The sequence below is a fragment of the Neoarius graeffei genome, chromosome 4 (genome assembly GCF_027579695.1).
Source record: "Neoarius graeffei isolate fNeoGra1 chromosome 4, fNeoGra1.pri, whole genome shotgun sequence".
In the NCBI taxonomy this organism is placed as follows: domain Eukaryota; kingdom Metazoa; phylum Chordata; class Actinopteri; order Siluriformes; family Ariidae; genus Neoarius; species Neoarius graeffei.
The window spans coordinates 36,590,050-36,734,228 of NC_083572.1; the positions used below are offsets into that span (position 1 = coordinate 36,590,050).

The 144,179-nt window shown below is 41.3% G+C and overlaps 5 protein-coding genes, 1 non-coding gene and 1 pseudogene across 8 annotated transcripts; 1 reads left to right on the plus strand and 6 right to left on the minus strand.

Moving 5' to 3' along the window:
• Nucleotides 1-17,697: 17,697 nt before the first annotated feature.
• LOC132885565 (U2 spliceosomal RNA) lies at nt 17,698-17,857 on the minus strand (annotated as a pseudogene).
• Nucleotides 17,858-20,818: 2,961 nt separating this feature from the next.
• On the minus strand, nt 20,819-22,978 carry LOC132884999 (uncharacterized). Its single transcript, XM_060919201.1, has 4 exons — nt 22,942-22,978; nt 22,455-22,819; nt 21,854-22,359; nt 20,819-21,746 (listed from the first exon to the last, which is right to left on the minus strand). Exons 2-4 carry the CDS (start codon nt 22,803-22,805, stop codon nt 21,596-21,598), a joined length of 1,008 nt encoding a protein of 335 aa, XP_060775184.1. The 5' UTR covers nt 22,806-22,819; nt 22,942-22,978; the 3' UTR covers nt 20,819-21,595.
• A 168-nt stretch (nt 22,979-23,146) lies between these two features.
• LOC132884998 (uncharacterized) lies at nt 23,147-24,730 on the minus strand. The gene is made up of 3 exons (XM_060919200.1): nt 24,262-24,730; nt 23,361-24,147; nt 23,147-23,230 (listed from the first exon to the last, which is right to left on the minus strand). Exons 1-3 carry the CDS (start codon nt 24,676-24,678, stop codon nt 23,208-23,210), a joined length of 1,227 nt encoding a protein of 408 aa, XP_060775183.1. The 5' UTR covers nt 24,679-24,730; the 3' UTR covers nt 23,147-23,207.
• Nucleotides 24,731-26,074: 1,344 nt separating this feature from the next.
• On the minus strand, nt 26,075-43,713 carry LOC132885002 (WAS/WASL-interacting protein family member 2-like). Of its 2 annotated transcripts, XM_060919204.1 has the most exons (5): nt 43,477-43,713; nt 33,464-33,568; nt 27,510-28,312; nt 27,333-27,413; nt 26,075-27,224 (listed from the first exon to the last, which is right to left on the minus strand). In XM_060919204.1, the coding sequence occupies exons 3-5, from the start codon at nt 28,012-28,014 to the stop codon at nt 26,590-26,592; spliced, it is 1,221 nt and encodes a 406-aa protein (XP_060775187.1). In that variant the 5' UTR covers nt 28,015-28,312; nt 33,464-33,568; nt 43,477-43,713; the 3' UTR covers nt 26,075-26,589. The 2 variants fall into 2 exon arrangements, with proteins under 2 accessions (XP_060775187.1, XP_060775188.1); XM_060919205.1 differs by lacking the exons at nt 33,464-33,568; nt 43,477-43,713 and having other exon boundaries at nt 27,510-28,345.
• On the minus strand, nt 30,515-30,587 carry trnaa-ugc (transfer RNA alanine (anticodon UGC)). The gene has a single exon. It is a non-coding gene; the product is annotated as a tRNA-Ala (tRNA).
• osgn1 (oxidative stress induced growth inhibitor 1) lies at nt 36,225-118,152 on the plus strand. Of its 2 annotated transcripts, none has more exons than XM_060919202.1 (6): nt 36,225-36,395; nt 83,767-83,833; nt 84,084-84,220; nt 103,239-103,430; nt 108,087-108,178; nt 112,234-118,152. In XM_060919202.1, the coding sequence occupies exons 2-6, from the start codon at nt 83,782-83,784 to the stop codon at nt 113,231-113,233; spliced, it is 1,473 nt and encodes a 490-aa protein (XP_060775185.1). In that variant the 5' UTR covers nt 36,225-36,395; nt 83,767-83,781; the 3' UTR covers nt 113,234-118,152. The 2 variants fall into 2 exon arrangements, with proteins under 2 accessions (XP_060775185.1, XP_060775186.1); XM_060919203.1 differs by lacking the exon at nt 36,225-36,395 and adding an exon at nt 83,543-83,606.
• LOC132884202 (uncharacterized) lies at nt 90,433-91,853 on the minus strand. Its single transcript, XM_060918026.1, has 2 exons — nt 91,038-91,853; nt 90,433-90,824 (listed from the first exon to the last, which is right to left on the minus strand). Exons 1-2 carry the CDS (start codon nt 91,408-91,410, stop codon nt 90,433-90,435), a joined length of 765 nt encoding a protein of 254 aa, XP_060774009.1. The 5' UTR covers nt 91,411-91,853.
• Nucleotides 118,153-144,179: the final 26,027 nt, after the last annotated feature.

A 144,179-nucleotide genomic window follows, 5' to 3' on the forward strand; every position in this document is an offset into this window, starting at 1 on the left:
AAGCGAAGCACCTTTAATAAAATAACCGTAATTAACTGCAGTGAAGCGAAAACGCACATAAAACCACAAACGAACACCAACTTGGATGTGAAGGTGAGAGCCGCATGACACCAGGCAAAGAGCCGCATGCGGCTCGCGAGCCGCGGGTTGGCCACCTATGGTTTAGAATATAGCACGAGACAAGCATTGTAGTTCAGAGGTTGCACAGAAAACAGAAAACGTAACGTAACTTTTATTGTCTGTCGAAAAACACTTTGTTGGTGTGAAGGGTTGTCATAAAAAAGTTAATAATCATCATGTATTAAATCCAATGCATAAGGGAATCTGAACTATAAAATAAGTTATCTCTCCGTTGACTTCCATACATTATTTTTTTTTCTTTGTTCCCATGGAGTCTACAGAAAGAAACGAGACCTAGCCACTGTAAGTTGTTGATTGGTCAGGTTGCCTGACGCAACGGCATGTGATGCAAAACGAATGCTCCTCATTGGCTGGACAGATGGATAAGAGGACGTAGGTGCGTGTAGTAAAGTCACTACCCGGAACTTGGATTGTTGAAGTTGGATTTGGAAGCAAACGTCTATGTTGGAAGTACTGAAGCCTATGTTCTGTTCAAGTACTCTACTTTCGAAAAGGTAATTTGTGATTTCATTCTGGTTGTGGTTATACCTTTAAGGAGAATTCTGTCTGTTTTGCAAATATGTCTCAAATGTTTGTGGTCAAGCAAAGTTGGCAGTAGCACAAACCGTGAGAAAAATCCATCCCGTCTTTAAAAAAAAAAAAGTTATGCATATGGCTGCTACGCGGATTTCAATAGAGATCTTGCAGTCATGTGACCGGAAAGTACACAACCGCCATCTTGTCGGTCAAAAACACCGCTGAATACTGCTGCACTCGTGTACAGAATGGATCAATTTCAACCAACGGACTACACGGCTCATTTTTCTAATGAACAGATAACTAGATACATGTCTAAAATAAACAATCTACAGATTTGTGACCCTTATGGCTTACCGGATGGAGTTTTCATGACCGGATTTTGAACTGCCAGCGGAATACCCGGACGTGTATAATTACCTCATTAACTTTCCCTCGCTGTTCAGTGGTGAAGCACTGCATGCTTATAAATCTCTGGACAGTTATCTTTACAGAAATTCAGGATTTGTCAGCGACTCAGATGTGGCATCTTGTAAACAAGAATCCTCATTGGACGGGTAAGTCACTTAAGTATTGAGTATAGCACTGACCAGCCGATTATAGAATAGAATAAGGTAATTCCAGCTCGTCCGTCTTGTTTACATGGATCTGGCGTTGGAGAGGTAGAGGCTTGGCAGTGGAGATTTGAGTGGCTGTTTTCTGAGCTTAGTCAACAGGCCGGCTCTGCAGCCTCGCTTTTGCTTCCGCTCCCGGCACCGCCTCCTTCGCTTTGCTTCCGATAACAATCCACGGAGACCCCGTTGGTCTCGCTATCTCGTCCAGAATGTTTTTTTTTTTTTTCGTCCGGAATGTTGTGCATGCGATGGAAATCGCTACAAACCGTCATTTTCTGCTGGAAACCAATGTCCAGTAAGTCCATACGGTTGTAGTGGATATTGAAGTCCGGTACAGACGAACAACACGCAAAAATACACACAAAAAACATAAACGTGCACAGGTAGGGAGAGCTTGTAGCCGCAGCCGTTGGAGTAGAATTGTATATAGTAGGGTTTTCCAGAAGAAAAGGTAGAAGTAAAAGCAGAAGTAGAACCAGAAGTAGAAGTAGAAGGCGGAATATGGCGTTTGACCGACAAGATGGCGTCTGTCACAATCTGGATCGGCTCTGAGGTCACATGCAAGTGCTCTATTGAAACGGTGGCTACGGGGCAGCCTTTCAACGTTCGTATATTCACATAACTTGTTTCAAAATGGTTTTCATGGGATTGCCCGTGGTGTGTGGACCCTGATGTTTGAAAACATTGCACATTTACTGCATTAGCTAGCACATAGGTGTATAAATTTTGAACTTTTCGAGCCAGCACATACCTTTGTTGCCTTCTGGATTCCCCAGAAGTCAGCGCTGAGCGCATCAAATGCTTCACCGGTGCTCAGCGCTGACTTCAGGGGAATCAAAAGTTCAAAATTTTATTTGCAAAACAGCCAGAATTCTCCTTTAAAGGATATGTGCAGTATTTTGAACATGAAGCTCCTTTCTGAGTTCTTTGCAATGTAATAGAGTGGTCCTCACCGATTTTGTTATGTTTGCTGCTGTCTCAGTTATTTGGCAAATTTGGGGTATGTCTCAGCCTGCTTCAGAATGGCAAGATATGGGCTTATGCACATATCTTTTAATGTAATTTTGAGTTCCATGTTGCAATGTCCATGGAAAGCGTTGTAACAGTTGTATCTTTTTTTTTAGCAACGCTTCACTCTGCAATGTTTTTGGATTTTGATAAAGTTAAGTCATTCATTGAATGATGAACGTGTTTTTAGTATCATCAATTGACTTGTGGCATTACTGTGTACTGTGCCAATGTGCTGTTAATGTGTTAGTCATTTAGTTTTGTCATTGCAGTCACATTGTATTTCCCCACAATGAGTGAAAAGCGATTGGCCAGACAAGCCTACACAAAGAGATGGAAGAGGGTGCGGCGAGAGGTGGAAGCGGTGCGAAAGGCTTTGAGAGGAGAAATGCAAGAGGAGAAGGACGCACTAGACGCTGCACGGGCAGAGCAGGCTATGCAAGAAGCGGCCAGGCTTCGTCAACATCAGCAGCAACTGCAAGAACAATCTGTACTACTGGCAGAGGAGAATGAAGAAGAGCCAGAGTGCATGGCAGTACCAACAAGCAGTAGTGTTGGTACTGAGTTTGCATCAGATGCGCTGTGGAGCACACCCATGAATGTGGAGGATAGCAGTGACACCAGTGACTCTTACATTGAGGAAAACGACCCACAAAGCTCACTAAAGGACTTTTTACAACACTGGGCCTTAAAACACCAGATTACACACTCTGTACTTGATGACCTTCTTGTAGGATTAAAAGCCAATGGACACACAGAGTTGCCTTCAACAGCAAGAACCCTTCTCTCAACTCCAAGAGACATCAGGTCAACTCCGGTATCAGGAATGGAGTATGTTCACTTTGGTTTAAGGAGAGCTATTGAAGCACAACTAAACCACTACCCACAAGAGGTTCTGAAAAAAATAACCACCCTGGAGTTGTCTCTGAACATTGATGGTGTTCCACTGTTCAAAAACAGCAAGACCACTCTGTGGCCTGTCTTGCGTGCCATCCATCTGAGTCCAACTCATGTTTTTCCTGTCACCTTAACATCTGGTCCTGCTAAACCTAATGATTTGGAGTTTCTCAACGATGTGGTTGCAGAAATGAAGGATCTGCTTGAAAACGGAATTCAAGGGAAAATGGTTGTCATGCGCTGTGTTGTATGTGATGCGCCTGCCAAGGCAATGGTCAAAGCAACAAAACTGTGCACAGGATACTATGGATGTGACAAATGTGCACAGAAAGGGACATGGGAAGACGGCCGTGTAACATACCCTGATGTCCAAAGCACCCTGCGAACCAATGACCTGTTCAGAAGAGAGATGGCTGCCAAGGAAACTGAGGGCTATACAGTGTCCCCATTCCTGCAACTTCCCATTGATATGATCAAAATGTTTCCCATTGATTACATGCACCAAGCTTGTTTAGGTATCATAAGGAAACTGTTAGTGGAATGGGCGAGGGGAAGCAGGAAGGTGAGACTGTCGACTACACAGCTCCAAGAGGTCAGCAGAAGACTGTGTGGTTTGAGAGAATATACAGTGGTGCTTGAAAGTTTGTGAACCCTTTAGGATTTTCTATATTTCTGCATAAATAGGACCTAAAACATCATCAGATTTTCACACAAGTCCTAAAAGTAGATAGAGAACCCAGTTAAACAAATGAGACAAAAAAATATTATACTTGGTCATTTATTTATTGAGGAAAATGATCCAATATTACATATCTGTGAGTGGCAAAAGTATGTGAACCTTTGCTTTCAGTATCTGGTGTGACCCCCTTGTGCAGCAATAACTGTAACTAAACGTTTCAGGTAACTGTTGATCAGTCCTGCACACCGGCTTGGAGGAATTTTAGCCCATTCCTCTGTACAGAATAGCTGTACAGAAAATTCTAAAGGGTTCACAAACTTTCAAGCACCACTGTACATTATAAATTACAACTTCCATCACATTTGTCCCCATAGTCACAGAGGCCGACATGAGTCGCTTGATGCGGAGGATCGAGGCTAGGTTTGACAAGATCGAGTCATTGGTGGAGACCAACACCCCGACACACACGCCTCAACTCCAGCAAGAAGATGTGGTGTTGGCTAAACCATGCAGCATGGTGATGGAGCTGCTGGAGTTGGATAGGAGTCTGGAACAACCAGACAAGAGGAACAAGATGGTAATTTGCCCTATCTATCTATCTATCTATCTATCTATCTGTGTGTGTGTGCATATATATGTGTGTGTGTGTGTGTGTGTGTGTGTGTGTATTGTATAAGCTCGCTACAGTAATTTTCATTGTATAATTATTTTTATTTTTTTACAGCAACATTTTCTTGAAACTGTCGGAGGGGCAGGTTTAGGGGCAGCCATTCACCGTATGCTACGCCGAGTGGCAAACAATGAGGTACTCGCCCAGTACAGCTTGCGGGGCAGACGGGCCAAAATGTCCTTTGATGACCTCATTCTGTGCAAGATTATAAAGGGTAAGTGTTTATATATTGATCACATCACTTTTATACCATGCTTGACTGACTAGGTTTTGATGTGTAACTTTCCTTTATTTTGCCTTCTAGCTGCATGTGTCAAAAAATTTCCCGGCCATACAGAAGCTGAAGTGGAGGAATGCCTTGGGCAGACTCTAAAATTTGCACCACACAGACGGTATACTTCTGCTCTCTAATTTGGTGCAATCACAGAAATTTTGTGGTTGGTAGTCGGGTAGTTTATCATGCTTTTGTGGACATGTGCTCATTGTTCTTGTTTTTAAACATTTGTTCCTTTTTCTTTTCAGATCAGCTGGTCAGCAGCAACGGATGGACAATTGAATTGTGAACAGTGAATTTTTATTCTTTTTTTTGTGAACAGTGATTTTTATTCTATTTTTTTGTGAAGTGATTTTTTTATTCTAGTTTATGTTTTTGTTATTGAATGCACAGTTACACTTTAAAAAACTGTTATTTCTATTTTATTCTGTTTTGAATGTGTTTTATTGAATGCACCGTTTCAGAAACTTTTCTATTTTATTCTGTTTTGTATATATATATATATATATATATATATATATATATATATATATATGAATGAATGATTGTTTTATTGAATGCACCGTTACACTTTCAGAAACTTTTCTATTTGATTTTCAAACATTGATATTTTATCTCATTAAACTTTCAAGACCTGCCAAATTTGCCTGTTTATTCATCACTGACAGTTTTTTCATGTAGATGTGCTAGCAGTTATGTGTTGATGTTGCTAATTAGTTGCAAGTAAAATCTAACTAAAACATAACATTCTACAATGTCAGGGGGACGTTAGGCTAACATTCAGGGAACCAAACATGCAACCAGCAAGGTTAGGGGAAGGGCAGGGGAAGGTTGTTGTTGTAACCAACAGGAAACGTTTAGGCAACGTCAGAAAAACTTTCCGTGGCAACCAAACCTAACGTATATGCACCGTATAGGCAACCAAAGGCGTATGTGCCCAGAACGTTCTGGGAACATAAAATTGTTACTAGGACTTGGGTCACTGTTCAAATACCAATGTGCAGTGACCAAAAGAAGACCGCCACCCTGCTTATCCTCGCCAAGAGCGACAGGCTAAACGCAAGCTTGACACTTACTGCGCGGTGAGCTCTTAGAGATGGCACGTCTGACCTTTGTTTCCAGATCGTAGGAACTGCTCTGCGTACCAGACGTTGCTCAAATCCTTCGATGTGAATCTGCCTCACAAATGTATCTTTTTCAAAATGTATGGAGCAGACACCAAACCATCCTGTCAGCTTGAAGTTACCTCTCTTTGTTGGTACAAATCAAACCCGTTCATTCCGCAAGTGTCCTGCCGACTTTGGGCTACAATGGATCAAAATTTGGATTTTTTTTTTTTTTTAACGGCTACACTTGAACAGCCTTGCAGGACACACCCCTGTAATGATATCATATGACCACTGGGTGGCAGTGTGGGGTTGCTGCATTGGAGGGATCTAGGCTCAAGACACCAGAACAAGTGTAACGGGAAAAAGATGTAGCCAAGTAAATAGAGACTCCGACTGAGAAAAAAATTCTGAATATGTTTCATGTATTGCTGTTTAACTTACAGGTCCAGTCCGGATGTGGCCAATGGGCTCACTTCTATTTTACTGTTGATTAACCTCTGAGAGAGGAGGATGTAATGATATGTTTAATGGATGTGTGTTCAGTGTCCATTTTTCATGATATGTGGAATGGATTTATGTTAAGCATCCATGTCTAGTTTTGATATGGCCGTTGGCCCATTTTATTAACCTGTTGAATAACCTCAGAGAAAGGAGGATGTAATTATATCATATGACCACTGGGTGGCAGTGTGGGGTTGCTGCATTGGAGGGAGCTAGGCTCAAGACACCAGAACAAGTGTAACGGGAAAAAGATCTCATCTCATTATCTCTAGCCGCTTTATCCTGTTCTACAGGGTCGCAGGCAAGCTGGAGCCTATCCCAGCTGACTACGGGCGAAAGGCGGGGTACACCCTGGACAAGTCGCCAGGTCATCACAGGGCTGACACAGACACAGACAACCATTCACACCTACGGTCAATTTAGAGTCACCAGTTAACCTAACCTGCATGTCTTTGGACTGTGGGGGAAACTGGAGCACCCAGAGGAAACCCACGCGGGCACAGGGAGAACATGCAAACTCTACACAGAAAGGCCCTCACCAGCCACGGGGCTCGAACCCGGACCTTCTTGCTGTGAGGCGACAGCGCTAACCACTATACCACCGTGCCACCTACGGGGAAAAAAAAAAAAGATGTAGCCAAGTAAATAAAGACTCCGACTGAGAACCCAGTTTACCTCTTTATTAAGGAACACCTAACATTACAACCCCTTAGGAGGCATGCTTTGGTTTTAGTTTTGTTGCGGAATAAAAAAAATAGTTGAAAACATGCTACAGTTTGCAAAACAGATGAAGCCAGAAATGCCAACGAACTTTAAAGCATTTTGCATATGATGTCAATTCTTTGAACAAACAGTAACTTACCAGGAACGCGTTCCTGTAATGGTGGACTCAAAGAGACAAACTTTACCAAATAAACAGAACATGTTCCTGGTCTCGTATTAAAATACAATTTAGACAGTAAACTATTAAACATGTCTAGTTTTATCAGGTATAATTCCCAGGGGGCGGCATGGTGGTGTGGTGGTTAGCACTGTCGCCTCACAGTAAGAAGGTCCTGGGTTCAAGCCCCGGGGCTGGCGAGGGCCTCTCTGTGTGGAGTTTGCATGTTCTCCCCGTGTCCACGTGGGTTTCCTCCGGGTGCTCTGGTTTCCCCCACAGTCCAAAGACATGCAGGTTAGGTTAACTGGTGACTCTAAATTGACCGTGAGTGTGAATGGTTGTCTGTGTCTATGTGTCAGCCCTGTGATGACCTGGCGACTTGTCCAGGGTGTACCCCGCCTTTCGCCCGTAGTCAGCTGGGATAGGTTCCAGCTTGCCTGCGGCCCTGTAGAAGGATAAAGCGGCTAGAGATAATGAGATGAGATAATTCCCAGGGGTAATGTAATTTTCAGAAGACTGGCACTTTAACGGAAACAAAGGGTTTGGGATGTGACAGCTTGCTTGACCAAAAGGAGCATGTAGTTGAGATAGTCTGTCCATGTGAGTTCAGAAACCACAAACAAAGGCTTCAGAAGCCCCACTGAGATTTGAACTCAGATCACTGGACTCAAAGTCCAGGGTGCTAACCAGTGGCAGCTCCTGAATTTTTTTTCAGGGGGGGCAATTTTCCCCCATTATGTCTACACGGACCGTAAATGTCCACAGGACTGAAGTAAATTGACCTAGGTAGCAAATCAATTGGCCGAACTTGTTTTTGCCTGGTAAATTCAGATATCAATATAGACAATATCTCTTCTCTCCACTAGGTGGCAACACTAAACAAGTTAAAGGTGGCAAACTAAGGTAGCCTAGTAAACTAGACCCACCCGCCTAGCGGCCAAAAATATTTTTGCCTACGAGTGGCAAATATTCACATTTATGGCCCTTTTCCACTACCCTTTTTCAGCTCGCTTCAGCTCACTTCAGCCCGACACGGCTCGCGTTTCGACTACCTCAGAGCAGCACGACTCAGCTCGCTTCAGCCCTGCTTAGCACCCAAAACTCGCACGGTTTTGGAGTGGGGCTGAAGCGAGCCAAACCGAGCTGAGTGAGGCTGGGGGTGTGAGCAGACACTCCCCTGTGCACTGATTGGTGAGGAGGAGTGTCCTCATATGCCCACACACGCCCCGCAAGCACGCTGGGATCTGTAAACACCGTAAACCCGGAAGAAGAATTACGAATTACGAGAATTTCTGAAGCCTTATGCGCCTCGTCTCATCTATATGCTCTTGCCAGTATCTGTTGGCGTTGTCGGTGACAACAAGCCACAGAACCAAGACTAGCAACACTAACGACTCCATGTCCTCCATGTTTATTGTTTACTATCCGGGTCGTGAGACAACCGCTTAAAAGGCAAGGCAAGGCAAGTTTATTTATATAGCACATTTCATACACAATGGCAGTTCAATGTGCTTTACAGAAGTAAAAACAAAAACAGTAAACAATAGAGAAATAAAATTACATAAAATAATTTTATCTTTATTCTAAAATAATTAATTAAAAGAATTAAAAGAAAATAATAAGAATTAAACAATAGTAGAAATAAAATATTAAAATGCCAAAAAGAAAAAGGAGAAAGAGAAAAAAAAACTAGCAGAATAAAATAGAATAAAGTTAAAATAAATTTAAAACATGCAGAGAAAAAGATTATAAAAAATGTAAAATATTAATTATTTAACAGAAAGCATCTGAAAACAGCTTGGTCTTTAACCTAGATTTGAAGCTGCCAACAGCAGGAGCATTTTTAATGTCCTCTGGCAGTTGGTTCCATAGCTGTACTGCATAGTAGCTAAAAGCTGCTTCACCACACTTTGTTTTAACAACTGGTTTTAATAGTAAATTTTTCTGTTGCGATCTGGTAGATCTGATTGGGTTAGGCCGCTGCAACATATCAGAGAGGTAATTGGGCCCTGTACCATTTAGAGATTTGTACACCAGCAGCAATGCTTTAAAGTCAATTCTGTAGCTTACTGGAAGCCAGTGAAGGGACCTTAGAATTGGAGTAATGTGCTCTGTTCTTTTTGTTCGTGTGAGAACCCTCGCCGCTGCATTTTGAACCAGCTGAAGTCGTTTAATGGTCTTTTTTGGCAGGCCTGTGAAAAGGCCATTGCAGTAATCAACCCTACTAGAGATGAAGGCATGTATTAGTTTTTCCAGATCATGTTTTGACATAAGTCCTCTTAGTTTGGAAATGTTTTTTAGGTGATAAAATGCCGTTTTAGTGATTGCTTTCATGTGACTGTCAAAGTTTAGCTCGCTGTCAATGAAAACACCAAGATTTTTAACCATTTCTTTAGTTTTAATCCCTTTTGTGTCAAGAATAGTGGTAATCCTGAGTCTTTCATCTTTTTTTCCAAATAGAATTATTTCTGTTTTATCTGTGTTCAGCTGAAGAAAATTTTGTGACATCCAGCTATTGATTTGATCGATACACTGGTAGAGACATTCAAGGGGGGCATAATCATTTGGTGATAGAGCAAAATAAATTTGGGTATCATCTGCATATCAGTGATACAAAATTGAATTTTTATTGATAATTTGCCCAAGTGGGAGCATATAAAGGTTGAAAAGTAATGGTCCAAGAATCGACCCCTGGGGGACACCACAGGTCAAGGGCATTGACGTTGAGGAACAATTTCCCAGGGTAACAAAGAAGCTTCTATCTTTTAAGTATGATTTTAACCAATTGATAACTTTACCAGTCAATCCAACCCAGTGTTCAAGTCGATATAGCAGTATGTTGTGATCAACAGTATCAAAAGCTGCACTGAGGTCCAGTAATACCAGGACCGATGTTTTGCCTGCATCAGTATTAAGACGTATGTCATTTATAACTTTAATCAGCGCTGTTTCAGTGCTATGATTGGCACGAAATCCTGACTGAAAATTATCAAAACGGCTGTTTGATATCAAGAAGGCAGTTAATTGATTGAAGACAATTTTTTCCAGGATTTTCCCGATAAATGGTAGATTTGATATTGGCCTGTAATTATTTAACACTGAAGGATCCAGATTATTTTTTTTTAAGAAGGGGCTTTACAACAGCTTTTTTTAGGGACACAGGAACAACACCAGTCTCCAAGGATGTATTTATAATTTGAAGCACATCTGTAATTATAAGATGAAGAACAGACTTAAAAAAGTTGGTGGGCAGAATGTCCAGTTCAGATGTTGAGGAACTGAGATTTTGTACAGTTTTTTCAAGAGTCTCATAATCAATTAAACAAAATTCTGACATTGTGTTAAAGTTATCTATCTGTGTCATTGGTGATTGCAGTTTTTCAATTTTTTGCAACTGAGATATATTATGAGAAATATTCTGCCGTATTTTATCAATTTTACCTTTGAAGAAGGATGCAAACTCATTGCATTTATTAACTGAGAGAAGTTCAGGTGCTAATTGTGGTGGGGGATTAGTTAGCTTCTCTACTGTTGAAAATAGCACACGGGCATTGTTCATATTCCTGCTGATGATATTGGAGAAGAAAGACTGTCTTGCTTTACGAATTTCATAATTATAATTACAAAGCATCTCTTTATGGATTTGATAATGGATGTGAAGTTTAGATTTGCGCCATTTTCTTTCAGTCTTTCTACATTCTCTCTTTAGCAGTTTAACAGCCGGGTACTGCTTCCATGGTGCTTTCTGCTTATCATTGATTCTTTTGATTTTGAATGGAGCAATATCATCCATAATTTGGGTCATATTTAAATTAAAAAATTCCAGTAAATCATCTACAGAGTCTGACATTTTGGTTGAGTTCTGAGAGAGAGCTTGCTTAAAAAGAGCACGTGTTGTCGTTTATGACTCTCCTGCCTATAGTCGTTGAGCTATTCTGAATGTGAGGAGACATAGAAACTTCAAAGAAAACACAGAAATGGTCAGATAAGGCCAGGTCAACAACAGTATAAGAAACAGTAAGACCCTTTGTGATGACGAGGTCAAGAGTATGACCACGAGAGTGGGTCGGTCCCTGTACATGTTGTACTAGGTTAAAGTTATCAATAATTGCAAATAGTTCTTTGGCATAAATGTTATCAGTATTATCTACATGTAAGTTAAAATCCCCAGATATAATAAGACAATCAAACTCTAAGCAAATGACTGATAACAATTCACCAAACTCTTCAAGAAAGACTTTGGCTGAATGTCTCGGAGGCCTGTAAATAGTTAATAATAATATGTTAGGATAGCATGTAACAAGTGCACATAAGTGTTCAAAGGACATAAAATCACCAAGTGAGGATTGTTTACATTGAAAAGAGACTTTGAAAATATTTGCGATCCCTCCACCTTTCCCTTGTCGGGTAACATTCAAAAAATTAAAAATTGGGGGAGCTGCTTCGATAAGGGTGGTAGCACTATTTGCTTGATCCAGCCAGGTTTCAGTTAGAAGCAAAAAATCAAGATTGTGTTTACAAATAAGATCATTAATTAAAAATGACTTGTTTAAAAGTGATCTAATATTCAGAAGGGCTAGTTTTACAGTAATATTTGATTGTGCACTCTGATGCTGTTTTAAAACAGGAAGGAGATTAGATTGGTTCACCCCCAGGGTTAAATGTGCTCTATGTTTTCTGTTTCTTATCAACACAGGAATAGTGTCAACATCGGATCCCTGCTTTTTTCTACATCCATTTGCAGGGACCCAGAGTACATCAAACAAGACTTTCTAAATGTTCCATTTGGTTTGAGGGTGAAAGGACTGGAGATGACATGTATCTTTTGGATGGTGAAAAAGATTTGTAGCCAGCTGAAAGTCCTGGACGAACACAATTTTGATGAACTGGGTACACTGCTTGTCGCGACAAATTTGGACTAGAAAAAGAGAGCGTAGCCATAGGAAACAGTTTTTTCATGCTATTTGGGAAATCCATCCGAGGAGAAGTGGAATCGTCTGTCCTTGAATGTTGGGAGGCCTGCAAGTCAGATGTTTGTGTGTCCTTGATGACGACTTGCAAAGATGATTGTTTAGGCTTTGTAACTATGTCAGTCTGCGACATCTTATCAACTGTTTTCCTCGGTGCTGGCTGAGAAAAGATTGCAAGTTTGTAGTGGTCTGCTAAGACTTTGGCTCCAATCCAGCTGAGTTCAGTGCTATTTGGCTTGTAGAATTCTTTGCGATTCCAAAAAAGATTAAAATTGTCTATGAAATTCATACCAAATGAAGAACAAGTTTTTCCAAGCCAGGTGTTAAGACTGAAGAGTCGAGAAAAAGCAAAACTTCCTCTCGCTGGGAGTGGGCCACTGATAAAAGATTGAATTCCAGTCTTGTAGAGCTCAGAAAAAAGTTTTCTGAAATCATCTTGGACAAACAGCTGTTCTCTGAAAACATCGTTTGCTCCCACATGTACAACGATACGCTTAATCGTTTTATGCTCGGACATGAGTTTCAAAATGCTGTCTTTGGTGTCAGAGATGGATGCATTTGGAAGACAACAAATAATCATCTCATAACCTTTTAATTGTCTTACAGTGGAATCACCAAGAACAAGGGTTGTGGGATCAGGTGGTGTTACGAGCTGCTTTTTGCCTCTTCTCACAGCTCTTCGATCTTGGTGCGATCTCTTTTTACTATGTGTTTGTCCACTTGACAAATCCTCTTCCACATCCCTGAGGCATTCAAATTTGTTCTGAAGCTTTATGGGCTGTGGATTTTCCATAGGATTGTAGATCCTATTGTAATTTGTAGAACGAGCTGGTGTTGAAGTAATTACTCTTCTGTTTTTGTTTTTAGGCTTAGCACCCATCATTTGCCAGTTTTCAGTACTCACATTTTGTACAGCTTGAGTTATGAATTCTTCCACTTGGTCTGCAATGTCCTCAGTCTGTCGGAGCGCAATCTCTGCATTCTCAGCCACTGTTTCTGTACTCCTTTCCTGAGATATCGCTTTTAATTCGTCCGTTTTTGGCAGAGCATTAATCTTTGATTCCAGAATAGAAATCCTCTGTTCTAATTCCATGCATTTTCTGCAGGATTTTTTTGCTTCCTGGCATTTAAAAAAAAAAAAAAAGTGGAAATTAAAATTAAATTTAAAAACTTATAAAGATGAAGAAAAGAGAAGAGAGAAAAAAAAGTGGAAATTCAATGAGAAAGTAAGGTATAGAAATAAAGATTAAGAAAACAGGAGCAAAGCAAAGAAGCGTCCTACTCGCTTGAGTAGGAGGAGCAAAAAAAAGATCACTGATGTCACTGTTTGCGCCGCTTAACGACATCACGTGACGTACACCCACTTTCGCTAACTCCACCCAATGTGTCCACCCACTTCCAGCCAGCACGGTTCAGCGCGGTTGTAGTCGAAATGCAACTCCAATAGCCCCACTCAGCTCGACTCAGCACGGCACGGCTCAGCCTGACTCAGCCGCGTTTGTAGTGGAAAAGCGGCATTAGTCTGGCTTGCCAGGCTAAAACTAAGGAAGATTCATTGTGAAGCCTTCAAAGCAAAACATTTGGCATCACAATCAATTAATATTACATTACTCATTTATTTTCTCATATTATTCCAGTATTCTATAATAAGTAGACACAAATTCTTTTTTTTTTTTTTTTTTTTTTTGGGGCTTTTTTCACCTTTATCGGATAGGACAGGAAATAGGGATCAGGAAATGACCTCGGGTCGGAATTGAACCCCCAGACACAAATTCTTAATTATAAACATATTCTAATTTCTTCATTCTAAAGAATGCAATTAAAGTGGCAGGATATAAATCCAAAACAAGTGTTCAAGTTTTGAAAAAGATGAAGAAAAGCATGACCATCAAACAAACGTGCAGCTTAATTATGTGGGTTTTTTTTATATGGAATTGCACCATTTTAACAACAAATAATAATTCTAAATAAATTCTGCAGTTTTTTCCCCAAGAATTCCTCCAGAAAGCCATGCCTTAAAAGGAAATTTAAAGTATTACAAGCATGTCAATGAACACAAAAGGCTTTAGTTATTTAGCTATATACACACACAAGGTTACACAAGGTTTTGTAGTCAGTGCAACTTGGCTTAAGTTGGAAAAAAGGTAAGGTGCTGCTGGCTCCAATAAACACATATACTGTACAATATATAAAAACTGAAAATATGCTTAATTTACACCAAGTCAGAGAGAACTTGAGGCTACTGAAATATTCCAAGCATGGCAATGTTAAACTGCCATTGGTAACACACACACAAAAACAACTTTTGCCTAGTAAATTCAAATATCAGATATCACTGTACCGTCTGCTGTGCTACTTCCAGGGTGGAAGAGAACGCAAGGGTAGCAAAAAAGAGCATTGACTACATCACAGCCAGCTAGCCAAGTTTTCCGGTGGTACCAGTTCTTGTTAAAACCTCTTGAGTAGGTCTTCTCCCCCTTCGTAGACACTTGCTTGATATTTAAATTCGGTCTAGGAGGTCCTAGCTGTTTGATTGCCGTTTTCTTCTCATTGGTACGACGACTAAAGGGAACTTCTTTCAGAGACGCCATAGTATTGTTGCACTCAACACTCACCGCCATCTTCTTCATAGAATGTTCACACATTTCCCGCGCAAGTTGCGTTTTCCAGCCCAAAATTATGTTCAAAACCCGTCAAAATGCACTTAAAACCGCCCAATCTGGCAACACTTGCGTGGCGCAACAGGCGTATGACGTAAGCACGCTGCTTGTGCGAGCACATAAAACCTAATAGAAAACGCATTGGGAGCATGATTTTCGAAAAAAACGTACGTACCATTAGTGTCAATGGGAGATTTTGGGGCAAATCTGAACCTGACAGAAATTGCACCAAAAGGGCGTGGCTACACCAGGCGCGACCTTAGCCTGATTGGACAATGACATTACTGTTGCCGTGGTAGTAGGAGTAGATAAAAAAAAAAATCTCCCTCCCTGTTTGGGAGTGCGTCGCCCAAATCGCCCCTATTAACGAGCCGCCAGTGGTGCTAACCATTACACCATGGAACCAAGACAAAGCTAAAGGATTGTTTTCACTATCAAACCTTTGAATGATCTAATGAAAGTCCAGCTGCACATGAACACATGATTTAAGGTTTTACCTTAAAATCGTCAGCCTGTTGGAAAAAAAAAAAAAGTAAAGGAACCTTGGACTGCTGGCTACATGGTTAACCATTCGTTGTTTGTATTAATTTCTACTTTTTAGTTTATCAATCAATGTCAACAGGCAATTGACATTGTAACCGCATGATAATCCAGGTCAAAGGTCACATGTCATTCCACGAAATAAAACTTTATATTTTTACATCTAAAAATATAAAATACCTACTGATATTGTAATATGTGGCAGATATTCACAACAAACTGAAAAAAATAAAAATAAAAATGTATCTGAAAAGAATTTAAAAATCTGAATATTCCAAGCATGCAATTTTTTACAGGCTAAGAAATTAATTCTGATCTAATTTTATTTATTGCAGTAGAACTCCAAATACTCTCTAAGCATTCTATTCCAAAAGTTTTTCAAGCTTATTTTTGCAAAGGCATGCTCGCTGAAGCTTCTATTTTCACTCACGTGCTGGCAAAACTCCCGACAAGCATTCACTGAACATAAACCATGAGCATGAAACCCATGGCCCATTAATAACCCGCAATAGCAAATATCAGAAGTGGGATTCAAACCCACGCTTACAGAAAAGACTGCAATCTAAACACAGCACCTCACACCACTCAAAACCTGACTTACACGTAACACTGGATCAGGTGAGTGAAACGGTATTGGAGGTGCAGAAAGCTGGTATTGAGGTTTTTCACCCACATGACCAAGTCATGTGAGGCTGCCATTTTGGACGTCATGGCTCGAATCAGTTTGAATGCGAGGAAGGCGACAAACAAAAAACATAAAAGAAAAAGGAGCGAGATGCAGAAAACACCTTCACTATCCAGTGACGTAGGGCATTTACAGGGCGAGCAGAGGGAGAGGTATTTGCAAAAATTGAGGTTAGCAGGCTTAGAGAACGACGTTTACCTGCTTCCACCAGGATTGTTCACTGACAGCTAAGGTTTGTTCATATTTTCATTTTCTTTCGGTCCTCAGGATAAACAAAATGTTATTAAATGTCATTGAAATAACTTCTTAGTCTGTTGAGACATGGCCCGTTATAAGTTTTTCCTTTACTGTATTTACTAGTTTACTGAGCTAGCGCGCTCCGGGGCAGGCTGGCGCTAGCTAGCGCGCTCCGGGGCAGGCTGGCGCTAGCTAGCCTGCCCCGGAGCGCGCTAGCTAGCTGCCCCGGAGCGCGCTAGCTAGCGCCAGCCTGCCCCAGAGCGCGCTAGCTCAGTAAACTAGTAAATACAGTAAAGGAAAAACTTGAGACTGAAAGGTTTTAACAGTCATCCAAATGACTGAACGTAAACGTTGCTACAGTAACATACTAGGTACTATGTTGACATTAGCTAGCTTGATGTTCAAAATGGTGGACACCGGGGCATCACATGACCCTGTGACATCAGGTGAAAAACCTCAATAGGGTAAGGTGGCCTGGGCCAATCTCTTCCACCTTTACAGCTTTATTAGCCATTGCACACAGGCAGAGAAATGTCTGACCAACGAGCGTTTTTGATAGAAAGAAAGAAAGAAAGAAAGAAAGAAAGAAAGAAAGAAAGAAAGAAAGAAAGAAAGAAAGAAGGGGGTGGTGTGTTGTGTGATCTGTCTAAGGAGAAAGTAGGGGAAAGAATTATTGCAAACTAACGGTCCAGTAGCTTGTTGAACATGGAGAAAACCAGGAAATGGGGTCGACCCAGCAATGAAAGAGAGAACTTTTTTCTTTACTTATTTTTTTAACAAGACAATTCCTAGATCTACTAATGCCATGTGAACAGATAGAATAGAAAAAGCTCTATTCCCACTCATTACTTTAGAAATCTCATTTATCTTCTTTATTTAAAGAATACATCAAATAAGAAAGCTGTTTCTTTGTATTTAGAACAAGGCACTATTCCTGGAGATACTATAATACCAGGTTGATGGGTGGATCATAAGGAGCAAACCCCAACTCCAGCTCCCTGGTCTAAAAATCCCATCTCATCTCATTATCTCTAGCCACTTTATCCTTCTACAGGGTCACAGGCAAGCTGGAGCCTATCCCAGCTGACTACGGGCAAAAGGCGGGGTACACCCTGGACAAGTCACCAGGTCATCACAGGGCTGACACAGACACCCATTCACACCAACGGTCAATTTAGAGTCACCAGTTAACCTAACCTGCAGGTCTTTGGACTGTGGGGGAAACCAGAGCACCCAGAGGAAACCCACATGGACACGGGGAGAACATGCAAACTCCACACAGAAAGGCCCTCGCCAGCCACGGGGCTCGAACCCAGACCTTCTTGCTGTGAGGCGACAGCGCTAACCACTACACCACCGTGCCACCCGGTCTAAAAATCTATTGAATATAATATTTTCAGTTAAAGAACATATCAGATATTAAAGTGATAAAAACAAACACTACACTTGATCTTAAACAAAAGGCCGAGAAACAACAATTTACTGCTGTCAATGGCTTTAAATATACCACTTCCAAATATTAAAATCCAGAAAGGTAAACACTCCACCCCCAACAGCTGGATCCTTTTGAAGAGAGAAATCGCTTTGGGTGTGTGTGTGTGTGGTTTCCATGCAAAAAGTTCCATATTTCTAACATTTGACCACCAAAAATGTGCAGCTCTACCAGAGCAAAGCCTGCAAAAATAAGCTGAACTCATTAACATTCCTCTCCCCGGAAATCTGTAATATATAGATTGACACTGCCTAAAAGCGGAGCTCCATCTGTTTCTGGGTTGTAGAATTTTCTTACATCATAGCCAAACTCTTGTTTTATTTCTTTACCGTTATAGTTATTGTTTCCTTATGTTGTACAAAACAGAAGGAGAATAGCTCTGGCCTGATGAGTAGAGTCAGGGCAGTGATTTTATTTACAAATTCGATTTCACCATTGCTGAGACAAGAATACAAAAAAAATAAATAACACATTGGAAAAATAATATCATTTTGAAAACTAAATATAATACAATGAATCCGCTGCCTGGTACAAAACCCCAGGATAAACCCCCGTGGGATTAGAACCATCGGCGTCGCCAGGGGTATTTTACTGGGGCACGTGCCCCAGTATAGATCTGTAGTGCCCCAGTAAAAAAAATCCAGTGACGAAACGCTCTGAATTTTAAACTTGGGAATAGCTGCAATTTAATTAATTCATAACGTGGGGTAGGCTAACCGATGCGCGAAGAAGACCATCTACAATGCTTTTACATTGGTAGTTTTGGCTGGCCTCGCGCACACTAAGCAATGTGAAAAAAGTGTGCGCGTGACATGAGTAACATCTTGGTTGCTATGGGGACCGCAGACTCCAGCAGCCCTCAGATGCAATGAAATTCAGAGCAGGGGAAACCATCTCTCCGTGTTTTTCAACTGTTTACAGGTTAGTAGACAGTAATTCCACTGTCATTTTTGTAACACACACACACACACACACACACACAGTGGTGCTTTTAGAGGCTTTTGGATTGTGTTTAGAGATGTTCAATGCTGAAAATGCGTGTGCTTACAAAGATATGTTTGGTGATTTAAAAGGTATCACGTGTGAATACTGTTGGCCATTAAGTACTCTTGGTTGAGTTTAAAAACTCGGCGGTGTTGTATTGTATGTTAATATGTTCTTTTACAATATTACCAACAGTATAAGTATTACATTGCTATTATCACAAATGTTGCAAATATTCATACTGTTATTATTAAATGATTGACCTGGATTCAGTGTCCTCGTAATCATTTTGAGTTTTACAGCTCTAGTGACTAGTTTTAAGCAGGCCGTTTCTAAATATAAATATCAATATATAAATATATATTACATAAAATATAATATATATTACATAAAATGTAATATATATTATATAAAAAATATAAATATAAATATAGTGCAAAATTTTTTGCTCGCGCGCTTCGCGCGCTCGCATACATTTCCTGTGCCCCTTTTGTGCCCCAGTATGGTCTTGGGTCTAGTGACGCCCCTGATTAGAACCTCACCAGAACAGACTCCTCGTCCAAATGCAGCGCATGGAGCTCCGGGGACTCGAGTTTTAACTTTGAAAAGATGATAGAGGTTTTGTTAAAAAAAAAAAAGTGCAATTGAGGAAATATTTAAGACACTCCGCATCGGCATTATCAGCATACTAATATTAAGAAATTGTGTTATGAAACTAGAAAGACCATTAAAGAGTATTCTAGAGTTATAGTTTGTTTGTAAAAGATGAAAATATTGTTTTAAAAGTGTACACATTTTGCACGAACCAATGGAAACTCAGGCATGGTTCCAGAGAGCAACGAGCAGGCCAGGAAGGGCAGTTTGGGGGGGGCTTGCCGTAGTTAGTTGGACAATCGCAGAACTACAGCAGGGGAATTAGCTCAAGTGGTAGAGTGCTTGCTAGCTAAAGGCAGGGGCCCAATCTTTGAGCTCTCGGCGCATGCAGGAAACATCGCGAAAATAAACGCCAACGGAGTGAAGGGGATTTGGTGAAATTCTACCGTGGGCTTTTTGTGTGGAAGTGTATTAATGTTGTATTTGAGTTGACAGTTTGCAGGTTGTCGCGCCGGACGGGATTCGATACCGCGACACTTCTACATGGGGGCCTGGTGATCTTCTCTGTCGTTCTGAAAAAAATAAAAAAACAGCGCATCGCGTCATTTGTCGACTCCTCCTCCACGAAGAACAGCGCAGCACATCTCATCTCCCGACAGACTCCTGCATGGGGAGGGATTGTCGATCTTCTCCGTCTCAATTTTCGGCGTGGAAAAAAGAAAAAGAAAAAAGAAAACCGCGCAGCGCGCCATTCATCGATGCCTCCACCATAAAAAGAGCAGCGCGGGATTCTTCGATGCCTCCTCCACCGATGCATTCATTCGTTTATTTGAAATGTTTATCTATGGCTAACTGTACTCTAACTTATGGCAATGCAATGCTATGACAAATGGTGGTAATAAAAGAAAATGTCTTTACCTTATATTAGCAGTGACAAGAACTGTGTATATTAATAGTAATGCTTTCCCATGTTCATGTTAATTGTTTGATGGTAATAATAAAGTGGCACAGACACAATATGCTGTTTTTTTTAGCTGCTACAACTGTTGACTTAGGATGATACACAGGATACAGTAACTTTATAGTAGACCTAATAGGGAGAGGTGTTTCTCCTTATATTAGTAGAATTACTACTAAAAGTTTGCCAATAATAATTATCTTCATATAGTCAGTCCATTTAATGTTCAGGTTGTTTGATGGTGAAGTTAAGTGCACAAAGACAGTAACACAATATGTGGTGTATTTTGTATGATAAAGTTTTTTTTTTTATGATGATACACAGGCCGAGACAAATACATCTGAGTGCAATCAATCACTTTTAATGTATCTGAAATTGGACAGTAAAAAACAAGAGATGAAACATCAAGTTTAAAAACCAAGCATGTATTTAATCACTCACACAAACCAATGTACAATTTACAGGGAGAAATGTGCATGAGTAAAGGGGGAAGGTTGTCAGGAAAACTATGTACATGTAAAAACTACATAATATATGTGGTATATACACACACACAAACACACTATATACAAGCAATAGCAGCAGAACTTATACACACACTATATACATATTGTACAATAGAAGAACTACTTTTGAGCTCTCTGTTCTTCCAACCACTCTTCAACAGACTTGCCACCTGAGGCCTGGGAACAGAAAGTCGCGCTCCCAAAGCGACTATGAGCCCATACTCTTTAGTCTTGGGTTTGCCACATTGGCTACACATGTTATATGTCGCACCCCTTACATATTTTCTTTTCTCCGCACTACCACTGGCCTCTTCAGCGGCTCGCCGACGCCTGTTCCTCTCTGTGTACCGTGAAACAGGAGGTGGTGGGCCAGCGGGAGGAGGCGGCGGGCCAGCGGGCGGAGGTGGCGCAGGTACAGATGGGGCTGCACCAGGTGTTGAGGCAGCCAAAGTCGTGGCTGGGAGCTGGAGAAAGGGAACAGGTGGTGCAGGAACAGTCATTGCTGGGAGCTGTACCAATGTGAAGGGAGTTGGCACTGGCAGTGCACTGGTGCCTAATGTTGCAGGGAGAGGAAAAACGGGTGGTGGGGTGGGGGCAATTGGACGGTCTTGGCGGTCTTTGGGGCGACGGCCTGGGCGTAGCAGAGGAGCCCGGCCCTCCAGATTCGGGGGGAACACAAATTATTCATGTCGTTGCCCAGATGATGCAGGAGGGACGATCAGTTTTTCCTGCGGCTGCGGAAGCTGGGCAGGGGCGACGGGAATTTGGGGTGCTGGAGTCAGTCCCTGAGTGAGTGTACTCATCTCCTGACCTTTCAGCCGCTGTTGAAACCTGAAATGAGAGAGTTTGTGGGAGGGTCATTTGTGTGTTCATGGGACAATTATGAGACCATTATTGTGTAAATTTGAGGGAAATCAATAAAAAAGGGGGAGACCTACCACTGAATAAGTGTCCGCTGGTTGATTTGAAACAACTGAATTGTTGTATCTGCCATCAACCGTGGGCTGGCGATGATTAAGTCACGGATGTGGTGGTAATCATCCAGAATTCTGGTCCACATGGGAGTGGAAACACCGGCCTTCCTGGTAGTGCACTTGTGCAAAGTGCACAAGCGTGTGCACATGGCGTCTACCAAGCGGCTGGTACCAGGCCACTGAGCCGGCCCCCCAGGGTGACCTATCGAGCTGCGCTTGACGCTCTCCACACCCGGTGTGACTCCAGACCGCTTCGGTGCCTTGAATCGACCAGACGACAGCCGCTCCTGGTGACGTGGCTGGTAGTCGATCCTCTCCTTGTCGCTGTCTGGGAGTGCCGCCCACAGCTGGATGACCTCGGTCACCTGTGGCTCAGTGAGGTAGGCGGCATCTCGCAGGTCCACCAGGTAAGCAGCCAGCTCTTGCACTTTGTCCCACCCAGGAATGCCATCCGGTCCAACGACGACGCCCTAAATAAAAAAAAATTAAAAAGTATTCATTAGTAGTGGTAAATGTAAAATGTAGTAACATTAACTTGGAATTGAAATATCTGTTAGTGTCTTACCTGAGCCCCTGAAGTGGTGGCAGCAGCAGTAGCAGCAGGGTGCAGTCCTTGACCCGACGTGGACGGAACGGTGGCAGCAGCAAGTGGACGCTGACCTCCACCCGTGGACGTGGACGGCAGTTCTGGTAGAGGTGGTGGTGAAGGTGCCCAACGCCTTGTGGTTGAGGGCCTCCTTTCAATGTCATGGTCATCGTCAGTCAGCACAGGAACTGTGATGTCCTCTGTCTCCTCCTCAAAGCCTTCGTCCTCAATGTCCTCGTCATCAATGTCCTCCACCAGCTGGTCCTCCTCCTCTTGGTTGTGGAGCGTTGGAGTAAGTGATACGCCAGTCTGGCTGTACAGGTACTCCATGGCCAACAATTCACCTATGAAAAGTAAAACAGAAAAACAGAAAATTGTTCATATTCAAGTAATACATTAAAATGTAACTATATGATACACTGCCTGAGGTAATTTTGTCCTTTTTGAATAAGTGATCAGTGCTAACCTGTGTAGACTCCAGGACTGCGGTACTGCTCATCAAGTTCACTTATTTTACTTTTCAAAGCCAGCGCTACAAATTCAACCAAAGAGTGAAACAAAACAAAAGCCAGAATATGAACTTTAAAGTCCTTCAAAGAGGCACGCCGCTCAAGATTGAACGGGAGGCACTGAGAAGGACGTCGTCTTGCCCTCGCTGCTCTCTCCTACATAGAAAAAAGAGCCAGGTCATTTTGAAGGAGCATCAGGTGGACCCACGCGTCCCTCGTCAGCCTAATCGGCTACATCTTGCACACCTGAGAAGACACAAAAAAAAGCAGGAGGGCGGAAAAACCAAGACACGCCCTTTGGGCCGCCACAAGAAGTCATATCAAACTATTAATAAAGTACCCCCCCCCCCCCCAAAAAAAAAGAGAAAGTAAATACCTGGGATAAACCTAGTCAGGTGAAGATGGAAAGACTCCAGGGAGGTGGAGCCACGGGCACACCTGTAGCAGTTGAGCACCACGTCGCCTTTCTTCAGGGTGCCCGTTTTAATGTAGAGGGGGAAGTCTGGGTCCTGGATGCAGGCCACGTGCTTCTTCTGATCCTTCCATATTCCCTGGATCCGTTCGTGGTCGAGCAGAGGAACACCCAGAGTGTCCTTCCCAGCTGGGCTGTCAAACAGACTGATCAATGCTTCAAGCAGTCTGGAGGTCTCCTCCACGCCCCTGGTCCTCCTCCGACAGTGCAGCGCCAACTCCCTCCGAGATATCCGGGCATTGAGAGCCTCCTCTGTGATGTCCAGGATGCCCTTCGCCGCCAGCTCGCTCTTCTTAGCTTCACGAAGAGCAGACACATCCTCGGGATCCCACTCAAAGATGCACTTGGACAGGCGCATCATAAAAATGCCATACAGGGGATGAGCCTCTGTGTTGACACCTGCGGCAAAGCGGCGCATGAAATGCCACACGTCAAGGCGCACTTGGAGCTCATCCCAGTCGGCAAACATCCTGTTCACTGCCCCACTGCAGCAGTCTCTGTCCACGTACATAATGTCGGGTGGAGCTACACCTGCCTCCCTGTACCGCTTCATTAGGCCTGTTGCCATCCCATCCAGAGCATGTCCCTCGGAGGCCGTCAGGACTGAAGTGAGTACTTGGCCGTACTCATTTCCCACGTTTGTACACCAAGCAGCTGTACCTGCAGCGGCACCAGACAGCTTTTTGGTGATCTGCTGAGGAAAGGCAATAAGGATCAAACTCTGTCAGTTCAAATATTACTAAAGTGAGATAATTCACACGTCACATTGTGATGACCATTTCGGATTTGAAGAGGGATGCAATACCTTTTTCGTGGAGTCCATCTTGAGGACAGAGCCAAAGGTGTTTGTAATTTTGGCCTTCACTTCATTCAGCCTCCCAAGGACATCTCTGGCAAACACGGCCAACAGCCACTTCGGTTTTGGGATGGCAGGTAAGGCTGGGGGATCTGCAAATACTGGGCAGATGATTGCAGACCTTGTAAACGGCTCGCAAGCTGTCAGGTACTGCAGGAAGCGCTGCATCCACGCCTCACTGTGCTGCTCGTTCAGCTTCTTGTACAGCTGGGTAACACTGTTGCCCAGTGTCCTCTCCCTCATCATCCTTATCACCCGGTTGTCACATGAGTACCTGAGGAAAGAAACAATGTATTGTAACAATGTAACAATGTAATGTAATGTAATATGTACTACATGCGCATACACACACACACAACAGTCCATAGAAGCAGCTACTGAAGGTTTCTATTCATAAGACAAATTACCTGTAAGACCCCGGTCACACTGCCCGAACTTTGCTGGAGCGTTCCTGGAGCGGTGAAAAAAATTCATCACTGCTCGTAACCGTTCACCACCGTTAACAAAAGTTGGCCCCCGTTAAAGCAACGCCGTATACGCTCGGCCACCGCTGATGTTTCTCGAGGGGCTCTGCTACCGCTCCGAAAGTTTTGAGCTGCACAAAATATTGCGAGCGGTGAGGAGGGGGCAATTTTCCGCCCCGGCAAAGTTCAGCCCCGCTCCACCAACGCCCAGTCAAAGTTTGGCACCGCTAGACGCAAGTTCGTGGACGCTTGGGTCCGCTAGGCCAACGCAGAATTCTTGAACGCTGGACCACCGCTGCTTCGCCAGCGTTGCCCGGGCGGCGATTAAACGTTGCACAAACTTCGGTGGAGTGGTTGTAAGCGTTTTACGAGCGGACACGGGGTTGCTGGAACGGTGTCGGGTGTTGAAGCAGCTATCCATGGCGGCGATGAACTTTGGTTTGGCGTTGGTATAGAGGTGTCGGAGCGGGACCAGAATTTAGCTATAAATATGGGGAGAAATGGACCAGGAGCTCATTTGGAATCGAGCTGCCATTGAGTTCAGACCTCATCTATATCGAATTTGCTCAAAGTTACAGTAAAACTGTATCACCATGGATGCTGAGAGACTTGCTATGATTGGTGCACTAGTCCAGCAGCAGAATCAGAACCTCCTCAGATTGCAACAAGCTGTTGACAGATTTTTTGATTTGATTTGATTCGATCATAATGTAAAATGAAGTACAAAATACATTAAAATCAGGATTACACAAGAAAGCGCAAGCACTTATTTCCATTGTGGTCCCATTAAAACACGTAAAACAGCAATGGCAACGTTATGATTTGACTTAATATTGACTCACTGTACTATGTAAATGGTGAAAATAATAATAATAATAACAACAACCACAATAATAATAATAATAATAATAATAATAATAATAATAAATTGACTTAAATTGACTAGACTAGTAGACAATGAAAATGCATTGTATAGACTAGACTGGAATTTGATTATAAAATTTGATTTCAAAAAGTATGACTAGTACCTATGGATAACAATTATAAAGTAAAATGTTGTATATATTAATAGTAAATATTAAATGATGATTAAATAATGATAAAGATAATATAATAGCAAATAATAATAACATTAAGGAAAAGACAGCAAAAACATAATGAAAATAGAAATAATCTGACTGACAGCAAACAATAAACAAAAAATAAAGTAATATGAATGATAATAAAAAAGTATAAAGTAATATAAATAATAATATTAATAACAAACGTTTTTATAGATAAAAATATGATAAGATCAACTAAACAACAGTGAAAAAAGGGGAAAAGCTATACAGACAACAGAACAGTAATAAGAATTTTAACTATAGAAAAAAAAGGAGAAGAGAGAGAAGAAGGAGAGACAGAGTTGTGTGGGTCAGACAGTGGATACTGAGAAGGCCTGAACATGGACTGTATGACAAGCTGATGGTGGAGCTTCTATCAAAAATCTATCAGAACTTGTATCAAAACGATCCGTTCAGCTCCGTAGTCACAAGCGGTATGCCGCTAAACCAACTTTATACCCCCGCCGAGCCAAAGCCCGCATGCGCAGAACGCCGCTATACCAACGCTCGCGTCACCGCTAAACCAACGCTCGCTACCGCTAAACCAACGCCAAAGCAACGCCGCCTTCAGCGGTGCACCGCTAAGCCAACGCCCGTGTTTTCGATTTTTTTCCCATTTTGTGCGCGGTGACGAGCGTTGTCGAAATTCGGCCCCCCCTCCCTACCGTTCAAGGAACGCTCCAGCAAAGTTCGGGCGGTGTGACCGGGGCCTAAGTTAGCAGAGCTGGGAACTGGCTGCGGTGGCCAACATCCAGCTGGGCCAAGATATCCTCAGACCACGCAGGATATTTCTTGGAGCACCGCTTGCACTCCAGGTACTCAGTTGCAAGGTCATACCACCCGTCTATGTCCAGGACCTTGCGCACGGTCCTATACAGTCCGGCTGCTGTAAGGCTATACTTTTGGCATGATGGACGCACGCAGACTAGTGGGTACCTCCACATCTTGTGAGGCATCCACAGGAACAGGGGGCGACAGAAGAATTGATTAGGTGATGCCGGTGGCTGGGTGTGAATGAGGGTGGGCTGAGGAGGATGCCACCACAGCTTCAGCTGGGTCACCAGCTCCGGTTTCCCAGTCTTTGGGTTCGCCTTGAACAGTGTGTGGCGAATCCACTCCTGTTGGAAGGGAGGAAGATGGTCCTTCCAGTGAGAGGGGAGATCCACCGGTGGCTGTGGCTGAGCAACTTCTACTGGAGGAGGCATGGCGGCTGTTGGAGGAGGCATGACGGCTGTTGGAGGAGGCATGGTGGCTGCTAGAGGAGGCATGGTGCCTGCTGTTTGCAGCTGTGTCTCACACTCTTGTGTGGCACGCACAAGTTCCTCATCGTCGGCCTCAGAAGGGCCTGGAGCACAAATAGTAAAATTGTTAGGTAGGCCTACAGTTACACACAGACAAATGTACACAGAGACAATACACAGACATGAATGTATGGAAGATAGTGCTTGCTTACCACAGAGGAAGCGCAACTGTTGGGGAATGGGTTCTGGGCGCCGATGTGCAGTACTGGAGCCAGACAATTGCGGTGCTGGAGCTGAAAAAAAAAGACCGGAAAGGTAAGGCAAAATGATTAACGCAACATACTGCATGCATGCATATTAACAGTTGGTGAATACTGAAAACCACTTACAGGGTTTCACAGGTGACACAAGTTTTTTGGCCAGCTGTGAGGGAGGCAAGTGTTTGCCACATGCCAGCAGAGCTTTTACAGAGGCAGGCGTCCGTGGGCCCGTTTGGATGGTGGTAGGTGACGGGGCAGGAGAAGAGGCGCTGGCACTGGAGGCTGGAGATGGCTGATGCTCCCTGGTACTGGTACCCTCAGCTGACCGTCTTTTCAAAATATATGCCTTGAAAAGGGCCATGTTGGTGTTGGGCCGTGCATTTGACTGTAGCACGTACCTGACGAGTTTCTGGGCCCCGTGGCTCTGGTCCTCGTACACCTCTTTCAGAGAGCGGCCCTCAAAGTCTCCAAACTCCAACAACAAACAGCCCGTCTCCTGTTGCCTGCACTTGAGCCTGAAGCTCTTTCTTCTTGGCGTATTTCTCCACTTCTCCAGGCAACTCTTTAATGTGCGATGTGTACTGAAGAAACAGTTGCTTATTTTCTGACAGAGGGTTTGGGAGTGCTGTTTCATTGGAAATGCTATGCAGCAAGGCTAATGCGTAGCCAAGCGAGTTCTCCAGAAGCCAAATGAATCTCTGACCCTGGTATTTACCAAACTGTAGCAGACAGTGAGCCAACACCAAAAAATGGTCAGATGGATCTCCCCCATTGCTCCTGACAAAGTTGGATGCCTCCTTCAGTACCTCCTCTTTGGGTTGGGCCCTTGCAGACACTTTGTTTTCCACGCGGTTGGCCTCGCTTGTGGGTGCCATGAGGAGCCGGGCTGATGTGGCTGACTGCCGACGGAAAACTGGATACGCATGCATTTTCTGAAAGAAAGTGAACATAGGCTGTTAGCTGTAGTCATCTTCAAAACAACTATACTATACTATAATAAATGTATTACGCCATGTAATTTAATTTAATGTAATTTCTACTGATTACTTGTCTACCCTTACTCTTAAAATAGCTGGACCTGTATGGGGTAGTAGTAAATCATGTAATGATTTAACCAGCTGGCATGCATTCTATTTAAGTGTGGGATTACAACATTGATTGCCTTCCCCCATGCTTAATGGCAGTGGACAAAAGACGGCATTCCAATGTTGGAAAAACACGACCCATCTACATAATTGCCCATCACAGGTGATAGAAAATAATGACCACCGAAACTTCTCACAATAGCCTTATTTTCTCATTGTCGTTAATGAGTTTCTCCTCATGACCGCAAGATCTCGTAATTAGGCGACTGTAAAGACTGTTTCTTTTTTAACACGAATAAAATAAAATCTGCTATTTTCGATATTCAAACTGCTTGAGACATTAATATGACGGAATATACTAGAGCATACATCAACGTCACATATTCTTCTGTTTACTCGACATTCGGTAGCACTGTTTACAGTCTTTACATCTGCACATTCCTCATTGAATCGGCTAAACCATGGTCGGTTTTAAAACAAACAAACCGTTTTGAGTACATACAAATACATTTCAGTACGCAGTTTGCCTTTTACATTTAATCGGTTTAGTCTGATTAAACAAATGCGATAATTTCCCCCTTCCTCATACAAGTAAGCCAGATTTCAGGTGGGCAGGCTGTTTGTTTGACCATTTAACCCGTTTTCACCAGAAATGAAGCACAACAACAAATTTTAAACCGTTGGGGTTTAATATCTTTTCGTATAAGTAAGAGATTTCCTTTACAGCCACCTACGTTAATGGTAGTCAATTACCACAGGCAGAAGAACAACACTGTGTATCACGAAACTTTACGAATTTTACGCTCAGCATTTTATGTAAAATCAAGAATCAGTAGCGACTACATTTCTCCGTATCATCCACCAAAAATCTCAAAGTTACATATACATTTACCTAGGAGAAATGCAAGTCAACTTACCACGTTGAATCGCTGTGATGTTCCGATCACGAATGACAAGAGAAAGAGCAGCCAGGGCCTAAAGTAAGCCCATGGGAGGCAACCTCATTGGTCAAAAGTAAGCCCACTGGCCCAAAGTAAGCCCATGGGAGGCAACCTCATTGGTCAAAAGTAAGCCCACTGGCCCAAAGTAAGCCCATGGGAGGCAACCTCATTGGTCAAAAGTAAGCCCATGTCGGACCTGATTGGCCACAGTGGGCTTACTTTAGCGGTAACAGTGAGACACAGTAGAGCTAAAGTAAGCCCAAGCGCTCTACCACTTGAGCTAATTCCCCTGCTGTGTTTGAGGGTTTGTCCAAGTAACTACCGCAAGCCCCCCAAACTGCACTTCCTGGCCTGCTCGTTGCTCTCTGGAACCATGCCTGAGTTTCCGTTGGTTGGTTGTTTATTTTCAAGTGAGCGACTGCCCAGAAGCAGACTTTTGTTCTGGCACTCTGTCTCCCATTTGCATGAATACCATTTGCAGGTGGTAAGCTTCAAGGGTTTTGCCCCTAAAACAACCCAATCCCCTCACATGGAGTCCCTGGCATGCTTCTCACACTTTTGGGGCATGCCTCAGGAAGCATTTGTTGCGTCATTGTTCAATGAGAGCAGTTGGCTGGAAGGTGGCGAAAAGTGCCTTTTCAGGACAGCAGCTTGCTTTTCCCCAGCAGCTCGAAGAATACAAGCAGGTAAGCATCATATTTTCAGTTTGTAAAAGCTGTCTCAGCTGACTTTGCACTCGAGCGAGACTTAGAATTTCATAGTGGATGGTATGACAAGCCTGTTGAAAAATGTGACTTGGAGATACTGAGGTCAGTCGGCAATTCAAGAAATAAAGCCAAGCAAACTGAAAGGAATCTGTGATAGCTCACCTTCGGAGCTCATCAGAGGAGCATATCAGCAGAAATGTAGTGTGCAGTTAGTTGATTTGGTCATTGCCAAGGTTGTGGGTTTAATCCAAATAGTGGCTGTTTTCACAGATGTGCTGCTTTGAATGTGGCGAAAGAAGTTTGATCTTGACATGGCTGAAAGTGCAGATGATTCGGCAGGTTTGCAAGATGACAAGAAAGTTTTTCTCTGTAAAATGCAATCACAGGGTCAGTGGGTGCTTTGGAGAATGTGGGCATCGATCCCACTACCTCTTACATGCAAAGCAAGCGCTCTACCACTTGAGCTAATTCCCCTGCTGCGTTTGAGGGTTTGTCCAAGTAACTACCGCAAGCCCCCCAAACTGCACTTCCTGGCCTGCTCGTTGCTCTCTGGAACCATGCCTGAGTTTCCGTTGGTTGGTTGTTTATTTTCAAGTGAGCGACTGCCCAGAAGCAGACATTTGTTCTGGCACTCTGACTCCCATTTGCATGAATGCCATTTGCAGGTGGTAAGCTTCAAGGGTTTTGCCCCTAAAACAACCCAATCCCCTCACATGGAGTCCCTGGCATGCTTCTCACACTTTTGGGGCATGCCTCAGGAAGCATTTGTTGCGTCATTGTTCAATGAGAGCAGTTGGCTGGAAGGTGGCGAAAAGTGCCTTTTCAGGACAGCAGCTTGCTTTTCCCCAGCAGCTCGAAGAATACAAGCAGGTAAGCATCATATTTTCAGTTTGTAAAAGCTGTCTCAGCTGACTTTGCACTCGAGCGAGACTTAGAATTTCATAGTGGATGGTATGACAAGCCTGTTGAAAAATGTGACTTGGAGATACTGAGGTCAGTCAGCAATTCAAGAAATAAAGCCAAGCAAACTGAAAGGAATCTGTGATAGCTCACCTTTGGAGCTCATCAGAGGAGCATATCAGCAGAAATGTAGTGTGCAGTTAGTTGATTTGGTCATTGCCAAGGTTGTGGGTTTAATCCAAATAGTTGCTGTTTTCACAGATGTGCTGCTTTGAATGTGGCGAAAGAAGTTTGATCTTGACTTGGCTGAAAGTGCAGATGATTCGGCAGGTTTGCAAGATGACAAGAAGTTTGATCTTGACTTGGCTGAAAGTGCAGATGATTCGGCAGGTTTGCAAGATGACAAGCAAGTTTTTCTCTGTAAAATGCAATCACAGGGCCATTGGGTGCTTTGGAGAATGTGGGCATCGATCCCACTACCTCTTACATGCGCAGCAAGCGCTCTACCACTTGATCAAATTCCCCTGCTGTGTTTGAGGGTTTGTCCAAGTAACTACCGCAAGCCCCCCCAAACTGCACTTCCTGACCTGCTTGTTGCTCTCTGGAACCATGCTTGAGTTTCAATTGGTTGGTTGTTTATTTTCAAGTGAGCGACTGCCCAGAAGCGGACTTTTGTTCTGGGGGAGTGCATTCTGACTCCCATTTGCATGAATACCAGGTGGTAAGCTTCAAGGGTTTTTGAATTTATTTATTTATTTCGAACATGTATAAAAATGTATGTAACTATTTGTACATACAAAAGAAAGAAAATGAAAAAAGTGAAAAAAAAGAATAAATAAAATAACATAAAGAGCTAAGACATTACAATACACCGCACATCGTTCGATAAAGGAGTGGGAAGAAGTACAATACTTTTTTTTAATTTCCCACCCCTTTTTAACTACCCCGAAATCCAAACTACATTAATACACCTATAAAAATATATACCATATATACACTTCATGATTATCCATATAAATATATAATTCCAAAAATAAATATATACTACATACCATATCCATATATATACATACACACACACATATTATATATATACACACACACATATATACATATATGAGTGATTCCACGCTTATGGGTACTGAAATGGGGACATGAACTTATTTTTAAAAATTCACCTAAAACCATTTCTTTTTTTTACCATCAGGTCACAAAACATGTAATCTTTAATGAATGATATGTTAAAAGATAACTTTAATTTTCTGAGATGTAATAAAAACATATTTATATGCCAAAGTCAGAACGTAACAGAAGTGTTGTGGACATATATATTCTCAATTTTAACAATGTAGAATTACTTTTTGAAACATAGGAAGGTGATGTTTTAGCAAATATAATTAATAAACATGTGTAGTAGAATAAACATACACATTCATTCAATAAGATTAACATGGTATATAGCTAGATTGTAATTAATTTGTAACAGATGCGAGATGGACAATCGTAACAGAAGTAATGTAACAGACATCATTTTGGAACTCATAGGCTTGACTTTGGCATATAAATGCTTTTATTACATCTCAGAAAATTAAAGTTATCTTTATACTTATGGATAACTGCGGCCTTAGGACAAATAACCATACAATTTATTTCCAATTTTTAGTGAAAATATTTTTACATGTGATAGGGCCGTAGGGGAAGCTAAAGTTAAATAAACAGCTTACTCACTTCTGAAACTTCAGAAATACTTCATCCACCTCAAAAACCTAATGCACTCACATCATAGCATAATAACAAATGTAAACTCACATCATAGCATAATAACAAATGTAAACTCACATCATAGCATAATAACAAATGCACTGCCCGAGTAAGTAATAGTATAAAACAGTGACAGCGACTCACGGTAGTTTGTGACAAAAAAAGCACGGCTGCTCATATCAGGAACTGTACTGGACATTATTTCACTAAGTAAATAACACTACCGATTATCCTTAAAAAAATGATGTCTTATCTTACTGGTGAAAGGTGATCCCGCGTGCCCTACTTTCCAGACATCGCCGGTTCAAGCAACCGAAAGCCGCGCAGAAGTCTGGCATCTCGTCACAGTCAGTAATTTAATTTCCTCTAGAAATCATAATGCAAGTTGTTTTAAATTAACCAGCCCGAAAATGAAAACCATGTGCAAGTGCAACTTCAGTTATTGAAAATATTATCTCATGACCTTCCATGTAAAATTACTTGGTGCTACGAGCTAGCCTAGCATGAAACACAACTTTGACAAAGCTGCAGTAAGTCGTTTTTGAAGAGAAAAGGTACGATTTTAGCATGTTCAAGCACCCAGAATTACAACCACATTAATAATGTTTTAAGAAATCAAACCATTTGTATATACGTCAACATTTCAGCGAGATAAGAGTATAAACATTTAAGCATCTCAATGGTCTTACCTCAGTGTACCGCAAATTCTGTGGAAAAGCTTGCCTGTGGTAAGATGGCCGCCCTGTGTGGACGTTCTGGAATACGCGGTGAGGCATCTAGTCTTCTATGTATATCTATGGTAGAGATGAGAAGAAATATTTGGAAGAAATGCCTAGTTGTTGTGTTGTTGGGTGTCAGAATCGTAGCAGTGATGGGGTTAAAATGTACAGAATTCCAGCAGGATCTCACCCATTCCAAAAAAATCGCCGACGTCTATGACTACAAGCCATCAAACGTGTAGACTGGGACGAAAGCACCATCAAAAATGCGCGGGTTTGCAGCGCCCACTTCATCACAGGTAAGATCAGGCTATTTATTAAAGCTTTCTTTTTTATTCTTTCTAGTCTTCGTTTATTGATGTAGCAAAATACTTTGGTAACGTTTGTCTGATTAGCTGGGTCATAGTTACACAATGTAATGAATATTGTTAGCATGTTAACTTAGCTTTGCATGCAATTTTGTTTGTAGGAGAGGTCTCGCTTGACTCAAGCAGTCCAGATTTTGTGCCATCATTATTTGTGTATGCCGAAAATCACAATTTTAAAGCAAGGATGGAAAGGTAAAATTGTGTGCCCTCACTCTAAATGCCAACTTACGTTGACTGCTCTAACCTAGCTCCCGCCCCGTTCAGTTCCATTTCTGGTCTCTGCCTCTCACTTTTTACGCAGCTCTGATTTCTCTTAGCTGCACTCTTTACACTATCATTCCTTTCATGCCATTACCTCCTGCAAATTGCTGTTTAGTGTTGGGATTTGCTGTTGTAGCTAAAGCCACATTGCCATCACATCACTGGCATAATTTGATTAAAACAAAATGAATATGAATGTCCCATTGTTAATCAAGTTGTAGTCTTGCTGTAACCAGAATGTTGATGGCAGGCTACTTTTGTAAATAGTTTTTTTTTTTTTGAGTTTGACATTTTTTGTAAATAGTATGACTGCCTTCAGGTATCAGAGGAAAACTTACTAACATCGTCCGTCCACTCTTTAATTAAATACGGATCCGGTAGGCGATGTCCACTTGTTAGAGTTAACTTATTTATGTAGCATTCTCGATCTTGTAACGACAATTGTTTTGCATAATCTGACAGCTCATAATGCCGGTCTATAGGCAGCGCCATTGTTTCTGAGTCCAGACTGCGCGCGCATCCTGGTAACGGTCGGTTTGTTCACAAACATGCGAAGGGGTCTATTGAGGTATTTCACCCACGTGACCAAGTCATGTGATGCTGCCATTTTGGACGGCACGGCTCGAATCAGTTTGAATGCGAGGAAGGCGACAAACGAAAAACATAAAAGAAAAAGGAGTGAGATGCAGAAAACACCTTCACTATCCAGCGACGTAGGGTATTTACAGGGCGAGCAGAGGGAGAGGTATTTGCAAAAATTGAGGTTAGCAGGCTTAGAGAACGACGTTTACCTGCTTCCACCAGAATTGTTCACTGATGTACGGAAGTACACGAAGCCCTCGTCTTTACCTGACTTCGGCCCACATGATCTGTATACCTATGTCGTTAAAAACCCATCGCCATACACAGGTATTGATCTGAAAGCGTATACGAGTTTGGATGCCTACAAATATTTTGTGTCAGGCTGGGTAACATGCCTACATCAGTGAGTCGTCCCTGGAGCCGGTGGTCGCCATCTGATTACAGCTAAGGTTTGTTCACATTTTCATTTACTTTCGGTCCTCAGGATAAACAAAATGTTATTAAATGTCATTGAAATAACTTCTTAGTCTGTTGAGACATGGCCCTTTATAAATTTGCTGTTACCAGGCAATGACCAAGAACTGTATTATTAGGGTCGGTGTAGTTGTAGCAGTGTATTAGCAACTAGCTGTTAGCACTAGCTAATGTCAACAACATCATAGCTGGTATGTTACTGTAGCAATGTTTACGTTCAGTCATTTGGATTACTGTTAAAACCTTTTCAGTCTCAAGTTTTCCTTTACTGGATTTACTAGTTTACTGAGCTAGCGCGTGCCGGCCGCCCAGCGCGCGCTAGCTCCCAGCTTGCCCGAGCGCGCTAGCTCAGTAAACTAGTAAATCCAGTAAAGGAAAACTTGAGACTGAAAGGTTTTAACAGTCATCCAAATGACTGAACGTAAACATTGCTACAGTAACATACTAGCTACTGTTGTTGACATTAGCCAGCTTGACGTTCAAAATGGCGGACACTGGGGCGTCACGTGACCCTCTAACGTCAGGTGAAATACCTCAATAGGTGCCTTCCTTTCTCCTCTGTATTCCATCTCTCCTGCCACATTTTGTTGATGTTGTCTTTAATTATTACTTTAATTTCTGCCTTGCTTAATGGGACTTCTAACTCAACCTCATTTGCCTTGATGGCCTCTTTGGCCATTTTATCCACTCTCTCATTACCCCCAACCCCCTTATGAGCTGGAACCCATGTGAATTGAATAAAAGTTTTATGTTGATTTATCTTAAATATGAGGTGGTTAATTTCATCTAAGAGGTCTTGTCGGCATGTAGATTTTCCACTCTGGATACTATTTAATAAAGTCATGTCTTGGGGAATGTTTTCCATTTATGTCACGACTGTAACCGGGGTCCATACTGTTGTCCTTGCTGATTGGTCAAGAACAGAAGTCAATCAAGTGATTCATGTGCTCATTGGTAAAACACTAACTGCAGTTGCGCTGCGCGCTGACATCACTGGGAATCGGGCCAATCACAACTCACAGCGTCATTACTTCGAGCGAACCGTTGGTTAGGGCTGAGTGTGGCGCAGAGCGATATTTAAATATATATATATATATATATATATATATATATATATATATATTACAAAAAAAAAAAGTCCTTGCAGTTTCTGCTATTCCTGCAGAACGGTTTATTCACGGCGTCATTCTGCGTGCATTCCGCGACGGGACCTGTCGGTAAGTGTGCTGTATTTCAATGTTCGAGTTTCCTTCTGCTTCACATCTCGCTAGCTGAGCAGCATGTCTTCAGACTGGTGGCTAAAATAATCGAAATGGTGCTGTAGCACTTATAATGTAATAGTAACGATAATTATAAAGTCAGGCTTTTTAGATGAAGCCGATGACTCCAGTGAGCGCTTATTGGACAGACAGACCGGAAGTTGGAGAGCAGTTTGTTTGTTTAGCCGCTGTGACATTTGAAATGTTTGAGATCACCTTCTCACGTGTTTAAAAACTAGGAACATTACCGTCCGATAAGCTTAATCCTCAAATAGTCAATTAACTACACTTTTCCCCAGCAGTTCGGTGATATCGCTGTTTTAAATCAATTGCCAATATATATTTTTTTAATTTTATTTTCGTTTTCTTAACATGTACAGGCTGTGTGTCTTTTGGTTTGCTAGTCTATTATTTATTAGCAGAAGAGGGAAGTGAATCATGCATAAAGCTTCCGTGTCCTCAGGCTAATTTTACCGTGTAGCTGAAGGCTCAGTGCGGAGGATTTTCTTTGAGGGTTGTTTTACAATCAGGGTAGGCAAGCTAAAAATCACATTTATCTTCAATATCAAAAGGCTTGACTAAATAAACTTGGTTGTTTATTGTAGCCCTGTGATAGCTCTATTTACCATGCAAAAAAAAAAAAAAAATGATGACGTTATTTTTGGTGAATGTATGGCAATATGTGTCATGTTTAGCAAAATTACTCGTGTCGTGAAAAAGTGCTTTTTTGACCACAGGTAGCTCCAAAAGGGATGCACTTACATCATTCTTTATACCATAAAACACATATTTGGTTCCATGTCATTGGAAACATGGTTAAGTTTTAATGTTGAATGCCAGTAAGTTTTCAGACTATTTTGATCAAATTAGTATGTAATTGTGTCAAAAAAAATGTCCTCTCCGAGATAGCTAATTTTTCAATATAAAATAACATATCTAAAATGACTGTTTTCATCCTAAAATGCGGTCAAGATATTGGGACATAAATATTAGAGACAACTAACACAAAGCTTACAGCCTTATATTTAAAAGCACTATAGACCCCTTCGCATGTTTGTAAACAAACCGAGCGTTGCCAGGATGCGTGCGCAGCCTGGACCCAGAAACAATGGCGCTGCCCATAGACCGGCATTATGAGCTGTCAGATTATGCAAAACAGTTGTCGTTACAAGATCGAGAATGCTACATAAATAAGTTAACTCTAACAAGTGGACATCGCCTACCGGATCTGTATTTAATTAAAGAGTGGACGGACGATGTTAGTAAGTTCCCTGGTATACAATGGCCAGATATATACTCGTACCTTATTGACAAGACTTCAGTGTACACCCATGAAAAACTTCGTGCCTACAAGTCTTTAGACGCATATGATTGTTATGTGCAGGCATGTACAACTTGATTAACAATGGGACATTCATATTCATTTTGTTTTAATCAAATTATGCCAGTGATGTGATGGCAATGTGGCTTTAGTTACAACAGCAAATCCCAACACTAAACAGCAATTTGCAGGAGGTAATGGTGTGAAAGGAATGATAGTGTAAAGAGTGCAGCTAAGAGAAATCAGAGCTGCGTAAAAAGCGAGAGGCAGAGACCAGAAATGAAACTGAACGGGGCGGGAGCTAGGTTAGAGCAGTCAACGTAAGTTGGCATTTAGAGTGAGGGCACACAATTTTACCTTTCCATCCTTGCTTTAAAATTGTGATTTTCGGCATACACAAATAATGATGGCACAAAATCTGGACTGCTTGAGTCAAGCGAGACCTCTCCTACAAACAAAATTGCATGCAAAGCTAAGTTAACATGCTAACAATATTCATTACATTGTGTAACTATGACCCAGCTAATCAGACAAACGTTACCAAAGTATTTTGCTACATCAATAAACGAAGACTAGAAAGAATAAAAAAGAAAGCTTTAATAAATAGCCTGATCTTACCTGTGATGAAGTGGGCGCTGCAAACCCGCGCATTTTTGATAGTGCTTTCATCCCAGTCTACGCGTTTGATGGCTTGTAGTCATAGACGTCGGCAATTTTTTTGGAATGGGTGAGATCCTGCTGGAATTCTGAACATTTTAACCCCATCACTGCTACGATTCTGACACCCAACAACACAACAACTAGGCATTTCTGAGTCTTTTTTGGGTCCGGGCTGTGCGCGCAATTTCCACTTACGTATGAATGACGTTTACTGCGAAGGGGTCTATGGAAGTAGTGGATTCTGAATTGTCAAAAAAAATGTCCTCTCTGAGAATCACTTCGTTTCTCCCAGCCCCGTTTAAAGCTACACTTAATCATCTTATAGCAGATTACACAAAACTACCATACACACATGTCAAATAATTACCTGAAATCTGTTCTTTAACTTGTCCTTCACTTTAAAAACTGGTACAAGAACCAGTTTGAATCAATTTGAATTTTGGACCCCTGTGACACAAACTTTGTACCCTGATTGTAAAACAACCCTTGATTAAAAATAAACGAACGATTATTGAGCCAGAGAAGAAATTATTCATCCTCAACACACTAATGCATTCTCTAATCTGCTCTGTGTAATGACTCCTGGAGTCTGTGATGCCACTGTGTCCTCAGGGAAGGAGTGATGTTCAGTCACCCAGCTCTGAGTCTCGGCTCGGATAACTGCATTCTGAGGGATGCAAACGTATGGCTGCCTCACCAGAAAAAAAAATCAGTATCACGTAATAACATCTATCCATCCATTATCTGTAGCCACTTTATCCTGTTCTACAGGCAGGGGTGGAGCTAAGGGGGGGGGGGCAAGGCCACCCCAGGGCATGCCTTGGCCCCGCCCTGGCCACCCCAGGGCCGGACAATAAAATTAATAAAACCGATATGTCCCATGAAATGTTAGTTCCGCCCGCTGGATTTATGTTCTGCCTATTTGGTTTCTGCGGGGATGCATGTTACCATAGCACATAAACATTTCGCGCATTCAAGCAGCAGGTGGTATCAGATAGTCATGCTCTAGTCCGACAACACAACAACCTCCGAACTACGTGAACGTGCGATTAATTTGGGATGCAAGTTATTCATCTCTTATACTCCAAGTTCTCTCACTTTGTAGACATACAGTTACAATTCTGTCCTCAGACAGTTCAGAGTTTCCAGAAATCACTTTGCCCGGGGTTTTCAAAAGTATCCGTTTTCAGTGACTGAAACCTTCGTTTACATGTAAATGCAACCGTATAGATAAATAAGCGCCTTTATAGATATCTGGCTACAGTGGGATTTGTGCTGTGTGCACACATAGATAGATACTAGATAGATAGAAAGCAAAACGTTGGTGGTTTTCGATTGTACGACTCAAAAGAGAAAATTACTTCGGCAAGTTGGCTGTCTGTGAATCACTTTGCTCACTCTAACCGCAGAATACAACTTTTAAAGTTAATGTTTGTCTGTTACATGAAAATATAGAGATGTTGTGTGTTACTGGTGGGAGTACACATTGATTAATAATTGTCACACTCATACATACACAACACTCATGCATTCTCTCAACACACACTCTCCCCCTACCCCTCTCTCTCTCTCGCTCTCTCTCACACACACACCACACATTTCTATATTTACATGTAACACACTCACTCATACACAACACTTATGCACTCTCTTAACACACTATCTCACTCTCTCACACACGCAATTTGTGCGCTACATTTCTACATGTAACATTCATACACTCTCGACACAGACACACAACTCATGCACTAAATTTTTATATTTAAATGTAACACTCATGCACTGTCTTAATTCTCTCTCTCACTCGTATATGAACACGTACTTCACTCTCAACACACACTGTCTTTCTCATCTCATTATCTCGAGCCGCTTTATCCTGTTCTACAGGGTCGCAGGCAAGCTGGAGCCTATCCCAGCTGACTACGGGCGAAAGGCGGGGTACAGCCTGGACAAGTCGCCAGGTCATCACAGGGCTGACACATAGACACAGACAACCATTCACACCTACAGTCAATTTAGAGTCACCAGTTAACCTAACCTGCATGTCTTTGGACTGTGGGGGAAACCGGAGCACCCGGAGGAAACCCACGGGGAGAACATGCAAACTCCACACAGAAAGGCCCTCGCCGGCCACGGGGCTCAAACCCAGACCTTCTTGCTGTGAGGCGACAGCGCTAACCACTACACCACCGTGCCGCCCACTGTCTTTCTCTCACTCACTATAAGATACAACTCATGCACTCTCAACACACACCCTCTCTTTTACACACACACACACACACACACACACACACACACACACACACACACACACACACGATGCACTACATTTACATGTAACACACTCACTGGTATACACACCACTCATGCACTCTGAACACACACACCACTCATGCACTCTGAACATACACTCTCTCTCTCACACACACAACTTATGCACTTCATTTTTGTATTTACATGTAACATATCTTCACACATACACACACTATTCGTATACTACAGCTCATCTATATCTACATGCAGTGCACATACTTTCCCCCCTCTCTCTCACACGCACACACCACTCATGCACTACACCTCATCTATGTCATGTGTTACATCAGTGTAACACTTTCACTCACTCACTCACGTGCACACACACAAACAAATTTTGTAACTCAACACATTTAGTTTGTACAGTACTTACAATGGACAATATCACATGTTGTAAGTGTTTACATGTGTTGTATGTATGAGTTAAGTATACAAGTATTTTCCTTTTCCTGAGCAAAGCACTCTTTATTCAAACCTGACTAATATCCTTACTACTTCCCAGGTGCCTGGGACAGGTGATCTTTTAGTTTTTACTTTTGCATTTTCGTAGTGATCGTTAAAATCCTGATGCTTAACTAGAGTAAACAAGTTGGATGGTTTCTTTGTTTTGCAGATGTTTTGTTACATAAATTAATACATTAATTTCTGACCTGTTGGCTCACATGGGATTTGTTCGTGAGTTAGTCACCAGGTATGCCACCAGATACATCAGAATACAGGAAATCAAATCTAGCTAATTCAAAATTTCCTGGGGGAGGACCCCCGGAACCCCCCCCCTTTTTATTTAGTCACAGCATGGCCACCCCCTGTATATCCTTGGCCCCCCCTTTGGCCACCCCATGCAAAAAATCCTGGCTACGCCACTGTCTACAGGGTTACAGGCAAGCTGGAGCCTATCCCAGCTGACTACGGGCGAAAGGCGGGGTACAGCCTGGACAAGTCGCCAGGTCATCACAGGGCTGACACATAGACACAGACAACCATTCACACTCACATTCACACCTACGGTCAATTTAGAGTCACCAGTTAACCTAACCTGCATGTCTTTGGACTGTGGGGGAAACCGGAGCGCCCGGAGGAAACCCACGCAGACACGGGAAGAACATGCAAACTCCACACAGAAAGGCCTTCGCCGGCCATGGGGCTCGAACCCGGACCTTCTTGCTGTGAGGCGGCAGTGCTAACCACTACACCAGTGTTTCCCAACCTTTCTTGAGCCACGGCACATATTTTACATTCGAAAAATCCCACGGCACACCACCAGACAAAAATGTCACAAAAAGTGTATATATACCGTATAACCTCTAATGAACGCCCCCGGGGGCATTACATTTTTCAAAAGGGGGGTGTTTATTAGGGGTAAAAAATCACAGTTGATCGAATTTTTCAAACCCTAACATGACTGCCCTACTAATTTTCCCTAACTTTCATATGTTTTCTAGGTGAAAAGTCGTCGAATTAAGTGTTTTTTAAAAATTGATTTTTTTAAAATTATTTGGGGCGCTTACTGGAGTGTATACGGTAATGCAGGTGTTCATTCGGTGAGGAAACAGCCCAGATATAGCTCGCGTGTCAGCTGGCTTGACACCTTTGATCTTTTCGCCGACCACTGTTACGTCACTCACTTTGCATAAAGCTCCCTTTTTGCAGAAATTGCGCACCTCCCAGATAATTTGATCTGATCATTCTGTTTCTAATCGTAAAGATGGACACACTTGTTGAAAAACACAAATCCTACACTGAGTTTTAAGCTAAAAGTTGTAAAAATGGCGGAGGAGAAAGGAAAGCACTTTGCTTCTAAACTCTACAAGATCGATCTTAAACGAGTCCGTGAATGGTACCAACAACGGATTGTGATAGCCCTGGACATTTGAATTCGTATTCGATTTGGATACTGGACTTGGATAGAAAACCTGGGGTATGTAAAACTGTTCAGACTGTTAGTTTTTTTTTTTATTTTGAATTATTTTTTTTTCCGAAATATTGGGGGGGCATTAATTAGGGAGGGGGCGTTCATTAGAGGTTATACAGTAATGAGGCCATTATTTAAAAATGTTCTGTTTCCGGTCCACTGGCCAGGTGAGTGCCGTTTGTGCGGTTGAAATTTTTTTTTTAACGCTGATTTTTCGACATTTTTTGGGGGTTCGTAAATCTAAAATCGAACTTGACATTTACGCATTCCGCGCAGAACATAGAATCGAATCAGCTCTGCGCACGCGCCGTGTGGCACAAAAAAATGGCAGCCACCATGAAGGAAGGAGATCCGGAGTTTTCAAACATTTGCTTAAGTGTGAAATCGCAAAATGGTATTCTAGCGAACAACAAAATAGTAAAGATTCAGAAAAACAAATCATTCAGTGATTATTTTAATAGTGTAATTTCATCCGAACTAGGCCTAACGGTCGATTTAGAACTACAAGAAGTCCGTGTGTCGGACCATCACAAACCGTTACTGGAAAATTCATTTGATCTTGATCCATCAGAGATGTTACAAACAGCTTTTGAGTTTTGTTATGCGAAATTCATTACCTACTTTGTTAATGACCCTGACAGATCTGTAGGAGAACCTAATGTATCTTAATATTTTATTAAATGTGTCTGCTTTTGTAATAAAAAAGTACTGAAAGAAAAAGCAAGCACAGCATTGTGATTTCTTATCCATCCAAAAAAAATCCCTCCCTCGGACAGGAAACGGATTTTTTTTTTTTTAAGGATGGCCTGATCATCTAGTCTCAATTTACTTACTCAGTGTGAAACCTGGGCCTGTTTAGTTGAACACAAAGCTGATCTACTCGCAGGAATTGAAAGACACACACGAAGATCTTCCTCAACAGCTCTGAGTCACTCTCCTTTTTTTAGTTTTTATAGCAGTCATGCTTGAAAAGCCCAGCTTGCATAGATAGGTTGTGGAAAATCACTTTTTTGCTTTCTTCTGACCTCTATTCATACTAGGGCCTTCATCTAGGTCAGAATTTTCTCCAGGGCCCAGTTTGGATTGTGTTCCCCCCCAATATTTATCCATCGCTATCACCGCTGTCCCACCCAAAACATTACTAATTCTATTGTTTGAATGGCAACAGGTAGATACACAGGTTAATTAGCTACTTGCTGCCATCTAGTGGAAGAGTATTTAATTGTTCTGCCTGTCACTATACGTCGCTGGCATAGACGAGTGAAGACAAATTATTTGCAGTAAATAAATAATTATTTTCGGAACAATTAAGTGAAATTGGATAATTTCCCACGGTACACCTGATGATCTCTCACGGCACACTAATGTGCCGTGGCATAGTGGTTGGGAATCACTGCACTACACCTCCGTGCCACCCTACATAATAACATGAAAAGTTTCTTTATAAACAATATATTTTTCACATTATTTAACAATTATTCGCCTCAGGCTTAGTGAATAATAACTGACTTCTTCTCAGAACCGCTATTCACTTAGGCGGATAATTATTTTAGCATAAATACACGTGATTACTTTTTTGTTTTGAAATAGATAAACTAAATCGCAATTTTAAATCCCAACAGTGGCTTGATGAGTCTACCTGCCTCCTCAGGGGAGGTCTGTCGTAGAGCCGAGCGGAAATGGAAGAAGGACCACCTCATGGTGTCCCTAGAAATGTTCCGAACTTCTCTGTCAAATTTCCAGGCTGCTGCTATGAAAGCTAGAACTAAGCATTACTCTGACATCATAGAAAAACATTCCCACTGGCCAAAAATTTTATTTAGTTGCATCAACTCAATTATTAACCCCCAAGTGTCCCCAGAGGTCGAGGCATCCACCGACTGCTGTGAGAAATTCCTGAAGTTTTTAATTGAGAAAATTGACCACATTAGGGCACAGTTTTCTCCTGTTGTATCTGAACCCCCCCCCCCCCCCCCCCCCCCCCCATACCTCCCCAGTGCCACAGCTACCTTTGACCACTTTCAGGCAGTTTCATACACTGAGCTGTGGGACACTGTAAAACACACGAAAACTTCAACAGCCCCTCACGACCCTATCCCTTCCCTGATTATTAAAGATGTATTTGGTGTTCTTGGTCCAAGCATTCAAATCATTCTAAATTCCTGCCTTGCCACCGGTAGTGTTCCCACCTGTTTTAAGCATGCGGCAGTCCAGCCTCTGCTTAAAAAGCATAACCTTGATCCAAAATGTTTAAAAAATTTCAGGCCCATCTCTAAACTCCCATTCATTTCAAAAATTATGCAAAAGATTGTGTTAACACAGTTGCTTCCCTTCCTTAATTCAGCAGAAATCCTAGAGGCATTTCAATCTGGCTTTAAGGCCTGTCATAGCACTGAGACAGCCCTGTTAAAGGTAACCAATGACCTGCTGCTCACCCTCAACTTTGGTGATAATGACATTCTTATCCTGTTAGACCTTAGTGCTGCATTTGACACTGTAGACCACACGACAGTGTTGGCCTGGCTTGAACAGTGGGTTGGGATTAAGGGTTCTGCTCTAAAATGGTTCCATTCATACCTCCAGCAAAGAACCTTTTCAGTGTCCGTAGGCCAATACTCCTAACCCCCTGCTCTTGTGTCTTGCGGTGTCCCCCAGGGGTCCATCCTGGGTCCTGTTCTTTTTTGCCTATGGAGCACTTGCATGTGACGTCACATCCGATCCAGATTGTAAACAGACGCCACCTTGTCGGTCAAACACCATATTTCCGCCTTCTACTTCTACCTTTTCTGGAAAACCCTACTATATACAATTCTACTACAATGTCAACTCCACTGAAAATCAATAAAACATAAGACGAGTGGAATCCTGTGTCTGAGTCCTTCCCTTTCAAGTGTGGGAAACCCATGATGCTCACATACACTTGACAGTAGGCTGCCACGGGACCCTGACAGGCATGCAAAATGGATTGCTGCTATCAGGTATACCATATATACAGTAATAGTGATAGACTACTGATACTTGATCTAACATTGGTTTCCAGCAGAAAATGACGGTTTGTAGCGATTTCCATCTCATGCACAACATTCCGGACAAGATAGCGAGACCAGCGGGGTCTCAATACTTAAGTGACTTACCCGTCCAATGAGGATTGTTATTTTCTTGTTTACAAGATGCCACATCTGAGGGGGGCTGACAAATCCTGAATTTCTGTAAAGATAACTGTCCAGAGATTTATAAGCATGCAGTGCTTCACCACTGAACAGCGAGGGAAAGTTAATGAGGTAATTATACACATCTGGGTATTCTGCTGGCAGTTCAATATCCACTGACACGGTCGTGAAAACTACGTCCGGTAATCGATAAGGGTCACTAATCTGTAGGTCATTTATTTTAGACATGTATCTAGTTATTTGTTCATTAGAAAAATGAGCCGTGTAGTCCGTCGGTTGAAATTGATCCATTTTGTACACGAGTACAGCAGTATTCATCTGTGTTTTTTACTGACAAGATGGCGGCTGTTTACATTCCGGTCACGTGACTGCAAGAGGTCTATATATGCTCCCACTGCATAACATCATTTAGAAAATTTAATATTACATTCCACTTTTATGCTGACGATTCCCAATTGTACCTCCCTCTAAAATCTGGAAATTCCTTGCAGCCTCTTCTGGACTACCTTAAAGAAATTAAGAACTGGATGGCCAATAACTTCCTCCAGTTAAATGAAGACAAAACTGAGGTCATAATCTTCGGCCCCCCAAAATCCAGAAATCCCATCTCTGGCAACCTTGGCTCTCTTACTCCATTTGTCAAAACCCATGCAAGAAACCTGGGTGTTATTCTAGACTCCCAACTCAGCCTTGACAAACAAATCTCTTCTGTTGTTAAGACTAGTTCCTACCAATTAAGGATCATTGCAGAACTTATCTGTTCTGTCATACAATGACCTGGAAAAAGTCATCCATGCCTTTATAACTTCACGCTTAGATTACTGTAACTCCCTCTATTTTGGTCTCCCTCAAACACTGGTGTCACGGCTTCAAATTATCCAAAATGCGGCTGCTAGGTTGCTTACTAATACAAAAAAAACATGAACACATCACACCTGTCCTAGTCTCATTGCACTGGCTTCCTGTCCAGTCTAGGATTCAATTTAAGATCCTGTTAATGGTTTTTAAAGCTCTTCATGGCCTGGCCCCCAACTACTTAGCTGCTGCTATTCATCCCCCTGAGGCTCCCATGTCTCTTAGATCTTCCAGCAGAGGTCTCCTCCATGTTCCCCGAACTCGCCTTAAGCTAAAAGGTGACCGAGCTTTTGCGGTTGCTGGTCCTCGGCTGTGGAACCTTCTGCCTCCTGACATCAGAAATGGCCCCTCTATTACTGTTTTTAAATCCAAGCTCAAGACACACCTTTTCACATTAGCATTCCCTACATTTTAACTGTTTTTGTTTTGTCATGTCAGTAAGTGTTTGTCTTTTGTTGCTGATGTTTAAATCAGTTGTTTTTTGTTTCTTTATATTTTATATCTATTTATTTTTACACTCTGTACAGCACTTTGGTCAGTGTAAACTGTGTTTAAATGTGCTTTAGAAATAAATTTTACTTACTTTACTTACTTACAATTGCACCTTACCTTTGAATACTTTTCGACCAAACTTCATAGCATCTTTAGTGCTTTTAGGAGCAGCATTTTCTTTCATAACTTGTCATTCTTCCTCACTTCCAGTGACAGTGATTTGGCTGCTGTTTTGCCCAGTCACTGGAGGTGATTACTGAGAAATAGAGTGGCGGCTACAATTATCGACACCTTAACGATCTTTTGGCCATTGCAAAAGTAGAAAAGGCTTCCAATACGTAAATTGTGCAGTGAATAATTACTCAAACTTCCACTGAAAAAAGGACCGATTCCCAGTTACTTGGCGTATCAGATCACGTGATACCGTTCCACAGGTATTGACCACAGTTATGAAGAAGAAACCTTTTTGTCACATGCGCACTAGGGTGCATCAGTTGCCCTCACTTTCATAAAATCTGATGCATTTTTGTTTGGGTGTTCCTTTTCACCAATAAAGACATCCTGTAAAATTCTTTTGACCATATTCAAAACTCTGATGGTGGCACCATGAGGTTCGTTTTTTGCCAAAAAATGCTTATTTTATGTTTTCGTGTAAGGTTTGAATCACAATGTTGGACTCCATTTATTGATTTCTTGTGAGCCAGAGATCATGTTAAGAACCTTTGCAAGGGATTGAGAAGCATTTATGTGATTCATAATACATTTGTATTGTTTAAAAGTAGTTGAACAATGATTCAATGAACAGCTAAAACTCAAACTGTGCTTGATATATTTAGAATATGTACTAAAAATGTGTATCTAAGATATTTGGTATACTCTATAAGGTGCCATAATGTTTCATGAAAAGTGATCGAAATTTTGTCATAAAAGTCATAAAATAGCAGCTTTTTCTATAACTTTGAGCTCCTGGTGCCACCATTAAACTTTTGAATTTTGTCAAAATATTTCACCCAGTGTATTTTCTTACCAAAAGGAACATAAAAACAAAAATGCATCATGATCAGAGGAACTTTTCATTTTTAGGGGGCAACTGATGCACCCTAATGCGTACTTCAAGCACAGTGAAATTCATCTTCTGCATTTAACCCATCTGAAGCAGTGGGCAGCCACAGTACAGTGCCCGGGGAGCAGTCGGGGGTTAGTACCTTGTTCAAGGGCACTTCAGCCCTAGGCCGCCCCACATTAACCTAACTGCGTGTCTTTGAACTGTGGGGGAAACTGGAGCACCTGGAGGAAACCCATGCAGACACGGGGAGAACATGCAAACTCCACACAGAAAGGCCCCCGCCAGCTGCTGGGCTCGAACCCACAACCTTCTTGCTGTGAGGTGACAGTGCTGACCACTATCGACACCGTTCCACAATTATTGACATCCAGATGATTTTGATTTTTTTTTTTAATTGGTATGTGGTATTAAGTTAACAAAACAGTTTTTAAAATTTGTTTTACATTGACATATATTTAGTACAAAATATTTTATATAAATATATTGATGTCATTGCTTACGTAAATGAAGTAATTCTAAAGTCTTTTATTCCACTTTCTAAGTATTTTCGTACATTACATTTTGTTAATCATTCGTTGTTGTTTGTATTAATTTCTAGTTGTGTAGTTCACCAATAAATGTTTGTCAAGTGCGCGAGGGAGGCGGATGTATGTGCAAACACACCCAAAAGCAAACAGTCCAAATCGGCAGGCAAGGTTATAAACAAGAAAACAGGCAATGGGTCGGTCGAGGCGCAAACGCGATGTCTGAGGCAAAACGAGAACTAGGAACAGGAGTCGAGAATCCAGGAAAACCATAAACACTTGAAACAAGGCTCGGTAATGTGCACTGAATGTGGCGTAATACTTCGCATCGTCCTTGCATCAGCGCAGTCCTTAAATAGCCCAACACTTTGTTTACTAATTGGGAACAGGTGCGCCTTGTTCACGGCACGCGTGCTGGAGCTCACTCGGCGCGCCTTTTGGTGCATGCGCCACAGTGCGCAGGACTGCCAGAACCCCCTCCCAAACAGCTCCTTCTGGGAGTGAAAATCCATCATATGGGGCCCCGGTGGGGGTTCGGGCTCAGGCTCTGGACATGACTTGGGTTCTTGGCTAGGAGTAGACTTGATCGCATGACTTGACATGGACTCTAGACTGGACTCGGGCTCTGAAGGTGACGTGGACTCGGGCTCTGAAGGTGATTCTGTAGAGAGCTCTGGACTGGGCTCAGGCTCTGTAGATGACTCTGTCTCTGGACTGGACTCAGGCTTGAGCTCTGTAGATGACGAGGACTCTGGACTGGGCTTGGGCTCTGTAGATGACTCGATCTCTGGACTGGACTCGGGCTTGAGCTCTGTAGATGACGAGGACTCTGGACTGGGCTTGAGCTCTGTAGATGGCTCGGGCTCTGTAGACGACTCGGTCTCTGGACTGGGCTCGGGCTTGAGCTCTGTAGATGGCGAGGACTCTGGACTGGGCTTGAGCTCTGTAGATGGCTCGGGCTCTGTAGACGACTCGGTCTCTGGACTGGGCTCGGGCTCTGTAGACGACGCTGGCACGGGAACAGGTGCTGGCTCTGGCTGAGAAACCAGCTCAAAAGAGACAGCCTCTTCTGCTGTCTCTACTTCAGCTACTAGGGAGAGCTCTGGAGCGACGGCCTCCTCATCTGAGTCGGCTGCTGGAGTGGTTGCCTTTAGGAGGTGCTCTAGAGTAACAGCCTCCTCGACTGCGTTGACCACAGGAGGGAGCTCTGGAGCACCGGCCACCTCAGCTGGGTCGGCCTCTGGCATGATTGCCCCTCCCCAAAAATTTTCATGGAGTTCCTCCCTTACTAAGGATTTGAAAATAAACTTTAGCATGGCAAAGAAAGTCCGAGAGTTACGAAGGCACGGATGTTCAACCCGAATGAGAGTCCCACCCATCTGCGTGCTTGTCCAGCAATGAATGTCAGTACAAAGCTTACCCAAATGGGTTCGGGTGGCTTGGGCCTTTGGAGGTTCTTGTAGAAGAGATCACACTGCAGCTTGAATCCCATAGGGTGATGTATCCCGTAGTAGACTACCGGGGGACTCCAGTCAGTCTTCAGACAAAAATACGAGGTGAGGTATTATAATACAGTGTGATATACATGAAGTGCATCAAGTGTACACAAAAGCAAACAGTCCAAATTGGCAGGCAAGGTCGTAAACAAGAAAACAGGCAATGGGTCGGTCGAGGCGCAAATGGGATGTTGGAGGCAGAATGAGAACTAGGAACAGGACTCAAGAAACCAGGAAAACCACAAATACGAGAAACAAGGCTCGGTAATGCGCACTGAGTGTGGCGTAATACTTCGCAATGTCCTTGCATCAGTGTAGTCCTTAAATAGCCGAACACTTCGCTCACTAATTGAGAACAGGTGCGCCCTGTTCATGGTGTGGGTGCTGGAGCTCACTCGGCGCATGCACAGCCTGAGGCATGCCTTTTGGTGCACGCGCCACAGCGCGCAGGACTGACAGTTTACAGGCAATTGACATTGTAACCACATGAAAATCCAGGTCAAAGGTCGGATGTCATTCCTCGAACCGAAACTTTTACATCTAAAAATACAAAATGTCTACCAATAATTGTAATATGTCGTGGATATTTACAACAAACTGCAAAAAAAAAAAAACATTTCAATGCTTGAAAAACCTCATGTCCGATTGTCCCAGACGACTAAAGTCTGTGCAAGGACGAGTAAAACTTTAATCGTCCTATCAGACGACAAACGTTAGTGCTGGCAACCTAAGCAACACAGGTTCTAAGAGAGCAGGGAACCAGTCTAAAGTAGCTCGTCTCTTTTCATGGGAAATGCATTAAAAAGATTTATTCAACAACACAATATATACAAGTACAAAAATATTTTGAGGAAATCATCCAAATTTCCTTGTTTTTGGTCATAATTAGTTGAAGTATGAGTGTTTGAGTGTACTGGAAAAGCTTGGCTCAGAGGGGTCCACGTAATGACGTAACTATACCAATTGGCTCAGGGCGACGAGGGTCAAGGACATCGTGTGCCAGCCGCGCGGTTGAAGCAGGCAGGTGTCAAACTTGGGACTTGTGTGTGTGTGTGTGTGTATGTATGTATGTGTGTATATATATATATAATATAACATACCGCCATTGTAGCATGGGAGCCTGTGATTGGTGGACAGCCAACAATGAATGAGCCCTTTGTCACTGTTGCCAGTGAAATTGACCATCAACCTGTCCTTACAGAGGGGGAACAGGACAGGAAGACGGGGATAAAAGGAAACACAACATGAGGAGAGCTAAGGAAAAAAAGACCCCCCCCCCCCCCCCCCCCCCCACTATGCTCCTGTCAGGAGTACAGTGTGGGAACATTTAAAAAAACTTTTGCACACAATAACACAAGTACACTTTAAACACGGGACTTGAGGGGGGGAAAGGAGGGGGCAATCAGGGGTGGGGGGGGGGGAGGGGAGGGGGTAGAGGTAATCCAGCGCAAGCAAGCAGTTGTCCGCTCCTGCAGCCATGAAGGCGTTGGTCAAGCACCCGCTTGTCACACTGGGGATGAAAATGGCGACCGCGGAAAGTTGGAGAAGGAATGTGAGGAATGCAAGAGCGTCTCCCAGCAGTAACCTTCAGGGGTAAATGTTGCCTCAGCAACGGCCTTAACCGAGGCTGGTGCTGTCTCAGGGAGCCGAATGTCGATAAGATATAAATTGTTTGGTCTTTCCAGACGCAGTCTTTGCACGTCCACACCGCTCGTCCATATTTGTCCATTCTGTTGAAATTGGTCTCCGAAAAACGTATTCCTTGCAAAGCTGAAAGCTTCTCTGAGATAACAACCATATTGTGGTTCAAGTTCTGAATGTCCACAGTCTGAGTGCCAACAGCTTTGCCCACCACTCCAATCATATCGGGCAGCTTTGTGGGGCTTTGAACAGCTGTCACCATTGTCTGATTTCCTCGATATGCCAGGGCAATGCCTAATCCAATCAGCAAAAGTCCTGTAATCATGGTTCCGAATAGGTAGATATCTTCAATGTCCTCCACAGAAAGAATCGCCAGGCACACGACTCGCCACCGCTCCCACGCATCCATCGCGTAACCAGCCGCAAACGTTCCGGCAGGACAGATGGGTTCCCCCGAACCCAGGCTTCTCGTCAAGAAAACTGTCAATTTCATTAGACCAGTTTATCAATTCCATGTTTTGTTTTGTTTTTTTAGTTTGGAAAGTAATGCAGGGAGAGTCTCTTCAAAAAGTACAGCAGACGAGACAAGACAAAAAAGCACAAGCAGGGGAAAAAAAGGAGGGAAAGGGAGAGCAGAGAATGCGACTGCCTTCCGTAGAAGCACGGATGAAAAAAAACAACAACAAAGGGTGTCTTCCATTGGTTGTAAATCGTGACACAAAAATCGTAAACACATTCAGGACCCACTGATTGGCTGTTAACATACTGAAGCCAAGCGAAAATGTCTGGCGTCTGTTGCTGTTGTCCGAAGAAAACTACAGCTTAAAAAAAAAAAAGTTCTACTACCAGATTACTTGGACAATCTTGGTCAGAAAGAAGCGAAGGTTAGATATACGTGGAAATTAGTTTATTAGCGGTAATGATCTGTACAAAATTCCTTGAGATGACTGGAGTGATGGTGCAGATTTGTGGCTTAGCATTAGCTACATGTTGGAATATACCTTTTCCCCGAAGAGTCCTGACACGGAAGAACAGTTTTTTAAAAAAACTACAGAAGCAAGAAAACCTTCTTTGTGTGAAGACTTTTTCCCCGACATTAGATTTTGGGAAAAGAATGTTGCAAAAGCCAAAGCATTTACTCTCAAAGCGCTTTGACTTGAACTGTGGGCTAGATCTTATTCTCACTCGTCCATGTCTCATCAACCTCAAGGATATCTAGTTACAGAGCTGTCTGTATTGTCATTTATACAGTGATGCTTATTATTGTTAAAACAATATCTGAAGTGTTTATTTGTAAAATATCAAAATATCTTGCTCTAGACTTTCAATGTTGTAAGAATTTATTTTAATCTTATTTAACAGTGGATGGTACAATAATTACAAATACTAACAGAATCGGCACATTCCAGTTGTAGCTATAGTCATATAGTAACTATAACCGTTTATTGAAATTGTTACAAGGGTGATTTAATGTTCAGTTCCCTTTTCATTTATTCTCGATTCAAAGGCGCAACTGAGTCGCACAAGTTGATGTGTGTAACGGACAATAACAATTTTATCCAAAATAGTTTTTCCTGCCTTAGTCAATTTATTTCCATTTCACATGCATGCAGCAGTTGTAAAGTTGTGTGCGCGCGCGCAGTGTTCGAAATACCTGTCTGCATTTTGCAGAATGATTTTCAAGATTGCAGAAGAAATCAGGCTCGTGATTCAATGGTTCTCAATTTAGCAAACTAGCGGCGCTGTAAATAAACTGAAACCTGCGCCGCGCGAACCTGACGGCATTTTCCAGGTCAAAGTTGAGCAATATTTACGTAATACCGACGAAAGGCAACGACAACCAAATAAGGGCAGTTGCCATTTTCCGATGTAAGATTTCGTCACTTTTAATACCCGCCGGGAGGACCTGACAACTACCTCGGCAGTTTCCGCCATGCATCTCCCAGAATTCAATGCGGCACAACAAACATGGCTCCCAAGAAGAGGATTGTTTCTTTGGGGCAAGAGTCCGACAAAAACGCCAAGAAAACAAGGACGATTTTGTCGTATCTCTGCAAAACCGGCAGCCAGCGTGACTCCAACAACAGCGACAGATCGCATGTCCGCGAGGGTGACAAAAATGAAGACTGTCGCTGTTATAGTTTGATTGCTGTGGCAGGTACATCTTTATTCATAGATACTCTTTTGAATGTTTTGTTTTCTCATACCAAGCTACACTAATACATGTTTTGTGTACATGTTTGGGTTTTTTTTTTTTTTACTAGTGCTGTCTTGCCTGTGGTGCAGACTAGCACAAAGTAAAACAGTTGCCCTGTAAGACAAAGCTCACAGGTTCAGTCCTGTAGCTCTCAGTTCTGCCATGATTAGTTTGTACGCAGTTCTCTGCTGTTAGTTTAGAGCAGTGAAGCCCCTGCAGTATTTCTCAGTTCAGTTCATGACCTTGCACTTTAGAAGCCAGGCAAACACCATGAACCCAAACGTCTTTCCATTTGCCAGTTGGGTTTTATTCCTTAATGGCATCAATTCTTTGCATCATCGTAAGATGTAACGGAGTGTAGAATTGAAACCTTACTTTCAATTTAAAACTACAGGTTGCAGATGCAAACACTGTGAATGAAGTACATTTTGGGTAACAATCTGTTGTTCAAGCTAGAAACTTAATCTTGACAAAATGTAACATGAAAATGAATGTTTTGTTTCTTGAAGAACAGTTGTGTTCTATTTTTTATTGTGGTGATACCTTTATTAGTATGTCGTGTGGAAGGATAATGTGTAGGTGTGATAACTAGTACATTTATGAATTAGTTGGTATACTTCAAGTTGTAGTAGCCTGTAGTGTCAGGGTGAGGGGGATGAAAGACCATTCCTACCTGGAATGATAACTTTGCTGCAGAGAAGGATCTGTGAAGACTGAAATTAAAAATAGAGTGAGAGAATAAAGAATTACAGTAATGCTGTGAGTTGTAAAGCTAGATATGATGTAAATATAGGCATTATTAGGTTGAGACGGGTGTAGTATGGAGGCTTGTGTATTTGCAGAAAATATTTCCAAATTGCAGAACAAAATTTTGACGTTCTGCAATATTGCAGAACACTGGAAAAAAGTATTTTGACCACTGGGGTGTGTGTGTGTGGGTAACTCTCTTGAACTGTAGGTTCATTTCTACACTCTGGTTCCACGGTGATATTTTGCACAGGACTGTGTTCCTCTGATAACAGAAACAAAGCTCCAGCATTATGATTATACTCACTCATTCAAAACTCTCCACAGCTTAATATACCCTAAATCAGGGGTTTTCAAAGTATGGGAGAGTCACCCCCCCCCCCCCCCCCCCCCCCCCCCCCCCCCCGAGCAAATAAACAACAGCGCCCCCCCCCCCCCCTACAATTTTTGTTGTTGCTATACTTAATGTTCCATTTGTATTTTAAAAAAATGGTTGTTGTACACTTTTTTTTTCTTTTACACATTTTAAACATCTCTGCTTTTTGAAAACATCTTTTTTTTTACACATTTAAAACATGAGCTTTATTAAAACATCTTTTTTTAACACATTTTAAACATCTGTGCTTTTTTTTTTTTTTTTTTTTTTTAAATCTTGTTTTACACATTTTAAACATCTCATAGCATCGTTAGCTAGCACCTCTTGGCAGACAACACACTGTGGCAGTGGAGCATCTTCAGATCCAGTCCATGAAAATCCAAACTTTAAATAATCGTGGTCATACTTCCTTCTTTTTTTGCTTGGCCCAGACTCTGTCTCCTCACTCACTGTAGCTTTAGGTACTAAAAATCGATCCATTTTGTCTCTGGCAAAGGCTAGCTGAAGTTCGCTAAATGTCCGCAATAGTAACTTTTATTCTGGTTTATTTTTCCTCACGTCCCCCCCCGAAGAACTCTGGCGCCCCCTAGGGGAGGCGCGCCCCACACTTTGAAAAGCCCTGCCCTAAATTATTTATTCCTCTACTACTAGAACTTCTCTTCTGAATGTGTTTGCATATATTGGTGTTATGGTTTTGTGGCTCGATCATAATTATGCTGCTCCATCCATCCAAATCAACTGCATTCTGTCCTCTCCAAAAGAAAATCAAGCTCTGGGCAGGTGGAATTGTTTTTCGGGCAAGTATGTTTTGGACAAGTAAGGCTGGGAGATTTTTATTTATTTATTTAATTTTTTTTTTGGAGGACTGCATTTTCTGAATGGAACAGAAAAATGTGAATATTTTAAGCATGTAATTTAAAAAAATTTTTTTTTATAAATGCTAGGAGTTTAATTCTTTTCTAATTCTATTTACTGCAATAGGATTCCAAATACACACTAAGCATTCCATTCTGTTATGAATCAGAAAAAAAATATATAAATCACAGCATTTTTAAAATTACTTTATTTTTAATAAAGTACTTCATCTACTTCAACAATCTTACATAAAGATCGATCCATAACAGTTGTAAATGTCACTTAATTGTTAGACAGTAAAGGGCTTACCATCAAATGTCACTTAATTCCACAAGATGTCGATTAATGGTGGACACCAGTGAAAGTGATCACTAACACCTCACGTGACTTCTTAAATGCGTGTTTAGATAGAAAACGGCGACTCAAATGAAAGAGTAAGAAACAAAGTAGGTTTTGACAGGAATATCATGAAATATCGGTGAATCTGATGAGTAAAAACATGTCCATGATCTTTCCACTATGCTTACCTGCGATGATGCCGTTCGAGTTTTCCTCAAATTGCTGATCGTGCTAAAAAAAAAAATTCCATCTTAGGTAATGAGCTGTATCATCAGACGACAAGATCAAAAGATGAGGGGGCGGGTCTTCCGGTTGATTAATGGTGAATTAATAACTTGTAACTGAAACTCACTTTTGTGTTTTTTTTTTTTTTAATTGGTAAATCTGAAAAGGTGTCTAATTACGGACTGTTGATAATTGTAGCCGCTGCTCTATGCTCTAGTCTGACACTCTCTTGACCAATCGTTGTGCACGATTTTCTATAATCACCTGCGTATTTATACTATTAACTGAGCACGAGGTCTTTATGGGAAAAATATCAGACTGAGGTCTTGACAGCACGGACCAAGCCTGTACAAAAAGACCTCAATCTGATATTTTCCTGTAAAGACTAAACAAGCGAGGTTAACAAGGAGTTTATTCTATGGCCTTTTTTTTTTCTTTCTAAGATTAAAATCAGCGGTCATTATAATGAGATGTGGCACTGCTTTCAGTCACATCATATTTGTAATGTAGTTGAGTCACGCATGCAGAATAAACAGCTACTGGTTTCAAAACTGAATTTCTGTTAGTGGTTTTTGAATGCTCTTCATTGTTCATTTCTTGAATAACTCTGTGGCAAAACATGTGCAAGGAGCTCGACTATAATTTACTGTTTGGTCTCAAATGCATTAAGAAGGCAAGAAATTGCACTAATTTAGCTTTTAACGAGGCACACCTGTTAATTGAAAAGCAGTCCAGGTGACTACTTCATGAAGCTGATTAAGATAATGGCAATAGTGTGCAAAGCCGTTATGGCAGCACGGTGGTGTAGTGGTTAGCATGGTCGCCTCACAGCAAGAAGGTTCTGGGTTCGAACCCAGCAGCCAACGAGGGCCTTTCTGTGTGGAGTATGCATGTTCTCCCTGTGGGTTTCCTCTGGGCATTCCGGTTTCCCCCACAGTCCAAAGACATGTGGTTAGGTTAATATGGGACGGCCTTGGGCTGAGGCGCCTAACTCCCAACTGCTCCCTGGGTGCTGTTAGCATGGCTGCCCACTGTTCTGAGTATGTGTGTGTTCATTGCTGCAGATGGGTTAAATGCAAAGAGGAAATTTCACAAGTGTATGATGAATAAAGTTGTGCTTGTGCTAAAAAAAAAAAAGTGTCAAAGTAAACACTGGCTACTTTTAATAATATTAAACCTATATTTTTTTAAACGCTTTTTGTTTTATCACAAAATTCCATGTTTCATAATTTTGATCTCCTCAGTATTGCTCTACAATGTAGAAAATGGTCAAAATACAGAAAAACCTAGGAGTTGGCGTGTCCAAACGCTTGTGCGTGTATGGATGAATTCTGACCTGCCGCAGTCAAAATGAAGTGCTTTATAATTATTTGACCACTAGGTGTCGCTCTTGTTCATTTAGAAAAGCTTCAAGGAATGATCCATTTTTCGACACTTGAAAATTAAGCTTCGGTGATCCAGAAGGCTTCGTTTTACTATCGCGAGAGGAAGGTAGCGAAGGCACACACTACAAAAGTGGCTAGAAGGTGCTAGATGGCATCGTAGATTCATTTGCATATTAATATATTCCTCATGATCATTGGCATATCAAATACACAAATTGGGGTACAGGAAGAAGGATGTTTCCCTTAGAATATAACAGAATAGAGTTTTATCAGAATAGCAAGTAATGGGTTATAATTTATTATAGAAAGTGGTCATCTTCATTTGTCATTGTTGGTTAAAAAAATAAATAAATAAATAATAATAATAATCATAAGGGGAGGGGAAATTTTTCCCAGAAAAAATTGAGAAAAAACTTGGATGTTCCCTGAGATGGTAAAGTAATAAAGTTGCACAAAAAAGGCACAAAGTTATGAGAATCAAAGCTTGAAAAAATAGTGTTTTGTCATGGAACCACTTCACTTTGCAAGGTTATATCCGTAACAGTACACCAGGTCACCACCAGGAAGTGCAACGGTATGGGACATGGCTGCAACAGCTAAGTTTAACTACATTAATTTCAATGAAGTTGGTAGGTTACAGTTCATTTAATGAGTAACTCGTGTCAAGATGGGGGGTGCAGTGGTTAGCACTGTCGCCTCACAGCAAGGTGGTTCTGGGTTCGAGCCCAGCAGCCAAACTCTGTGTGGAGTTTGCGTGTTCTCCCCGTGTCTGCGTGGGTTTCCTCCGGGTGCTCCGGTTTCCCCCGCGGGGCAAAGACATGCAGGTTAGGTTAACCGGTTGCTCTAAATTGACCATGAGTGTGAATGGTTGTTTGTCTCTATATGTCAGCCCTGCGATGATGGGCTCCAGCTTGCCCATGACCCTGCACAGGATAAGCAGTTATGGATAATGGATGCGATGGACAGGTCACGACAACCAGCTCGCAGCTCCTACACTAGCTAGATAACCTTTGTTGCCTCATCACAAAGAACATGGGCAAGGAGTCAAGTAGCTTACCTCCTAACTGTTCCATACATTTAATACCAAGCTTATTATAATGCTAACACTATTGGAATATATGTGGAAAATATTGAGTGTAAACGGAAGACAGCAATAGCCATCTCATTTAGTCCATTAGAGCCTCTGATGTAAACACTGAACTACACTGCATCTTTTGTAATTTGTATCCAAATATGTACAGGTAGTCATCGACTTATGACTGCGTTTGGTTACGACTGACCGGTTGTTAACCGATCTGGTCGTAAGTCGGCCTATGTTAAATGAACGTAAGTATATTGTGATGTGTAATGATATTGTAATCATCTTGTAATCATCAAAAGTCTTATTTTATCAACATTTTCTTATTTCATTACCTTGGCTCGTTATTTTGGTTTAAGTCAAACACTGCATACTCAGGGGTGAAAGTAACTTTTATTTCTTGCCGGTATACACCTAATTATTTATTATTGTCTACTTATCAAGCATTCACTAGGACTTCTTATCACTCAGTAGGACTAGTATAGTACTTTATCATACGATCACTCTTTCATCCACCTGTATCAGTTTTTGATTATAAATAAATTGCAAACACATCATTTCAACAACACAATGGTTTAATATTTTTTTTTTTTTAGCTGAACAGTTGAAAACTAACTTTTCATTTTGGACATTGGACACAGAACAGTGTAACAGAACAGAAAAGTGAAAGTTACTTTGATTACCAGCTGCACACGTTATAGCACAAGATCTGGTTAAGCCGTACGTGCGCAGGGCTCTACACTAACTTTTTTTTTTTCAGGAGCACACGTGCTCCTAAGTTAAAAATTTTAAGACCACGGGGAAAAAAATGGGGGCACAAGCACAAGTAGGTTTTCATTTTAAAGGTTTATTGCAGCGCAAACCTTAGACACACCAATACATAACACAAAATTCAATTGAGAATGAATGAATGAACAAACAAATGAATAACGAACAACTGAATGAATGAACAAACAGTAGCTAAACAGAGAGCAGAGCTCAGCAGAGCTAACAACATCATCAAGGACAGCTCCCACCCTGGCTCTGAGTTCTTTGACTTGCTGCCCTCAGGCAGGCGTTACAGGTGCATCAAAGCAAGGACCAACAGACTCAAAAACAGTTTTTTCCCACAGGCCATAACCACCTTGAACAATTAGCCTTTTTCACATTACGTCACTTGCAGGGGAACTCGTATCCGTTTTCAGCTTTTTGAATGGAAGAAGAGGTATACGGCGGCAACGTATGTTAACAAAACAAAATCATTCACAGATATGATTGATAATATTGCGCATTGTTGTTTATCATTACGTATTGTTAGCGACCATTCCAGTCACCTATCTGCCTTGTTTTGGAAAGGAAGTTTACTGACTTTTTCTATGGTTGCTACTTGTTAGCCAGCAGATTAGCATGCCTCCTCTTCTTCCATTCAAAAGGCTGAAAACGGATGTGAGGTTCTTCTGCAAGTGACGTAATGTGAAAAAGGCTAATTACATGCACTGACTGATGCCACTTCTGGCAGGTGCAACAATGCACCAACAAGGACCTAAAAGGACAATATTCTCACACTTGCCTGATACAGTGCAATACTTATTACAGTGCAACCTCACAGAGCAACTTTTTAGTTTTTATAGCTTTTGTATATTTTATATTTCTACACTTTTACATCCTTACCCAATACAATGCAATACCAAATACAGTGCAATATTCCTGAGTTTTGTAGCTGAACTGAGTTTCTATAACTAATGTGCAATTAACATCTGCAACTCAACATGCCCAGTTGTATATATATATTCTTTGTTTTTCTGCTGTGTTGTGACATGCACCATTTTGTATATACTGTATTTGTTTTTCTGCTGTGTTGTATGTTCCCATCTAAATGTTTGCACTGGGGTGTGTGCTTTCCATCTCATTATATAATTTTCCCACACCTTCTCCCGTCATTCTAGCTTTCTTCACTACACTTTCTTCCTCGTCCGTTCTTTTATTCTTGTTTCCACCATCATTGCTTTTAAAAAAAGCCGTTATTCTCTGCATAGCGAATACATTTCTCAGCTCGGTCCGAACCAGCTCTGTTATCTCTCAGTTGAATGATCTGATGAATCCCTAAAAAGCACTTTTCCCACCTAATGCCACACCCACAACATACAACCGTGGGAAAGAGGGGCAATCACAGAAAGATGAGTAGAAAACGGGAAATGTTACGGGGAATATTTATTGTGATAGTAGGCTATTGTAGCGTCAGCACAAAAGCACCAGACTCAACTTTAACTGAAAGTGTTATTCAGTAGCCTAAACTTATTCAAGCTACAGACCGAGAAGAATAAAAATGCTGAAATCTCATGTCCCGGTAAAATGCACTAGCATGACAGAACGGCAAAAAAAATGTAACTTTTTCACACACACACACACACACACACACACACACACACACACACACCCCCGGCTACCGTGGGAACCACCGCAGTGCAAGACAGAGGCAATGCACGCAATTACAGACAGGGAGCAAGGTGCAGGCAGAACACATGTACACAACGCTGAACACACACACAACAATACAGGCTGTTACTCGTTACACTGCCATGAGGCTACAAGCCTGTGGCTACATCCACACGACAACGGCAACAAGATTTTTTTTTTTTTTTTTTTAAAGCGGGTAAAAAAAAAAATCGCGTCCACATGGGCGATGGATCAGTAAAATATCAGGTACATATGGCAACGCTTGCTGAAAACGATGCAATACACATGCCACACCTCTACGTGCGCTGTAAGACGGTCCCATCGGAGACACCAGAACAATAGAAGTAGGACGCATGCACATAAACCCCTTCTTCTGTTGTTGTTATGAATGATGCGCGCGAGAGTGCTGCTTGTTCTAGTCATGTGGTTGTGACGTCATCGTAAACAAATCCGTTCTACTCATCCAGACGACTTCGCAATGGCGCCGTTGCCAGATTTTTCCACTCTGGAAACCGTTCTCAAAAAATATCGTTTTGGGGCACCCAAAACGTCAGTGCCGCGTGGACGCCAGGCTGAAACGATGATAAATTTTATCGGATTCACCTGAATCCGTTGCCGTGTGGACAGGGCCTGTGTCTCTCTGAGAGGGAGCAGCCCCTCCCTTCTGTGTGTGTGTGCGTGTGTGTGAGAGCGAGCATCCCCACCCGCGCGCTGAGCGCAGAGACAGAGTGTCACACAGAAAGTGAAGGATTTTCTCAGAGTGCACCCTCCAAACAACGGGGATTTACACAAAAACGGAAGGAGATATTCACAAAATTCTTTCACATTGAGCGCTACAAGGCTCTGATGAACACATTGATGTAATTTTCTTGTCTCTAGTGTAAAAAATATTAGGTAGGCTATCCAGCGCTGGATTTACATACTTTGCAGTTTAACGTTTGATACATTTTAGAATGTTAAACTCGTCGCGCCTGTGCTCCGCGCTTTCCTAAATCGTCGGCCGCAAGAAGCCCTCGCACGAATGCTCGTGTTTTTTTTTTTTTTTCGTCGTTCGCATGCCGAAAAAATTCACTCGCAAATGCGAGTGAAATGTGCGCACTGTAGAGCCCTGTACGCGTGCTGTAGCTCGCTCGTTGTTTGTCCAGCGAAACACTGCACACGTAATAGAAGAGGCTGGATGCAGTGTTGCCAGATTGGGCGGTTTTAAGTGCATTTTGGTGGGTTTTGAACATATTTTGGGCTGGAAACCGTCAGCAGTATCTGGCAACACTGGCTGGATGCTGGGCGCTGCCGGGAGCTGGGGCGGAAACTGTCGTACGCTCAGCTGGGAAACACTTGCCAGTCATAACCAGACGGTCGTAAAGTCGATCGGTCGTAAATCAACAACTACCTGTATTGTATAAGCAAACTAGTATAGAAACTGTGCTGAGCACTAGCAAGCAACAACTAAGCTCGCTGAGTGATTCCACGGAATAATGGCTAGCAAATTAGACTTTAACTGTTATTGGTATACCTAAATACATGTGTAGCAATATAAAATAGTTTTAGCTGTATTTAATTTATTGTGGCCGACAACCCCAATTCCAAAAAAGATGGGAAACTGTGTAAAGCATAAATAAGAACAGTGTGGAGGTTTGCAAATCATGTAAGTGCTATATTTCATTGAAAATAGTACAAAGAGAGAGAGGGAAAAATTATATATATGCTCATTTTGAATTTTTGATGTCAGCAACATGTTTCAGAAAAGTTGGGACGGGGCGACAAGACTCGTGTGTCTGTAGTGTAAATCACTGTAGGGGCTCAGGAACACTTCAGAAAATCATGGGCTGTGAAAACAGTTCATTACTGCATCCACAAATGCAAGTTAAAACCATATCAGCAATATCCAGAAACACTCCCACCTTCTCTGGGCCCGAACTTTTTTTTACGATGAACTGAGGCGAAATGGAAAAATTTTTTTTCTGAGGTCTGATGAATCAAAAGTAGAAATTCTTTTTAGAAATCATGGACACCATGTCCTCCATGCGAAAGAGGAGAGGGGCCATCCAGCTCATCAGTGCACAGTTCAAAAGCCAGCATCTGTGATGGTATGAAGATGCATTATTGCACATGATGTGGGTAGCTTTTACATCTGGGAAGGTATCATTAATGCTGAATGATGTATACAGTTAGGTCCATAAATATTTGGACAGAGACAACATTTTTCTAATTTTGGTTCTGTACATTACCACAATGAATTTTGAACAAAACAATTCAGATGCAGTTGAAGTTCAGACTTTCAGTTTTAATTCAGTGGGTTGAACAAAATGATTGCATAAAAATGTGAGGAACTAAAGCATTTTTTAAACACAATCCCTTCATTTCAGGGGCTCAAAAGTAATTAGACAAATTAAATAATTGTAAATAAAATGTTCATTTCTGGGCGGCACGGTGGTGTAGTGGTTAGCGCTGTCACCTCACAGCAAGAAGGTCCTGGGTTCAAGCCCTGGGGCCGGTGAGGGCCTTTCTGTGTGGAGTTTGCATGTTCTCCCCGTGTCCGCGTGGGTTTCCTCCGGGTGCTCCGGTTTCCCCCACAGTCCAAAGACATGCAGGTTAGGTTAACTGGTGACTCTAAATTGACCGTAGGTGTGAATGTGAGTGTGAATGGTTGTCTGTGTCTATGTGTCAGCCCTGTGATGACCTGGCGACTTGTCCAGGGTGTACCCCGCCTTTCGCCCGTAGTCAGCTGGGATAGGCTCCAGCTTGCCTGCGACCCTGTAGAACAGGATAAAGCGGCTAGAGATAATGAATGAATGAATGTTCATTTCTAATACTTGGTTGAAAACCCTTTGTTGGCAATGACTGCCTGAAGTCATTGCCAACATCACCAGACGCTGTGTTTCCTCCTTTTTAATGCTCTGCCAGGCCTTTACTGCAGTGGTTTTCAGTTGCTGTTTGTTTGTGGGCCTTTCTGTCTGAAGTTTAGTCTTTAACAAGTGAAATGCATGCTCAATTGGGTTGAGATCAGGTGACTGACTTGGCCATTCAAGAATATTCCACTTCTTTGCTTTAATAAACTCCTGGGTTGCTTTGGCTTTATGTTTTGGGTCATTGTCCATCTGTATTATGAAACGCCGACCAATCAGTTTGGCTGCATTTGAGCACACAGTAGGTCTCTGAATACCTCAGAATTCATCCGGCTGCTTCTGTCCTGTGTCACATCATCAAACACTAGTGACCCAGTGCCACTGGCAGCCATGCATGCCCAAGCCATCACACTGCCTCCGCCGTGTTTTACAGATGATGTGGTATGCTTTGGATCATGAGCTGTACCACGCCTTCACCATACTTTTTTCTTTCCATCATTCTGGTAGAGGTTGATCTTGGTTTCATCTGTCCAAAGAATGTTCTTCCAGAACTGTGCTGGCTTTTTTAGATGTTTTTTTAGCAAAGTCCAATCTAGCCTTTTTATTCTTGAGGCTTATGAGTGGCTTGCACCGTGCAGTGAACCCTCTGTATTTACTTTCATGCAGTCTTCTCTTTATGGTAGATTTGGATATTGATACGCCTACCTCCTGGAGAGTGTTGTTCACTTGGTTGGCTGTTGTGAAGGGGTTTCTCTTCACCATGGAAATTATTCTGCGATCATCCACCACTGTTGTCTTCTGTCGGCGTCCAGGTCTTTTTGCATTGATGAGTTCACCAGTGCTTTCTTTCTTTCTTTCTCAGGATGTACAAAACTGTAGATTTTGCCACTCCTAATATTGTAGCAATTTCTCAGATGGGTTTTTTCTGTTTTCGCAGCTTAAGGATGGCTTGTTTCACCTGCATGGAGAGCTCCTTTGACCGCATGTTTTCTTCACAGCAAAATCTTCCAAATGCAAGCACCACACCTCAAATCAACTCCAGGCCTTTTATCTGCTTAATTGAGAATGACATAACGAAGGAATTTCCCATACCTGCCCATGAAATAGCCTTTGAGTCAATTGTCCAATTGCTTTTGGTCCCTTTAAAAACAGGGTGGCACATGTTAAGGAGCTGAAACTCCTAAACCCTTCATCCAATTTTAATGTGGATACGCTCAAATGAAAGCCGAAAGTCTGGACTTTATGTCCATGTCCATTATATAACTATAACTTGAATATGTTTCAGTAAACAGGTAAAAAAACAAAATTTGTGTCAGTGTCCAAATATATATGGACCTAACTGTACACGTTTCAGAGCAACATGCTGCCATCCAGACAATCTTTTTCAGGCAAGGCCTTCCTTCTTTCAGCAAGACAATGCCAAACCACTTTCTGCACATATTAAAATTGCATGGCTCTGTAGTAAGAGAGTCTGGATGCTAAACTGGCCTTCCCACAGTCCAGACCTGTCTCCCATTTAAAACATTTTGGTGCATTATGAAGTGGAAAATACGACAAAGGAGACCCCGAAATGTTGAGCAACTGAAATTGTATATCAGGCAAGAATGGGACAACATTTCTCTTTCAAAACTACAGCTGCTGGTCTCATTTTACAAAAAATTACTTTTAAATGTGGAAAAAATTTGGAAGGTGAAAGTTACATCTGCAATAAAATTATTTTACCATGGAAATGGATCAGTGCTATCATATTTATTAAGTCTAACTTTCCTGCTGGAGTTATACTGCAGACATCAATGTTTTAAAAATTGCATGACCTGTCTGTCCAGAAAAGTTCTTTCCAACACTAAGTTTAGGCTTAAAGTGCATATCCTGGACCAATTTAGGTTGTTTGTTTGTTTGTTTGTTTGTTTGTTTGTTTTTTAAATATATGAAAGTATGTCCCTTTTACACATTCATCCAGAAGGGTAATTTTGCACAAGGTCGTCTGTCTACAGCAGAAAAAAATAAAATAAAACACGTCTGGAAAAATCCCAAGGGAGTCTGGAGCCAGAGTCGTGACGTCACGTGCGGAAGCACAAGCAGGCTTAGACAGCTTGCATGGATTCCGTGCACAGTCTATGTAGACCAAGTTTAGCAGCTAGCGATTTTGCATTGAAATATGGAATTGTCGCCTGAGCTTCTAAACCCATGGATTCATGCATCAATGCTCATCTAACTATTGTTACGTAAATCATATTTTTTCTAATTACTATTATGTATTTATATATTTCTTCATTTAGAAGAGTACTGGCTACTGTACGAGAAAGATTTTATAAGCTACACACATGGAATCGGCTAAGCAGGGTTGTATATACATTTTAATGTGTTTGACAGGTCCCAAGATCTCAAGCCCTGACACGCTTATCCCTTGATACATGTGAAGTAAAATGGAAAGAAAGTGTGACCTTGGGCGCTGTGTGAGACGGCTGCCTCTCCAGTAGCTCTGTAGTTTTTAGCTCTTTAAACCTCCTTTTTTTTTTTTTTTTTTTTTTTCACCTTTTTACTTTTCTGCCTTTAACACGCAACCAGGAGCCAGTTTTCTCGCTTATTTTGAGAGAGGAGCTGCTGGCCCTGAAAACAATGGGACGAGCCGGGATACGACACCCCATCCCGGCCGAGCTGAGGAGGAAACCCAGGGTCTGCAAAGCCTGGGCTAAGCTAAAGGCTAGGCTAACGGACAACCGGCGGTGCTACAAACCATCCATTTCCTCCGTTATCATGGGGAATGTGAACTCTCTGCCGAATAAGGTTGATGAGCTATCCACACTGAACAACCAGCGGATTTACCGGGAGAGCAGCTTATTTATTTTTACAGACACATGGCTAACACGCCTTGTACCGGATGCTAACGTGGACCTGCGGGGATTCACTGCTGTGAGAGCCGACAGAGACACAGGAAAGCATGCAGGAAAGGCAAAGGTGTGGGGACTCATCATTTACGTGAACAACCGCTGGTGTAACCCGGGACATTTCTCCGTAAAGACAGTCTTATGTTGCCCGGACTTGGAGCTGCTAGTCTCACCATCGGTGTTTACATCCCTCCGAAGGCAGACGCAGCCGCTGCATGTGAGGGGATTCACTCTGTCACAGCAAGGCTGCAGACACAGCACCCTGAGGCATTTATGATCATTTCTGGGGACTTTAAACATGCTACTTTGGACTCTGCTTTGGCTGCTTTTTACCAGGCTGCGGACGATATCTTTTTAATTTCCCGGAGGGAACCCTTCCAAAGGGATCAATAAAGTTCTATCTAATCTAAGTAAGTGTATTATCGCCCAGTACTTTCGTGTTTACTTTTGTGTCAATAAATAACATTTATCCATGTACAGTGGTGCTTGAAAGTTTGTGAACCCTTTTGAATTTTCTATATTTCTGCATAAATATGACCGAAAACATCCTCAGGTTTTTACACAAGTCCTAAAAGTAGATAAAGAGAACCCAGTTAAACAAATGAGACAAAAATATTATACTTGGTCTTTTATTTATTGAGGAAAATGATCCAATATTACACATCTGTGAGTGGCAAAAGTATGTGAACCTCTAGGATTAGCAGTTAATTTGAAGGTGAAATTAGAGTCGGGTGTTTTCAATCAATGGGATGACAATCAGGTGTGAGTGGGCACCCTGTTTTATTTAAAGAACAGGAATCTATCAAAGTCTGATCTTCACAACACATGCTTGTGGAAGTGTATCATGGCACGAACAAAGGAGATTTCTGAGGACCTCAGAAAAAGCGTTGTTAATGCTCATCAGGTGGGAAAAGGTTACAAAACCATCTCTAAAGAGTTTGGACTCCACCAATCCACAGTCAGACAGATTGTGTACAAATGGAGGAAATTCAAGACCATTGTTACCCTCCCCAGAAGTGGTCGACCAACAAAGATCACTCTAAGAGCAAGGCGTGTAATAGTCGGTGAGGTCACAAAGGACCCCAGGGTAACTTCTAAGCAACTGAAGGCCTCTTTCACATTGGCTAATGTTCATGAGTCCACCATCAGGAGAACACTGAACAACAATGGTGTGCATGGCAGGGTTGCAAGGAGAAAGCCACTGCTCTCCAAAAAGAACATTGCTGCTCGTCTGCAGTTTGCTAAAGATCACGTGGACAAGCCAGAAGGCTATTGGAAAAAATGTTTTGTGGACAGATGAGACCAAAATCAAACTTTTTGGTTTAAATGAGAAGCGTTATGTTTGGAGAAAGGAAAACGCTGCATTCCAGCATAAGAACCTTATCCCATCTGTGAAACATGGTGTTGGTAGTATCATGGTTTGGGCCTGTTTTGCTGCATCTGGGCCAGGACGGCTTGCCATCATTGATGGAACAATGAATTCTGAATTATCCCAGGAAATTCTAAAGGAAAATGTCAGGACATCTGTCCATGAACTGAATCTCAAGAGAAGGTGGGTCATACAGCAAGACAACGACCCTAAGCACACAAGTTGTTCTACCAAAGAATGGTTAAAGAAGAATAAAGTTAATGTTTTGGAATGGCCAAGTCAAAGTCCTGACCTTAATCCAATCGAAATGTTGTCGAAGGACCTGAAGCAAGCAGTTCATGTGAGGAAACCCACCAATATCCCATAGTTGAAGCTGTTCTGTACGGAGGAATGGGCTAAAATTCCTCCAAGCTGGTGTGCAGGACTGATCAACAGTTACTGGAAACGTTTAGTTGCAGTTATTGCTGCACAAGGGGGTCACACCAGATACTGAAAGCAAAGGTTCACATACTTTTGCCATTCACAGATATGGAATATTGGATCATTTTCCTCAATAAATAAAAGACCAAGTATAATATTTTTGTCTCATTTGTTTAACTGGGTTCTCTTTCTCTACTTTAAGGACTTGTGTGAAAATCTGCTGATGTTTTAGGTCATATTTATGCAGAAATATAGAAAATTCTAAAGGGTTCACAAACTTTCAAGCACCACTGTACCACACAAACACAGGAACACCTAGTCCCTTATTCAAGGGCGGGTGGTGCATAAGGGCGATTGGGCGACGCACTGCCAAAACGAAAAAAAAGTGTGTGGGTTTTTTTTTTGTTTGTTTGTTTTTTAAACAAACTTTCACCAGTGCTGCTCTAGGCCATTTTAATCTGTCTCTGGGTATCATTGTCCAATCAGGGTGGTCTTGCTTCTAGAGTACCGCCCCTTTTGGGGCGATTTCAGTCATGTTGAAAATTGCCCAAGAGTTCACTGATAGAGTCCCATGTTAATATATTTTTTTTCTCTTGACTGACACTTCAATGCAATCTCTATGGGTTCCGGGGGGGGGGGGGTTTGCCTTAACGTGCTTACATCACTGCGAAGCGCGGCAAAGTTGTGTTCGATCCTCTCAGTTTCTGAGGTGAGATGGATGTGGAAAGCAATTCAGTGCGGTCCTTAAAAGAAGTTCCATTTAGTCAGCGATCAAATCGAGCTAAATTGGCAACAAAACAAGCTGGACCCCCTCAACCAAATCTAAACATAAAACAAATTTCGACAAGGGGGGGAAATCATATACTCGAGGTTTTACTTCAACATGGTCCCAGCGCAAATCCTGGCGAGCTGGCTGCGAGGACGCCTCAGCGGTTTTCTGCTCCCCTTGCTTACTTTTCCACCCTGGAGGTGGCTCCACGGACAACACTGCTTGGACGGTCACTGGAGTTTCGGACATGCATCATTTGTCGGAGAAAATAAAAAAACGAGTCATCAAAGATTCACATGGGCAGCTGCCTGAAATTTTCGGCTTTTGGGAGAGTGAACATCGCTACACAACTGGATGAGGGCTACAGGCTAGCAGTTTGCTGCCACAACGATGAGGTGAGCAAGAACAGGCACATATTAAACCGGCTCACCCAATGCGTGAAATTTTGTGGAGTGTTCGAGTTAGCTCTACGAGGCAAAGACAATGTAATAGCCTACCACTCTTCAATCCTCCCCCCCCCACACACACACACAGTCGCACAGAATCCGTTCACTTTTGATGTTTTCAATGTGCATTTTTATATTTGCCACACTTTGCTCTGAGAGTTAGCACTTTGGTAATATCCTTGGTAAATACCAGTAATTGCAAGATCTAAAGATCCACTCATCTATTTATTCAACTGCTATTGTTATGTTAGCCAACTATTTACAATGTTTTGTTACAGTAAGTGCACTTTCCTGTTGTCCTTAAGTTGCACAGTCTGTAAAGTTCTTGCTGGTCATGGAGTTTGAAGTACAAAATCTATTTACAGAACATTCTGTAGAACAGTACTTTCAAGATTGGCAAATAAATATGTATTATTTTTTAAAAATATGGTTTCCTTTATTTAGTTGTTGGACATATCTTTCATAAAGATATCATTCACATCCTACAATATTGAAATAATGTGAATAGGGCGTAATTGGAATTGGTCATTGTGGAGCCAAACTATTCTTCGATTGTGAATGTTGTTTGCAACTTTACACCACAGCCTATAGCTTAAGCTGGGCATACACTGTGCGTGTTTTTTTTTTTTTTTTTTTTCAATCGCGGTATTCAGCTGCTGCTCACACTGTACTGTACAGTGAATCACAGGGGTAAACAGCACGCAACTTACGATTCCTGTTCTCACACTATACGATCAGATGCTCGGATGCAATCTGACTGCTCACACTGTACTTCCATACACGACTCGTCGGATTCTTGTATCCGGAACTGCAACGTGAAAAAGAAGAAGAGGAGGAAACCGGAAGTCTCTGTTTTCTCTTCCGTATCTGTGTTCGCACATGTGTAGTGTGACAGGTTGAGGTAAATCGGCTCGTGACACTGCTTCAACAGTGCAATAGCCTCACGATGGGCGACCAGGATTTCAAACAGGTTTGATTTTCATCCGATCGATCGGGAGGAGGTCGTGAGGTGTTAATCGCTTGTCGTTACCCCATGTATACTACACGATCCGAGACGCACGATTGAGCCAAAACTCGGCCCGATCTCCAAAATAGTCGCACGAGTGAAAATCGTATTAAAATCGGGCCAAAAATCGCACAGTGTATGCCCAGCTTTAGGTAGCTACAGGGAAAAGATTTCTGTAATGTGCTGCCATCTAGTGGACAGAAGTGGCATAGACCTGTGATATGCAGAGAGGAAACAAAAAAGAGTCAATAATGTCTGGCTACCTATAATGTACCTGTTGAATGAGTCACCTTATGACATTATTGGATAATTTGCCCCTCCTGAGAATTTTCAGGACCCGCCACTGCTCTTATTTCTTACCCTGGCAATAGTCAACTTGTGAATTGCCGATTTTTCTTGGGTTTTTTTTTCTTGGCTCTGCTTTGGTCCTCAGCTTCCAGGTGCCTCGCACGAAGTGCCCCTATTTCTCTCTCATTGTCCGGTCTTTTGGAAAACTATGAGTACTAATCCCATCAAGATTGGTGTTGCTACACCCTCCTACGATACATTTGTTAAACATTTTAATAATTACATGATAACTTTGCAGAAAACCACCAGGTCGTTTTCTCATAAACAAACCAGCGCTGACGTAGGATTCAGAGGGAGGCGTCCCGCATGCAACATCACGAAAATCAATGTTTGCCCGGAAATCCAAATGGCAAGTTTTTTTCAGAGGCTGACTTATTCACCTCAAATGGCTTGATTTCAACCGAATTTTTCTGGTATTGCGCAAGGTAAAAAAAATTGTGCAAAATGTGACCGATATTTGACAAGTTTAATATAAAATAGAATTGCATTGATCTTGCTCCTGAATTTACCTGTGATATGCACTTTAAATATTTCAAAACCCACTTTAGTTTAATAATACTTATTGATATTTTTTTAAAAAAAGTACTAGTATTTACTTATCAGCTCAGTGTATTATTTGTCTGTTAAATATACAAACTGCACAGCCTGAAGTAAACAGTGTCCAAATTTCCATAAAAATGATGTCCTTTTGGTCATGATGATCTTTTGCTAATAACACAATGTATTGTAATTTAATTTAAACCTAAAATAAACCTACTGTCTGTATTTTGTCTGTTAAAAGGAACCTTTTTTTTCTGGGAAAAGACAAATTAATTTTTTAGCCCCTGTGAGAAACTTTTCTCCTTATGACTGTAAAACTGCCCATATAGGGTTTCCATGATTTGCAAATCACATTGTTTTTATTACCTTTTACACAGTTTCTCAACTTATTTTGGAATTGGGGCTGTGCATGTTTATTTAAAATCATTACTGCCATGGTTTTTAAAGGTTTCACGAGAATGACCAGCTTTGTGGAAAACCATGGTGTGGCAGTTACTAAAATAAAATGAGATGACTCTCTATATAGTTCTTCCCAGAACCATTTGATTTGCTGATTATGTACGCTGCATCCAGTAATACCAGTTTGTGTATGATCCCCTTCTCTCCACCATGTAGCAAGCAACTGCTATGTTCCCCATGTAGTGGTCACAACGAACTCAAGACAGCAAACCAAGTCTTCAACTCTACAAAGAAAGAGTTCCTGAACACTGGAGGCTCTGTTATTGAGACAGTGCAAGTAGATAATTATTTGGCTTAATCCATCGACACAACCATGGAAAACCATCCTCAATCTGACAAGTTTGTTTTCCATTGATGTGCCTGTAATAAAGGAGATGAGCCACATGTTAAAGCGAAGCTCCGGGATATTTTTAACCTGGGCGCTATTTTCCGATCTTTTTGGGTCCAAATATACTAGGGACAAAAACGATTGAAATCAGCTAAGCATTGAGTTAGACATCTATAACTGGCAACTGCAAAACCGCTATACAATGTAATCCTATTGGGCAAACATCCACATCAAAGTAAACTGCTTGTTTTTGCAACTTACAGGTTCGTATTGTTAAGTGTCTGGCAACATGGAAAGGATCCCTACAACTGTGTCCATTTACCTTAATAACTGTAAAAAATGACTGTTTTACCTTTCTCTTCTTCCAGTCTCTGACGCAGCACTCCATTCAGTGCCTGTAGTCAAATATTGCACAGGGATTGGGTGTTTTTTTATAAATGTTTCCAAAAGGGATCCTTTCCATGTTTTCAGACACTCGTTCATATTGTCAATCAACTAAATATTCGAGCATTATTTTGGAAAGACTTCACAAATTCTGCATGAGGCCATCCTTAAAAAAAAATCCGTTTCCTGTCCACCGGGTGAGCAAAAAAATTCAGTCGGGAGGGAGGGATTTTTTTTTTTTTTTAATGGATGGATAAGAAATCGCAATGCTGTTTGCTTTTTCTTTCAGTACTTTATTACAAAAGCGGACACATTTAATAAAATTACCAGTTTAATCAACTGGAACTTGTACAAAAACTAAGTTAGCATTTTAAATGCTGACTGCAATATTTGCAAAACTTTTACAAAGGTACTTAAAATGTCCGACACACGGACTTTTTGTAGTTCTAAATCGACCGTTAGGCCTAGTTCGGATGAAATTACACCATTAAAATGATCACTGAATGATTTGTTTTTCTGAATCTTTACTATTTTGTTGTTCGCTAGAATACCATTTTGCGATTTCACACTTAAGCAAATGTTTGAAAACTCCGGATCTCCTTCCTTCATGGTGGCTGCCATTTTTTTTGTGCCGCACGGCGCATGCGCAGAGCTGATTTCAGTTCTGTATTCTGCGCGGAATGCAGGGCTTTCCACAAGCGCCGGCCATACAGCCGACTACACAATTAAGTCCAGCTGGCTACTTTAATGACTATTATTTTTGTAGCCCACAGGCTCTAAATATTAATTTTCGATTTTAATAAAATTTAAATGTTTATCTAACGGACTGACAATAATGTCAAACTGAACCGCACTCATTTAAGTTGTGATTTGCGCTGTTTGTACCGATAATAACCACAAATTCCCCGCAGACTTCGTTGATCAAGGGAGAGTAACTCATCCGCGGCCCCGACATGCGGTGTGTGTGTGCGCACACTCAGCGGAGGCAGTAGTGTGTCGGGGCTGTCGGAGGCGACATCAGAGGGAACAGAAGCAGAGATAACGCTTATTTCGTCTCCGGTAAACCAGTCTTCTCTCGTTCAATTACGTGCTGGTATCAAAAGACACCGTTGGTTGTAAATGAAACCAAACTGAGTCATTGGAGTGTATTTTCATACACAAATGGAGAAATGCTCACTGAGCGTTTAATTGTGTAGCCACCACTGCACACTGCTGTCGTTGTTAATTCATAGCATGCTCAGCTGCGTGAATGTGTCATGCACCGAAAATAAGAGATTTACAAGCCAGGAACGCCTCATGATGCAATACGCAAGAAAAGAAAGAAGATTTACTGCCATTTTACTTTGTATTTGAGTAAAGTGAATAAATAAATGGTCTGTGGAAAATACATTTAATCCTGGGAACTGCGTGCACAGGAGTTTATTTTGTGTTTACTCCCCCCGGGCTGGCTACTTATTTGTCATAGCTGGCTAGTATGAGCCTTAGTGGAAAGCCCTGGGAATGCGGAAATGTCAAGTTCGATTTTAGATTTACGAACCCGAAAAAAATGTTGGAAAACGAGCGTTAAAAAAAAAAAAATTCAACCACACAAACGGCACTCACCCGGCCGGTGGACCGGAAACAGAACATTTTTTAATAATGGCCTGATTTCTCCTTTTGTAAACATCAGAAAACATCCCCCATGCGATAATTGACTACATGCCCTGTAGAGACTGGAAGAAGAGAAAGGTAAAACAGTGAGTGAGTGTAAAAACACATTATGAGCCTGTCAGTAGTGAAAACAAACGGTTTACTTTGATGCTAATGCTTTCTCCATAATATTACATTGTGTAGCCATTTTGTGGTTACTGGTTGTAGTGTTGTACCTCCAATAATGAACCGATTTTCAGTAAATATTTTGACCCAAAGAGATGAGAAAACAGGGCCTAGGTTTAAAAAAAAAAATCCCAGAGCGTTCGGTTTCATATAATATTGTAATAACTATAACAATGTTGCTTTGTTTCATTTATTATCTTGTGGTGTACTTTGGACTTGAGAAAAGCATTGGCCTAATTTTAGTAATATTATTATTAATAATGCAGTAATTATGTAACTCGTTAGGGATCTGCACACCATAAACACGTCTACGAATTGCTCTCCGTCATCTGAAGGTCCATCCAATTGGGTCAAGTTGTTGCTGACGGTGTCTGACATGGCAGTGTTTGTATGTGGATGTTGTGTGCTCATAGGCTTCCCAGAATATAAATCTTCTCTTGCATTTGGAGTTTTCCCCAGTATCTCAACTACCAGGGTGTTCAGTGTCTCATAGCTGTAAATAATCGAAGCAGGATTCCCAGGTGCTGTCTGTGCCAGTATAAAGTGCGTAAGCTGATTCCAAAACATGAGGAAAGCAATTGCCAATTCATTCTGAGAGACACTCGAGGAGCAATATGATCCTCAAAGATCATATCAGGCGTGACCAGCATGCCCATTGGTAACTCTTGGGGGGGGATAGCGGGAGGCAGGAGACGTCTCTGAAATGCTAATCTCTATCCATTTTCAGCTATGGGGAGGAATAGTCCTTGTGTGGTCAAGTTCCCTATACAGTTTTTCCAAAACCATGCAGTTTGATCTCATTATATCTGTCTGTTTCTGAATATGTTGACATTTCACAATATGAAGGCACTGTAAAAAAAAAAAAAGTAGGCACGTCTTCATTTTCCTTCACCTAAACTAGCCAGCTAACTTGCAGAAGTAAATGGATAAAGCAGTCTTATTTTCACAAATAAACTTTGCCAATGCTATTTGTAGCCAATTTAAGTTGGGACATTCAAAACCTGAACTGTCTGCATACCCTGTGAGTGAGCAAATGAGAAACAGAAAAATTGACTGACAGTATTTCCAGCCAATCAAAAAAAATTAAAAGATCAAATTCTCACACACTATGAAACTTTCTCTCACTTGACTCAAACAATGAACGCCCCACCTGTTCTGTTTACATTAGAGTTCACAGAGCAGCCAGTGAGTTTAGAAATCAATGGAACAACCACAGCTTATCCACAGAAGGAAGGTAGACCCCCTTGCAACTATGGTAAAGGGGTATTCTTAATAATGTGGTCATTCCTCAGGGCTCGACATTAACGCTTGTCCGGGACAAGTGATCCTTTATGTCGGACAAGTTCATCGTCTCAGTTACTTGTCCGATCGGACAAGTGCCAAAATACGCCGATATTCGGGTTACATATCAAATTTATCAGTTTATTCACATGATTTCCGAAGCATCTCACTCGAAAGCATCTCACTCGACATATTGTTTTGATGAATCACCGGATGTTTCTCTTCGGAAAGAGCGATGTGCACATGCGCAATATTCCGCTTGCGAAACCGGCCAATACCGCTTGGTGTATTTGAGCTGAAAAGTAAACAGTCATTTACCACACCCTCCAGGATTTCGCGATTGTTGCGATTTGCAACTTCAATGCAAATTCAACCAATCCCCGTGAATTCAGGGCGGTGTTGCAATTATAGCCAATCACCACAGTTTTCCCGCAAATTTGACCAATTGTTGGCGTCGTCTTGAGGTGACGTCGACAAACTACCTTCTGCCTTACTTCCGTGTATATGTTCAAGAGAAGCACCATGTGCGAGTCCGTGCTTATATAGGCTTAAATTCTGTTAAGCCTAGGTCACAACCAGACGTACGATTTTTTTTTTTTTGGCCGTGCGATTTTTGGCGTTTCCCAAATCGCTGTGGGGTTTTTTTTGTTTTGTTTTTTGTTCGTGGAGAAAGACACATGTTGGCCGTAAGTTTGTCTTGCAACCTGAAAAAAATGTAAGCACCCGTAGAGTTTGTTTGACATGACAAAGAACCTCTGCGACCAGTCTACAGCTCGAAAATCAGCACGTCACACGTGCGCCCTCCGTGCGTTTATAACAACAAAATGATATTTTCATTTGAAAACAGACCGTATCTTGGGAGGAAATGTCAGGATAGCTTTGTGTCTAAAATCAGTCTATCATCTAAAATTTCCAATCACCAACGATATTAGCGTAAAGTAGGAATTTCATGAACATGACCAGATTGAATGAAGTATGAGGTTTTATTTACATGTAGTCCATGTAAATAAAACCGCATTTACATGTAGTATACAGAGCCTTTGGTCACGAATGAAAGATACTCCCAAATTATTATATGCAGTAATCCTGTTATATTGTCACAAATTACAGATTGAATGAAGTCTGAGGTATTATTCACATGTACATAATATTATAGTATACAGAGTTCAGTAAAGTTGGAAAGATATTGGCAGATTCGAACTTCCGGTATCAGTAACTCTTTAGTGAAACATTAAAACACAAAACACGCATATTTTCAACCATAGTAAGATAGACAACGAGCTGCAACCTAATTTTCATCAAAACAAGCCATCCTCGGAGCCACACCAAGAACATTAGTTTTTATGTGCAGCCGGCGGTGAGAGCAGCACGCATGGACGGTCTACAAAGTGCAACACCGAAAAGAGACATTACAAAAAATATTCAATAACTTCGCTATGATACAGTGTAGTGTCACCAAACTCACTACACACTTCATTGGTCTCCTACAGATTACACTATAACACTTGTATCATAGTGAAGTTATTGATTAATATTCCTATTAAAAATTCCCAGAAATTATGAAAATTGCCTTTCTTTCAAACCAAGTGTTGTAGTGTAAAAAATTTATTTTTTTTTTTTTACATCTATTTCTGAAACAGAACAAGACAAGCCCTGAAAACATTAAATATAAATCAATCAATATCATTTACAGTTAGGTCCATAAATATTTGGACAGAGGCAACATTTTTCTAATTTTGGTTCTGTACATCACCACAATGAATTTTGAACAAAACAATTCAGATGCGGTTGAAGTTCAGACTTTCAGCTTTAATTCAGTGGGTTGAACAAAATGATTGCATAAAAATGTGAGGAACTAAAGCATTTTTAAACACAATCCCTTCATTTCAGGGGCTCAAAAGTAATTGGACAAATTAAATAATTGTAAATAAAATGTTAATTTCTAATACTTGGTTGAAAACCCTTTTGTTGACAATGACTGCCTGAAGTCTTGAACTCATGGACATCACCAGACGCTGTGTTTCCTCCTTTTTAATGCTCTGTCAGGCCTTTACTGCAGCAGTTTTCAGTTGCTGTTTGTTTGTGGGCCTTTCTGTCTGAAGTTTAGTCTTTAACAAGTGAAATGCATGCTCAATTGGGTTGAGATCAGGTGACTGACTTGGCCATTCAAGAATATTCCACTTCTTTGCTTTAATAAACTCCTGGGTTGCTTTGGCTTTATGTTTTGGGTCATTGTCCATCTGTATTATGAAACGCCGACCAATCAGTTTGGCTGGATTTGAGCACACAGTATGTCTCTGAATACCTCAGAATTCATCCGGCTGCTTCTGTCCTGTGTCAAATCATCAATAAACACTAGTGACCCAGTGCCACTGGCAGCCATGCATGCCCAAGCCATCCACTGCCTCCGCTGTGTTTTACAGATGATTTTTTTTTTAGCAAAGTCCAATCTAGCCCTTTTTATACTTGAGGCTTATGAGTGGCTTGCACCGTGCAGTGAACCCTCTGTATTTACTTTCATGCAGTCTTCTCTTTATGGTAGATTTGGATATTGATACGCCTGCCTCCTGGAGAGTGTTGTTCACTTGGTTGGCTGTTGTGAAGGGGTTTCTCTTCACCATGGAAATTATTCTGCGATCATCCACTACTGTTGTCTTCTGTGAGTGTCCAGGTCTTTTTGCATTGAGGAGTTCACCAGTGCTTTCTTTCTTTCTCAGGATCTACCAAACTGTAGATTTTGCCACTCCTAATATTGTAGCAATTTCTCGGATGGGTTTTTTCTGTTTTCGCAGCTTAAGGATGGCTTGTTTCACCTGCATGGAGAGCTCCTTTGACCGCATGTTTTCTTCACAGCAAAATCTTCCAAATGCAAGCACCACACCTCAAATAAACTCCAGGCCTTTTATCTGCTTAATTGAGAGTGACATAACGAAGGAATTGCCCACACCTGCCCATGAAATACAGTGCCTTGAAAAAGTATTCATACCCCTTGAACTTTTTCACATTTTTCCACCTTACAACCACGAACTTAAAAGTTTTTTATTGAGATTTGATGTGATAGACCAACACAGAGTAGCACCTAATTGTGAAGTGAAACGAAAATGATAAATGGTCTTCAAAATTTTAAACAAATAAAAATCTGAAAAATGTGGTGTGCATTAGTATTCAGCCCCCTGTACTCTGATACCTCTAAATCCAATCCAGTGCAATCAATTGCCTTCAGAAGTCATCTAATTAGTTAATAGAGTCCTACTGTGTGTAATTTACTCTCAGCATAAATACACTTGTTCTGTGAAGGCCTCAGTGGTTTGTTAGAGAACACTGAAGAACAAACAGCAACATGAAGACCAAAGAACTCACCAGACAGGTCAGGGATAAAGTTCTGGAGAAGTTAAAAGCAGGGTTAGGTTATAAAAAAATATCCCAAGCTCTGAACATCTCAAGAAGCACTGTTCGATCCATCATTCAAAAATGGAAAAAGTATGGCACAACTGCAAAACTACCAAGACATGGCCGTCCACCTAAACTGACGGAGCGAGCAAGGAGAGCACTGGTCAGAGAAGCAGCCAAGAGGCCCATGATCACTCTGGAGGAGCTGCAGAGATCCACAGCTCAGGTGGGAGAATCTGTGCACAGGACAACTATAAGTCGTACACTCCACAAATCTGGCCTTTTTGGAAGAGTGGCAAGTAGAAAGCCATTGTTGAAAGACAGGCATAAGAAGCCATGTAGGGGACACAGCAAACATGTGGAAGAAGGTGCTTTGGTCAGATGAGACCACAGTTGAACTTTTTGGCCTAAATGCAAAGTGCTATGTGTGGTGGAAAACTAACACTGCTCATCACCCTGCACACACCATCCCCACTGTGAAACATGGTGGTGGCAGCATCATGCTATGGGGATGCTTTTCTTCAGCAGGGACAGGGAAGCTGGTCAGAGTTGATGGGAAGATGGATGGAGCCAAATACAGGGCAATCCTGTTTAGATGTGCAAAGCTGGTAAAGACATATCACAAAAGACTTGCAGCTGTAATTGCAGCAAAAGGTGGCTCTACAAAGTATTGACACAGGGGGGCTGAATACTAATGCACATCACATTTTTCAGATTTTTATTTGTTTAAAATTTTGAAGACCATTTATCATTTTCGTTTCACTTCACAATTATGTGCTACTCTGTGTTGGTCTATCACGTAAAATCTCAATAAAAAACTTTTAAGTTCGTGGTTGTAAGGTGGAAAAATGTGAAAAAGTTCAAGGGGTATGAATACTTTTTCAAGGCACTGTAGCCTTTGAGTCAATTGTCCAATTACTTTTGGTCCCTTTAAAAACAGGGTGGCACAGGGTAAGGAGCTGATACTCCTAAACCCTTCATCCAATTTTAATGTGGATACCCTCAAATGAAAGCTGAAAGTCTGGACTTTTATGTCCATGTCCATTATATAACTATAACTTGAATATGTTTCAGTAAACAGGTAAAAAAAAAAATTTGTCAGTGTCCAAATATATATGGACCTACCTGATATGTTGTCTCGTCTTCTTCCATTTGTCCGGGGCCGGGTCGCAGAGGCAGCAGTCTGAGCATGGAAGCCCAAACTTCCCTTTCCCCAGACACCTCGGCCAGCTCCTCGGGAAGAACACCGAGGCGTTCCCAGGTCAGCCGAGAGACATGGTCCCTCCAGCGTGTCCTGGGTCTTCCCCAGGGCCTCCTCCCGGGGGGACATGCCTGGAACACCTCCCCAGGGAGGTGTCCAGGAGGCATCTGAAAGAGATGCCCGAGCCACCTCAGCTGATTCCTCTCGATGTGGAGGAGCAGCGGCTCTACTCCGAGCTCTTCCCGAGTGACTGTGCTTCTCACCCTATCTCTAAGGGAGCGCCCAGCCACCCTGCGAAGGAAACTCTCATATATATATATATATATATATATATATATATATATATATATATATAAGTTAAGGGCTGATTGATTATCGTTATCGTATCTATATCTAGATATGAACATTCAAGATATTAATATCTAAAAAGCAACGATATAGATTTCCCCTCCCTGCGCTCGCCCTGCATGTACAGCTCTGGCAGTCACAACAAACATTTTTACGATTGCCCTTGAATGCACTGCTAAGGCCAGCCAACCACAAACTTTATTTCATGCTTGCTGTGGATCGACAGCTGAAGCCAACCAATGACAAACATATGAGGGCGGGAATGAGGGAGACGGAGACTGACGCACGCATACACTACAAACACAGCGAGGAAATTAAAAAGAAAGAAAGAAAATGAGTGCGGAAGATAATGCGGCCAGTGGCGGTGCAGAATCTGACTTGGTGCCAAAACATAAATCATCCTCCATTATTTGGAGGTGTTTTGGATTCAAAAAGGACGATGTTAACCAGAGTGAGGTGTTGTGCAGGTCGTGCTTAGCAAAAATTGCGAAGAAGCAAAGTAGCACAACAAACATGTTTCACCACCTGAAACAACACCATCGCGTGCTGCACGAAGAGTGTATGACGATGAGAGAAACACCGGGGACTTCTCAGTCATCCCAAAATAAGCCAAAGCAAAGTTTGATTGCTGATGTGTTCAGTAGCGTTACACCGTACGAGTCGACGTCCACCAGACATAAAGAAATTACAGACGCTATAACATACCACATTGCAAAAGACATGGTACCTGTGTACACAGTCTCGAAAGAGGGCTTTAAAGAAATGGTTTGGACGCTGGACAAGCGTTATCAAATACCATCCCGAACACATTTTAATCCAGTGGCCATTCCGAAACTCTATAATGAGTGTAAAATGAAATGTTGAATCCGAGCTCCGTGAAATCAATCATTTCGCCACAACCACGGACCTATTGTTAAAGCAGAGCTGCAGTAAAATGTTTGATTTTGTAATTTATTTATTTGTAATTTATGTTAATGTTGATGACTGGCAGTGAGTTCTTAAAAATAAAACTGCATTTTCCACATTTTTTTTGTATTATGATGTTTTTATTTTTCTGAAAAATGCTTGGTTTTCACCGAACCCGTAGTCATATCGTATCGATATCGAGATATGAAATTTTGTCCATATCGTTCAGCCCTGATATATATTTTACACACACACACAGTGTGTGTGATTTTTTTTTTTTTTTTTTTTTTTTTTAGTTCATGAAATAAGAACTACAAGGTTAGTTATCTTCAGTGTATATTCAGTGTATTTTTTTTTTTTTAATTGAAACTATAGGTATCGTGAACATGCATACAACAAAGTCTGTCAACTTTGATTTTCAAATTTTGACCCTTTTGTCCTCCTTTATGTAACTTGAAAGCCAACTGCACAGACAACTGAAACCAACCATAAATTAATGTTGAGTTAATGTACAGTAGTAACACTTCCTGTCAGGGCCAATACATGGTCAGTAGGTCCATATTTGGGATTCACTGTGAGAGCTCATTTTACTACTTCGTTGTGAAGAGAGGGGCTTACCCGGCTGGCTAGATTTAGAAGTATGACGTTGAGATAACGCAGCTGATCATTTTTGATATTGGACTGCTTAGGAATCAGAAATCCAAACAGCTTTTAGCAAATGAAAGAGAGTGGTTTTACTGTCAAATACCAATATTCATAGTTTTTCAAGTTATTCTTCCTTAGTCAGTAGCACTTGCTCACAAACATCTGCATTGGGGTTCTATTACAGAGTGGCGGAAAACTGTAAAATGTAAAATTTTGCTGCACACAAGCATAACCCCTCACAGACAAGTAAGCTGTTCTCCCCAGTACACCGGCATTTAGGATTTCCCGTATTTGCAATCCATGAAGGGGGAAAAATTTTATACAAATATGCATGCATTTGTAACATTTTTACTAGTTATCAAAACAGCTGATTCCCCACTGTTTAAAGTTTAGTTTGGGTTCAGCTAGGCTTATTAATAGAGCTTTGGCTTTCTCTGTGAGGAAATTGATCTTTATTAAGTCCACTAACAAAGTACTAGCTCGGAGAGTACTAAAGTATGTAAGCTCTGAAGCAGCAGCAGCATGCTGAGTAGTAGTGCTGTCCCTTTAAACTTTCTGCAGAGTCACGCTTACTGTATACTTGGTTATGCAACACCCCTTACAGTGGGAAGGATAAAGGCACCAGCAGAGGCGCTCAGCTGGACTTGCTTCTCGTTTTGTCCTGTGTGCACTTGTCCGTGATTCCTCACATTGTAAGCTTCTCGATTTCTGTCTGATCAGTGCATCTATAGCTTTTTGCTTTTGCAACACTCTCTCCTCTTGATTTGCAAAATGTGACTTGTAAATGGTATGAAAAGTAACTTCTTCAAATATGTCTCCAAACTAACTTTGCATTTTCTGGGCTTCACACAGCTGAGTGCTTCTGCCATGGATCTGCCTAACAAAGACTCGAACAATGTCCTGCCTGTTGTGATAATTGGTAAGTGTGCAATGCCTGATGTTGTGTTTTGTTTTGTTTTTTTTTAAATGATTGCTTTGTAAGTTTGCTGCCATTGCAGAATTGTAACTCTGTGGTGTTATGATGAGTAATGCAGGTTGTAGAAGAGGAATGAATGATTTATTTAAAAATTCTCTCATTTTTTTTAAGTAAATCATTAAAGCTTGAATGACATGAATCAAGAACACAGAAAACAGAGAAAGATGCACTTTTTTTTTTTTTTTTTGAACAGGGAATGGCCCTTCAGGAATTTGCCTCTCATACTTGCTATCAGGATATACACCCTACTTCTCTCCGGAGTCCTTCCATCCTAATCCAATCTTGCACAGAAAACTTAAAGAGAACTCTCATCTGTCTTTGTTTGAACAGGTAATGTAAACCTATATATTGGGTCTTTTTGTTTTTTTATTCATGTGTATTTTTTTTTCTCCCCGTTTTGGCCACCTAATTATAGCTATGTAATTAAATGCAGTATTGTTTTGTATGGTGTGGTTTTTTTTTTTTTGTTTTTGTTTTTTTTTTTAAACTATTTGGTTGCTATTTATCTAGGTACTTGTGAGTTCTGTGTTCTGTTTGCTTGCTGTAACAAGGGGAACAATTATTTGCTGACTTCATCTCGGTTATTATTCACTGAGCCTGAGGTGGATAATTGTTCTAGTATAAATACACAGGTGGTGATTTAAAAAAAAAATGTATTAAATTTTTTTTTTTCAAACTTCAAAAGCTGCATGCAAATGTAATGCGTGCAGACTTGTCATTTATGCCGAGTCACACAATACTTTTTTGTTTTGAAATAGATAAACTAAATCACAATTCCACTTTACCTTTGAATAGTTTTAGACCGAACTTTGTAGCATCTTTAGTGCTTTTAGGAACAGCATTTTCTTTCATAACTTCTTTCTTTCTTACGGTGACGACAAAGCGATTGGCTGCTATTTTGCCGAGTCACTGGAGGTGATTATCGATAAATAGTCTGAATTCCTCAACCAATCAGCACATGCGATTTTCTATAAGCACCTGCGTATTTATACAAAAACCATTTATGTAATTTATACACACTCAGCTCCAGAGTGATCGGCATGCTTGGTAAGGGTAGATAAAAAGTAATGTGTTGTAGACAAGGCCACCTAGACCAAGTCATGTCTAAGACCAAGACTTTGAGGGGTTGAGACTAAGTCAAGACCAGAACCAGGCCAGTGTGTGTGTGTGAAGGGGTTGGAGAGGAGTGACGGCCCTTAACAGGAGCAAAAATTAAAAACTTGCAATGAGTCCTGTTATTGGTGGCATTTGAAGCAGGAAATTTTACATCCATTCACAGTAATTTTATTATCAAATAGATCAGACAATGCATAGGCAATTTAGTGATATCCCTGCAGCTGCAGTCTTGACCAGCCTTGAAATGAAATAAAATCCTGAGTCCTCAATGTCTGAGACGGGACCAAGTGAAAATGCGGTCGATTCCGAGATGAGACCGAGACCTTCAAAAAGTGGTCTTGAGACCAAGACCGGTCTCGAGTATTAGAACACTAGTAAAAAGATTATGGGAAAATGTCTTTGTGGTTAATTAGGTTATGAGAGGACTCAACCTTTAACCTTTTTGAAGTAAATATATTCTGAAAAACCTCATGGAAAAAATGTTTCTAACGAAACCGTGCCACAATTGTCATCACGCCTGCACTTAGTACTTTGCGTAACCTCCCTTTACATAATCATTTGGAGTCTGTTTGATGGGATTGAAAAATCCAGAGCAAGGAAGCAGAGATGAATTTGCAATACAGAATCTCTCTAGATTCTCCAGGGTCTTTGGGCTTCTCTTGTGCACTCTCCTTTACGGTTCACCCCACAGGTTTTCAGTGGGGTTTAGGACAAGGGATATTGGTCATTTAGCCATTTGCATATGCATTTTGGTGTAATGTGATCAAATTTACAAGCTATCAAAAAAGGTTTGGCAGGATCTCTGTGGGGGGGGATTTAAAACTTTTATGCAAAAAGGTGGGATGTGATTTGTTTATAGAAGTATACTATATGGCCAAATGCTTGTGGACACCTGATCACACCCATATGTGGTCCTCCAAACTGTTGCAACAAAATTAGAAGCACACAATCGTATGTTTCACCCCTCCTAACCTCCGTTGTTCCCTTTTTACTTCTCATTGTCGTACAGTGTCAGGTGTTTTTGACCCGTACATCTGCCAATAATAACTTTGTGTGGATTAACTTCCCTTACAATCAGCTGCACTTGCCTCACATTGCTCTGCTTGCAAGTTAATGTGTTCTGTCATTGTGCACATGCAGGCTGGAGTGGTTTATCCTCCAACTTCTTGCACAAGCACTGAGTGGCTTTTCTCGGTGTGATGAGCTTTTGTCTGGGCATCATGGCATGTGAGGTATGCAGATCATGGTGTGAGGTATGCAGATCCCAAACCTGTTCCTGGATCACCCCTTGTCCTGTGCATTTTAAATATTTTTCCTTGCTCTAACGCACCTGATTCTACTGATCACCTAATTTATAGTTCTTCCTGAGTTGACGTGAGTGTGTTAGAGCAGGAGAAACACTAAAGTGTGCAGAACAGAACCTTTTGCTCTAGAGCAGAGGGTACAGGTAGTAAAAGGCCAATTTATATTTCTGCATCAAATGTATGCCATAGGGCATAACCACACAGCCTACTCCATACCCTACACAGTAGCTTGACATGCATCTCTCCAGAAACGTAACCATGTCACAGCAATGCAGACCACAATAAATGTGATTAGTCTTCTTCGGTGGCGGCTGTCCATCGCTAGCGATGATGACTCCTTCATTAGGATGTGCAGAAACACAGATGGGCCACGAGGTCTGTACCAGAGCGACAGTCATCTGCAGCAGTGGCACAAACGGCCTGGCTGAGCTGCCATGGAATGTCTGGCTTTGTGAGCCCTCGTAACTCTCTTTGACACCTGTCTTCAGTTGCAGACACTGAACTTTCAACTGCACTTTGCCATGTTGCTCTATCCGAGGCACCCCTTTCCCACGTCTGATCGATAATTCCGACATTCCAGCTTGTCGATCAAGTAGTCTTCTTAGTAGCATTGCTACAAAAAAGTATGAGGCTGTATAGCAGCTGTAGATCATTATAAAGGCCAGTTTAATCCTGCATCTAATCCTGTGGATTTAACACCATGGTGTTATTTTGCTTTTTCCACCCTGTGTAAAAGCAGTCAATTCTGGTGCGTTTCATGTGATGCTGCCTCCTAGAGGAGACATGCAAGTATAAACACTTCACTCTGTGTGAGCATTGACGCCGTACCTATGGCGTTGATTCTACTCAGAAGTATAAATTGGCCTTAAACGCTGTTGCTTCTGGAGGCCAGAGAAATAGGGGCACAGCCATATGCAGATGGTTCTGATGGGTGACACACCAAAGAGCAGGCCATCTGGGATCCATTCACCCTCCTTGCGCATGTTATAACACTCGGTCTTACAGTGACCCAGACAGGATGCTTGTCTGGAGGGAGCATCTTTGTAGACAGCATTTTTGGATGACGAAGACTGGAAGAATGGCATGACTTGGCGATGAAATCATCCTGCGTGTGCTGATGACTGGATGATTCCCATGGTACCTAAGGTTATGGGTCTCAAACATCCATCCATCCATCCATCCATTATCCGTAACCGCTTATCTTTTGCAGGGTCGTGGGCAAGCTGGAGCCTATCCTAGCTGACTGGGTGAGAGGTGGGGGTACACCCTGAACAAATCGCCAGCTCATCACAGGGCTGACACATATGGCCCTTTTCCACTACCTTTTTTTAGCTCACTTCAGCTCGCTTCAGCTCACTTCAGCCCGACACGGCTCGCATTTCGACTACCAAAGAACAGCACGACTCGGCTCGCTTCAGCCCTGCTTAGCCCCTAAAACTCGCACCGTTTTGGAGTGGGGCTGAAGCGAGCCGAGTGAGGCTGGGGGCGTGAGTAGACACTCCCCTGTGCACTGATTGGTGAGGAGGAGTGTCCTCACATGCCCACACACGCCCCGCGAGCACGCTGGGATCTGTAAACACCGTAAACCTGGAAGAAGAAGAAGAATTACGAATTACGAGAACTTCTGAAGCCTTATGCGCCTCGCCTCATCTATACGCTCTTGCCAGTATCTGTTGGCGTTGTCGGTGACAACAAGCCACAGCACCAAGACCAGCAACACTAACGACTCCATGTTTATTGTTTACTATTCGGGTCGTGAGACTACCGCTTAAAAGCTCACTGATGTCACTGTTTGCGCTGCTTAACGACATCACGTGACGTCCACCCACTTTCGCTAACTCCACCCAATGTGTCCACCCACTTCCAGCCAGCACGGTTCAGCGCGGTTGTAGTCGAAATGCAACTCCAACAGCCCCGCTCAGCCCAACTCAGCCTCGTTGGTAGTGGAAAAGCGGCAATAGAGACACAGTCATTCACAGTCACACCGATGGTCAATTTAGAGCCACCAATTAGCTTAACCTGCATGTCTTTGGACTATGGGGGAAACTGGAGCACCCGGAGGAAACCCACGTGGACACAGAGGGAACATGCAAACTCCGCACAGAAAGGCCCCTGTTGGCCACTGGGTTCAAACCCAGAACCTTCTTGCTGTGAGGTGACAGTGCTAACCACTACACCACCTTGCCACCCTGATCTCAAACACGAGTTCTCCAATCTTTGCCACATTGAAAGAATTTAGTCTCTGTGTCCACTTTATTTATACCCCAGTAAAACAGTACATAATGGATGATTTACTTGGGGGAAGCCATGGACTAATGGTTAGAGAAGCAGCTTTGGGAGCAGAAGGTTGCTGGTTCAATTCCCTGGACCATCAGGAATGACTGAAGTGCCCTTGAGCAAGGCACCTAACCCCCAACTGTTGCTCTAGGTATGCTATGTCACTCTGGATAAGAGTGGTAAATGCCTGCAATAGAATAACTGCTTAAGAGTTCCAACACTTAGGTGAACCTAAAAAAGTATAATGTAAATGGGACCGCTCATTTACATTTTCTTTTTTTTATATATATATATATATTTGAGGTTTGTTTTTTTTTTTTTTTAATTTATTTTCATTTGATTTTACATTCCGGGGTCATATTTTCAGTGAAATGAAGTAGGATGGTCACAAATATCTGATTTATAATCAACTACTCGAGTATTTAAAAAAAAAAAGTTTTCATACATTTTTACATAATCAAATAGTCAGCAAATTATGCTCCAGAAGGTAGTAATGTGCAGCAAAGTTGGCTTTACAACAAACCCCAAGAAAGACCATTGAGCTTCATGGAGGAAAGCTAGAGAGGTTCTTAAAAGAGGGAGATGGCAATCTTAGCAGTTTTCCCACTGAGGAAAACATGACCCTAACTCGCTTTAGCTTGGGTCATGTGGCGGTGATCATCAGCCAGTGGTATCAGTTCTCCAACATCACCCAAGAGTCTCCTGAAGATTAGGACAGTTATTCTTGTGGTACAGCAGATCAGATGTTTTTAGGTTGATGTCAGAATCGAATTGAAGAACTGAGTGTAGTATAATGCAGACATGGGGACTTGAGACTTAGTGACTTGGACTCGAGTCGCTGTTTTAATGACTTGTGAATTGACTTGACAAAATATTCAATACTTGAGACTTGACTCGGACTTGGAGGTATAAGACTCGGGACTTGACTTGCGACACGATGACTTGAATGACTTGAGTGTTCACATGTTTTCAGTGTGAATATAAAAGGTAATTTTTTAAAAATGATGTTGATCACCGTGCGGGCTGAGAAAAGCACTGCCTTGTCAATCAGTCATGCCCTCTCTGCATGGGCTACCTTACATACACCAGAGATGGGACCAAGTCACACATGTGCAAGTCTCAAGTAAGTCTCAAGTCTTAACCTTCAAGTCACAAGTAAGTCCCATGTATTTTTTTTTTTCTTGGGCAAGTCAAGTAAAGTCAAGTCACAGGCTATGTCAAGTCAAGTCAAGTCCTGTAATAGGTCAAGTCAAGTCCAAGTCAAGTCACCTTAGGCATATTGTAATTTTAGCTGCAAAATCTGATCTTAATAAAGTGAAAAGGCAACATAAGTAACTGTAAGTAAACATCACTAGCAAGTGTGCCCAACCTGTTTTAAAAATATTTGCATTGTAAATCTTCATGTTCAGTAAAAGACAACATGGAATCAAACAAAACAGTAATAACATAATTATTATTAATTTATTGATGGCAAAAGTGATCTGTAGATCAAAAGCCAACTGTATTTCACGGTTTAAACATTTTTTCATCAGTGAGTTGCAACCAGTAACAGCTAAAACAAAAAGTAACTTGTATTAAACTGTTACACCTCTCTCTCTCTCTCTCTCTCTCCCAGACGCGTGCACACACTCACTCACACCCACACACAAGCTCGCCATCTCACTCAGACACACACACAGTATACCCACAAGTAACTCCCCTTTTACAAAGTAACAACAACTTACAGTAAACTTTGTCACATTTCTCTTCTCTCACTCACTCACACACACACACACACACACACACACACACACACACACACACACACACACAAAAAAAAAAAAAAATCCACAAGTCATTCCCTTTTTACAAGGTATTGCACTTGCAAAATATAAGATTAGAGAGAGTCTTATCTGCAAGCCGAGCACGATGGGGTCTCATGATGATTCCACCATGGCTGAAGACTCTTTCAACTGGGGCACTTGAGGCTGGCACTGACAAAGCTTTCATTGCAACAGGAAAAAGGGCAGGGAGGACAGCCCTATTTGCTTCCCAGAAGGACAGACAAGGCTGCCCACAACAAAGACCAAAATAGTTATTTAGTTGTGTCTCTGGGTTGGTGGTTGGGTCCTGCTTGCGGCGTTTTCTGTAGTCTGAGAATAAGCCAGCGCTGTCTTCCTGATGGCTTTCACTTTCGACGTCTTGGAATCCAGGACTCTGGGACGTTGTGTGAGGTTGCACCTCACGTAGAATCAGATCTAGTAATAACAAAGACAAATTGCGATATAAGATATCATGATCATAAAAAGTGAACACTCATTCATCATTTCACAGCTGAGTTTGATAGGCTTGAAAAATTGTCTCTAAAATGTATTATATTATTTATACAACTGTTGTGAATTTAATTTCCATAATTTGATAATGGTGACATGCCTAACTGTACATAATGTAAAAAAAAAAAAATCACTGACCTTTCACCATGTCAACAATGTTGTTCTTGATGTCATCGGTGACAAGCACATCATGCTGAAGCCACGACATGGAGAAAGCTGGGTCCATGACAGCTGACCTGATGTAGACTGGGTCTGCAAATGGCAGCTCTTCTCCTGATGCTGCTGACAACATCTTCACATTAACAAAGATCCCCCGGAATCTTTCCTTCAGAGAGGATTGCAGGCTATGGATCATGCTTCCCAGGAAGCGCGCTTGCGGTCTGAGTTTTTCCAAATGGTGGTTTAGTGACAATACACAGGGGAGGACAGAGCTTACAGTCACAATCTTCTCTCCCTGAGTAAGATCAGTGGCCTCGGCAAATGGTTGTAGCACGTCACAAAGTTCCTTCATCAAGTTCCACTCCCTAACTGAGAAGACCAGCTCATTGTGTCCTGTGTCCTGAACAACACTGCTCAATTCCTGATGACTGAATGAAAGCACTGCCTTGACTTGGCGGAGAGTTGAATTCCACCGTGTATTTACAGAAGCAGGTATCCCTCGCTGCCCAAACTTATCTTCAAATGCATCCTTAAAGGTGCTGGATGTATGCAGGAGAGAGCTCAGCTTGGAACATTTTGCAAAGGAACTGTTCGTGATCCGTGCATCCTTCAGACCATCACCAACAGTTAACTGCAGAGTATGCGCAAAGCACTGCTGACGTTTAGGGCTTCCTCTGTTGATTATGCGGTCCACAGTCTCCCGTTCATCTCTGGAGAGGTCTTCCCACAATTCTGCATCATCCAGATTGTCATCATCAGTTACTTCGCCATCGTGTTCTTTTGGAAAACACACTGAAAAGGCTCACTTCATATTCGCGGCATTGTCGCAGATTATAAAGTCGAGTTTATGTCTGATTCCAAATTCCTCACACAGGGAATCGAAGGCTTCTGCAATGCGTTCCCCTGTGTGGGGTCCTTTTGAATCAGTTGCATGCCAGCAGGTATGACTTTAGCATAACTCCTTCAGAGGTTGCCAAGACATGGCCAGTAACTCCCAAAAACCCACGCATCCTCCTATCTGACCAAATGTCTACGGTAACCGAAACATGGTCTACACCAGCAAGAATCAGTTTTATCTTTTCCCGAGTCTCGGCAACAAGGGATTCTATCTTTGAAGTCATTGTTCTGCAGCAGACAGGCTGGTACTTTGAGTCCACCACGGACATGAAATGCCAGAAATGTTTATTTTCTGTCATTTGAAAGAGGCATGCTACATCCAATCACAAGGTCTGTAACCATAGCATTGGTTATGGCCTTCTGTCTGGGATGATTGGCTGAATATGCTTCCAGAGTAGAGGTCTGCGCGGGTCGGATTTTTCAGTCCCGCCCGCGCCCGCATTGTGCAGTCCCGCTCCCGCCCGCGCCCGCAAAGAATTATGATTTTCAGTCCCGCTCCCGCCCGTGCCCACAAAAAAATTGATTTTCAGTCCCGCTCCCGCCCACGCCTGCCATATTTTGTCCCGCTCCCGCCCGCAAATCCCGCATGATGCAGACATTCGCGTTATTTCTCAGTAAAGTTCTTGTCTTGACACAGCGTGATGGTGCCCCGCCCCCTACTTTGAGTGGATTTGAGCATAAATATCTACAGCTCACGTTCACGTTTATTATTTACTTTGTTTCTGAATTCAGCATGTAGTGTCTCTAATAATAATAATAATTAGTGCTGTCAAGCGATTAAAATATTTAATCGCGAATCGCACATTTTTATCACATGAGAAACCATTGTAATTCTCTGATCAGCATAAAAAAGAGAATGGGCTTGCTTTGTACCAATGGTGCTTTTTTTTTTTTATTGCAAAGCAGAGCTAGTAAGAGAAGTGAATTGATTTACTGCTTGAGTTAGTCTACAACTCTAATCAGAGAGACAGGTTACACAGTGCCGGTAGGCTTGACTCAATGCTATCCCAGAAATCCTTCCTGTAATATGCAAATTTGTCCGCCTCTGATTGGACAGCCAAATTTGCATATTACAGGAAGGATTTCTGGGATAGCATTGAGTCAAGCCTACCGTCACTGTGTAACCTGTCTTTCTGATTAGAGTTGTAGACTAACGCAAGCAGTAAATCACTTCACTCATGGTTCTCTTGCTAGCTGGGTGTGAACTGCGAGTCATTAGAGTGATCAAAGGATTTCCCATTAGGGTTATCAATGGCAAATTTAAGATGCCATTCCTCACTCAATCTGGCAATCTTACTCTCTCTGCAAATTTAGGTATCTTAAAATGTTTTTATTAATGCCAAATAAAATATCCAGCACAAATTATATATGATATACATAAATTAATAATTTATACATTTTATTTCAAACACGTTTTTAGTTAGCGGGACTGCAGCTTATCACCGCTCCCGCCCGCGCCGCATATGTGCACTCCCGCTCCCGCCCGTGCACACATATGTGCACTTCCGGTCCCGCCCGCGCCCGCAATGAGCTTTCAAAATTTGTCCCGTGCCGCACTGCTTTGCGGCGGGTCTCGCGAGTCCCGCGGGAGTGCAGGGCTCTATTCCAGAGGATGAGACTGGATGAACTGTGAAATTGCAGGCTGTGTACCATCAGCGCAGGCATTTCTTGTCCTTTCATACTCCGCATATCTGTGAAGCAGAAGCAAAAACAAGAATGGGATGTGCTGTACGGTTGGGCAGACATGAAAACATGACATATGGTTAAATAGTTGTTTGAAGTTTTTTAAAACCACTATCTTGCTTAGGGCTGGATGATATTACTTATATCAATCAATCAATATTATGATTAATTGAAGCTTTTACCACAATTATGATTAACAAATAATTTTTATTAGATGTTTTTTGTAAGCTCAACTAAAGCTGACATATCTTAACCATGTGATTGTTTTATTTATTAACTATTTATTTAACATTCCCAACCATGAAATCAAAAGCTTGATATGAAAACATCTCATCAGCTCATATTTTTTATATTAAACAGTTACCAAAAAGTACAAAAAAAAAAAACTTAAAGAATAATTGACATAGGCCTAATTCACGTAAGATCACGAATAGAAGCTGCAGCAGGGATGGTACAGCTCACAGGAGGAAGTCTGTTGTGGTGATGTCTTGGAGCTACGTTAATGTTCTTAATTCAATAAAGCCATTGTTTAACTTCAAGTTGTGTCTGGCGATCTTTTTGCAACTCTGGTAACAATATATAACTCCCCTGCCTTGGTATGAACATTCTGGCGAACTTCTGACAACTATTTGACATTTTACTGTGCACAAGTTGACCAATAGCATATGACAATGGGGTAGGTGAGCTGCTTATGTTACACAGCATCATGAGTGCAAAGTGATCCTGCATCACGAGTGCAAAGTGCACAATTTACTTACAACAGATATACAGAATCATTAAACTTGACTTAACTACATTACTAACCAGCATTGGCATCAAAATTTCACAATGATAAACCGCCGCTCACTCTCGTAGCTGACATTAGCTAACAACCAATAGTTAGCTAGCTACTAGTTGTAGGCAACTGTTCTTCTTTGATTTTGAAGACATTCCTCATTGAAGATGTCTTCAAACACAAATTAGAAATCTAGTTGCCTATAACTAAACTCTTTGGATAACATGATCTGGGTGAATGAGAATATTCACAGACATTAGCGAACAACCAACACACCAGATTATATCACATTAACAAAACACTTACTGCGCAGGATGGCTCTTCAAATGACGGATGAAATTTGAGGTCGTGGTCTGGCTGTCTGAAATTTTGTTGCAAAGCTTGCACTGCGCTGTTCACCATTTACCTTCTTGGAAGTAGTCTTTGAAGGCGAAAGTAATTACCCTCGGTATGGCTGACATGTTTGTGATATCTCACAAGACGTTCACCACAGGGGCACAACGGGGCGTGGGCGTGGTGTATGTAAGGTAGCCCACGCAGAGAGGGCATGACTGATTGACAAGGCAGTGCTTTTCTCAGCCCACATAGTGATCAACATCATGTTAAAAAAAATTACGTTTTATATTCACACTGAAAACATGATGTTAACACTCAAGTCATTCAAGTCATCGTGTCGCAAGTCAAGTCCCGAGTCTTATACCTCCAAGTCCGAGTCAAGTCTCAAGTATTGAATATTTTGTCAAGTCAAGTCACAAGTCATTAAAACAGCGACTCGAGTCCAAGTCACTAAGTCTCAAGTCCCCATGTCTGACACACACACACATATATATATATATATATATATATATATATATATATATATATATATATATATATATATATATAAAAAATATAATATATATACACACACACACACACACACACACACAGTTGTGCTCATAAGTTTACATACCCTGGCAGAATCTATGATTCTTTGACCATTTTTCAGAGAATATGAATGATAACACAAAAACATCTTTTCCACTCATGCTTAGTGGTTGGGTGAAACCATTTATTGTCAAACGACTGTGTTTTCTCTTTTTAAATCATAATGACAACAGAAACTACCCAAATGACCCTGATCAAAAGTTCACATACAGTACCCTGGTGATTTTGGCCTAATAACATGCACAGAAGTTGACACAAATGGGTTTGAATGGCTACTAAAGGTAACGTCCTCACCTGTGATCTGTTTGCTTGTAATCAGTGTGTGTGCATAAAAGCTGAGTGAGTTTCTGGGATCCAGACGGACTCTTGCATCTTTCATCCAGCCACTAACGTTTCTGGATTCTGAGTCATGGGGAAAGCAAAAGAATTGTCAATGGATCTACAGGAAAAGGTAGTTGAACTGTATAAAACAGGAAAGGGATACAAAAAGATATCCAAGGAATTGATGATGCCAGTCAGCAGTGTTCAAACTGTGATTAACAAATGGAAAATCAGGGGCTCTGTTAAAACCAAGCAAATGCCACAAAGTATCTCGCCTACAATATGCCAAACAGCACAGAGACAAACAATATGAACAGCTTTCAGTGCAGAATGAAATTTAAAAGAGAAATTCTGATTTCCAAATGACAAATAAATGAAATTTATCCAAGAAATTACCAAAGGATGAAGGAACTGAAAACTCAATTGCAACAATTACATAGCATTATACTGAGGCCTACAAGTTTTTAGCTAGAAAGACCAGCCTATCAACATGCTCTGGCTTTAAACATGAGCGAAGGCAGGTCACAGCATTGCCTCCAGTGCTAAATAGTCTGTTGTTCCGACATAGTTAGCTTTTCTCTCTCACCTCAATCTGTTACCTACTCTCACGCCATTAGGGGGTGAACCGACGCTTGTAAGGTTTCATTACTGTGACTTGGCTTGCTTGCTTATTTAGGCGGAGTAATGAAACCTTACATGCGTCGGTTCGCCCCCTAATGGTTTGGCGGAGTACTGGTCAAAAAGTGCTTGATCAGATATGCAGCAGAGCTCGCATTTTAAATAGAATTAAATCGCGATTTTCATTTAATTTAATCGTGGCAGCCAAAATCGCGATTTTCGATTAAATTCGATTAATTGTGCAGCCCTAGGTTAACTCACGTCAGGTGCAGTGATTCTGCCACTTACCTTCCCTGACTCAGCCCACCATTCACAGACCGATGCTTGACCATGCCCCCGCTGCCACAGTGTTGTTCTGGGTTGTGTGGTGGGCTTTTTTTTTTTTAAAGTTTTTATTAATAATAAGGCCATTTTATTTTCATTAATTGATTATTTTAACTTCGCTATAAGAAATTAGTCAAATTTATTTAATAAAAGTTTAATACGGGGTGGGGTGTTTTTTAAACTGAGATTAAGAATGTGCTATTTTTAATTTTCTCTTCCTTGTCACCCTTTAAGTAAAACAGTAAGGCCACAGATACTGAAGTATTTTTCTTTAGGAAATCCATGCATTACTTAAAATATATATATATTAGGGCTGTCAAACGATTAAATTTAATCGTGATTAATCTCAGAATTTCATATAGTTAATCGCATTTTTAAAAATCTATGTAAATGAATAAGGCTTTTAAAGTGAAATGTTACAATTAAAATGGTGAACACATTTTATGCTAAAAGTACTTGTTAAAAACTGCTGGGACAAGAGAAAATGGTAAGGGAGTTTATTCACTCACATACTAGGCAGTACTGAACATACAAAACACAAAATTGGATTTTCTGATGGATTAGGGAGCTGTAGTCTCAAATATAAAACATGTAGTCACATACTACTGTGTCTCAGTTCAGACATGTGTGACAAAAGAAAATAAAAATGAAATAAAACTTCAGTTGTGCTGGAGTTGTATTCAGTCACAGCCTATAGGACTTCACAGTACTGTGCAAACAAAAATAAATTGCAGTCGGACTTCAATAAAGACATTTAGTGTCATATCACAGTGCTCCAGCATACTGAAATCTCACTTTACAAAAGTATTTTAGAACTGCAAAGTGCATACCAAAACCAACTCAATCACACTCTTCTATTGAAATGAAACTTTTGGAATGAAACTTCCCGTTTTAACAGACCTTTCTCCATCACTCACACGTACTCTTATTGAAGCAGCGCGCGACAAGCCTCAACAGGAACTACGGGTGACTCGCAGGTCCAAATTAGAATTTGCGTTAATGGCACCATTTTTTTTAATCGCGATAAATTGAGATTGCGTTAATGCGTTATCGCGTTAACTTCGACAGCCCTTATTTATATATATATATATAACACACACACACACACTAGTGCATCTCAAAAAATTAGAATACCATGGAAAAAGTTCCTTTTTTTCCAATTCAAAAAGGTAAACTTTCATATATTCTATATTCATTACATGTAAAGTGAAATATTTAAAGCCTTTTTTGTTTTAATTTTGATTATTATGGCTTATAGCTCATGAAAATCAGAAATCCAGTATCTCAAATTAGAATATTCCCTAAGATCAATCAAAAAAAGGCTTTACAATACAGAAATGTCCAACTTCTGAAAAGTATATTCATTTATACACTCAATACTTGGTTGGGGCTCCTTTACCATGAATTACTGTATCAATGCAGTGTGGCATGGAGGTGATCAGTCTGTGGCACTGCTGAGGTGTTATTGAAGCCCAGGTTGCTTTGATAGTGGCCTTCAGCGTATCTGTATTTTTGGGTCGGGTGTTTCTCATCTTCCTCTTGACAATACCCCATAGATTCTCTATGGGGTTCAGGTCAGGGAGGTTGGCTGGCCAATCAAAAACAGTAATATGGTCAGCAAACCATTTGGTAGTAGTTTTGGCACTGGGGGAAGGTGCTAAGTCCTGCTGGAAAAGGAAATCAGCACCTCCAAAAAGCTCGTCAGCAGATGGAAGCATGAAGTGCTCTAAAATGTCCTGGTAGATGTCTGTGTTGACTTTGGACTTGATAAAATACAGTGGACCGACACCAGCAGATGACATGGCACCCCAAATCATCACAGACTGTGGAAACTTCACACTGGGCTTCAAACACCTTGGATTCTGTGCCTCTCCTCTCTTCCTCCAGACTCTAGAACCGTGATTTCCAAATTAAATGCAAAATGTACTTTCATCTGAAAAGAGGACTTTGGACTACTGAGCAACAGTCCATTTCTTTCTCTCCTTAGCCCAGATAAGACACTTCTGACATTGTCTCTGGCTCAGGAGTAGCTTGATATTAGGAATGCGAAAGTTGCATCCCCTTTCTTGAAGATGTCTGTTCGTGATGGGTCTTGATACACTGACACCAGCCTCAGTCAACTCCTTGTGAAGCTCTCCCAAGTTCTTGAATCAACTTTTCTTGACAATCTTCTCAAGACTGCGGCCATCCCTGTTGCTTGTGCACCTTTTCCAGCCACTCTTTTCAGCAATGACCTTTTGTGGCTTACCCTCCTTGTGGAGGGCATCAGTGATCATCTTCTGGACAACAGTCAAGTCAGCAGTCTTCCCCATGATTATAATTGTGTGTACTGAACTAGACCGAGAGATACACTGTGTTCATACTGTTTTACTCAAACTCGAAATGAAATATTCTAATATTTTGAGATGGGTTTATGTTTTTGTACTGTATGCCATACTGATTAAAATATACTATTCAAAAAAAAGTAGGGGATATTTTATTTTGAGATCCAAATTTTCACATATACAAAGGGATACGAAAGCATGTTGTATAGTTCCTTACTGAGGAAGCATTTCCAAAGAAATTCATCACCCAAACACATCAATGACACTCTCATGATCAGCACGGGATGCTACTGATGATCAAGGGGGTCGTGCCACAAATTTGCATGACTCTGAATTGGAAGGTTAGAGCCACTCCAAAGGAAGATTTTGAAGAGAAAGCATCAGATTATCAGTGGTTGAAGTCGTTAATTAAACAGAGACCATGTGCCGTCTAACACAGGATGAGAGGTTACGTGCCCTTGGCATGCTATAGGTTGGCACAAGACAGGTCATTGTGGCAAGAGCATTGAATGTTTCCCAGTCTGTCATCAGCAGATTATGGTCCAGACATCATGCTACAGGGTCTGTTCAGAATAGACCACGATCCGGTCGACCAAGGGCAACAACTCAGGCTCAGGACAGATTCATCCGCACTATTGCCTTGAGAAATCATATGGTAACAGCAAATCAGATAAGGTCTCAACTTCGAAGGGATACTGGCTTGGTAGTGAGTGGCCAGACCATCAGGAATCGACTGCACAGATTTCACTTACACGCCCGACGTCCTCGTGTCATTCCCTGTTTGAGGGATCGTCACATTAGGGCCAGACTCCAATGGTGTCGTCATCATCAACGCTGGGATAATCGCCGATGGAACCACGTAATGTTCTCAGATGAGTTGAGGTTCACTGTGGACTTCCTGGACAGACGCAGGAGGGTTTGGTGCCGACGTAACGAACGTTTCCATGACGTTAACGTCATTAGACATTATCCGTATGGGGGTGGCTCTGTAATGGTGTGGGGAGGCATCACTGCTGCCGGCAGAACAGACTTGCATGTTGTTGCTGGACGTGTCACAGGGTAGTACTACCGGGACAACATCTTGGCACCCCATGTTGTGCCGTTTGCACGTCGTTATGGCCGCCGTTTCATTTTCCAAGATGACAATGCCAGATGTCATAGGGCCAGGATCATTACAGATTACCTCCAGCAGCAGAATATCACCAGATTACCATGGCCAGCACTCAGTCCGGACCTTTCCCCCATCGAGCATGTCTGGGACATGCTTGGACAGCGACTACGCCAACGTCAACAACCTCCTGCCAATGTCCAAGAACTTGCTGCAGCATTGCAACAGGAATGGAATAACATTCCCCAAAATGACCTGGGACGTCTCGTTAGGAGTATGCCACGCCGAGGGGGTTTTACCCGCTACTGACTCGGTTTCAAAATGGTGGTAAATTTGCTGTGTGACCCTGTGTTTGTGTTGACCCTTATTCTGGAGAATCTGTCCTTTACTGACTGTACACAGGGTTTCGAATAAATTGACAAATGTTTCCTTAATGTTTTTCTGTCATTTGTTTCCTTCCTGACCTCATGATCTGCATTTCATTCTACTTGTAAATCCAATATCCCCTACTTTTTTTGAATAGTATAGAAAAATGCTTGAAACATTTTAGTTTATGTGTAATGAGTCTATAATATATAACATTTTCACTTTCTTAAATAACTGATGGAAAATATTGAACTTTTTCACAATATTCTAATTTTTTTGAGATGCACTAGTATATTACTTTATAAAAATACAGTAATTGTTGGGAATTTTATTTTTCATTAAAAAGTCAGGATTTTAGGATAAAACCAAGTATATTTACACTTATGTGGTACTTTATCTAGTGTTAACAATTGTCTGGACAAGTAGGTTTTAAGGCACCATATGATGGTGAGTAATCAATTTTTAATCAAAGGAAATGGTCAACTAATCAGTTACCAAAATAATTGTTGACACACACAAAGCTAATTAACCACAAAGCCCTTTGGGGTTTTTTTTTTTTACACCCAACTTTACCAAGGTTGCTTATAAATATGTAGGTAACACTACATACATAGTCAATTTATTCATTTATTATTTTCGCTGTCTGGTTTCCATCAAATCGTGTGCTCTGATTGGCTCGTGAGCGGTCCGGAATCCTACGTTATGGACCTTTTGGCGACTCGCTCGTTCACAACAACGATGAACATGATAGCAATTTTTTGTCAACATTTTTGTCACCTAGATCAGGGAAGTGACCTTGATCAAGTTTTCTTCTCTGAAAAGTCAGAGCTGATGTAGCTTGTCAAACAAGTTTTTAACGAGTTTGTGTAGCAGGTTTGTTCTAAATATGGTTTCCCTTTCGGGCGCTCTCATTTTTTATATATATATATATATATATATATATATATATATATATATATATATATATATATATAATATAAAAAACTCTGATTCCAAAAAAGTTGGGACAAAGTACAAATTGTAAATAAAAACGGAATGCAATGATGTGGAAGTTTCAAAACTCCATATTTTATTCAGAATAGAACATAGATGACATATCAAATGTTTAAACTGAGAAAATGTATTTAAAGAGAAAAATTAGGTGATTTTAAATTTCATGACAACAACACATCTCAAAGTTGGGGCAAGGCCATGTTTACCACTGTGAGACATCCCCCTTTCTCTTTACAACAGTCTGTAAACATCTGGGGACTGAGGAGACAAGTTGCTCAAGTTTAGGGTTAGGAATGTTAACCCATTCTTGTCTAATGTAGGATTCTAGTTGCTCAACTGTCTTAGGTCTTCTTTGTTGTATCTTCCGTTTTATGATGCGCCAAATGTTTCCTATGGGTGAAAGATCTGGACTGCAGGCTGGCCAGTTCAGTACCCGGACCCTTCTTCTACGCAGCCATGATGCTGTAATTGATGCAGTATGTGGTTTGGCATTGTCATGTTGGAAAATGCAAGGTCTTCCCTGAAAGAGACGTCGTCTGGATGGGAGCATATGTTGCTCTAGAACCTGGATATACCTTTCAGCATTGATGGTGTCTTTCCAGATGTGTAAGCTGCCCATGCCACACGCACTAATGCAACCCCATACCATCAGAGATGCAGGCTTCTGAACTGAGCGCTGATAACTTGGGTCGTCCTTCTCCTCTAGTCCGAATGATACGGCGTCCCTGATTTCCATAAAGAACTTCAAATTTTGATTCGTCTGACCACAGAACAGTTTTCCACTTTGCCACAGTCCATTTTAAATGAGCCTTGGCCCAGAGAAGACGTCTGCACTTCTGGATCATGTTTAGATACGGCTTCTTCTTTGAACTATAGAGTTTTAGCTGGCAACAGCGGATGGCACGGTGAATTGTGTTCACAGATAATGTTCTCTGGAAATATTCCTGAGCCCATTTTGTGATTTCCAATACAGAAGCATGCCTGTATGTGATGCAGTGCCATCTAAGGGCCCGAAGATCACGGGCACCCAGTATGGTTTTCCGGCCTTGACCCTTACGCACAGAGATTCTTCCAGATTCTCTGAATCTTTTGATGATATTATGCACTGTCGATGATATGTTCAAACTCTTTGCAATTTTACACTGTCAAACTCCTTTCTGATATTGCTCCACTATTTGTCGGCGCAGAATTAGGGGGATTGGTGATCCTCTTCCCATCTTTACTTCTGAGAGCCGCTGCCACTCCAAGATGCTCTTTTTATACCCAGTCATGTTAATGACCTATTGCCAATTGACCTAATGAGTTGCAATTTGGTCCTCCAGCTGTTCCTTTTTTGTACCTTTAACTTTTCCAGCCTCTTATTGCCCCTGTCCCAACTTTTTTGAGATGTGCTGCTGTCATGAAATTTCAAATGAGCCAATGTTTGGCATGAAATTTCAAAATGTCTCACTTTCGACATTTGATATGTTGTCTATGTTCTATTGTGAATACAATATCAGTTTTTGAGATTTTGTAAATTATTGCATTCCGTTTTTATTTACAATTTGTACTTTGTCCCAACTTTTTTGGAATCGGGGTTGTACATGTATACACACACACACACACACACACACACAGACATATATCTGTGTGTGTGTGTGTGTGTGTGTGTGTGTGTGTGTGTGTGTATATGCGCACGCATCCTCACACCTAACTGGACTTATTGCAGTTAAAGAATGTAACTTGACAGAAATTGGCTTATTAACAGTTATCCCAGAAACTCAAAGGCAGGATGAAATGTTGCAGAAAATAATGTCAGCATTTTGCATCAGATTGAATTGCAAACTTTGTGTGCATGTTTTTAGGATCTGGAATACCTGTGTGAAGGCTTGGAAGGCAGATCATCAAATCCTTTGGCTGTACTCTTTGATTCATTGCTCCTACCAGACAGTGACTTCGGATTGGACTGTGCCTCGCCATTGCTATGGCGGTTTGAGCCAGAAAGAGCCATGACCCACCTTGTGCTTGGAAAAGGACCACCTGGAGGGGCATGGCACGTAAGTGTCCACAAGAAAAGTGTAACTTCTTTGCACTGTTTAAGAGGGAAGAGAGACTACAAGTATTGCTGGCCTTAAAAAAAAAAAACTTTTAAAAGAAGCTGGTAAAAATCTAATTCTTAGTGTGATTTGGTTTAATTTTCAAAGTATGGCACAGATTTGTTGGGATATGGATATATCAAACATGATTTTTACCAGCTTCTTTTAACTTGGTTTTTTATGGCCAGCAATATCCACACTTAAAGGTTTTAAAGGAATACTGTGAAGTAGGACATCGACTTTCTATAGACCCCTTCACATGTTTGTAAACAAACCGAGCGTTGCCAGGATGCGCGCGCAGCCTGGACTCAAACAATGGCGCTGCCCATAGACCGACATTATGAGCTGTCAGATTATGCAAAACAGTTGTCGTTACAAGATCGAGAATGCTACATAAATAAGTTAACTCTAACAAGTGGACATCGCCTACTGGATCCGCATTTAATTAAAGAGTGGACGGACGATGTTAGTAAGTTCCCTGGTATACAATGGCCAGATATATACTCGTACCTTACTGACAAGACTTCAGTGTACACCCATGAAAAACTTCGTGCCTACAAGTCTTTAGGCGCATATGATTGTTATGTGCGGGCATGTACAACTTGATTAACAATGGGACATTCATATTCATTTTGTTTTAATCAAATTATGCCAGTGATGTGATGGCAATGTGGCTTTAGCTACAACAGCAAATCCCAACACTAAACAGCAATTTGCAGGAGGTAATGGCATGAAAGGAATGATGGTGTAAAGAGTGCAGCTAAGAGAAATCAGAGCTGCGTAAAGAGCGAGAGGCAGAGACCAGAAATGAAACTGAACGGGGCGGGAGCTAGGTTAGAGCAGTCAGCGTAAGTTGGCATTTAGAGTGAGGGCACACAATTTTACCTTTCCATCCTTGCTTTAAAATTGTGATTTTCGGCATACACAAATAACTATGACACAAAATCTGGACTGCTTGAGTCAAGCGAGACCTCTCCTACATACAAAATTGCATGCAAAGCTAAGTTAACATGCTAACAATATTCATTACATTGTGTAACTATGACCCAGCTAATCAGACAAACGTTACCAAAGTATTTTGCTACATCAATAAACTAAGGCCGAATCCCATTTCACCCCTTGGACCAACCCCTTGGCCCTTCCCCTCCATTTTGCGCGTTCACGTGAAGGGGTAGGGGTATCCCAATCCCAGTTAACGCGGAGGGGAAGGGGGAGGGCTTCTGTACCCCTCCAAATGGAGATTTTCCTGGAGCAGACTCCGAACGAAGGGGTTTGAGTGATTTCCCACAATGCCATGCGGATTTCAGCGAGATTTCATGCGGATTTCATAAAGATGGCGGTTCCCGCGGCGAAAGATTGTCATAAATGTATTTTCTCCATTATTTACGTGTTTTAAGTTGTTATCCAGAGGAAACACGCCGCTTGATTCGCTTTCGAGCTGAGAATGAGCAGCGATTTCTGAAATCCAAGCTGCTGCTAAAAAGCTTTGGGAGTGAGTATTGTTTTCGGTTGCTTTACTGCGTACGTTTTGTTCTGTTATTCTCGCTTTTATTGTTTACATGAGTGTTCTGACACCTCATTCTGTCGGATGTGGTGCACGAAGCGCCAAAGATATCCCATTCAGTGGTGTTAGTTAACAAATCACACCCTGCCAGCAGAGATTTCTGGCTCTGACTGTAGCGGCTGGTCGCAGCCAATGACGCATTTGGTCGCGTTTTGCTAACGTAAACGCTGACGGAGGTACGCGATGACGTATGCGATCGTTGAAGGGCTATCCCAATACGTAGGGGTTGAATTTCAAGCCCTATCCCTTGTAGCTCAGTTTCAAGGGGAAGGGCCAAGGGGAAGGCGGAGGGGAAGGGGGAGGGGTAGGGGTAGAAATTAGAATTGGGATTGGGCCAAAGACTAGAAAGAATAAAAAAGAGAGCTTTAATAAATAGCCTGATCTTACCTGTGATGAAGTGGGCGCTGCAAACCCGCGCATTTTTGATGGTGCTTTCATCCCAGGCTACACGTTTGATGGCTTGTAGTCATAGACGTCGGCGATTTTTTTGGAATGGGTGAGATCCTGCTGGAATTCTGTACATTTTAACCCCATCACTGCTACGATTCTGACACCCGACAACACAACAACTAGGCATCGCTGAGTCTTTTTTGAGTCCAGGCTGCGCGTGCAATTTCCTCTTGCATATGAATGACGTTTACTGCGAAGGGGTCTATAAAATGCATTTTCAAGTCACAAATGATCAATTTAATAATACTATAACAAAGAAAACATTATAGAAAATTTTAAATACATTTTTGAGTGGGAAACTAATACTGTGTTCTGATATTTCATGTGAAAATTTGAACCCAGAAATCTGTTTCACTCCTGGCCGGCCATGCTGAACAGTCCCGGCAGTATTCTGGCAATCTCTGCTGCTCGTTCACAATAGTTGAATGAAGTACCTTTTAAACAGCCAATCCAAGAATATCCAATGTTTAACAGGTCTTGTCGACTGGCTGTATGAAAAAATTCCAACTGGTGATTTGACAAAAAAAAAAAAAGCACTGAAACTATCACCCAGTCTCAATTTGTTGCCATTCAGGCACCACATTTTAGGCATCAGTTGCATCTGGCCTGTACATATAGGAGCCAGCATAAAGCACCTCCTTAATCATTTGTGCAACCTCAGATACAATGGAAGAATTACTTTTTTTTTTTGGCTGGGCAGTGTATATTTTTAATAGAAAAAAAATGTTTTCTATTCAATTCATTCTGGGTTTTCTGAACTCAGCATAGGATCAGAATTACACACAAGGACAAAAGTTAATATAATATTAGCCCACTTTAGATTATTATTAATTCAGTGGAGCTGAAAGTTCCAAAGTGTCTTAATTTGCCAAGGCCTCTTAACTTCCTGTTAGTGATCATGATTGACTACAGCTGGTAGTTTTTCTTTGCCAACATAAAAAGGGCTGGGCGGCACGGTGGTGTAGTGGTTGGCGCTGTCGCCTCACAGCAAGAAGGTCCGGGTTCGAGCCCTGTGGCTGGCGAGGGCCTTTCTGTGCAGAGTTTGCATGTTCTCCCCGTGTCCGCGTGGGTTTCCTCCGGGTGCTCCGGTTTCCCCCACAGTCCAAAGACATGCAGGTTAGGTTAACTGGTGACTCTAAATTGACCATAGGTGTGAATGTGAGTGTGAATGGTTGTCTGTGTCTGTGTCAGCCCTGTGGTGACCTGGCGACTTGTCCAGGGTGTACCCCGCCTTTCGCCCATAGTCAGCTGGGATAGGCTCCAGCTTGCCTGCGACCCTGTAGAACAGGATAAAGCGGCTAGAGATAATGAGCTGAGATAAAAAGGGCTTGTTTGACAGCACTCACTGGATTGACCATCGGACAGAACAATGGGAAAGTCTAAGGCGCTCAGTGCAGAGAAGGAGGGTCATATATTTATTTATACAACTCAGGAATGTCTCTTGGAACCATTTCTAAACAACTGCATATTCCAAGATCATCAGTTCAAACAACTTTATGTAAGTACAAGTTTTTGGGAGATATAGCCACTTTGCTGGAAGAAGACCCAAACCATCGCACTCGGCTGAGAGAAAATTGGTTTGGAATGTCAGGAACCACTAGGCACAGGCCTGCCTTGAACTGGAAGCTGCTGGAACACTGTCTCCAGTCAAGTAAGTTTACATTGCCATGGACTGCCGTCCAAGAAAGAAGCCCCTGCTACAAAATCGATACCTTCAAGTTTGACTAAAGTTTGCAGCTGACCACATGGACCAAAAAAAAAAGCCTTCTGGGGAAAGTTTTATGGTCAGATGAGACAGAGTTTGAGTTGAGACAAAGACTGAGTTGTTTGGCCACAATGACCAAAGGTACAGAGGAACACTGGACCAACTTTTAAGCATGGTGGTAGCAGCATCATGCTCTGGGGATGTTTTTCTGCCAGTGAAACTGGTGCACTGCACAAAGTGGATGGAATAATAAAGGAGGACTACCTCAGAATTCTTCAGCATAACCTCAAACCATCAGAAACTTGGCTACAAGTGGGTGTTCCAACAGGACAGTGATCCCAAATACACATCAAAGCTGGTGGGGGAATGGATAAAGCAGGCTAATAGGCTTAAAACAAGTCCTGACTTCAACCCTATCAAAAATATATGGACTGTGCTTAAGTGTGGTCCATGCCAGGAAATACACAAATTTAATTGAACTCCATCAATTCTGCCAAAAAGAGTGGTCAAATATCCAACCAGCATTCTGGCAGATGCTTATTGATGGCTACCAAAAGCATCTAGTCAAGATAAAACTTTCCAAGAGACATTTAACCAAATATTAGACGTGCTATTTGTATATTTATGATGCTGTATGTATAATTTTGACCGTGTTGATTTCAGAAAACCCAAAATAAGTTAACTTGTGCCCCAAATGCTTGTTTGTTTTATTTATATATAATATGAGAAAGATGTATGTTGTACAATCATTCTGCCACAGAAAAAGTTCAAAAACAGTTTAAAGAAGTGAATGAAAGCCCAATATTGCCATCACATTGGTGATATTCATGTTCATGTCTGTAAACTACTGACCACAAGTGTATGCTATCTGGTATTGCTCATTCTGTTGTTCCTACAGGCTATGGAAGGATCCATGTTAACACTTAGCCTTGCGAATTGGATGGAACTTCCTGGCCTCAATCTGAAGGACTGGATGAGGGAGAAACGCAGGTATGAAGTTGATTTCAAGATCTGTGCATAGGAGCTTTAAAAACCTGTTTTAACAAATAGGAAAGGTTCAGTACTTGGAGAGAACTTTCAGCTTTCAATACAGTGGTTCATATGTATGAAGCAAGCTGTAGGAGTTATGCTGCCTACGACTTAACTCAGAAGTGGGAATTCAGAGCAGAGAATTACATAATTTTCAACCTCTGCATTTGAGCTACACAGTTTAAACAGTGCTTATTTGAATTACTATAGTCCCTCCTGTCAGCTCAAACCAATCTGGTCATTCTCCACTGATCTCTCTCATCAGCAACGTGTTTCAGCCTGCAGACCAGTCGCTCACAGGATGGGGTTTTTTTTTTTTGGGCAACATTCTGTGTGAACTCTAGAGACCACTGTACAGTATGTGCAAATTCCAGGAGATCAGTAGTTTCTGAAATACTCAAACCAGCTAATCTGGTCCAAAAACAATACCACCATTATAGTCACAGAGATAACATCAGAATGGGGGGGAAATGTTACATGTGAACTTTAAGTTCAGCTTTGGGTAATGTTCACATCAACCATCAGAATGGGGGGGGGAAAATGTGATTGCAGTGATTTTGATCAAGGCATGGTTGTTGGGCTGGTTTGAGTATTTCTGTAACTGCTGATCTATTGGGATTTTAAAGGAGAACTGAAGGCAATTTTTTTAAGTCAAAATTCTATTTCTCATTTTATTAAATATAGGAATGCGTTTTTGAGAGCTATTTTGTCACAGTTATAGCAAGTTATGAGTGTTTTGAAATATGCTACGTAATATATCAGTCCATATGTCAAAGCAATGGCCGTAAACGAGATTCGTTGAGACCTGTGCGAGACATCGTAGGACGGAAGTAAAACGTACAGTGGAAATCAAAGTGACCAACATCTGCCAACATTCCCTGTGTCTGAAATCTCTCACTTGTTCACTACTCCCCACTCCCTATATAGGGAATTACTATATAGAGGACTATATAGTGAGCTCATTGGTAAAATGAAAAAACATTTTTGGATACTAGTCCGCCGTGCCGGTATTTACGTCATTACTGTCGCACAATTAAAACGTGCCAGATCAGTTGGCTGGTGGATTTTCAAAATAATAAATACTTGCATGTGTTTTTTTGTAATAAATCCATATTATACTGAGCGTATTTCCCACATTAATAAATACAAAGTACCTGCATCTTTCAGTTTTTTTTTTTTAAATCAAGACTGAATACTTTCTTCTTTGCCGCTGCCTTTTATTAAATCAAATTTGAGACTTTTTAAATTTGATTTTTCAGCACAACCGCAAGGCGTGATGGGATATATTGCTTTGGTTAGTGACCATCATTGTAGACTACTTTTTGTGATGCATTGTGGGATATTTTGAATGCACTATATAGGGTGTAAATAATCTTCACTAAGGTTTCGGACAGCACTACAAAATGGCGTCCCCACTATATAGTGTCCTATATAGTGAGTAGGGAGCGATTTCGGACATGGGTTGTCAAAAGATGCGCACACCCGGAGGCGTCGTGGCTCAGTCGACTAAGGCACCATACCATAAATCCGGGGAACCGGGTTCGATTCCGACCCGAGGTCATTTCCCCATCTCTCCCCGTCTCTCTCTCCAGCTCATTTCCTGTCTCTACACTGTCCTATCCAATAAAGGTGAAAAAAGCCCCAAAAAAATATTTTAAAAAAAAGATGCGCACACCCTCTTTCAAATGTTGATGTAATCAAGCTGGAAGTTTTGTTTGTTTTGATGGCAATCAGGAAAGTTTGAAAAAAGTAGGCAGTAATCGTCATTTAAACTCACTTTTGTGCAATATTTAGTTTGAAAAACAGTTTTCAAAATGGCAGCACTCACACCTGGCTGACACATCACGTTTCGAAGTCTCACACAAGTCTCGTGAAGATTGCGCGGATAAGTGACGCCTGCTGTGGACCAAACGAACTAAATTCAACACGGCTAAAAACCAAATAGGCCGATTAAGTATAATATTTAATTGCAATTGGTTGCCAATAAGAGTCACGATATAAGGTCACTAAAACCGAAAACGTAATTGAATAACACATTAATTAATAAAGCAAGTTTAAAAATGACTTCAGTTCCCTTTTAATGCATAGCAGTCTCTAGAGTTTACTCCGAATGGTTCAATAAAGAAAAGACATCCAGTGAGCAGCAGTCCTGTGGATTAAAAACTCCTTGCTGATGTGAAAGATCAATGTAGAATGGCCAGATCGGCCATGCCTGTGCATAACACCTTGAACCTTGGGTTATAACAGCAGAAGACCAGGTCAGGTTCCACTTCTGTCAGCCAATAACAGAAAGCTGAGGCAGCAGTAGGTACAGGCTCACCAAAACTGGACAGCTGAAGACTGGAAAAACATAGCCTGGTCTGATGAATCTTGATTTCTGCTAAAACACACAGATGGTAAGGGTCAGAATTGGGCACCAGCAGCATGAATCAATTTACCCGTCCAGGCTGATGGAGGTGGTGTAATGGTGTGGGGAATGTCTCCTGAGCACACTTTTGGCCCATTACTACATTCATCACTTGAATGCCACTGCCTATTTGAGTATTGTTGTGGACCATGTGAATCCCTTCATGGTCACAACGTGCCCTTCTTGTAATGGCTACTTCCAGTATGATGATGCATCATGTCACAAAGCAAAAGTCGTCTCAAACTGGTTTCATGAACATGACAATCAGTTCAGTGTTCTGCAGTGGCCTTCCCAGTCATTGGATCTGAATCCAATACAACACCTTTTTTTTTTTTTTTTTTTTTTTTTGGTGATGTGGTAGAATGGAAGATCCGCATCATAAACGTGCACCTGAAAAATGGACCGGGATCTCAATGGAATGTTTCCAACATCTTGTGAAATCCATGCCACAAAGAATTGAGGCTGTTTTGAGATCAAAGGGAGGCTCTACCCAGTATATTGTAAGCATAGTGTTCCTAATAAAACCCTCCGTGAGTGTACATGATCTTGGGTATTCTCATAAGGTCTAATCTGGCCTCATTTGAAAAAATTTGAGACATCTCTGATCTAAAGCAAGTGTGTGTGTGTGTGTGTGTGTACAAAATAGCTCCTTTAAAGTAAGAAGTGCTACTTTTGTTTAATAGTTCATGCTATGAGTAGACAAGATGATGATTTGATGTCACCTTGCTGAACTGAGTTTAGGAGAGCATCCTTAGTTCCTACATGGGAGTTTCAATTAGAGGGGACATTTTTCTTTGTGTTTTTGTAGTTGGAGGTCCGAAATTATGACTATGATTAGAAGTTAAGGCGGCACAGTGGTGTAGTGGTTAGCGCTGTCGCCTCACAGCAAGAAGGTCCGGGTTCGAGCCCCATGGCCGGCGAGGGCCTTTCTGTGTGGAGTTTGCATGTTCTCCCCGTGTCCGCGTGGGTTTCCTCCGGGTGCTCCGGTTTCCCCCACAGTCCAAAGACATGCAGGTTAGGTTAACCAGTGACTCTAAATTGACCGTAGGTGTGAGTGTGAATGGTTGTCTGTGTCTGTGTGTCAGCCCTGTGATGACCTGGCGACTTGTCCAGGGTGTACCCCACCTTTCGCCCGTAGTCAGCTGGGATAGGCTCCAGCTTGCCTGCGACCCTGTAGAACAGGATAAAGCGGCTAGAGATAATGAGATGAGATGAGGATAAAGGTGCTAGAGATAATGGGATGAGATGAGATTAGAAGTTATGACCTTCAGTCAAATGCAACATTAATCCTAGGAGTAAATCTTAAGCATCAAGTACAACAATTGCGTTGTCATAAACTGATTAACTGTACCCCATTTCCATGACATGAGCCAATAGGTGTGCACAAGAAAGAGGATAAGCACGATACCAGAACACACAGATTAAACAGGTCTTAAAACTAGAGATTTTAGGCAGGTTTTCGGTAAGCTGTTTACCAGAACGTTTTAATATTTTAATTTGTCTTTGGTCATAAAATAAATTATCTTGTTTATGAACATGCTACTTTTAATCTGCTGAGACCAAGTCATTTGTTAATTACTTTGTATTGTGCATGTGTGTTTTTGGTTAGGAATATTCGCAATGACCGTGCCACACCAGCAGATATCGCCTCCTACTACCAGCACTATGTGAACAAGATGGGCCTGAGTAACAGCTTTGCCAATGGTACCACAGTCACCTCAATGCAGCGCGTCTCTCTTCGCCCAGGCTATTCCATCTGGCACATCCAGGGCACACAGAGGTTAGACAATGGTGATGAGGTGCCCTTCTTGGTGCAGGCAGAGAATGTAGTGCTGGCCACAGGCACCAGTGATTCCCCATCCCACCTTGGAGTCGAAGGAGAGTCACTACCCTTTGTATGCCACAGCTTTGGAGAGTTTGAGACGGTCCTCTCAAGTGGACACCTGTGTAGATCATCAGAGCCTGTGCTGGTGGTTGGAGCAGGGCTGACTGCGGCTGACGCTGTTCTATGCGCCCACCATCTCAACGTGCCTGTATATCATGCATTCCGCCGCGGCGTCTTGGACCCAGCACTCATTTTCAACCAGCTGCCCCGTCTTCTCTACCCTGAGTACCACAAAGTGCACCAGATGATGAGTCAGCAGCAGCACCAGCCAAATCAGTCAGTGTCCAATTTACTCTCCCAGCATGCGTCATCACAAGACAATGACCACACTCCTTCGTCCTGCTCCTACCCTGGATATCTGAGCTTCCCCAAACACCGTGTCCTATCTTTTAAACCCAACGGCAAATGCGTCCTGGAGGCAGAGGATGGGCACCACGTGGTGCTACAAGTCTCCTTGGCACTGGTTTTGATTGGCTCGCAACCTAATCTGTCATTTTTGCCTGAGGAGAGACGGCAACTGGGGTTGGAGCCGGGACAACCGATCAGCTGTCGGCGCAACCCAATTAAGGTGGAGCCTTATACCTATGAAAGTGTGCATGAAGAAGGGCTGTATGCCCTGGGTCCTCTGGTAGGTGAGAACTTTGTGCGCTTCCTCAAGGGCGGTGCACTGGGCGCTGCATGCCATCTATTGCAAAAAAGGAAAAAAGCGGGCAAAACGCTATGACTGTCCTGTAATAGCCTGGATCTAGAGGAGAGGGAAAAAAAAGTCTCAGTAGTTGGGCATAGGGTTGGGTTCCTATCTTGTACCGACACAGTCCAACAGTTATTTCAGTCTGCCCTTTTTTTTTTTTTTGGTGAGCAAATAATCAGAAAACATTTGCTGAGGGAGCTTTTCTTGTTAATGAACAATGGGCCTCATTTACTAATCTGTTAGTAAAGTTAAATGTTTTCATTAACGAAACAAATTTCCAGTGGATTTACAAAAGTTTCAAAGACGTGGGTTTTCTTTGTAACTGTTTGTGTATGTTGATCAGTACCAGTCACTTGTAAATTACCAGGCATGAGCAGAGCACAGTTGATTTGCATCTAGTGATGCCCACAAAACTCGAAAGGCAAATCTCAGTGGTAAAATGAAAGGTAAACATCCAAAAAAATACTTTTTTGGAGTTGTTGTTTGAGTCATTCAGTCACTGCTATGCCTAGGTATTAATAGATTGAAGGCAACAGCACTTGAAAAGTCTGGAGCCAAATTGCAGAAAAGAAAAGTGATTCGACGTGAAATCAGAGAAATTATATATTTAATGTAGCCAGGTGATCATGCACACCAAGCATATCATGCAGGCAAGCTAATATATAAATTATTTTTTTAAATGAAAGCATCTTGTCTACTGTTTGCCAGAAATCTCTCACGCACTAATATAATATGCCCTCCCCAATGCAGTGTTGGAAAAACAGGAGCGTATAGAAAGCCTGATGTTGGCATGCAGGATACCAGGGAGTATACGGCACTTCTGCAGCTTGAGACTATTAAATTGGTCACTTAGTGCTGGTTCTAATAAAGTGCTGCACAACATTAAAAGGAGATGCCGTGGTAAATGGAACCGACCTGTACATTGAGCCATTACAGCTCACCCTCCTTTTATACAGCAGCATTTCTTCTTAATTGATATATATAAAATATTTTTGTGTGTAAGGCACGTGGCGCCAAGTCTGCTGTAACCCATGTACGATGAGACTGAGTGGAATAACTTTTATTCTGTCCACATTCACCGGATTTTGAGAAATGGAGCATTTTTTTTTATTTTTTGCAAGTTCAATAAATAACTTTATACAAAACATCTGACAAAATAATTTCCGCTTATCAAATACTTTTTTTTCCATATTTTGTTGGTTTTTTTTTTTTTTTGTATTTTTGGGGGTTTTGTTTTCAAGTAGGTTTTTTTTTTTTTTTTTTTTTGGCCCTCAGTTGGTTCAGCAACACTGCAATTTTGTTTTTCCTCTACTCATGGTATACGAGCTGATTACCTACTCTACTACTAGGCTATCAGAGCACATGATTGCTCATATCCCGTGAATGTGGACAGAAATAAATATTTCATTTATTTATACATATATTTCATAAATGTTTTGAATATTTATAATGTATTAATAAATCTGTTTGTATACAGCATGATACATGAGGCCCACTGTGTGGCCAAACCAAATTTGACTAAAATTTACTTGTTGCAAACTGTGGCTCATTTAAATGAGAAAGGGTGCAGAAATGTAAAAATGCAAGCAGACAGCAGTCAATGTTGAGCTTAATTATGTGACCTTAACCCTGCAAACCAACAGAAAAATGGAAGATGGGCTGTGGTCTTCGAGGAACTGGTCATTTAAGTCGTACTCACGCAAGCCGTTTTCTGTCTCCACCCCACAGTTCTCATTTCTGATGGTCCCCATTTCTGAATAATTTTTTTTTTTTTAATCCTGTTTGCCAAGTCCTGATCTGGTTTTGTCGACAAAGTTGAGGAAGATCTCAAGCTTATCTGACAATATTCTTTCTTAACCAGCTCAACACTGTCTCTCCAGCATCAGTAGTCTGTCAGCAGGATTCCTAGCAACACCAAAGGAACTTTGAGGAGGAAAGAATAAGAAAGGAAAGCGGGTTCAGCAAGGTCTCTACAAACAGCATGTTAACAAGAAAGTATGAACTGTGGGTTTTTTGGGGTTTTTTTTTTATTTGTTATTTAAAAAAAAAAGTATCATGGAGAGGAATGGCAAGCGTATTATACATGTTTGGACTTGGAATGTTGATGTTAAGAGGTAAATGCAGCCCAGGATACAGCAGTTTCTTGATTGCAGCCTGTACACCCTGAGACAAAGGTGCTAGATTTTGTGACCTTGCATTTGTTAATGGATTGAGCTGCTGTACTCCAAGAAATCAGGGATTGTATTTATTTTGCTTTAACAAATATGCTAATGGAGCTGTTTGGAAACATGTACTTTCCTATATCTATTTGTATTTATGAGGGCTCTTCCAAGGAAAATTTTGATCCTTGCTATGGAATTCCAGACCAGTCATTTTAAAGACTCCATTTCTAAGGTAGTAATGATGGATAACAGTTCTTCACATGAAGAAAACTGAAATTTGCCAAGCAAATTGTGTTTTGTATCAATCTTGGTACTTTATTTCATTTATTGGTTAAATGTATGAAATGCATTTGTCTATTGAAAGTCTAGCCTGAAAACACCATGCAGTCTCTACATTTGCTTGTCCTAGGCATGATTAATGCTAATTAATTAATGAGAACTAAAAACCTATATGTGCAACGGGCTAGAATTTGATCTGCTCTCTCGCCCATCAACTGTAGAAAACATGGACAGTGTATTATCTCAACAAAGTGAAGCCACCACAGGTCTCGTGCCCCTGCAGGCTGGCTGCAGTACAATTTGGAACACTGCCCATCTCTATGCGTTTCGATGACAATATTTTCCATGTCAGTTTTCTTGTCCAAACTATCTTTCCATCTCAGGTGTCAAATTCAAACAGTTGGTTTACCCTATGCTGATATCTACACTTTCTTCCCCTAGAAATTTGTTTGTTTGTTTTAAATGTTATTCTACCATATCGTAAGAAGGTGTGGATACACTTTGAGAGTTAAGTGATTTGGCAGCCTTGGCTGGAAGAGAGCGGCTCACAGTACTACAGAATTTACCATTATATAGCTACTTGTATTTGAACTTTTTTTGGACACATGCACCAAGACAAACTGTTAGCTATTTATATTAAAAGCTTTTGAAATATTGAGAGGTTTCCTCGGAAAAAATTTCTAATTTAATCACAATAGCTACCAAGGCATATAGCAACCTTGATGGCTACAGTATATTATTTTAATTGTAATGACATCCAGCCAGACAGCTATCGAAATTTGCACAAGAGTCATTTTTGTTTGTCAGTGAACACTTACACTAGGATGGATTTTATAAGTAGGCTAATTAGTTTAGAGTGCACTCAGAATAGCCATGTGTCCCACATAATGAGTCATTTACTCACACTACGCTGCTGGAGCATTCCACCTTAGTCACAAAACTGTCAGCAAATTTCCTGTTCATGTGACGTATGTTCTTCCTAGACGCATCCGTATTAAATATCTCCAGCTCTAACTGTTTAAGCTCTCTGGATAGATGTAAGATTGATTCCCACAATGAAGACATTGTGTGACACACTCAGTGGGTGGGTGTACCTGACTTTCGTCTCTATTGTGCAGACTCTATCAGCAGAATGTCCCTACTGTGCAGCTGCTGGCTACAAATTTGACAACATGGTGGAAATGTTTTGGCTTCATTTCTGTAGAATTGAAGGCAGTGGAGCCACGCCATCCATGTTTTCCAACAGTGGATACTCTAACCAGTCATGTTTGCTTCTGGATTCACAGTTAATCTAACTTGGCATTAGCAGAGAAAACAGACTAATGTAGTTAACTAGAGCCAGTTAATGTTAGCAGATTTTCTAAAATGATTTCAACGTGCTTTTTTCAAATTAGGATCCTTCTAGGAAGGCAAAGCAGACACTTCATTCTATGAGCTTTTGCTTACTCCAGCAAATTGAAACATTTTACTGAGAGAAGCTCAGGGTTTTCAACATTGCAGTGTAGTGGTGGTTTGTATATTTTCCAATGCATACTGATAGCTGTAGCCTTCACTACATTGCATAGCATGACAAAGGTCATAACAGATGACAAACTGGTACAAGAGTATTTTCTAATGAATTTGCACTTGATTGGATGCTTTAGTTATTTGTAAATAACTCCATTGTGAATAAAATCTGCAGGAATCCATTCTACTGCCATTTAGCAGTCGCTGGATGAGAGATTTAGACCTGTGATATTTGTACAAAAGTACTTTTGAAGGTCTAAATAAAAATATAAGGAGCAAAAAATGTTTTTCCTTGAAAACATAAGAGTACAAGTATTTAGTTTCAATAACTCAAAATAAATATCCTAATAAAAATACTTCACTGTAGCAAAAGAGTAAAATTACTCAAGTATTTTCCACCTGTGTTTGTTTTCTACTTCTCATGAAAGTTGTGAAGTGTCGTTACTCAGGCTGTGTATTTACACTTAGACTGTCTATACAAATTGATGCAAGTATAAAAATGCATTTGTTTAACTTTATACTAATTGTAGTGTATTGTTATACACAGAGTAGGCTTCCAGATTACAATTTTGCTAATTTGATATGTTTTTTAGAAAACCCATTTTTGGAATGGATTGTGAAAATTATATAAAAAGTGTCTAGTTTTAAGACAAACAAGATAAAGCACTACTTGAGATGCGTAGTTAGTTATTTTACCAATAACACAAATATGAACATTAAAGTGAGCCTGTACTACTTCCAGTTTATTTTATATATTTCCATCACCCAAAAAGTGCACATCAGTTGTGTCTGATTAAATACTACATTTAAGGCAATAGCTTACCATTGATCTTGTGGACGCCTTATGCAAATGCAATATTGCCTTCATCTGAATCAAGGGAGGGGATCAGGACATTGTTTTTGTGGAAATTCAATTTCAACAAAGATGCATTCATAAATAAAATTCAATTTTGTAAAATATTTGTTTGAAACAAATGTATTTAAATGTTACAATAAACATTTAATTAAAACATTCCAACTGAGATTCAGTAGTTTTATGTTTGGATAAATTACAATTACAGTACTTATAGTTGGTCACAACACATTTCTGGTATATATTGATTTAATGTTCAGTATGTAAAGTTGAGATGAACAGCTGCTTGTTATTAAATGCAAATTTATACAAATGATAAATCATTGCATGTTTTTACCTGAATAGCATTGTTGGGTCTTCCATATAGACAGGGTTATGTTACAGTTGTTAAATACTGTAAGCTTGGAAGCAAATTTGCCAAGTTAAAGACCAAATGTTATCACATTTATAGTAGTGCTTGAAAGTTTGTGAATTTTCTATATTTCTGCATAAAAATGACCTAAAACTTGATCATATTTTTTTACATAATTTCTAGATGATAAAGAGAACCCAATTAAACAAAGGAGAGAATAAAATATGGAAAATTAGCCAATATTACATATCGGTGAGTGGCAAAAGTATTTGAACTTCCAGGATTAGTAGTTAATTTGAAGGTGAAATTAGTGTCAGGTGTTTGCAATCAGTGGTGTCACTGTCAGCAGCAGACACACTGAGTCACTACGACTTGCCAACAGAGTAATAATGGTACTGCTAGATGGTGGACCACACAAATCATCAACAGATTAGTCTTTTGTGACCTCTTGCCCAAAGTTGGCTGGGATTGGCTCCAGTGACCCTGATGAATAAGTGGTATGGATAATGGATGGAGGGACACATGTCAGAAGCATAGGCGCCTGAGCAACAGATGAAGCGGATCATTTGTACCCAGTGGCGATCCTAGAGTGATTTACTCCCCGGGCGAAACCCCCTGCTGGCGCCCCCCCGCCCTTCTTGTTTGTTTGTTTTTTGGGGGAGGGACCTTTTTTTTTTTGCGCCCACGCTCGTGCCCCCCCACACGTTGGGCTCTGTATTAGCCAACAGAATGTTAACAGCTTTTAGAGATGGGATTTATGGCTCTTTGATGGGATCCGCATCTTTGTGATCCGTTCTTTGAAAAGAGCCGTTCAAAAGACTGGCTCATTTGGCTCTTTTTAAATATTTATTCGGTTTTAAGAAGACAGCGTCTAAAGAAGCCAGATCCCTCTGCTTAGACAGTGACATCAATATTTCTGGACATACCTTTTATATAAAGCAACCTAGACTTACATTATTGTAACCTCTAAACGCTCATAAATAACCATTAAAAAACAATGAGGGCTTCAATGAATGTCCATGCAGAACGGCTTTTCTGTAAAAAAAAAAAAAAAGAACCCACTCAAGAACATAGTTATCAAGAATGCAAGAATATTTTATAGAAAAACACCTGTTTTACAAAAAATATTTAAGTCTGAGATACAAAATAGATACAACTACAATAAATATAACACAAGAACTAGTTATCACACAAGAACATTTTAATAGAAAAAAACAAACTTTCTATATTAAAAATATTGAAATTGTAACAAAAATAGATACAACTAAATAGATAGTTATAACAAGAACACAAGACTATTTTAATAGGAAAAAACAAACTATTAATGCAAAAAATATATTATTATTAGAAAAATAGATACAACTAGACAAACAGATAAATAAATAAAATACATAAAAATAGAACAAACAAAATGACGAAAAAATAAATTAAATGAACGTCCGTGCAAAGTAGTTTTCCCACAATATTATCATTAATATCACACAACAGCATTATAAACTATATACAAAACAATTTGAACTATTAGGCAAACAGATAAAATTTGAATAAATAAAAGGCAAATGCTGTTTAGCCTACTTCTTGTCCTTGAGCAAAAAAGAATGACAGAAAGAACGGCTCCCCCAGCTCGAGACTCGGTTCTCATCGTTCATGCCTAGGAGCCGTTCAAAAGAATCGGTTTGTTCGCAAACGTCACAACAGTAACAGCTTTACATGGTCGTTTAAACATTTCTCGTCGTGTGTTGTTCTACGTCGCGGACACGGCCCGTTATAAATTTGCTGTTACCAGAATGGCAATGATCAAGTCGTAATGTATTACTTAAGACTCTGTGTAATGTCATAGTAGTGTAGTACTATGGTAGTAAAGTCTTTTTGATGACTAGTACACCGTTCCGCTGGCGGGATTGTGCATATTATGGGGCTAGGACAAGTTAGGCACACACACACTGATGACGTCACCTGCGCAACTTTGGTATTGGGCTTCCCCATCCAAAATGTTCACCCCCCCCACCCCCGCCCGTCTTGTTTTTTTTTGGGGGGGGGGAACTTTTTTTGGGGGGAGGGACCTTTTTTTTTTTCGCACCCGCGCTCGTGCCGCCCCCCCCCCGCGATGCTGCCCCGGGCGGCTGCCCGGTCAGCCCGCCCCCAGGACCGCCCCTGTTTGTACCTACACTTTAATTATTAGAAAGAGAGCAAACATTCAGTTTTGTTCCCCAACTTTGTAACTGAGTAAAAATTCAAACTTCTTTCAGTATAAATAACTGCAAAAGCATGAATAGGCAATATCGTTCCATTACCACTTGCCTGCGACCCTGCACAGGATAAGGTGGAGTCTATCCCAGCTGACTATAGGCCAACGATGGGGTACACCCTGAACAAGTCACCAGGTCATCGCAGGGGTGACATTAGAGACAAACAGCCATTCACACTCATGCCTATGGTCAATTTAGAGCCACCAATTAGCCTAACCTGCATGTCTTTGGACTGTGAGGGAAACCGGAGCACCCAGAGAAAACCCACACAGACACAGGGAGAACATACAAACTCCACACAGAAAGACCCCCGTCAGCCACTGGGCTCAAACCCATAACCTTCTTGCTGTGAGGCGACCATTCTAACCACTACACCACCGTGCCACCCTGAATAGGCAATATGTATCATGGGATTTTATCAACCTTCCCAAAAATCAAACATCCGTTTGAGAAGGGGTGCTGTGAAGTTGCCTTGTTCTTTGCCATGTGGTTTTATCAGTGGCGATCCTAGAGTGATTTACTCCCCGGGCGAAACCCCCTGCTGGCGCCCCCCCCCCGCCTGCCCTTCTTGTTTTTTTTGGGGGGGGACCGTTTTTTTTTTGTTTTTTGCGCCCACGCTCGTGCCCCCCCCACCCCACCCCCGCGTTGGGCTCTGTATTAGCCAACAGAATGTTAACAGCTTTTAGAGATGGGATTTATGGCTCTTTGATGGGATCCGCATCTTTGTGATCCGTTCTTTGAAAAGAGCCATTCAAAAGACTGGCTCATTTGGCTCTTTTTAAATATTTATTCGGTTTTAAGAAGACAGCGTCTAAAGAAGCCAGATCCCTCTGCTTAGACAGTGACATCAATATTTCTGGACATACCTTTTATATAAAGCAACCTAGACTTACATTATTGTAACCCCTAAACACTCATAAATAACCATTAAAAAACAATGAGGGCTTCAATGAATGTCCATGCAGAACGGCTTTTCTGTAAAAAAAAAAAAAAAAGAACCCACTCAAGAACATAGTTATCAAGAACGCAAGAATATTTTATAGAAAAACACTTGTTTTACAAAAAATATTTAAGTCTGAGATACAAAATAGATACAACTACAATAAATATAACAAGAACTAGTTATCACACAAGAACATTTTAATAGAAAAAAAACAAACTTTCTATATTAAAAATATTGAAATTGTAACAAAAATAGATACAACTAAATAGATAAAGTTATAACAAGAACACAAGACTATTTTAATAGGAAAAAACAAACTATTAATGCAAAAATATATTATTAGAAAAATAGATACTAGACAAACAGATCAATAAATAAAATACATAAAAATAGAACAAACAAAATGACGAAAGAATAAATTAAATGAATGTCCGTGCAAAGTAGTTTTCCCACAATATTATCATTAATATCACACAACAACATTATAAACTATATACAAAACAATTTAAACTATTAGGCAAACAGATAAAACTTGAATAAATAAAAGGCAAATGCTGTTTAGCCTACTTCTTGTCCTTGAGCAAAAAAGAATGACAGAAAGAACGGCTCCCCCAGCTCGAGACTCGGTTCTCATCGTTCATGCCTAGGAGCCGTTCAAAAGAATCGGTTCGTTCACAAACGTCACAACAGTAACAGCTTTACATGGTCGTTTAAACATTTCTCGTCGTGTGTTGTTCTACGTCGCGGACACGGCCCGTTATAAATTTGCTGTTACCAGAATGGCAATGATCAAGTCATAATGTATTACTTAAGACTCTGTGTAATGTCATAGTAGTGTAGTACTATGGTAGTAAAGTCTTTTTGATGACTAGTACACCGTTCCGCTGGCGGGATTGTGCATATTATGGGGCTAGGACAAGTTAGGCACACACACACTGATGACGTCACCTGCGCAACTTTGGTATTGGGCTTCCCCATCCAAAATGTTCTATACATGAAATTAATATTGTGTAAGAGGCATTTTGGACACAATATGGCTAAATCTGTTTATTTTTGCAGAAGAATCCACAGATTCTGAAGAAGCCACACTCACTTTATAGTACGTTGGCTAGCTCACTAGCTAACTCACCTTGATTTGTACATTCCCATGAAAAGTGCTTCTGGTAAAATTGGCTGCTTCTTTTTTCTAAATCTTCATCTGATGAGCTTTCATAATTGAAGTCAAAATGTATATTTCCAAAAGGTATCATTTGCCATGTCCGCTGATAACATGGCCATAGTAACCATTTCGATGTAGGAAGTGGAATTTGACATGGACGAGTGGAGTGATGCCTATAGAAATACATGTGTAGAGTAGAGTGGGGGAAAAGCCCCCCTTAAGGAAAATTCAGTTTTTCTCCAAGTTGAAATGAACCATGTGTTTAGTTTTAATCATAGTTTTTGACAACAGTGACATGAACAATAATGCCACCTAAAGTTTGCCTAAAGTTAATAATTTTTTTTTAACAAAAACAAACATTGTGCCAAGGGGGCCTTTTACCCCCCCCCCAGTGGGGTAAAAGGCCCCCTGAGGTGGGGCAATAGGCCCCCTCACTCAAAAAAGCTGTTTGGATAGCAAAAGTGTTTACTTAAGCCTATAATGTGAAAGAAACAAGAAAATATCCCTGAATTAATGAATAGATACATTATTTTATTATATTTCGCATTTTAATTTCAATTTTTTTTTCAATTATTTTTAATATTAAGTTCAAATTACTTGCTTTACTCAACCAGGTAAGCGAGATGTTATTAAAAACTATGTATCTGCTATTCAGAAATGTATGAAATAAAGTAATTATGATAAAAGGAAATGATGCCCCCTGGGGGCCATTTACCCCACCATTAAGGGGGCATTTTACCCCACAGACTACACTTTTACAAAAAAGGGTCTTGCTTTCAAAATGTGATTCAACTTTTTATACCTAATGTATTTTTTTTAACGTACTGACTTGTCTACTCATACCACATACACAGCTGTGATATCTGACGAAATAGCAGCTATCTAAATACAGTTTTACTGATATCTGAAAATTATATCACTTACCATGAAATTTGATTTCTCTCCGCTGCGTTGCTGATATGCGATCCACAGTGGATATTTGTATATCCCCGTTGTCAAGCCAGTCCATAGCAACAATAGAAATGTAACTTTGCACCATCTGGTGGTTATTTTGGGTAAAACAGGTTGGGGTATATTACCCCACAGGGGCGTATTACCCCACTCTACAAGTTTTTTTTATATATATCCATCCATTATCTCTAGCCGCTTATCCTGTCCTACAGGGTCGCAGGAGCCTATCCCAGCTGACTATGGGCGAGAGGCGGGGTACACCCTGGACAAGTCGCCAGGTCATCGCAGGCCTAACACATAGACACAGACAACCATTCACGCTCACACCTACAGTCAATTTAGAGCCACCAAATAGCCTAACCTGCATGCCTATAGACTGGGGGGGGGGGAAACTGGAGCACCCGGAGGAAACCCATGGGGAGAACATGCAAACTCCACACAGAAAGGCCCTTGTTGGCCACTGGGCTCAAACCCAGGACCTTCTTGCTGTGAGGCGACAGTGCTAACCACTACACCACCCATATATATATATATATATATATATATATATATATACACACACACAGTGGGGCAAAAAAGTAGTTAGTCAGTCACCAATTGTACAAGTTCTCCCACTTAAAAAGATGAGAGAGGCCTGTAATTTTCATCATAGTTATACCTCAACTATGAGAGACAAAATGAGAAAAAAAAAATCCAGAAAATCACATTGTCTGATTTTTAAAGAATTTATTTGCAAATTATGGTGGAAAATAAGTATTTGGTCAATAACAAAAGTTCATCTCAATACTTTGTCATATACCCTTTGTTGGCAATGACAGAGGTCAAACGTTTTCTGTAAGTCTTCACAAGGTTTTCACCCACTGTTGCTGGTATTTTGGCCCATTCCTCCATGCAGATCTCCTTTAGAGCAGTGATGTTTTGGGGCTGTCGCTGGGCAACACGGACTTTCAACTCCCTCCAAAGATTTTCTATGCGGTTGAGATCTGGAGACTGGCTAGGCCACTCCAGGACCTTGAAATGCTTCTTACGAAGCCACTCCTTCGTTGCCCGGGCAGTGTGTTTGGGATCATTGTCATGCTGAAAGACCCAGTCACGTTTTATCTTCAATGCCCTTGCTGATGGAAGGAGGTTTTCACTCAAAATCTCATGATACATGGCCCCATTCATTCCTTCCTTTACACGGATCAGTCGTCCTGGTCCCTTTGCAGAAAAACAGCCCCAAAGCATGATGTTTCCACCCCCATGCTTCACAGTAGGTATGGTGTTCTTTGGATGCAACTCAGCATTCTTTCTCCTCCAAACACGACAAGTTGAGTTTTTACCAAAAAGTTCTATTTTGGTTTCATCTGACCATATGACATTCTTCCAATCCTCTTCTGGATCATCCAAATGCTCTCTAGCAAACTTCAGATGGGCCTGGACATGTACTGGCTTAAGCAGGGGGACACGTCTGGCACTGCAGGATTTGAGTCCCTGGCGGCGTAGTGTGTTACTGATGGTAGCCTTTGTTACTTTGGTCCCAGCTCTCTGCAGGTCATTCACTAGGTCCCCTCGTGTGGTTCTGGGATTTTTGCTCACCGTTCTTGTGATCATTTTGACCCCACGGGGTGAGATCTTGCGTGGAGCCCCAGATCGAGGGAGATTATCAGTGGTCTTGTATGTCTTCCATTTTCTAATAATTGCTCCCACAGTTGATTTCTTCACACCAAGCTGCTTACCTATTGCAGATTCAGTATTCCCAGCCTGGTTCAGGTCTACAATTTTGTTCCTGGTGTCCTTTGACAGCTCTTTGGTCTTGGCCATAGTGGAGTTTGGAGTGTGACTGTTTGAGGTTGTGGACAGGTGTCTTTTATATTGATAATGAGTTCAAACAGGTGCCATTAATAGAGGTAACGAGTGGAGGACAGAGGAGCCTCTTAAAGTTGTTACAGGTCTGTGAGAGCCAGAAGTCTTGCTTGTTTGTAGGTGACCAAATACTTATTTTACCGAGGAGTTTACCAATTAATTCATTAAAAATCCTACAATGGGATTTCCTGGATTCTTTCCCCCCATTCTGTCTCTCATAGTTGAAGTGTACCTATGATGAAAATTACAGGCCTCTCTCATCTTTTTAAGTGGGAGAACTTGCACAATTGGTGGCTGACTAAATACTTTTTTGCCCCACTCAAAATCTCATGATACATGGCCCCATTCATTCCTTCCTTTACACGGATCAGTCGTCCTGGTCCCTTTGCAGAAAAACAGCCCCAAAGCATGATGTTTCCACCCCCATGCTTCACAGTACGTAGGTATGGTGTTCTTCGGATGCAACTCAGCATTCTTTCTCCTCCAAACATGACAAGTTGAGTTTTTACCAAAAAGTTCTATTTTGGTTTCATCTGACCATATGACATTCTTCCAGTCCTCTTCTGGATCATCCAAATGCTCTCTAGCAAACTTCAGACAGGCCTGGACATGTACTGGCTTAAGCAGGGGGACATGTCTGGCACTGCAGGATTTGAGTCCCTGGTGGCGTAGTGTGTTACTGATGGTAGCCTTTGTTACTTTGGTCCCAGCTCTCTGCAGGTCATTCACTAGGTCCCCTCGTGTGGTTCTGGGATTTTTGCTCACTGTTCTTGTGATCATTTTGACCCCACGGGGTGAGATCTTGCGTGGAGCCCCAGATCGAGGGAGATTATCAGTGGTCTTGCATGTCTTCCATTTTCTAATAATTGCTCCCACAGCAAGAAGGTCCTGGGTTTGAGCCCCGGGGCCGGCGAGGGCCTTTCTGTGCGGAGTTTGCATGTTCTCCCCGTGTCCGCGTGGGTTTCCTCTGGGTGCTCCGGTTTCCCCCACAGTCCAAAGACATGCAGGTTAGGTTAACTGGTGACTCTAAATTGACCGTAGGTGTGAATGTGAGTGTGAATGGTTGTCTGTGTCTATGTGTCAGCCCTGTGATGGCCTGGCGACTTGTCCAGGGTGTACCCCGCCTTTCGCCCGTAGTCAGCTGGGATAGGCTCCAGCTTGCCTGCGACCCTGTAGAAGGATAAAGCGGCTAGAGATAATGAATGAATGAATGAATGCTCCCACAGCAAGAAGGTCCGGGTTCGAGCCCCGTGGCCGATGAGGGCCTTTCTGTGCAGAGTTTGCATGTTCTCCCCGTGTCCGCGTGGGTTTCCTCTGGGTGCTCCGGTTTCCCCCACAGTCCAAAGACATGCAGGTTAGGTTATCTGGTGACTCTAAATTGACCGTAGGTGTGAATGGTTGTCTGTGTCTATGTGTCAGCCCTGTGATGACCTGGCGACTTGTCCAGGGTGTACCCCGCCTTTCACCTGTAGTCAGCTGGGATAGGCTCCAGCTTGCCTGCGACCCTGTAGAATAGGATAAAGCGGCTACAGATAATGAGATGAGATATATTTATATATACACTACCATTCAAAAGTTTGGGGTCACCCAGACAATTTTGTGTTTTCCATGAAAAGTCACACTTTTATTTACCACCATAAGTTGTAAAATGAATAGAAAATATAGTCAAGACATTTTTCTGGCCATTTTGAGCATTTAATCGACACCACAAATGTGATGCTCCAGAAACTCTATCTGCTCAAAGGAAGGTCAGTTTTATAGCTTCTCTAAAGAGCTAAACTGTTTTCAGCTGTGCTAACATGATTGTACAAGGGTTTTCTAATCATCCATTAGCCTTCTGAGGCAATGAGCAAACACATTGTACCGTTAGAACACTGGAGTGATAGTTGCTGGAAATGGGCCTCTATACACCTATGTAGATATTGCACCAAAAACCAGACATTTGCAGCTAGAATAGTCATTTACCACATTAGCAATGTATAGAGTGTATTTCTGATTAGTTTAAAGTGATCTTCATTGAAAGGAACAGTGCTTTTCTTTCAAAAATAAGGAAATTTCAAAGTGACCCCAAACTTTTGAATGGTAGTGTGTGTGTGTATATATATATATATATATATATATATATATATATATATATATATATATATATATATATGTATGTATTTATATATATATATGTATGTATTTATATATATATGTGTATGTATTTATATATATATATATGTGTATGTATTTATATATATATGTGTATGTATTTATATATATATTTAAGTGCCACGGGATTTTTGTACCAGATGTTCTGTTTACAGAATGCGTAGAAATGGCATTGAAAAGTGTGCAATATTTTGCACCATTTTTGCTGGTTGCTCCAGTAACTATCAATGAATAATCACCTCAATAGCACCCCTACAGTATACATTTACCACTTTTAACATCATCCATGACTGTGCTGGACCGAGGCTGGTTCTAGAAGACTTGAGACAGGGACTCGTTTTAAATGACTACCGTGTAGTTACTGTCCAAAACTGGAAAGGAGTCAGTACTCGACAACATCCATTCATGTACAACCCCGATTCCAAAAAAGTTGGGACAAAGTACAAATTGTAAATAAAAACGGAATGCAATGATGTGGAAGTTTCAAAATTCCATATTTTATTCAGAATAGAACATAGATGACATATCAAATGTTTAAACTGAGAAAATGTATCATTTAAAGAGAAAAATTAGGTGATTTTAAATTTCATGACAACACCACATCTCAAAAAAGTTGGGACAAGGCCATGTTTACCACTGTGAGACATCCCCTTTTCTCTTTACAACAGTCTGTAAACGTCTGGGGACTGAGGAGACAAGTTGCTCAAGTTTAGGGATAGGAATGTTCACCCATTCTTGTCTAATGTAGGATTCTAGTTGTTCAACTGTCTTAGGTCTTTTTTGTCATATCTTCCATTTTATGATGCGTCACTATGGGTGAAAGATCTGGACTGCAGGCTGGGCAGTTCAGTACCCGGACCCTTCTTCTACGCAGCCATGATGCTGTAATTGATGCAGTATGTGGTTTGGCATTGTCATGTTGGAAAATGCAAGGTCTTCCCTGAAAGAGACGTCATCTGGATGGGAGCATATGTTGCTCTAGAACCTGGATATACCTTTCAGCATTGATGGTGTCTTTCCAGATGTGTAAGCTGCCCATGCCACACGCACTAATGCAACCCCATACCATCAGAGATGCAGGCTTCTGAACTGAGCGCTGATAACTTCTTGGGTCGTCCTTCTCCTCTTTAGTCCGAATGACATGGCGTCCCTAATTTCCATAAAGAACTTCAAATTTTGATTCGTCTGACCACAGAACAGTTTTCTACTTTGCCACAGTCCATTTTAAATGAGCCTTGGCCCAGAGAAGACGTCTGCACTTCTGGATCATGTTTAGATACGGCTTCTTCTTTGAACTATAGAGTTTTAGCTGGCAACAGCGGATGGCACGGTGAATTGTGTTCACAGATAATGTTCTCTGGAAATATTCCTGAGCCCATTTTGTGATTTCCAATACAGAAGCATGCCTGTATGTGATGCAGTGCCGTCTAAGGGCCCGAAGATCATGGGCACCCAGTATGGTTTTCTGGACTTGACCCTTACGCACAGAGATTCTTCCAGATTCTCTGAATCTTTTGATGATATTATGCACTGTAGATGATGATATGTTCAAACTCTTTGCAATTTTATACTGTCAAACTCCTTTCTGATATTGCTCCACTATTTGTCGGCGCAGAATTAGAGGGATTGGTGATCCTCTTCCCATCTTTACTTCTGAGAGCCGCTGCCACTCCAAGATGCTCTTTTTATACCCAGTCATGTTAATGACCTACTGTCAATTGACCTAATGAGTTGCAATTTGGTCCTCCAGCTGTTCCTTTTTTGTACCTTTAACTTTCCCAGCCTCTTATTGCCCCGTCCCAACTTTTTTGAGATGTGCTGCTGTCATGAAATTTCAAATGAGCCAATATTTGGCATGAAATTTCAAAATGTCTCACTTTCGACATTTGATATGTTGTCTATGTTCTATTGTGACTACAATATCAGTTTTTGAGATATGTACATTATTGCATTCCGTTTTTATTTACAATTTGTACTTTGTCCCAACTTTTTTGGAATCGGGGTTGTACATGCACTGACTGATTCAGAGTCCTGGTCTCCATGTTTTTTACACTGCATGTTCAGAGGCTAGAAAGAATGAAAACACATTTTATGACTGACTATATTGTATCAACAACAGTTCTAGTTTTGTTGGTAACATTTTGTACAGGTTAAAGCTGGTCCCATGTTAGAAACAAAGTATTAGTGACTAATATTATGACATAAATAGCACAGTGCCAAGAATGAATTTGGCATGGTGCCAACCAATCAATGAGGCATCAGATTAAATCTTTAGATTTGAATAAAGTTATGGCCATTTTTGGCAATAAAATACAATAGCAAAACTCATTAATACATTAATAATTGCCTATTGTTACAGTACGTTTACATCCAGTTTCAGCTAGAATAAATGCCTCTTAAAGTGCTAGCTTAACAGGTAAACAGAGAGCATTACAACACACATCTTACCAGCACAATAGCTGTAGTAGTTTTGCCGGGAGTTTGGACCAACATCACTCATGTGTCCTTTGTGTGTTTCACTAATTAAGCCCCCCCATGCTACAACAGGTGAACCAGAACTTTGAAAACTCTCAGTGACTCATAATTAATATAAAACGATGCACAAAAGTTTAAACTTTATAATAAAGTGTTACTATGGGATATTACACTCAGGTTTTGAGAATATTCACTACATAATAAAATAAAAAAATAATGTAATAAACATTGACTCAGCTTCACTTGCACTTATGGTCGGGTTCCTTGTGGTAGTACACGTCTGTCATTCGTATGTATGGACGTTCATATGTATGGACCTCGTACAGTCAGTCATCAAAAACCAGGTCATCAGAAATCAGGTTGATGCATTACCATATTCTCTTAAGTATGGGGCTCTGCTCAGCTAGGAGCTCCCGGCAGCGCGGTGGTGTAGTGGTTAGCACTGTCGCCTCACAGCAAGAAGGTTCTGGGTTCGAGCCCAGCGGCTGGCGGGGGCCTTTCTGTGTGGAGTTTGCATGTTCTCCCCGTGTCTGCATGGGTTTCCTCTGGGTGCTCCGGTTTCCCCCACAGTCCAAAGACATGCAGTTAGGTTAACATGGGGTGGCCTTGGGCTGAAGCACTCTTGAGCAAGGTACTGAACCCCTGACTGCTCCCTGGGCACTGTAGTGTGGCTGCCCACTGCTCTGGGTATGTGTGTGCACGTGTGTTCACTGCTTCAGATGGGTTAAATGCAGAGGATGAATCTCACTGTGCTTGAAGTGTACATGTGACAATGGTTTATTATTATTATTTATTATTATTATTTTGTTGACAAGTTTAAAGTCTCAAAGGTTACTTATTTTCTTTTCATGGGGAGGCAGACGAGTTATTAAATAGTTTCTTTTTCAGTATCAAGGCCAGAATGTTGTATTTTTATGTTTGCTTTGCAACACATTGTATAGAACATTTTTTGCTTTAAGGGCCTACTCTTATTAACATTAGGAACATGTGCCATATGAATTTTCCATTTTTGTCGTTTCAGATGGTACATTCCCAAAGGCTGACTGACACCCCACAAAGCCATGGATTTGGGTACAATCTGACAGACAGAACTTATTTGGGCACTGCACCTGCATGGCTGGCCTTGGTGAAGTGTGTAGTCATGTCGCTGCACTGGCCTTTACTGTTGAAGCATGTGTCAAGGCAAAATCCAGCCAATTATGCACCTCTCTGCCATGTGCATGGATATAGCCATCAACTAACAACAATGTTGAGTATGCAGAGATTGTCAATGTGGACTTCACCAGTCCGTCACGTAAAAGTTAACAGTTTCTGTGTGGCATCGATCAACGCCAGACATGCCAGAACGATTGGAAGAACTTTGCAATGAAAAATATTGTAAACTTTACCCTCAGAAACTTGAATCCCTGGCTGAAACAATTTTTCACAGGTTGAATGTATCTGAGGCCCAGGCAAAAATAAGTAAATAAATAAATACAGTGGTGCTTGAAAGTTTGTGAGCCCTTTAGAATTTTCTATATTTCTGCATAAATATGACCTACCGTAAAACATCATCAGATTTTCACACAAGTCCTAAAAGTAGATAAAGAGAACCCAGTTAAACAAATGAGACAAAAAAAATTATACTTGGTCATTCATTTATTGAGGAAAATGATCCAATATTACATAGCTGTGAGTAGCAAAAGTATGTGAACCTTTGCTTTCAGTGTCTGGTGTGACCCCCTTGTGCAGCAATAACTGCAACTAAACGTTTCCGGTAACTGTTGATCAGTCCTGCACACCGGCTTGGAGGAATTTTAGCCCATTCCTCCGTACAGAACAGCTTCAACTCTGGGATGTTGGTGGGTTTCCTCACATGAACTGCTCGCTTCAGGTCTTTCCACAGCATTTGGATTGGATTAAGGTCAGGACTTTGACTTGGCCATTCCAAAACATTAACTTTATTCTTCTTTAACCATTCTTTGGTAGAATGACTTGTGTGCTTAGGGTCGTTGTCTTGCTGCATGACCCACCTTCTCTTGAGATTCAGTTCATGGACAGATAGCCTGATATTTTCCTTTAGAATTAGCTGGAATAATTCAGAATTAATTCTTCCAACAATGATGGCAAGCCATCCTGGCCCAGATGCAGCAAAACAGGCCCAAACCATGATACTACCAACACCATGTTTCACAGATGGGATAAGGTTCTTATGCTGGAATGCAGTGTTTTCCTTTCTCCAAACATAACGCTTTTCATTTAAACTAAAAAGTTCTATTTTGGTCTCATCTGTCCACGAAACATTTTTCCAATAGCCTTCTGGCTTGTCCACGTGATCTTTAGCAAACTGCAAGCAAGCAGCAATGTTCTTTTTGGAGAGGAGCGGCTTTCTCCTTGCAACCCTGCCATGCACACCATTGTTGTTCAGTGTTCTCCTGATGGTGGACTCATGAACATTAACATTAGTCAATGTGAGAGAGAGGTCTTCAGTTGCTTAGAAGTTACCCTGGGGTCCTTCGTGACCTCGTCGACTATTACACACCTTGCTCTTGGAGTGATCTTTGTTGGTTGACCACTCCTGGGTAGGGTAACAATGGTCTTGAATTTCCTCCATTTGTACGCAATCTGTCTGACTGTGGATTGGTGAAGTCCAAAGTCTTTAGAGATGGTTTTATAACCTTTTCCAGCCTACTAAGCATCAACAATGTTTTTTCTGAGGTCCTCAGAAATCTCCTTTGTTCGTGCCATGATACACTTCCACAAACATGTGTTGTGGAGATCAGACTTTGATAGATCCCTGTTCTTTAAATAAAACAGGGTGCCCACTCATACCTGATTGTCATCCCATTGATTGAAAACACCTGACTCTAATTTCACCTTCAAATTAACTGCTTATCCTAGAGGTTCACATACTTTTGCCACTCACAGATATGTAATATTGAATCACTTTGCTCAATAAATAAATGTCCAAGTATAATATTTTTGTCTCATTTATTTAACTGGGTCCTCTTTATCTACTTTTAGGACTTGTGTGAAAATCTGATGATGTTTTAGGTCATATTTATGTAGAATATAGAAAATTCTAAAGGGTTCACAAACTTTGAAGCACCACTGTATATTTAAAAACTTGAACTTTTAAGTCGGGAAGCAAAGTCAGTCGAAAATTTGATACGCTCACAGAGCTGGCAGGATCATAGCCTCTAAGTTGAAGTTAGTGTGTTCCACAACTGTGCAAAATCCTGCCAAGTCATTTGAAAAAGCTATTTGCTCCCCTCCATCCCACACATTTAAAAGCAAAGCCACTGAGTGGTGATGCAAACATCAAAAAACAGCTTTGTGTGTGCATGAAGAAGTGAAAGAGAGGCATGAAAAGTTCAGAATCATAACTTCAGGTTTTTTCATTTGTATTAAAAAAAAAAAACCTGGGTTTTCTTGGGGCTTCACCTGATTCCCTTATGGAATGTTCATGCTGTGGAAAGGGAATTGTAGAAATAAAGTGGCCATTTTCTAAGAGAGAAAGCTCTGTAGAGAAGGTGGCCAGGGACAAGAGGTTTTGTCTCAGTTCAGTGGAACTTCACTATCAAGTGCACCTTAAGATGTTTGTCACAGACAGAGAATTGAGCCATTTTGTTGTCTGGACAGAGAATAATGAGCTTTATATTGAGACTATAGGCCTAGACATGGAGTTTATTGCTAACGTGTTGTCTTAAGTCACAGAATTTTATCAGAAGGTGGTCCTCACTGAGTTTCTCAGTAGAAATGTATTTCCTCCCCATCTCCTACACCTCACCCCACTCTGTCACAAGTAAATGTCTGCTACTGCCAGAGGGATGATGCAACACTGAAGGGCATCACTTGCCATGCTGAAGCATGTTCTGTGAAGTATTTTCATCAGACCTGCATGGGATTGAAGCTTGTCATGAAAAATTAGATGTACCCAGGCTGCAGGACCATCAGGAAATCTAATTGGGTTGCAACAAAGAAGCAATAGCAGGCCAAGTCATTTTCCTCCATATCAACATTTTCAGAAGCACAGAAAGAGTACTATATGGTGGGAGGGGGTAGCCAGTGTAAGAGGTGGTTTTGATTCACTTCAACATTTTTTACAGTATTCTTTCAGGGGAAGGGGTGCGTTTAAATCATACTCTCTATACAAGTTAATGATAATACCAGGTGGAATATTATACGGGCGAAAGGCGGGGTACACCCTGGACAAGTCGCCAGGTCATCACAGGGCTACAGTTTAAAATTTCCTTAAATATTTGTAAATAAATAAAATCATGAGCTGTAATAATGTGTGTTTATTCTGTCTTTTTGTATATGTACATGTACATACAATTTCAGTTTGGAACAATGGAAGTATTAGACAAAGCTACACAAACTTCAACTATTTGTCAACAGTGGCCATTACCATCAGAAGATCTCATGAGGACCTGCACTGGGATGGATGGTCGAGCAAATTCTCTCTCTCAAACGCTCTCTCTACATGAATCCTGACATAAGTGATGGAGCTAGTATTCTCTGTCTCAATCCCACTGAGTTGGTTCTTGCCCATAGTGAATGCAGGAATTTGCAATGTTGCGCTATGCAGTACAATCACCTCCTCCACACTGAAGCTATGGTCAGCTAAATGACATCCCCAGAATCTAAAATATTCAAGTAGGCACTGTACTCCACAACATGTTTGCTGAAGGTTCTGCCACACTAACCTTTGGACAGATAATATATGAAGCCCTGAGAAGTCACATTAGTGAGATACTTGACAGTGTTGCATAACTTGTCGTTGGAATAAGTCTGAGCCCTAGCTTTTAGATCTGAAATTTGCTCACAAAAATTTCAAAACAATCAATGGCTGATACACAGCAAGGAAATGTCATTTTGAAACATGGTGACATGGTACCATATATAATCTCCTTAGGTGGTCAGAACAAGAGAATTGGCACCAGCCTGCTGTGCATCACATCAGAAACATAGAGGAATGTCCTTGAGGCAGTGGTTTGGTGCACACCAAACATGCATCGTAAAATATTGTGCTTAAACTGAGTCTCAGACACAAAAGAGTCAGCAATAATTGCTTAGACTCTGAAAGACCAGTGTTTTCAGTTCTCCTGATGTGTGGTTACAAAAAAAGTGAAAAGTCTTAAGAATCTGAACATTTCGAAATCCTGTAAAGAATGTCACTTTTTTGTCCTTGCCACTGAAGTCCTCAAAAGCTGCCACTCTGAAATTCTTTATTTTCTCCTTTAAAATCAAATTTTCCATTCAGTCCAAAGTTCGAAAGTTTCAATTTTGAGGGCTCTGAGTCTTTCAGAGTATTCAGAACACTCATCCTGAAGACTTGTGACTGCCAGTGCAGCATCCTGTTGACTAGATTCAAGTTTTCATTTCTTTTTGCTCTCAGTCTGCCAAAGATAGCTTTGAAAGTCACTCTGTTCTCTGCTTTTCTGTGTTGTAGGTAGGAAGACTGAAGGTATTTAGTCCGGTGAAAGAGGGTCATGACTCTTGCAGCCTGGTATAGAACTCATAACAATAATAATAATCATAATTATCAATAAATTAATAATATTATTATTATTATTATTATTATTATTATTATTATTTTAAATTTCCTTAGGTTTGCTAGTTATAATCTGCTGCCGAGTCTTATTCTTGTGACCTACACTCTCAGAAAACAAAGTACATTTTACCTTTAGGGGTACAATGGCTTGTTACTGGGGCAGTACCTACTAAGGTACTTATTTGTACAATTGATATACTGATTGGGAACATGTATGTACCTTTTTGACCATAAAAAGGTACACATAGTTACCTTGAAGTCCAATAATGAATCCTGTGGGGTACATTAGTGTAGATCGTAACTTGGGAGACAGAAATGGACTCCTACTGTACTGCTATTTCTGGCAGTGTAGGGCAGCAGAAGGTTGAGGCTGTTGCATGTTTCCCTTACATGGAAAGGACTCTTCTTAATGTGTGTGCAGTTCAATTCAACACTCTCTTTTAGATGTCATTAAGGTTTGGGTTGCCTGGTATTTTTTGAAGATGTTTTTCTGTTCCTTTCTTTACTAGGCCAAGTGCTCGAGTGAGGACTGGTACAACAACAGTACAATAATTGCCACATTTTTTCAATTTCTATTTGGAGGTCTTTGTATTTAGAAAAATTTTCAAACTGTTTCACACCAACATTGTTATCGGACGGCATTGCCATATTAATAGGTGTGCAGGTTCCTCTCCTTGAAGTTCTTAATGATAATATCAGATTTGTTGCCTTTGATAGTTCTATCTGTGTGAACAGGGAGGTCCCATAATATTGTTGCATCAGCATTTTGGGTGACTGGTTATGGTTGATGTTTCTACCACTCCTGTTCATATGGTGCCCCCAAAATGTTGGCAAATTTTCAAGTTCAAATATTGTCCAATTTTATTACGTCGTGTTTTATATTCCGTTGGTGTTAGTATTGGACATCCAGAAATGATGTGGTCAATAGTTTCATCAAATTAATCGCATATACAGCATTTTGGATCAGCTCCATTTTTGAGGGTTTTGGCTTGATATACCTGTGTAAACAGACCTTGGTCTTGTGCTGAAAAGATAAATCCTTCTGTTTCATATTTGAGCCCTGTACCTCTTTGCCACTGATGAATTTTGCCTTGATCAACATCAGCTTGTTGGCATCAAAGTACATATTGGCCATGTAAGGGTTTCTGTTGCCAAGTCTCCTAGGTGTTATTGAGAGATTATTGTTTCACTTGCAATTTTCTCTTCTTTGCAGCAATGGTAGGGCTGTGATAGTCTTCATCAAGGTTATCATTTGCGAGTTCAATTTCTTTAGCAAATATTTGGCTGTATTTTACGATTGGATACAATTTCTTCTTTTCTTTGTGCAATTTCACAAGTTTTAGGAGCCAGTTCTCAGTGACTTCTAGGTACAGTGGTACCTGAAAGTTTGTGAACCCTTTAGAATTTTCTATATTTCTGCATATGACCTAAAACATCATCAGATTTTCACACAAGTCCTAAAAGTAGATAAAGAGAACCCAGTTAAACAAATGAGACAAAATTATACTTGTTCATTTATTTATTGAGGAAAATGATCCAATATTACATATCTGTGAGTGGCAAAAGTATGTGAACCTCTAGGATTAGCAGTTCATTTGAAGGTGAAATTAGAGTCAGGTGTTTTCAATCAATGGTATGACAATCAGGTGTGAGTGATCACCCTGTTTTATTTAAAGAACAGGGATCTATCAATGTCTGATCTTCACAACACATGTTTGTGGAAGTGTATTATGGCACAAACAAAGGAGATTTCTGAGGACCTCAGAAAAAGCATTGTTGATGCTCATCAGGCTGGAAAAGGTTACAAAACCATCTCTAAAGAGTTTGGACTCCACCAATCCACAGTCAGAAACACTGTGTACAAATGGAGGAAATTCAAGACCATTGTTACCCTCCCCAGGAGTGGTCAACCAACAAAGATCACTCCAAGAGCAAGGCATGTAATAGTCGGCGAGGTCACAAAGGACCACAGGGTAACTTCTAAGCAACTGATGGCCTCTCTCACATTGGCTAATGTTAATGTTCATGAGGCCACCATCAGGAGAACACTGAACAACAATGGTGTGCATGGCAGGGTTGCAAGGAGAAAGCCACTGCTCTCCAAAAAGAACATTGCTGCTCATCTGCAATTTGCTAAAGATCATGTGGACAATCCAGAAGGCTATTGGAAAAATGTTTTATGGATGGATGAGACCAAAATAGAACTTTTTGGTTTAAATGAGAAGCGTTATGTTTGGAGCAAGTGACTGGGAGATGCAGGCCGACCTGAAGAAGCAGCTCAAATTCCCAGAGGAGATTGCCCGCACTTGCCTCAGACCAGATATCGTTCTCTGGTCGAAAGGAATGAAACAGGTGGTGCTCATTGAGCTGACAGTAACCTGGGAAGAAAGGATGGAGGAGGCTTATGAGCATAAGCTCAAGAAATATCAAGCCCTCATCCTCGAGAGTCAGCAGAACGGATGGAAGGCCTGGAACCTGCTGGTGGAGGTCGGCTGCCAGGGCTTCACTGAGCGGTTGCTCTGGAGAGCCCTCGGGCTGCTAGGGATCAAAGGGCTCGCTAGGAAACAGCTGGTAGCCAACACCAGTAAACAAGCAGAGGCAGTATCAAGATGGATTTGGATACAGCGGGAGGTGTGGTGGGAGAGCCAACCAGTGAAGAAGTAACATCTTCATAGAGTCGAGTGGTGTTCAGCAGGGGCAGAACCAGGACACTGGACCTGCCGTCGAGACCCCCCCCCCCCCCCCCCCCCAAGGTGTCGTGGGCTTAAATACAACGAAACACCAAGGAAGGGGGGTGCCCACCTGAATATCTGCTGATCCCACCCGGCTTATGGTATGCAGCCAAGGGAGGAAAGACAAAGAGAGGGAGAGAGAGCGATGCCACTGGCTCGCAGATGGCACAGGGGCGAGTACCTGTAAAGGTGAGCAAATTGCGATAAACCCTTATTGTCTCATCTCATCTCATTATCTCTAGCCGCTTTATCCTTCTACAGGGTCGCAGGCAAGCTGGAGCCCATCCCAGCTGACTACGGGTGAAAACACTGCATTCCAGCATAAGAACTTTATCCTATCTGTGAAACATGGTGGTGGTAGTATCATGGTTTGAGCCTGTTTTGCTGCATCTGGGCCAGGACGGCTTGCCATCATTGATGGAACAATGAATTCTGAATTATACCAACCAATTCTAAAGGAAAATGTCAGGACATCCGTCCATGAACTGAATCTCAAGAGAAGGTGGGTCATGCAGCAAGACAACGACCCTAAGCACACAAGTCGTTCTACCAAAGAATGGTTAAAGAAAAATAAAGTTAATGTTTTGGAATGGCCAAGTCAAAGTCCTGACCTTAATCCAATCGAAATGTTGTGGAAGGACCTGAAGTGAGCAGTTCATGTGCGGAAACCCACCAACATCCCAGAATTGAAGCTGTTCTGTACGGAGGAATGGGCTAAAACTCCTCCAAGCCGATGCGCAGGACTGATCAACAGTTACCGGAAATGTTTAGTTGCAGTTATTGCTGCACAAGGGGGTCACACCAGATACTGAAAGCAAAGGTTCACATACTTTTGCCACTCAGAGATATGTAATATTGGATCATTTTCCTCAATAAATAAATGACCAAGTATAAAATTTTTGTCTCATTTGTTTAACTGGGTTCTCTTTATCTACTTTTAGGACTTGTGTGAAAATCTGATGATGTTTTAGGTCATATTTATGCAGAAATATAGAAAATTCTAAATGGTTCAAGCACCACTGTATCTGTGTAAACCTATGATAGTGGTTTTATATATCATTTCCAGTTGCATCAAGCATCTACCGCCTTCCTTTCTCAGAATGTAGCAACAATCTACATCAGCTTTTGGGTGATGTGATCTCTAGCGGCAGCTTCGCAGCAACCGCTTCAGAGCGGAGGTTAACTCGGACAACACGCGTCTTTAGAAAATAGAGAGATTTATTCGTCTTAAATTAACTAAAGCATACAAACAAAATGCTCCATCGCATCACGTGGTTGAAAAACTGTTTGCCACTTCCGCTCTACCTGACCATCAGGTGACGGCGCATATATTGAATGTCAATCAATCAAGACACAGACGTCATGCTCAACAAGACAGGCAGAGCAGCAAACATGCACAACAGTATGAAAGCACAAAATATTTCAGATAAAGATCTAAACATATTGCACATATAAATCAGTATTTCATCAAAATGCAAATTATGATCATATTAATTCTGAAAAAAAATGCGAAACGGCTCCAACATGATCTATAGCATGTCAAAAGTTCCCTAATCTTTGCATCCATTTTTCTCATATCAGCGATTGTCCAGTTAATAATGTTGAAGCTACAGGTTACAACCAGAATAGCTAAGGTGTTGAGAGCTTCAGTCTTGCTCACTGAGTTAAGTTCTGTCCGAAAACTGTTTATACCCTCTGGTAGCATTCTGTCCTCATCTTTTCCTTCATCTTGGCATGTTGTATGCTGTCACATTCAGAGACCACAAGATATTTATAGGTCTCCTCCTGATCCAGCTTGTAGCATCAATATCAAGGTCTATGGATGTTGTACTTTGCAGTTTGCCATGTTTAAATGTTGCTTTGGAGTATTTATCAGTACCAAATTCCATTCCACTGTCATCAGTAAAATTCTTGACAGTCTTTAACAATCCTTCAAGTTCACTGTCATTTTTGGCATATAACTTTAAGTCATCAATATAAAATAAGTGGATCATGTATCCATAAAAGGTTTAATTCAATTCATTTGTGAGTAGTATTAGCGTGATACAGAAATGAAGTGAGTCACCTTGGAAGATATCTCATCTGATGTTTAAGTGATCTGAAGTCAAGATACCTTCTGAGTATGAGAGAGGAAGTTTTGTGTTGCACATTTTCCTATTTACTTTCAAGAAATTTATAATAACGAGATATTTTGAAGATTTCTTATGACTTGAGTATCCATGAGTGCAGCACTCTATCAAAAGCCTTTTTATAATCGATCCAGGTGGTACTAAGATTCCTTTGTTTAGAGTGACTGTCATGGAGTGAACCATGACCCTTATGAGTTGCACACCTTGCGCACAGTCAGTCATGGCTGGTGCTTTAACATCTAAGCTGACTTGCTACTCATGTTGCTGGTATTCTCCACACTACATTGTCACTACTGTTTGCATTGTTTCATATTACTGGTTTACTGGTCATTTTGTCATTTATCACTAACTGCCTGTGAAGGTTCTCTGTCATCCAGGTCATAGTACACCAGAAATGTAGGGAATGATATTGTAACAAGTCCCTGATGTGGGTGGAGTACAGAAGCATGGCAGGCGGGAGTTGATGTTCACACACACACACACACACACTTTATTTTACTTGTTTTCGTAGCTTTTCAGCTTTACGCACTCAAGCTTCCTGGTTTCCGAGTTGTTTGTGACAAGTCTTTTTTCCAGGAGTGTTGGCATTAATCACTAATCTTTTTTATTTTTTTCTACAAATAATTTTCCAGTATCCTCTTCATTTTTTATTGTACTTTCACTTTCCTTTTTGTACTTTTCGCTTTCCTTATGCCGTTTTTTTTTTTCTTTTTTCGGAAGACCGCCAAGACCGGAAGCTTTCTTTTTTCTCCTCCTGCATAAAGACCACAAGCAGAGGCCATCCACATCGGATCTGCTTTAATATCAACAGATCTTCAATTAAGGTACGTGAATCCCTTCGTCATGGCACACCTTCAGCCTGTTCAGTGTGCTGAGTGCAGGATGTTTAGTCATTCTTCCTCTGTCACTAGTGATAGCTTTATTTGTGATAAGTGCAGATTAGTTAGCTCTCTGACAGAGAAGATTGCAGTTCTAGAAGCGCGTATCCAGGCTTTAGAGAAGGTCAGTGAGAATGAGAACAGTGTAGTTTCTGTAGGGGAAAGTCTGGATGCCCAAGGTGGAGTTAGCAATCCCCCAACTCCGGCATTAGAGCCCTTACAGCGGGGCGAATGGGTGACGACTCGGCGGCATAAGAGTAGAGCCAAAGCTACCTCTGAAGCTTGCCCACGGGACCACTCCTCTCCACGTCACGTGTCGAACAGGTTTGCTCTCCTTAGTGATGCACCCACTGAGAAACCTGAAAGAGCTCTGGTTATAGGGGACTCTATCATACAGCATGTGAAATTAGCTCAGCCTTTAGGGGCACCAGCAGCTTTAGTCAGGTGTATGCCAGGAGCCAGGGCGCCGGACATAGCAGGTAATCTTAGGGTCCTAGGCAAGCACAGGTTCTCAAAGATAGTTATCCATGCAGGAGCTAATGGTATACGCCTTCATCAGTCTGAGGTTACTAAGAGTAACTTTGTAGAGGTGTTTAAATTAGCGAAGGCGATGTCCGATGCTGTAGTATGCTCTGGCCCCATCCCAATGCGGCGTGGCAATGTAGCTTACAGCAGGTTATGGTCGCTGAACTGCTGGTTGTCCAGGTGGTGCTCTGAAAACAGTGTGGGCTTTATAGATAATTGGGCAAATTTTGAGGCCACTGCTAGCCTGTTAGGGCGGGACAGTATCCATCCCAATTGGGAAGGTGCTGCTCTCATTTCTTGCAGCATAGGTCATAGTTTCAGAACAGGCCTAGTTAATTTCTGACAATCCAGATCCAAGGCCAGGGAGCAGAGGAATAGGCTAAACCAACTGTCTGCTCACTGCACAGTCGTCACTCAGGCTCCACTATATCGAGACTGTGTCTGTTCCCCGAGCTCAACAAAAAAAGTAGAAATACTTAGAGTTTATTCCAGTAACCTAATCAATATAAAATTAGATCATACTGACTGTACAGTCACTGCCAGCACCTTTGATCTAAAGGTGGGGCTATTAAATATTAGATCTCTTACATCTAAAGTGCTAATTGTTAATGAACTTATTACTGGTCAGGCGTTTAATGTACTGTGTTTAGGAGAAACATGGATTAAGCTAAATGAATATATAGCATTAAATGAAGCTCGTCCTCCTGGATACAGTTATACCAGCCTTGTCTAACTGGCAGAGGAGGAGGTGTCGCGGTTATTTATAATGATTATCTAGGTGTAACACACAAACCTGGTTATAAATTTAATACATTTGAAGTTCTTCATACTCATATATAATGTATGTAGCCTTGAAAAATAGATCTACCCAGTTAATTCCATTGCTTGTTGTTTACAGGCCCCCGGGGCCATATTCTGAGTTTCTTTCTGAATTTGCAGATTTTATCTCAGACCTGGTTATTTCCTTAGACAAAGCTTTAGTTGTTGGAGATTTTAATATTCACTTCGATAACCCAGAAGACCCTTTGAAAACAGCATTTGTGTCCATTTTAGATTCAGTAGGGGTTATTCAGAATGTCATAGGACCGACCCATAATGGTAGTCACACCCTTGATCTAATACTAACATTCGGGTTAAACGTAGAAAATATAGTCACACTTCCACAGTCTGAAGTTCTCTCAGATCATTATTTCATCTCATTCAAAATATGTCTGAGTAATAATATATGCGCTTTACCATGCTATTGTATTAAACTTACATTCACGTCAACTACTGCACAGAGCTTTATAAATGATCTCCCGGAGTTATCAACTTTGATTGGGTCACTGTCAGCCCCTGCAGAACTTGATCAGGCAACTGAATGCTTAGAGTCAACGTTCCGCCATACTTTAGATAATGTAGCTCCTCTTAAAAGGAAAATGGTCAGAGACAAAAAATTAGCACCCTGGTATAATGATGACACTAGCACTTTAAAACAGACCACTCAAAAATTGGAACATAAATGGCATCAAACAAAATTGGTAGCATTCAAATTAGCATGGAAGGAGAGCTTCCTGATGTACAGAAAAGCTCTTAGTACTGCTAGATCAACATATCTCTCCTCCCTAATAGAAAATAACAAAAATAATCCTAGATTCCTATTTAATACTGTAGCAAAATGAACCAGGAATAAGTCCACTATAGACACATGCACACCTGCAGTATGTAGCAGCAACGACTTCATGAATTTTTTTAATGACAAAATTGAGAATATCCGACAAAAAGTTCAAACTACTAATTTAAGGTCAGACAATGTAAGTGACCCTGTAGTTAACAATATAACTGTATCAGATCAGCAATTAGAATGTTTTACTCCCCTGAGAGAAATGTAATTAATTTCATTAATCTCCACATCAAAAGCCTCAACTTGTGTACTACACAACTACAACCCCGATTCCAAAAAAGTTGGGACAAAGTACAAATTGTAAATAAAAATGGAATGCAATGATGTGGAAGTTTCAAAATTCCATTTTTTTTTTCAGAATAGAACATAGATGACATATCAAATGTTTAAACTGAGAAAATGTATCATTTAAAGAGAAAAATTAGGTGATTTTAAATTTTATGACAACAACACATCTCAAAAAAGTTGGGACAAGGCCATGTTTACCACTATGAGACATCCCCTTTTCTCTTTACAACAGTCTGTAAACATCTGGGGACTGAGGAGACAAGTTGCTCAAGTTTAGGGATAGGAATGTTCACCCATTCT

Excerpts from the sequence above, each read along its gene's own strand:
- LOC132884999 (XM_060919201.1), bottom strand. The coding sequence starts at position 22,805 with ATGGAGTACCTGTACAGCCAGACTGGCGTATCACTTACTCCAACGCTC. Across the intron at positions 22,360-22,454 it reads CCACCACTTCAGGGGCTCAG|GGCGTCGTCGTTGGACCGGA; the intron begins GTAAGACACTAA and ends TTTTTTATTTAG. Across the intron at positions 21,747-21,853 it reads CAGCGGACACTTATTCAGTG|GTTTCAACAGCGGCTGAAAG; the intron begins GTAGGTCTCCCC and ends CTCTCATTTCAG.
- LOC132884202 (XM_060918026.1), bottom strand. The coding sequence starts at position 91,410 with ATGAAGGAACTTTGTGACGTGCTACAACCATTTGCCGAGGCCACTGAT. Across the intron at positions 90,825-91,037 it reads CATTGTTGACATGGTGAAAG|ATCTGATTCTACGTGAGGTG; the intron begins GTCAGTGATTTT and ends TGTTATTACTAG.
- osgn1 (XM_060919202.1), top strand. The coding sequence starts at position 83,782 with ATGGATCTGCCTAACAAAGACTCGAACAATGTCCTGCCTGTTGTGATA. Across the intron at positions 103,431-108,086 it reads CACCTGGAGGGGCATGGCAC|GCTATGGAAGGATCCATGTT; the intron begins GTAAGTGTCCAC and ends TTGTTCCTACAG. Across the intron at positions 108,179-112,233 it reads TGGATGAGGGAGAAACGCAG|GAATATTCGCAATGACCGTG; the intron begins GTATGAAGTTGA and ends GTTTTTGGTTAG.
- LOC132884998 (XM_060919200.1), bottom strand. The coding sequence starts at position 24,678 with ATGGACTGTTGTGTGTGTGTGTATGCGCATGTAGTACATATTACATTA. Across the intron at positions 24,148-24,261 it reads AGATGGACTCCACGAAAAAG|ATCACCAAAAAGCTGTCTGG; the intron begins GTATTGCATCCC and ends TTTCCTCAGCAG. Across the intron at positions 23,231-23,360 it reads CCTGACTAGGTTTATCCCAG|GTGTGCAAGATGTAGCCGAT; the intron begins GTATTTACTTTC and ends GTGTCTTCTCAG.
- LOC132885002 (XM_060919204.1), bottom strand. The coding sequence starts at position 28,014 with ATGAAACAGCACTCCCAAACCCTCTGTCAGAAAATAAGCAACTGTTTC. Across the intron at positions 27,414-27,509 it reads TGTGTCACCTGTGAAACCCT|CTCCAGCACCGCAATTGTCT; the intron begins GTAAGTGGTTTT and ends TTTTTTTTTCAG. Across the intron at positions 27,225-27,332 it reads ACAGTTGCGCTTCCTCTGTG|GCCCTTCTGAGGCCGACGAT; the intron begins GTAAGCAAGCAC and ends TTTGTGCTCCAG.